Source organism: Xenia sp. Carnegie-2017, unplaced genomic scaffold (assembly GCF_021976095.1).
Source record: "Xenia sp. Carnegie-2017 unplaced genomic scaffold, XeniaSp_v1 HiC_scaffold_14, whole genome shotgun sequence".
Classification (NCBI taxonomy): Eukaryota; Metazoa; Cnidaria; class Anthozoa; order Malacalcyonacea; family Xeniidae; genus Xenia; species Xenia sp. Carnegie-2017.
The window spans coordinates 7,451,880-7,593,003 of record NW_025813447.1 but is presented as its reverse complement, the minus strand read 5'-3'; the positions used below and the strand labels follow the sequence as shown (position 1 = coordinate 7,593,003).

The 141,124-nt window shown below is 36.2% G+C and overlaps 13 protein-coding genes and 2 long non-coding RNA genes across 26 annotated transcripts in view; 5 read left to right on the top strand and 10 right to left on the bottom strand.

The window, feature by feature from the left end:
* Positions 1 to 14,290, top strand: part of LOC124435183 (filamin-A-like) — a 31,980-nt gene extending 17,690 nt beyond the window's left edge. Inside the window, 14 exon segments of the mRNA XM_046985130.1 lie at positions 377 to 976; positions 1,107 to 1,158; positions 1,160 to 1,187; positions 1,189 to 1,746; positions 2,326 to 2,479; positions 4,955 to 5,755; positions 6,612 to 7,415; positions 7,771 to 8,574; positions 8,689 to 9,492; positions 9,844 to 10,647; positions 10,908 to 11,256; positions 11,445 to 11,770; positions 12,029 to 12,555; positions 12,719 to 14,290. Of these exon segments, the coding sequence (XP_046841086.1) occupies positions 377 to 976; positions 1,107 to 1,158; positions 1,160 to 1,187; positions 1,189 to 1,746; positions 2,326 to 2,479; positions 4,955 to 5,755; positions 6,612 to 7,415; positions 7,771 to 8,574; positions 8,689 to 9,492; positions 9,844 to 10,647; positions 10,908 to 11,256; positions 11,445 to 11,770; positions 12,029 to 12,555; positions 12,719 to 13,927 (7,820 nt within the window). The 3' untranslated portion in view covers positions 13,928 to 14,290.
* A 799-nt stretch (positions 14,291 to 15,089) lies between these two features.
* Positions 15,090 to 29,671, top strand: LOC124434539 (contactin-6-like). 2 transcript variants are annotated; one of them, XM_046984428.1, is made up of 18 exons: positions 15,090 to 15,383; positions 17,836 to 17,911; positions 18,732 to 19,013; positions 19,550 to 19,864; positions 20,312 to 20,417; positions 20,565 to 20,746; positions 21,701 to 21,976; positions 22,789 to 23,073; positions 23,429 to 23,728; positions 23,800 to 24,105; positions 24,296 to 24,366; positions 24,994 to 25,234; positions 25,586 to 25,707; positions 25,919 to 26,105; positions 26,567 to 26,845; positions 26,999 to 27,102; positions 27,565 to 27,757; positions 28,421 to 29,671. In XM_046984428.1, the coding sequence occupies exons 2-18, from the start codon at positions 17,857 to 17,859 to the stop codon at positions 28,519 to 28,521; spliced, it is 3,405 nt and encodes a 1,134-aa protein (XP_046840384.1). In that variant the 5' UTR covers positions 15,090 to 15,383; positions 17,836 to 17,856; the 3' UTR covers positions 28,522 to 29,671. The 2 variants fall into 2 exon arrangements, with proteins under 2 accessions (XP_046840384.1, XP_046840385.1); XM_046984429.1 differs by having other exon boundaries at positions 15,090 to 15,387.
* A 4,882-nt stretch (positions 29,672 to 34,553) lies between these two features.
* Positions 34,554 to 45,865, bottom strand: LOC124435709 (contactin-4-like). 2 transcript variants are annotated; one of them, XM_046985678.1, is made up of 17 exons: positions 45,708 to 45,865; positions 44,893 to 44,986; positions 44,398 to 44,715; positions 43,994 to 44,064; positions 43,699 to 43,927; positions 43,277 to 43,452; positions 42,462 to 42,555; positions 41,956 to 42,273; positions 41,666 to 41,736; positions 40,705 to 40,915; positions 40,534 to 40,637; positions 38,186 to 38,681; positions 37,841 to 37,966; positions 37,303 to 37,485; positions 36,640 to 36,768; positions 35,963 to 36,041; positions 34,554 to 35,071 (listed from the first exon to the last, which is right to left on the bottom strand). In XM_046985678.1, the coding sequence occupies exons 1-17, from the start codon at positions 45,768 to 45,770 to the stop codon at positions 34,873 to 34,875; spliced, it is 2,961 nt and encodes a 986-aa protein (XP_046841634.1). In that variant the 5' UTR covers positions 45,771 to 45,865; the 3' UTR covers positions 34,554 to 34,872. The 2 variants fall into 2 exon arrangements, with proteins under 2 accessions (XP_046841634.1, XP_046841635.1); XM_046985679.1 differs by having other exon boundaries at positions 37,303 to 37,482.
* A 217-nt stretch (positions 45,866 to 46,082) lies between these two features.
* LOC124435182 (contactin-6-like) lies at positions 46,083 to 48,362 on the bottom strand. The gene is made up of 6 exons (XM_046985129.1): positions 48,132 to 48,362; positions 47,700 to 47,714; positions 47,329 to 47,422; positions 46,834 to 47,151; positions 46,431 to 46,501; positions 46,083 to 46,364 (listed from the first exon to the last, which is right to left on the bottom strand). Exons 1-6 carry the CDS (start codon positions 48,360 to 48,362, stop codon positions 46,083 to 46,085), a joined length of 1,011 nt encoding a protein of 336 aa, XP_046841085.1.
* LOC124435707 (contactin-6-like) lies at positions 46,285 to 61,809 on the bottom strand. Of its 7 annotated transcripts, none has more exons than XM_046985672.1 (30): positions 61,792 to 61,809; positions 61,146 to 61,354; positions 59,082 to 59,365; positions 57,558 to 57,830; positions 57,119 to 57,445; positions 56,933 to 57,029; positions 56,466 to 56,683; positions 56,125 to 56,263; positions 55,551 to 55,681; positions 54,912 to 55,187; positions 54,403 to 54,599; positions 54,157 to 54,238; positions 53,629 to 53,946; positions 53,273 to 53,343; positions 52,970 to 53,198; positions 52,563 to 52,738; positions 52,012 to 52,105; positions 51,522 to 51,839; positions 51,131 to 51,201; positions 50,828 to 51,056; positions 50,414 to 50,589; positions 49,806 to 49,899; positions 49,318 to 49,635; positions 48,852 to 48,922; positions 48,559 to 48,785; positions 48,132 to 48,307; positions 47,329 to 47,422; positions 46,834 to 47,151; positions 46,431 to 46,501; positions 46,285 to 46,364 (listed from the first exon to the last, which is right to left on the bottom strand). In XM_046985672.1, exons 3-25 carry the CDS (start codon positions 59,137 to 59,139, stop codon positions 48,612 to 48,614), a joined length of 4,137 nt encoding a protein of 1,378 aa, XP_046841628.1. In that variant the 5' UTR covers positions 59,140 to 59,365; positions 61,146 to 61,354; positions 61,792 to 61,809; the 3' UTR covers positions 46,285 to 46,364; positions 46,431 to 46,501; positions 46,834 to 47,151; positions 47,329 to 47,422; positions 48,132 to 48,307; positions 48,559 to 48,611. The 7 variants fall into 7 exon arrangements, with proteins under 7 accessions (XP_046841628.1, XP_046841631.1, XP_046841629.1 ...); XM_046985675.1 differs by lacking the exon at positions 61,792 to 61,809 and adding an exon at positions 59,998 to 60,152 and having other exon boundaries at positions 59,082 to 59,387; positions 61,146 to 61,405; XM_046985673.1 differs by lacking the exon at positions 61,792 to 61,809 and adding an exon at positions 59,998 to 60,152 and having other exon boundaries at positions 61,146 to 61,405.
* Positions 61,810 to 68,993: 7,184 nt separating this feature from the next.
* On the top strand, positions 68,994 to 72,497 carry LOC124435519 (CCR4-Not complex 3'-5'-exoribonuclease subunit Ccr4-like). The gene is made up of 5 exons (XM_046985488.1): positions 68,994 to 69,289; positions 70,812 to 71,124; positions 71,266 to 71,525; positions 71,768 to 71,878; positions 72,135 to 72,497. The coding sequence occupies exons 1-5, from the start codon at positions 69,080 to 69,082 to the stop codon at positions 72,405 to 72,407; spliced, it is 1,167 nt and encodes a 388-aa protein (XP_046841444.1). The 5' UTR covers positions 68,994 to 69,079; the 3' UTR covers positions 72,408 to 72,497.
* A 2,004-nt stretch (positions 72,498 to 74,501) lies between these two features.
* Positions 74,502 to 78,515, bottom strand: LOC124435518. 2 transcript variants are annotated; one of them, XM_046985486.1, is made up of 5 exons: positions 78,149 to 78,515; positions 76,518 to 76,816; positions 76,393 to 76,427; positions 75,761 to 75,930; positions 74,502 to 75,575 (listed from the first exon to the last, which is right to left on the bottom strand). In XM_046985486.1, exons 2-5 carry the CDS (start codon positions 76,676 to 76,678, stop codon positions 74,664 to 74,666), a joined length of 1,278 nt encoding a protein of 425 aa, XP_046841442.1. In that variant the 5' UTR covers positions 76,679 to 76,816; positions 78,149 to 78,515; the 3' UTR covers positions 74,502 to 74,663. The 2 variants fall into 2 exon arrangements, with proteins under 2 accessions (XP_046841442.1, XP_046841443.1); XM_046985487.1 differs by lacking the exons at positions 76,393 to 76,427; positions 78,149 to 78,515 and having other exon boundaries at positions 76,518 to 76,543.
* A 774-nt stretch (positions 78,516 to 79,289) lies between these two features.
* LOC124435181 lies at positions 79,290 to 83,157 on the bottom strand (the record flags this gene model as incomplete). The annotated part of the gene is made up of 7 exons (XM_046985128.1): positions 79,290 to 79,869; positions 79,951 to 80,075; positions 80,747 to 80,903; positions 82,083 to 82,166; positions 82,311 to 82,445; positions 82,910 to 83,067; positions 83,144 to 83,157. Coding segments are annotated over 7 exons (801 nt in total), but the record flags the coding sequence as incomplete, so codon positions are not given.
* Positions 83,158 to 83,159: 2 nt separating this feature from the next.
* Positions 83,160 to 86,863, bottom strand: LOC124435180. The gene is made up of 5 exons (XM_046985127.1): positions 86,266 to 86,863; positions 85,822 to 86,119; positions 84,962 to 85,182; positions 84,025 to 84,148; positions 83,160 to 83,371 (listed from the first exon to the last, which is right to left on the bottom strand). Exons 2-5 carry the CDS (start codon positions 86,114 to 86,116, stop codon positions 83,160 to 83,162), a joined length of 852 nt encoding a protein of 283 aa, XP_046841083.1. The 5' UTR covers positions 86,117 to 86,119; positions 86,266 to 86,863.
* Positions 86,864 to 87,561: 698 nt separating this feature from the next.
* LOC124435522 (protein DENND6A-like) lies at positions 87,562 to 101,454 on the top strand. The gene is given in 24 exon segments (XM_046985494.1): positions 87,562 to 88,440; positions 89,110 to 89,547; positions 89,810 to 89,848; positions 89,936 to 89,978; positions 90,049 to 90,158; positions 90,394 to 90,474; positions 90,585 to 90,635; positions 90,971 to 91,105; positions 91,200 to 91,277; positions 91,683 to 91,738; positions 91,859 to 91,919; positions 92,409 to 92,467; positions 92,676 to 92,696; positions 92,698 to 92,769; positions 92,862 to 92,956; positions 97,931 to 97,990; positions 98,136 to 98,200; positions 98,457 to 98,489; positions 99,182 to 99,238; positions 99,444 to 99,497; positions 99,959 to 100,068; positions 100,208 to 100,310; positions 100,700 to 100,774; positions 101,007 to 101,454. Coding segments are annotated over 23 exon segments (1,725 nt in total). The 5' UTR covers positions 87,562 to 88,440; positions 89,110 to 89,403; the 3' UTR covers positions 101,130 to 101,454.
* Positions 101,455 to 102,560: 1,106 nt separating this feature from the next.
* On the bottom strand, positions 102,561 to 106,528 carry LOC124435520. 3 transcript variants are annotated; one of them, XM_046985491.1, is made up of 3 exons: positions 106,512 to 106,528; positions 103,588 to 103,864; positions 102,561 to 103,381 (listed from the first exon to the last, which is right to left on the bottom strand). In XM_046985491.1, exons 2-3 carry the CDS (start codon positions 103,825 to 103,827, stop codon positions 102,563 to 102,565), a joined length of 1,059 nt encoding a protein of 352 aa, XP_046841447.1. In that variant the 5' UTR covers positions 103,828 to 103,864; positions 106,512 to 106,528; the 3' UTR covers positions 102,561 to 102,562. The 3 variants fall into 3 exon arrangements, with proteins under 3 accessions (XP_046841447.1, XP_046841445.1, XP_046841446.1); XM_046985489.1 differs by lacking the exon at positions 106,512 to 106,528 and adding an exon at positions 104,962 to 105,101; XM_046985490.1 differs by lacking the exon at positions 106,512 to 106,528 and adding an exon at positions 104,316 to 104,641.
* Positions 106,529 to 107,232: 704 nt separating this feature from the next.
* On the top strand, positions 107,233 to 116,525 carry LOC124435523. Its single transcript, XR_006945052.1, has 3 exons — positions 107,233 to 107,304; positions 116,367 to 116,372; positions 116,515 to 116,525. It is a non-coding gene; the product is annotated as an uncharacterized LOC124435523 (long non-coding RNA).
* Positions 109,101 to 116,407, bottom strand: LOC124435521 (ETS domain-containing protein Elk-1-like). The gene is made up of 3 exons (XM_046985492.1): positions 116,162 to 116,407; positions 109,832 to 110,082; positions 109,101 to 109,547 (listed from the first exon to the last, which is right to left on the bottom strand). The coding sequence occupies exons 1-3, from the start codon at positions 116,169 to 116,171 to the stop codon at positions 109,107 to 109,109; spliced, it is 702 nt and encodes a 233-aa protein (XP_046841448.1). The 5' UTR covers positions 116,172 to 116,407; the 3' UTR covers positions 109,101 to 109,106.
* Positions 116,526 to 117,743: 1,218 nt separating the features above from the next.
* On the bottom strand, positions 117,744 to 118,842 carry LOC124434410. Its single transcript, XR_006944766.1, has 2 exons — positions 118,678 to 118,842; positions 117,744 to 118,461 (listed from the first exon to the last, which is right to left on the bottom strand). It is a non-coding gene; the product is annotated as an uncharacterized LOC124434410 (long non-coding RNA).
* Positions 118,843 to 129,262: 10,420 nt separating this feature from the next.
* LOC124435381 (ETS-related transcription factor Elf-4-like) lies at positions 129,263 to 132,811 on the bottom strand. Its single transcript, XM_046985318.1, has 3 exons — positions 132,577 to 132,811; positions 130,886 to 131,127; positions 129,263 to 130,226 (listed from the first exon to the last, which is right to left on the bottom strand). Exons 1-3 carry the CDS (start codon positions 132,590 to 132,592, stop codon positions 129,723 to 129,725), a joined length of 762 nt encoding a protein of 253 aa, XP_046841274.1. The 5' UTR covers positions 132,593 to 132,811; the 3' UTR covers positions 129,263 to 129,722.
* Between the last annotated feature and the right edge of the window lie 8,313 nt (positions 132,812 to 141,124).

Sequence of the window (141,124 nt, the reverse complement as noted above, 5' to 3'; positions counted from 1 at the left end):
CGGTGTACGAATTTCTTCAAAAGAATTTCCCTGGGATACCGAAAACCTAATAAGCTAAGAAAACAGAGAACTTAAGTACCTTAAGAAAAAGAGGAAGTGAATATCTTTGGAAAGAGAGAACATGAATATCTTAGGAAAGAGAGAACACAAATACCTCAGGAAAGAGAGAACATGAATATCTTAGGAAAGATAAAACATGAATATCTTTGGAAAGAGAAAATATGAATATCTTAGAAAATAGAAAACACAAATATTTCAGGAAAGAGAAAACACGAACACCTTAAGCACTTCAAAATAGAAAACATAACTATTTGTTCATAACTGTGTAGCATCACAGCAGAGCTACATTCAATGATATTTTGCAATTCCTTTTCAGGCACTCTAAAAAGACCATCTTCAAATGAAGAAGAACCTTTGAATCTCGTCCTCAACTCTGACAACACTCTTTCGGTCTCCTTCATTCCTCATGAAACCGGCAAACATTTGGTTGGCGTGAAAAAGTTCAACCGTCACGTGAACGGAAGTCCGATACCAGTCATGGTGACATCACCGGAACCTGTGAACCGTGTCGAAGTACCTTGTGGTGTCGGACTGGAAGACATTCCTTGTGAGGAACTTCCGAACTTGGAGGCAGGTCTTCAACGACCTGGTTCTAATGTTGAGGAACCAGTTCGAATAAAGAAGAACTCAGACGACACCCTGTCTGCTTCATTTGTTCCACATGAGAAAGGTCCTCATAAGCTACATGTTCGGAAAGACAAGAAACCGTTGCCCGAGAGCCCGTACATTGTGGACGTGTCCGATAAAGATGATGTTGAGGAAGTTTATCCAGTAGGACGAACTTGCGATCTCGGTCTCGACATCCCCGGAGTTTCCCTCCCGGAAGATTTCAACAAACTTGAGGCGACTCTCCAAAGACCGAACAGCGATAAGCAAGAGCCTTTGAATGTTGAGCTGTACCCTGATAATACTTTAGGTTTGCGAAGGATTACACAAAAATTTATTGTATTTCATTAAGATGGATAGAAGTGTAGTTTCTTATGTAACATACAAATAGGTTAACAATGGATACCATTGATCACAATGCTCACTGTTATTTTCTTCAGGTATCTCGTTCGTACCCTTGGAGCCTGGTGAGCACCTTGTCCGTGTGAAAAAAGTCCGGGGAAGAAGTTCCCGGTAGTCCTTTTTGCCATTATGGTGGAAGCTGCTGAAGCGCCAAACGCAGTTGGTAAACCTTGTGATAGCAAATTAGATATTCCTGAGCTGAAAACCCCGGATGATCTACCAAAAGTAAAGTCAACATTAAAGAGGCCTGGATCCAATGTTGAAGAACCAATCAAATTGAAGGTCTTATCGGACAACACTATCAGTGCTTCTTTCGTTCCTAAATCTCCCGGAGAGCATCTGATCTCAGTCAAGAAAGATAACCGCCACCTGACCGGAAGTCCTTTCCCAATTATGGTTACTGCTGATGAGCCCGTGAACAGAGTTGGAAAGCCAGTTGGAGTAGGTCTCGAAGAGATACCAGCTGAAGATTTGCCCCGTCTTGAGGCCGGGTTACAAAGACCTGGCTCCGAGGTCGAGGAGCCTGTCAGAATAAAACAAAATTCGGACGATACGTTGTCGGCTCAGTTCATCCCCCACGAGGAAGGAGTTCATAAACTTCATATAAGAAAAGACAAAAAGCCGCTTCCCGAAAGTCCTTATTTGATCAACGTTCTAGGAAAGGATGCAGTTGAAGAGGTGAGTGATTGGGGTGTTTAATTATATCAGAAGCGTCACTTCCGGAAAAATGGCGTGCTTTTGATTGGCTCAGAAACATTTTTGCCGGTCCATTACTTTCCCAGCGGTCTAATACACGTAATTCTACAATTAAATGTAAACAAACTTCGTAAATTAAACAGCGAAGGAAAAAACTCGGAAAGTGAGTTTTTACTATCCAGACGACACCATTCCAAACGATTTATTTTTTACTGACAAAAACTAGAGAAATAAAAGCCAACGTATACAAAATTGCCAGAGCAAGCAAGGAAAGAAAGCTTTGTTTCAGGTGAAATAATGCCATCTAATAAACCTTTTATTAACCTCGCTTTCTCGGTCTTCAACGTGAAATATAGGACTTTTTTCTTTTTTTGCACAAATATCGCGCTACGGGCTCGGTCTATACAAAAAAAAACTTCGGTGCGATATTTCTCCGTAAAAACCTCGCGCTCTGTAAATAATTGCTTGTTCATCTTCTAATTATTGCAGACGTAACACCTGCAGCTTTTAACGTAAACTGCTATGTACGTGCATTCAATTGAGCAAACATATGTCTTCTAGGTCCATCCCGTGGGTCGTACGTGTGATGTAGGTCTAGATGTTCCAAGTATCAATCCTGCAGAAGATTTCGACAAGTTAACTGCAACATTACAAAGACCGTCGAGCACCAAGGAAGAACCCGTCACTTTAGAATTGAATCCCGACAACTCCATGGGTACGTTGCATTATTGTTTCTTACGTTTATGTCATTGGTCGTGTTTGTTTCTGTGGCAAGTACACCGTCTCCTCTTTAGCCCACTTCTCGGTTACAACTTTCAGGGTTTCCTGTTTTCAAGATGTACACCATTGATCATTTAAGTCGTTTCGTATAGTTTTTGTTTCATTCAAACAATTTCAGCACCGTTCAAATATTTATGTCATGCAAATAGCATCCTCAGCGATACGCGTACATCTGTGTTGAATTATGCATACATGAATAATTATATCTTATTTGTCTTGATTAAACTTGTGATACATCCTTCACTCATTGATCAACTCACGTCAAATCTACTTAAACTGCGTCTTTTTCCTCTTCAAACTTTCCTCGTCCATTCACTCATCTTTCTCTTGACTAATAACGGCCCTGCGCAATCGATTTGACGATGATCCCCCAACGATGATTTTACTAACAATTTGTCAACAAACCATAAGCTAGCATTTATTTTTGTGATTCTCAATCAAGTTTCGTCGGTCTTCGCGGGTTTGTATTTGATTTATGATCTACTAACATGTAATTTTGCTGTGATTGGATATTATAAGTGGCAATTGTAACAAATTGTCAATAATCTTTGCTACTAACCGCTTCTGCAACGCATTACGTTTTAGTTTAATATGTGAAATAGTTCAGCCATAACTGATTGTAAATTTACTAACATGTTGTACATTGTAGTTAGACTGATCTAACTTGTAACCAACCAATTGTAACCAATAACGTTAAGTAACATTCGTGTGGTATATGTAATTTATGCAAATCATGTGAAATCAACTAATCCATCCCGAAATGATCAACCTTTTGGATCTACTTATCCTACTCAATCAATCGATGGATTCATTCGTCATCCATCGTCATTCGTGAAAAAAGGTTTGCATCATCACCATAACCCTATTTATCCTGACTTATCAACACATCAGGTGTGACGTTTGTTCCAAAGAGCCTGGTACTCACTGGTTGCACGTGCGCAAGTCGGGCAAGGAAATTCCCGAAAGTCCATTTCCTATCAAAGTTGAGCCAGCGAAACCAAAGGATGTGGTTGGTAGTCCATGTGATGTGCCAGTTGATGTTGAGAACGTGAAACCGGAAGATCTTCCAAAACTCACTGCCACGTTGAAGAGGCCTGGATCCAAGACCGAAGAGCCTGTCGAGCCCAAAATTACTTCGGATGGTAACCTAAGTGTGTCGTTCATTCCCAAGTCCCCAGGCGAACATTTGATCACGGTAAAGAAACGAAACAAATCCATACCAGGTAGTCCATTCTCAGTCATGGTGACAGCTTCTGAACCCGCATGCGACATCGGTAAACCATCCAGCGTTCCTCTCGAAAATGTACCATCTAAAGATCTACCTAAATTAGACGCTGGCTTACTACGGCCAGGCTCAAAAATCGAGGAACCAATCACAATCAAGAAGACATCGGATGACAATCTCTACGCTCCATTTATTCCTCATGAAGAAGGACCGCACCAAATAAACGTTCGCAAGAACGGAAAACCCGTTCCTGACAGTCCCTATACTGTAGACGTTCCACCTAAAGATGAAAAAATCCCCGTGGATGAAGTATACCCGGTAGAAAGACCATGTGATGTTGCGTTGGACGTTCCAAGTGTTAACGTGCCGAAAGACTTCAAAAAGTTAACTGGAGCGTTACAAAGACCGAATAGCACAGTGAAGGAGCCTCTCAACTTGGAAATGAATCCAGACGATTCATTGGGTAAGATTTCGTTGCTAAAGACGAGTAAGTTATGCGAGTTTTTAAACTAAGCTAGATGTAAGTATGCACTGTAATTATATAACGACTTCGCTAACGTATGTTAGATAAATTATTTTCACCAGAAGGATAGATGTGACTTGTGCATGAGTTCGAGCACTCTAAATTTACATTTGCTTTGTTGTTTCCTCAAAGCGATGAGGGGTTTATTTCGTTTCAATTGCAGTTCATTTTGCACTAAATTAGCCAAGTGCATTAGTTTGCACATTGATGAGGTCATCTTAAATATAACACCGTAAATTGATATCTTGCTGTATATATTCTGAGGTCAGTCTTTTCTTGGCTGATAAACCATCCTCAGGTTCATAGAGTTTGCACTAAATAGATACACGTATAATTGAGAATTCTGCCCTGTATATTTCTAAGTGCACCATTGATATGCTTCGTTAAAAACTTTCTGTTATGCGACGTTCAAATTTTTCTGGGAGCTAACGGTATTGTTTCAAAGACATGATCTCGTCCACTGTATTTTTTCACCATTATAAATATCACAGCACCTTCCTCCGTAATGCTGCACACCTGCACCTTTTGAACTCTCAACTCACTGTAAATATCTACACACTCGCAATTGTCCATTGGTTGTACGTGTCTTCGTGTGCTGTTCACGTTTGACATCCCATTTAATCTCAACGTAATCGTTATAAACCTAGCATTTCTATTGTTAGGTGTCACATTCGTCCCGAAGGAACCGGGCGAGCATTTCATACACGTAAAGAAGTCTGGAAAAGATCTGCCAGAAAGTCCATTTTCCGTGATGGTTGAGCCTGAACAGCCTGAGTATGCGGCTGGTGCACCATGTGATGTGCCACTTGATGTAGGTGATCTCAAACCTGATGATCTACCGAAACTCACAGCCACGCTTAAAAGGCCTGGATCGAATACCGAAGAACCTGTAAAGCCTAAAATATTGTCGGATGGTAACCTTAGTGTATCATTTGTTCCCAAGTCTCCTGGTGAACATTTAATCACAGTCAAGAAACGTAACCGTCCCGTACCAGGTAGTCCGTTCTCCGTCATGGTAACAGCACCTGAACCAGTCTGTGAAATTGGTAAACCATCTAATGCTCCATTAGAAAACATCCCATCCAAAGATCTTCCAAAACTGGACGCTGGTCTATTGCGACCTGGCTCCACAAAGGAGGAACCAGTTCCGGTTAAAAAGACCTCCGATGATAATCTTTATGTTCCATTTATTCCTCACGAAGCTGGACCTCATAAAATCAATGTAAGAAAGGACGGTAAACCAGTCCCTGATAGTCCATTCATGGTGGACGTCCCTCCAGTTAAGTCTGAAGAAATTCCTGTTGAAGAGGTGTATCCCCTAAATACACCGTGTGATCTAGGCATGGACATTCCTAGCGTTAAACAGCCTGAAGACTTTAAGAAACTAACTGGAACGCTACAAAGACCTGGTAGTAAGAAAGAGGAACCAGTTGAACTAGTCCTAAATCCTGACAGCACCATAGGTAAGATTATTTCGAACATTGCTTTACGGAAATTTGATCCGAAATCTTGTTTGATATTTTGAAAGGGGGGCTTTAGAAAATTAGCAAAGCCAGCCTGAAGTTGTTAGTATTGCTATATAGAAGGAGAGTCATTGCATACCTCCGTAGCAAATGAATTTCTGCTGCTTTTCGTGTAGCATGAACACATTATTCACAATGTTAGCAAAGGTTTTGGCGGCTTCAGAATGTCTGTCAATAAATGAATTGTTTAGCAAAAAACTTTATAAGAAAGAATGTGTTTGGGGCAAATACCAACAAACTTTGATATACATAAAGTGCTTTTGAAACGAAAATTTTGCGAACTGAGTAATACTTTTATTGAAGAGGTATTTCAATATGACAATGGACTTTCTAAGCCAGTTTACGCATATCACTTTTAATTCTTGAGATAATGAGGTTCTTGCTTTGTCCGATTTATCGAACTTGTGACGTCACATTGCATAACGAGAACTAAAATTATTAGGTATATTTACTGATACTTCACAAGGACAGAGTTCCCTTCATTGTAACGTGTTAATGGTAAAAGATGTTGCCTACTGGTATCAACCTAAAGTTGTCAGGAAACTGAAGAGTATTTGAAACATTGTGCGAGCTCATTATGCAATATAACGAAACAAGTTGTATAATTTGGAAAAAACAAAACTTCAAAATCACGAGAATAAAAAGAGATGTGCATTTACTGTTTTAGAAAGTACACTGTCATTTCAAAAATTCTGGTCATTGCAAGCATAATTTAATATACAAAATTTTCGTTTCGTAGGCACTTTAATGACACTCTCGACCTTGTCTTAATTGTTTATTGCTTTCCTTATTTTAGGTGTGACATTTGTTCCTAAATCACCTGGAGAACACTTGATTCGCATTAAGAAGTCTGGTAAAGAGATTCCTGAAAGTCCTATATCTGTGATGATTGAACCTGTTGAACCTGAGAAAGCCGTTGGTGCTCCATGTGATGTACCCTTAGATGTTGATGGATTAAATCTTCCTGAAGATTTACCAAAGTTGACTGCAACTCTAAAGAGACCTGGATCCAATGTTGAGGAGCCTGTCGAACCTAAAGCAACGTCAGATGGCAACCTTAGTGTTTCATTTGTTCCCAAGTCTCCTGGTGAACATTTAATCACGGTCAAGAAACGTAATCGTCCCGTAACAGGTAGTCCATTCTCCGTCATGGTAACAGCGCCAGAGCCAGCATGCGAAATTGGAAAACCATCTAATGCTCCTCTAGAAAATATCCCATCCAAAGATCTTCCAAAACTGGACGCTGGTCTATTGCGACCTGGCTCCACGAAGGAGGAACCAGTTCCGGTTAAAAAGACCTCCGATGATAATCTTTATGTTCCATTTATTCCTCACGAAGCTGGACCTCATAAAATCAATGTAAGAAAGGATGGTAAACCAGTCCCTGATAGTCCATTCATGGTAGACGTCCCTCCAGTTAAGTCTGAAGAAATTCCTGTTGAAGAGGTGTATCCGTTGAACACACCATGTGATCTTGGCATGGACATTCCTAGCGTTAAAGAGCCTGAAGACTTTAAGAAACTAACTGGAACGTTACAAAGACCTGGTAGTAAGAAAGAGGAACCAGTTGAACTAGTCCTAAATCCTGACAACACCATAGGTATGTTTATTATAATATTGCGTTACAGAAATTTGATCGTAAATCTTGTTTGATATTTTGAAATGTAGGTTTTAGACGATTTGGAAAACCAGCCAGCAGTTTTAGTCATGCTCTTTATGAGCAGTGTCGTTGTTTTCTTCCTAAGCAAGTGAATTTCGGCTTGTTTTTCTCTTAGCATGAGCACATTAGCATAATATTACCAGAAACTTGGGCTGGCTTTACACTTTTTATTGATCACATGTTTAGCAAATAATTCTATCAAAGAGAATATCTTTTGGCAAATACAAGAGAACTTTGATGTACTGTATAATGTTTTCAAACTTGCCTTAATGGTTTATTTTTCTTCTTTTCTCAGGTGTGACATTTGTTCCTAAATCACCTGGAGAACACTTGATTCGCATTAAGAAGTCTGGTAAAGAGATTCCTGAAAGTCCTATATCTGTGATGATTGAACCTGTTGAACCTGAGAAAGCAGTTGGTGCTCCGTGTGATGTACCCTTAGATGTTGATGGATTAAATCTTCCTGAAGATTTACCGAAGTTAACTGCAACTCTAAAGAGACCTGGATCCAATGTTGAGGAGCCTGTCGAGCCTAAAGCAACGTCAGATGGCAACCTTAGTGTTTCATTTGTTCCCAAGTCTCCTGGTGAACATTTAATCACGGTCAAGAAGCGTAACCGTCCCGTACCAGGTAGTCCGTTCTCCGTCATGGTAACAGCACCTGAACCCCCTTGTGAAATTGGCAAACCATCTAATGCTCCTCTAGAAAATATCCCATCCAAAGATCTTCCAAAACTGGACGCTGGTCTATTGCGACCTGGCTCCACAAAGGAGGAACCAGTTCCGGTTAAAAAGACCTCCGATGATAATCTTTATGTTCCATTTATTCCTCACGAAGCTGGACCTCATAAAATCAATGTAAGAAAGGATGGTAAACCAGTCCCTGATAGTCCATTCATGGTAGACGTCCCTCCAGTTAAGTCTGAAGAAATTCCTGTTGAAGAGGTGTATCCGTTGAACACACCATGTGATCTTGGCATGGACATTCCTAGCGTTAAAGAGCCTGAAGACTTTAAGAAACTAACTGGAACGCTACAAAGACCTGGTAGTAAGAGAGAGGAACCAGTTGAACTAGTCCTAAATCCCGACAGCACCATAGGTATGACAAATTTTTGCACTTGAATTAATTGAAAACCAATGTTCAGCCCTTCTAAAATTCAAAATAATCATTGCTGGAGTTTCAATCGAATATTTTTTCGTCTGTCTTTCTTAGGTGTGACATTTGTTCCTAAATCACCTGGAGAACACTTGATTCGCATTAAGAAGTCTGGTAAAGAGATTCCTGAAAGTCCTATATCTGTGATGATTGAACCTGTTGAACCTGAGAAAGCCGTTGGTGCTCCATGTGATGTACCCTTAGATGTTGATGGATTAAATCTTCCTGAAGATTTACCAAAGTTGACTGCAACTCTAAAGAGACCTGGATCCAATGTTGAGGAGCCTGTCGAACCTAAAGCAACGTCAGATGGCAACCTTAGTGTTTCATTTGTTCCCAAGTCTCCTGGTGAACATTTAATCACGGTCAAGAAACGTAACCGTCCCGTAACAGGTAGTCCATTCTCCGTCATGGTAACAGCGCCAGAGCCAGCATGCGAAATTGGAAAACCATCTAATGCTCCTCTAGAAAATATCCCATCCAAAGATCTTCCAAAACTGGACGCTGGTCTATTGCGACCTGGCTCCACGAAGGAGGAACCAGTTCCGGTTAAAAAGACCTCCGATGATAATCTTTATGTTCCATTTATTCCTCACGAAGCTGGACCTCATAAAATCAATGTAAGAAAGGATGGTAAACCAGTCCCTGATAGTCCATTCATGGTGGACGTCCCTCCAGTTAAGTCTGAAGAAATTCCTGTTGAAGAGGTGTATCCGTTGAACACACCATGTGATCTTGGCATGGACATTCCTAGCGTTAAAGAGCCTGAAGACTTTAAGAAACTAACTGGAACGCTACAAAGACCTGGTAGTAAGAAAGAGGAACCAGTTGAACTAGTCCTAAATCCTGACAACACCATAGGTATGTTTATTATAATATTGCGTTACAGAAATTTGATCGTAAATCTTGTTTGGTACTTTGAAATGTGGGTTTTAGACAATTTGGAAAACCAGCCAGCAGTTTTAGTCATGCTCTTTATGAGCATTGTCGTTGTTTTCTTCCTAAGCAAGTGAATTTCGGCTTGTTTTTCTCTTATGAAACATTTGCATAATATTACCAGGAACTTGGCCTGGCTTTACACTTTTTGTTGATAAAATGTTTAGTAAGCAACTCTATCAAAGAGAATATCTTTTGGCAAATACAAGCGAACTTTGATGTACTATATAATGTTTTCAACCTTGCCTTAATGGTTTATTTTTCTTCTTTTCTTAGGTGTGACATTTGTTCCTAAATCACCTGGAGAACACTTGATTCGCATTAAGAAGTCTGGTAAAGAGATTCCTGAAAGTCCTATATCTGTGATGATTGAACCTGTTGAACCTGAGAAAGCAGTTGGTGCTCCGTGTGATGTACCCTTAGATGTTGATGGATTAAATCTTCCTGAAGATTTACCGAAGTTAACTGCAACTCTAAAGAGACCTGGATCCAATGTTGAGGAGCCTGTCGAACCTAAAGCAACGTCAGATGGCAACCTTAATGTTTCATTTGTTCCCAAGTCTCCTGGTGAACATTTAATCACAGTCAAGAAACGTAACCGTCCCGTACCAGGTAGTCCATTCTCCGTCATGGTAACAGCACCTCAACCCCCTTGTGAAATTGGCAAACCATCTAATGCTCCTCTAGAAAATATCCCATCCAAAGATCTTCCAAAACTGGACGCTGGTCTATTGCGACCTGGCTCCACAAAGGAGGAACCAGTTCCGGTTAAAAAGACCTCCGATGATAATCTTTATGTTCCATTTATTCCTCACGAAGCTGGACCTCATAAAATCAATGTAAGAAAGGGCGGAAGGCCTGTTCCAGATAGTCCATACATTGTGGATGTACCTGAAAAGGTTTCGAAAAAGCCTCCAGTCGAAGAACTTCATCCTGTCGGTAAAGCATGTGATTTTGGTCTCGATATACCTGGAGTAAATATTCCTGGTGATTTCAAGAAACTAAGTGCGACATTGCAGCGTCCAAGCAGCAAGAAAGAAGAACCATTAAATCTGGAGCTTAATCCCGATAACACCTTGGGTAACATACTAGTTCGCTCTCCTACAATTTTCCTCAAATTTCTTCAAGTGATTTTGTCAACGTTATTTAACGGAAATAATCAAATGCAAATCCCAATGATCATCGTCAATGATTAATCGTCAATGTTTGCAAATATTTATCACATAATGAACTATCGAATCATCGAATCACTAACGCTTCTTCTTTGATTTATCGTGCCAATATTAACGTGTTCAGTTTGTTTTTAGCATGCTGTTTTCATTTTTATATTTGTCCAATAGGGATATCATTCGTTCCAACGGAGCCTGGAAAGCATCTTGTTCACGTGAAAAAATCGGGAGAGGAAGTTCCCGGCAGTCCTTTCGAAGTAATGGTAGAAGCTGCTGAAGCAGTGAACGCTGTCGGTAGACCGTGTGACTGCCATTTGGATATACCTGGTTTGAATTTGCCCGCAGATCTTAGTAAACTAAAATCAACCTTGAAACGGCCTGACTCTGATACAGAAGAGCCAATCAAATTAAAGGTACTCTCCGACAACACTCTTAGTGCGTCGTTTGTGCCCAGATCCCCAGGAGAGCATTTGATAAGCGTGAAGAAGTTCAACCGACACTTAAGCGGAAGTCCATTCAGGTGAGGGAAAATATTGATATTGTTAATAAAATTATCCTATTGTATTCTGAGAGTCAAACTACAATCGTAAATTTACTTAAAAATTTCCGAAAACTTTTGTCATATCGATTAATGAAAGCGTTTTCATTGGCAGATCACTTTTCATTTAATTATATATGCCGCTGAAGCTACTTTCTATTTTGTTCTAGTGTCATGGTAAGTGCCCCGGATGCTGCTAGCCAGTCTGTCGGTCGACCGTGTGGAGTTGGTCTAGAGATACCTGGTTTAAAACTTCCTGAAGACTTCGACCTTCTGACAGGTGTTTTGAAACGCCCCGGAAGCACTGTGGAAGAGCCGTTGAAGCTCATTCTCAACTCAGATAACACGCTCAGTGTATCGTTTATACCAAAAGAAACGGGGGAGCATTTTGTAAGCGTGTTTAAGAACAAACGTCACGTGAGTGGGAGCCCGTTTTCAGTGATGGTAAGCGGTCCCGGGCCCGCCAATGCATCTAAAGTAAAGGCCTACGGTCCAGGTTTGTATGTACGCTGCTTGAAACTTTTGCCTTTCAAAGGAAGTTTTCCAGATTTGTGTTAAACGTTTTCGACTGTTATTTCTTCATATTTTCTTTTATATTTTACATGTGCCTTGTAATTTTGTTTGCTGTTCAAATAACACCTAAACGAAATTATTTTACTCAAAAAGTTTTCATTTTGAATGTTTATTATGATATTGATATGCATTTTCTCGCAATTGATCCAACATGTAGCACTAACGACGACTTCTGTCACAGGTTTGAAATCCGGAGTGGTTGACGAGAAATCGGAATTCACCGTGAATACTCGTGATGCCGGATACGGAGGATTGGGCTTGTCCATCGAAGGACCTTCAAAGGCAAATATCAATTGCGTGGATAATGGGGATGGCACGTGTGCTGTGGACTTTGTTCCTACAGAGCCTGGTGATTACACCATTCACGTACGTTTTGCCGATGAAGAAATTCCCGGAAGCCCATTTTCGTGCAAGGTAGCTCCAAAGGGCAGCAAGCGTCCTGTTGTTGACGAAGGGATTACGAGGGAGATGGTTGATGGTGTGGAGAGTGCACCTGCGCAGAGAACCTCTCAGCTTCTGGATGATCTAATTTCCTTTAGTCCTCAAGAACCGCACGACTTTGATCTGGACCTTGCGGGTTACGATCTGAAAAACTTGAAAGCAACTGTGGAAACACCAAGTGGGAAAACTGAACCGGCCGAAATTGTCGAAACTGAAAACGATACTTACACCATTCGCTTTGTAACAAAAGAAGGTGGAATATACAAGGTTTGTGAAAAGATATTCTCTAGTTGTTTGTAAATTTATTGTAGTAAATAGTTTGTTACACTTGCAAAAATACTAGATGAAAAAATGTTTGTGCTCAAGTCAAGAGGAGACTTGCCATCGAAGCACATTTCATGCTCTTATGATCACTGTTCAATTTTCCTAGATCTATGTGAAGAATCGCGGTCGAGATATACCTGGAAGTCCTTTCCGAGTAAAGGTGGAAGCACCGAAATGGGGTGGCGCAAGTAAGTGCTCAGCTGCGGGGCCTGGTCTTGAACGTGGCGTTGTGAACCAACCGGCAAACTTCACCGTCTGGACACGTGACGCTGGCCCAGGAGGCCTGGCGGTTGCAATCGAAGGTCCAGCCAAAACGGAAATTAATTGTAAAGATAATGGAGACGGCTCGTGCAGCATCACTTACGTTCCAACTGAACCTGGCGAGTATGCCGTGCATGTCCGATTTGCTGACGAAAATATCCCGGGTGCACCGTTCAATGTCTTTGTAACAGCGGAAGAAGACGAGCGTTTCCGAGATTTGAGTGTTTCCGACATGTTGGAGAGTGGAATTATAGTTGGTCAACCTGCTTCTTTCTCTGTTCAAACAAACGGCCCAGTTGGTAAAGTCACCGCTTCTGTTATTGCACCTTCCGGTACCGAGTCCCCAGCGACCGTTTCAGATCGTGGTAATGGTAGCTACGCGATAAGATTTGTCCCCAAGGAGGTCGGCATTCATTTTATCAATGTTCGATTCGATGGTGTGCATATTCCCGGTTCTCCGTTCAAGGTTAAAGTTGGTGGAGGTGAAAGTTACCCCAGTAAGGTAAAGGCATACGGTCCCGGATTGGAAGGTGGTGTTGCCGGCGAAGAAACCTACTTCACTGTTGATGCTTTACGAGCTGGCACCGGAGCATTGTCGCTGTCGGTTGATGGACCTGCAAAGGTACGAATGAATTGTACGGAAAACCCCGATGGAACGTACAAAGTAACGTATCATCCAGTTATTGCCGGCGAGTATAAAATTGTCATCAAGTTCGCCGATCAAAACATCCCGAAGAGTCCTTACAATGTTACAATATCAAGCGACGGTTCCTCTGCATTTGCCGAAAAGTGTAAGCCGGTCGGATCCGGATTGCATCGTGCCGTTATCGGTGAGCCAAATGCGTTCACAGTCAACTGTAGTGATGCAGGTCGAGGGTCTTTGATGGTCGGCGTAGAGGGACCAGCTATTCCTGCTAAAGAAATCAAGATTAAGCACACTGGTGGAAAAGTTTATGCCGTTAACTATACCTTAGAGGAACCCGGAGAATATGTTTTGAAAGTGTTGTGGGGTGAAAAGCACATCCCTGGCTCGCCATTCCATGTAACTGTATAATGACGCGGTTGAGTAATTGTGTTTGGATCATGTCTTACATGAAGTGAATATGTAGTTTTTCATATAATTTTGCCAAATGTCAAATTTTGCAATGTCGACTGAATTATTTCTAATTCTACTCAATCATAAATACCATTTCAATACTAAATGAATTTTGGAGTGACGATTGGAGTGTAGGTACTATTATAGTTTTGTATTTTCTCTCTTGGCTAAGAGTTTTGGCTTTTTGATATAGGATGATTTTTTGTAATAATTAATAGGTGCGCAGGTCTTTAATAGATTAGCTAGTCCTTTGTTTTCTATAAAATTTGTATTGAAAGTGTTTTTTGAATAGCGAAAATATTAAAAGTAAAGTTTGTTTAATTTGTCGTTCCGTTTCTAGTCTCGTTTTCGATACAGTGTTTTCAATACTGTTTTTGAATCCTCAATTTACATGCAACGCAAGACGGAATACTGGATCTAGCTCAATTCGTTTGTTTTTTTGTTATTTTCATGTCGGCATCACAAGGCTGATGAAATACTTTTCCATACTGATTGCTTTGCAAGCAAAATAGCTTTCTTGTGGTTATTTCGATGTTTTGCTTTGCACTTGGTAATCTTTTCTATGTTACTCTGCGGGCACCAAAATACTCGTAATTTTATAAAATTTTCTCACGCTGCTTGGAAAGCATATCATATTTGCCATACTGCTAATGGTTCGAAAATACCAACAGGAGTTTAAAATCTTTCGTGACCCAGGTGCCTTGTTGATGAAAATTATACTCTTACAAAGTGACTACGAACAGCGTAACTGACAGCTCGTAATGCCACGTAACCAGTACAAATATAATAACGAAATTGGTTGGTTATTGGTATCCAATAGCGTGCACTAAATGATTCGTATCATTTTAAACATTTCCCACCAGCATGTGTGTTAATTACGTACAGTAATTACACACCTAGCCTAACGGTATTGACCATGATTAGTGGCAGTCGTACACGGTGTCATAAAAATACCCGTCTAGTGTCGCGTACATTAACCTCTAGTTGAGCATTTCATGTCCTCTCTCAGATAATCTGCTGGTGGTCGTGTGTCACATTAGCAAATTGCAGACAGCAACATAAATATATTAAGGTTTTGATAGCAATTAGGTTTTCAAGTCTTTATTCTTTGTTTTTGTAATTGAGTTTGAATTACCATAAATGCACGCTGTTTGGGTTTGAAAAACTGCGGGGTGTCTCGCCTAATTTATATTTTCTCTGAGTCAAGGGCAATTAACTGCGGTTCTCTTGTTCCTTTAGATAGGTCATACCAATAATAATTTGGAATTTTTACTCGTTCAAGAGAATACGACTTTGGTATTGTCGAAATTTCGAAATTCGAACCCGTTCTTCTTCGAGGCTTTTACGAATGGTGCTCGTGTAGTTTGTCGTCAAGAAGTATTCCTAAATATTCTCGAACAAGGTGAAAATAATTGTGAGTACGTATCTGAAATACTTCTTTTCTCTTATAATGTGCAATAATTACAATTGAAGAACGCATCATTTCGTTATGTAATACAACATCAACCTAGCTATATTCAAGCGTTTAATTGTAGCTAAAGCAGTTAGTGTGTACGATCGTTCGTCGTTTTTCAATTGGCCACTTCAATCACTTTATATATAGCTTGATGAAGTGATTGTAATGATGTCAACCTATTGCTCGCTCCTGACTTCGATGAAATCTAGCAATTTTGTCAAAATCTTTTACTATTGATACTTAGACACTCTAGAAAAAAACCTTGCAAGCATTATGAACTTGTACTTCAGATCATCCAGAAAAAAAGCCGTTTATCTATTCAACTGGCGTTCGTGGTTTTGATTTAGATTAAAGATCTTTTCAAATAACTAGGAATTTAAATGAAATTTATGAAATTTAATCAAAAAGAAACGTCGAAAGGTTTATAGGAGACAAATCTTGCATCCTCATTTTGCAGTTGTGAATGTATGTTTCTGTATGACGTTGATAAAGTTCTTAGATGACTCGTGCTTACACACCATTAATTTCAAGCATTTCCTATCAAAAGTGAGACTAGCGAGAGGGATGTTTACATTTCAGACTTCCAAATTCTATAACTCCTTTTGTATGTAGAAGAGAATCAAAAGAGATTCTAACCCAATATACAGTGCTGTACTGTTGCTATAGCTTCTACTTTTCAACTATTCGTGAAATCAGACTTTACAGCACTTAGTTCATTATATCAACCACCTAGATCATCGTTAGCTTGGTAAACACCGGCAGTTTTTCTAATCCGGTTTAACTAGCTATGATACATTTACTGAAAATTTTGCATCTTGAAGATAAAGTTTGCTGTGAAGTTTCACATACATGACGTGCTTCAAGGTATTTCGAACATGCTAATATTCTTTATGAGTTTTTTTATGAAATTTTGTCTTTGTTGCTTACGTTGTCTCTTTAAAGCTTTCGTTGAACTTGGCTTGTCTTAAGTGGCTAGCTTATATGTTATTGTAGTTAACGCTTGATATAAGTGACGCAGTTGGCAACTAAACGCTATACTTTGTCTCGCTTGTTTTTGTCCGAAACTCATAATATACAGTTTGTTTTGACATGTCTGCATGCTTAATCACAAAGAAAGTTTTCATGTGTTTTGACAAGAGTTTGCATTCAATATATAAGAGTTGATAGCTTGATTACATGTTAAAAATATGTTAACCTTTATTTCGTATCATGCCAAGAATACCAAACAAAATAGTTTTATTGACTACGATTAACAAATTTTATAGATAATTATTTAAAGTGATATGGCCTCCAGCATTTTAAACGATACGGGAGTCGAAGAACTTTTAAATTTCGATTAATTTCGATGGCGAAGGTCTAATCCGTTTGATAAATTGCTACCTCAGCTAGTTGACTCACACGTCTTAACAAAAAATCACCTTTGTCAGTTTTAAAAACATTGGACTAACGTACCGAGATAGAACGGTAAACAAAAACGCTTTTAACAACAGGTATTTTTGAAAATGCGTGACATCCCATCGAGTCTTTATAGCTACATAAGTGATATTGAAATTAAGCTCTGTAGAAAAATGGAGCGGAATATCGTGAAGAGCAATGTGTAGGCTACAAATCTAAATACGTGGGAAAGCTATGGACTATAATTTCCTGTGCATTATTGAACACAAGAACTTGCTAGGGATTGCTATGCTTTTTGAAATATTGTAAAATTACGTGTGCAAAAACCGCAAAATTAACTAATGAGCTGGAATAATTATTTTGTCTGATGTATCCGGTATGCTGGGATAACCTATTGAGGAAACCTATACCCAACGTGAAAACGCTTCTAGACATATTCGAACTCATTACTGATTTGCTTTTCTTGTGTAAAGTTATGCTACAACCTTAACTTAATTTGGACTTTTTCAGTTAGTAGCTACATCGATTTTTATGCAAAAAATCAAAAAGCAACAAAAAAAGAAGTCGAAAAAAGCAATGTTTCACTTTATGCCACTTTTTTTTTTGACGTACTCATCCAGGCTTTATGATCGATGTCGAAAGACTTTTTGAAGATGCTTGCTAGATTCTATTGCCATTTCTCAAATACTCCTTCTGTAACGCGACACGTCAACTATACGTGGCAAATGTATCATATTTGTTTGTTTGTCAATTATTGTCGTTTTTTGTGCGGTTTACCTCCCTTAATATTAATATATTATTATCTATTCCTCTACGAACAAGCGGTCCTCCTTGGGGTGATTTTCACCAATTATAACCGCTGTAAATTTTGATGAAAAGTTTGCCAGCGGCAATATCTGTTTAATTTTAGTAAGAGGACGGATGTATAATTTTGTAACGTTAGAAACGTGTTTATAAATGACCTAAATAGCTCGATGAACATTAGAAAGGACCGTGATGTTATTTTTTTTTATAGATACGATAGTCAGAAGACATAATGTTCGTTATACTTGTTGGTCTTATTTTGTGCACAACGTTTGTCACTTCAAACGGTGAGACAAAGATTTTTTTAAAGCAGGGCCACTTCTGACAGTTTGAATTTTTGCATGACGTATTTGTGACGCGTAGACATCGCTAGGGAATCCAGTTCGGACTAGAAACATGAAACAAGAGAGTGCGTGCTTGTGTGGTCTGCTGTTTATGGCTGTTTCTGTTTTGGTTTTTCAGCACTTTTGACATTATGTCGAACAATGTCGAATCAATAAATTTTTAATGTAATACATAAGTAAAAACACTCATATTCTAAATTACTCATTTTCCAATCAACTCTGCTAACATGCGATCGCTCACTCTGCATGAGATAAATGTGTGCCATATCGATTCAAAACTGCTTCATCTAAACATTCTAAATATTTTGAAAACTTCAATAACTACTATAATGCAGTGTACGCAACAGGTACTTATTAAAATGAGCGTGTTTTTTACACTTTATGTCCGGGTGAAGCAAAAATGTGTCCTTTTTAAACGAAAGTATGTGTCCTTTATAAAGAACTAAAATATATTCTGTCGTGATCACATTATAGCTTTTGATTTTGGACTAAAAAATCCTCCAATATGAACTGAAAATGAAGCGATTCCTAAAATCATCCCAATTTGATTGCTCACACAGAATGCTCGAAAGCAAAAAAAGTAGGAAGCATAATTGCGAATGAGCTGCGCAAGTTAGTGGTGTGACACTGGTGAGGCAAATGTAGAACAATATAAAGAAATCAACTGAAACTCGTTGGGAAAATATTAAGATCTTAATATGTGTCATTGTGTGTAAAAAAATATTATTAAAGTAGATCTGCAATTATTTACATGTCTTTTCAGAAAATTACGAGGGTCCATCGATCCTTTCAAATCCAGTAGACACCATAGCACAGCCAGGGATTGACATATCACTGTACTGCATCACACGTGGTCAACCCACACCCTCCGTGACCTGGGAGAAGGATGATGTTCCCTTAAAAGGCAATCATTTTGATGTATTGCAAAACGGTGGTCTTCGCCTGAAGAAAGTGGACGAATATCGTGATAGTGGAAATTACCGCTGCCGTTCGAGTAATCCAGTTGGAGTGATCAAAAGTCTTCCAGCCAGGCTCGACTTTCCTTGTAAGTTAGGCTATCTTAAAAATTGGCTTTAATACCTGCTATGCATGGGATGGAAAGTCAGAGTTCCTTTTACGTGCATATATTATCTTAACTTAGTTGTGATTGATCAATTTACCTCGTGTTTGAAGCTATGATCTCATAGACTCACAGAAGATTAAGTGATTAATGTCCGCGTTTTCATTTTGTTTTTCTTTTGATCTTTTCATGTACATCTATTGTTTTATGTATATCTTGCTTTAACGTCGCATTCTCAGTCGTGACGATTAACGTTATCGTCAATCAGTCTTTTTTCACAAACCTCATCGTATAAAAACATTGTGTCAGCATCCTATATTTATTGGCAAAACGGATAATATAGGAAGATACTACATTTGTGTTCAAATCGACATGTAAGATGAAGTAATATCCTTCATTTATACCTACTCCAAACGTGCTTAAAATGACACATGAGCCATCAATATACACAAACAATTGCGGTAATTTCTCTCTCGTTGCTATGCAGCTAATTGTTTCGTACTGTTGTCTCATTCACTCAGTTCTAGATAAATTTTCCCAACCGTTTCAAAAAGTAAAGGCGAACAACGCCGATGCTGTAATTCTACGATGTCAAATTCCTAACATGAAACCGCGGAATTTGCGAACTGTTCGTTGGTCAAAGAAAGATTTTCAGTATACCGACCTACTCCCTCCTCTGGAAGATGCACCCCACTACACGGTGGGTTACAACGGCGATCTCTATTTCTCTTACGTCACAACAGCCGACTCGGGAAGTTACGTGTGCGTAGTTGGGAACACAATGCTTGGTCGCACAGAGAAAAGAACTTTAAAGCTTGCTGTTGCAGTTCCGATAGGTGATCGACTAATTAAATTTAAATGACTAGCATCCATGCTGTTGATTGCGTCGCAGAGCGTTTTCGCATGACGTTGTTACCGCCATGTTGGTTTGCCAATTGAAAAGAATTTTAATGAAGTTCTTTCGTTTGGAATACCAATGTTGCTGCTTTATCCATCGTCTTGCTGATCTCTGGAGAATGATTGAAAACGATTTGTCAGATGCAAATTACACTTAAGCATACACGTTTTGACTATTGCTTACAGTATAAAATTAACTTTTTTCTGACACATCATGACGTAGTTCACTTTATGATACACCATAGAAAACGCATTCCTTCAATTGATTCCAACACCAAAAAATGCGGCTAACTGTTAAACAAAACTATATTTCCAGTGTAAGCATATAAACTTTAAACCGAAAATGGTTGAGGTCAACTTATGTTGATTTTATTTTTTCTGTACAGAACAAAGATACGAAGTGAAAGAACCAGGTATCTTCAGTGACTTTAAAGAACCAAAATACGCCATTAAAGGGAAAACATTTGTCTTGGAATGCATTGCACATGGCAGGTTGGTTTATTTATAAAGATACATTCGGGAAATTTATCGAAAAAAGCTGTCAAAACCCGTTCATCAGTAATGCAAATCTTGAGCTCATTGTATGTAGCCAAATGAATCTTGCATTGAAAATAAAATGGATAAACTATATTTTGTTAGACCTGTTCCTCTCGTCTCTTTGACGCGTTTGGGCCAAAAGGAAGAGCTGGGGAAAACGTCGTCGAACAAGAGGCAATATGTCATTTACAATTTTGACGCAAAGAATGCTGGGACGTATGTTTGCAGAGCGAGAAATAGTTACGGTGACTGGTACGAGGCAACCACTACAGTCACAATGCTAGGTAAGAGTTGACGACTAACATGAATTTTCCTCTGAGCGATCCATGGATGCCCAAGAAAAAATAAAATTATCTTGTGCAAATGAATGCACCACCGACAATAAGCCCGGAAAGGCAACCTGGTTAAACTAGGAACCTGTTGTCAGAAATTTTACAGATCTTTCACATAAAAACTGCTCTTCGAATGACATGAGAAGGTGTAATGTTTACTTACATGAAAGACGTTCCAAAAGTGTTATCAATAGCGGATTCAGCGCTCGTCAAAATAAATTGCAGCTGCTCAATTTTAAATTCTTTCACGAAATTACTATTGGTTTTGCATTTCTAAAGAATATAATTTTATCGATGACTTGTCTCTAATGAGGCCTAAAAATGTAAATGTATTCCAAAATGTGCTGCAGTAATTTATTTTGACGCACCCTAGATCCGCTACTGGGAGGGGGGGGGTGTTAGGATGACTCCGAAAAGTTATCTTAACATAGTCGTTGAGACTATTTTTGTTAATGTTTCTTTATATGGTTGCTTTAACGTGATTGGTTACCGTCCATCAATTTTTAGAATAATATCATAGATCAATGTAAATGATTTACAAAGCAATGAAACCAGACCTTGCATCAAGCTTTCTACTGCCGCATAGAAATTCATTTCTTATCGATTTTTTAAGGAAAGATCCATTGGTAATAAATTCGTTTCATTTAAACTTGAATAGTCTACAAACAGTAGAAATTCAGTAAATTAAATTTTAGTAGATTTCCTCCTGTAATGCAGCTTGAAAATTTATTTCAAACGCAGTGCAATTAGGAAAATCGTACAAAATATTGAAAACAAAAGGCTTAGACATTGGTCAAAATTAGCCATCCGCCTTTCTTAATATTTCCAAACCGTACACAATGCAACTAAAAATACATTTGTTTCGGACAAGGATGTTCTTCTGTAATGCTGTTCTATATTCAACAGAGGAAACTCAGTGGATTAAACGACCTACAGACGCTTCAGTTGACGTAAATTCCAGCTTGACATTGCAATGCGAGGCTAAAGGTGTACCTCCCATCACTTACGCATGGTTCTACAACGGAATAAGAATGATGTCATCGGGTAACAAGATGAATTGCGTCATAAATGAGGGATCGCTGTGGTTTCCCAGCGTGCAAGTTGGCTACAGTGGGATGTACCAATGTGAGGCGTCAGACAGCGTAAAAAGGTTAATGACGTCTATGAGACTTTCTGTGAAAGGTAAACGTTATGAGGACAAAATTTATTTTTGGATGATTTCTCGTCGGCAGCAACCGAAAACAAACATCTACGGGAAACACAGTTTAGAACAATAACAAATAAAGTTACAGCTGTTGAACGCTTTCCCTGTGTCCCCATAGATCTCTATACATCCTGTGAACAGTGGCAGATTACTAATTACGAGGCCTGTAGGCTAAGACAAAGTTAAGGGTCTTTATGCTATATCTATTCCTTCTACTAAGTTCAGTTTTCCTTTGCTTTTCCATCTCCTGTTTGTAACTCCATAGGGTAGAAAATAGGAAAAGTTTCAAAACGAAATTTTGAAAATCATTGACATGGTCAGGGAAATAGTAAAAGCCAATACTTCATGAGTTCTGAGTATTGCGCATTTGAACAGTAGACAGTACTAAGGCCATTTTCCCTCTGCATTCAATAACTCGTTTAGGTTTTCATTAGCATAAATGATCTAAATTAAGCTCGTTCAGCCAGCCCAGAATAGCAATAACGTCTAAATCATAATAATGTCTAGATACAACGGGCCTCTCAAAAGCCCAGGCCTGTAGGCTTAAGCCTACTTAGCCTAGTAGATAATCTGCCCCTGCCTGTGAACACTTTGAAATTGATAGAGCTATCCAGTAAAAATAAACGTAAATCATAGTTTAGGTTTGCTCCTTGTTGTAAAAGTAGCACTGGAGCAGCGACAACGAAAGATCTCCTTATGAAGCCAGAGGAAAAATCTAAAGTTTACAATGTTATATAGCATGAAAGAATTCCTAAATCACAAATGAATTTTGTATTAAATATTTTTTCAGCTGCTGCACCAAGTTTTACGAATGGGGCCATCGCTCCTGACGAAGTAACAAACGCCGTCGTGAGTGGAACAATTAGTCTTCGTTGTAAGCCCATTGGTTCACCCAAGCCACAAATCTTTTGGTTTAAAGGCTCGACGAGACTTTCTTCAAATGGCAAATACACCGTGGATAGTGATGGATTTCTACGTATACATGATGTGAAAAAGAGTGATAGGGGAACATATATGTGCGTTGGACGCAATTCGTTTGGAGTTGCACGAAAAGAGACGTATCTTCTTGTAAAAAGTTTGTTCTTCTCATTTTTCATCGTACTGTAGCTTTTTCTTTTAAGATTTTTTGTGTTTTGCCAATCAGCAGCAAGGGTTGTCTCATATGGCATCTTTACAATAATTTCCTCACTTGATTTGCTCACCGTTCGAATTTCTCTATTGTTGAAACCCTAGTTCGGTTTGATGATTCAATGTGCATATTCCGATTGGTTTGTTGAAAGAAATTTCCTGAACGTGATGTGCAAATCATGTCTGTTTTCATTCACTGGAAAATCAACCAAACTATAAAAAACCTACTTCTTTGACCATCTACTAGTGCGTGTTTCTCACGTGCTATACTTTGAGATTAAACCTTTATCCTTTCATTGTAGATGGTCTGGTAATTGTAAACTTTCCCAGACACTTGGATGCAATTGTTGGACGAAATCTGACGATTGTTTGCGAAGTGGCACTGGAAACGAAGTCCGTAGTCACGTTTAAATGGTCGCAAAACCTGCAACCCTTAACCGAAAGGAATATCAAAATTACGAACACCGAAAGGAGAAGCGTTTTGTTCATAAACTCCCTCACCAAAAAAAATTCGGCAGTTTACATTTGCGAAGCAATTGCTGATGGCTTGGCAACAGCTGGAAGAAGCAAAGACATAGCAGACATTAGGATACAAGTTGAAGGTAAGAAGATGTCAGTGAACCTAGATGATAAACGCTGTCCTTGTCCCTGTAACTTGTTTTATCGCTCCTAGGCCCTCCGGAGCCCCCGATTTGGATCAGTGTGAGTGCAGTTCGAAAGCATCACGTCAACATAACGTGGAAAACACGTGATGTATCCGAAAATTGGAACAGAAAGCCCACAATCATTGTTGAATATAAAACATTGTACGAAAAAGACGTTTGGTATTCAATTGGAGATGCAAGGATAGCAGGGGATAATATGGTTGAGATTAAAATCTCCCCGTGGGCATTCTACATCTTTCGTATTGTACTGATGAACGAGATTGGACGAAGTCAACCCAGTCCTGAAAGTGGGTTGATACAAAGTCCTGCAGCTGGTACGTAATGTTTGTGTAACTTATCATGTCTTGTTTGACTTCTTATTGCTAAGTGAAGGGTTCCTAGTTTCAAACTGAAACCGTCTTAGCAACTATCCTGAAATGATCTTACAAAGAATTTAGCCTTTGCTTGTAAATTAATTTTTCTTGCGAAAAAAAGGTTGCACAGTTGCATTTTATCTTCGTATAGCTCCTGACAAAGCTCCTTCAAATATAACTGGTTCGAGTGACACTGCCACTGAACTCACAATATCTTGGAAGGTAATAAAGATTGCCCATTCATAAAACCCGTTGTTACTCTTTGTCGAGCAGATGAGAATGAGCTGTATATACAATCTTTTTCTTTAGAAATAATCCATAACTTCTCAATTTATAGCTGTAAGATTTTTATCTCACATAACATCTGTTACTAATTCAGATTCCAAGCTTTTCAATTTAATCATAGCCTTCTCTAAGTTTGTGTAATTGCTTCACGACATATCATGTTTGCCCTGGTAATTAATTATGGCCTAATTAGCTGTTGCGAAATTGAATAGCTGACGTAATTAACGATTTTTATGAAAATTTGCCTTCATTGATAGTTCTAATTCACTTTACCCTTTCAAACCGTGATATTTTCATTTCATTCACTTTGAAATAAAAAAAGTTTCAGAAGGGGCCCGACCACCTGTATGGTATAAAAACACGTATCCGCGTCAACTAGGACAAATGAAAGAAAGTAATTTTTAGCTACATAATTTAAAATGTAAGTAAAGTAAAGTGTGTTGGTGTAGGTTGGAAGAGTCAATTGAACGACGAAAAAACAGCCATTTCCCTAAGTGAAATGAGATAAATTAGTCATACATCACAATAATAGTCAGAACTTAAATATTTGATAAAACTTTTCAGCCTTTGAAACCTATTGAGCACAACGGACCCGGATTGAGCTACGCCGTATTCTATCGTCGCGTCTCGGATCCATCGCCTATGATTCGCGTTCCGGTGGAGGAGACGACCGCAAAAAGCAAACTGGAACACACGATTCGGGACACGGAATTCTATGAGCAATTCGAGTTTCAAGTTCAGGCAATCAATGCACTGGGCCAAGGTCCTAGAAGTGAGATCGTTTATGGGCATTCAGGAGAAAAATGTAGGCTTTCAAACTGTCATTTTCCCTCCCCCGTTGCCTGTATAGCTACGAATACAGCTCGAGACTTTACTGTCTAGAAATGTAAACTCTGAACTCAATATGATAACAAGTCAAAATTTCGAATTTATTAGAAATTCGTCATAGACTAAGTGACAAGCTAATAGTGGCTTTAACTTTACTTTAGCTCTATCTTAGCTCTTTATTTTTTAAATGTGTACTGCTTGTATTCACCGTTGTGAGAAAAGAGCATTGCATGATTTGAAATAATTTTTAAAATGTTTTACTATTTTCGCTTTTTTCAAGCATCTGCTGGATTTTGCAGCTATTGACGTAATATTTTACCTTGTTTAGCTCCTGTTGGTGAACCACGTAATTTACGCGTTCAAATTATCAACAGCCGGTCTGCCAGGGCGACGTGGAGTGGCATAAAAAACGATCGAAAAACGCGCCGAGGAAAGCTGCTTGGATACAAGGTATGCATGGCAAAATGTGGGAATTTCATTGGGTATAAGTCAAACAAGATTTGTAATTTTCAAACTCCACTCCCCAATTTGTAACAACTAACTATGAATTGTTATCAGCAAAAATGATAATCAGCTCATTTGCTATCTTTACTAGAAAGCAACTTGTACTGCGACAAGTTCAGCTTGAAATGTCCGACTAATAGTTATTTTTCCTTTCAAGGTCTACTATTGGTCAACGCAATATGGACTGCGGCCGTCTGACGCTAATTATGAGCCCACAGATGATACGGTTACTGTGGTTGGTTTGGAATCCTTTACCACATACTTCTTTCAAGTTGTCGCGTACAACAGTAAAGGTGATGGTCCTGGGAGCAATATAGTTGGACCGCTCTCAACACCTGAATCAGGTATATTAAGGAAAAAATGAAATTTTGCCCATTAAGTTGAGTAATGTGCAGATAACATTGCTCAAAATCTTGAGCTCGTGATGACAAGATGTTTCATCGAAAAGTTGCGAAACAGTTACAATAGCAACAACAATTAGCTATGTTTCCTTGGCGTAAGAAAGAAGTAATTTCGAGAGGGCACAACCTTACATCATTGATGGTAGAGGACAACAATTATCAGTACATAGTAAATGAAACAAAAAAGTTGCAACTTTTACCTTATATGTCAAACGGTATTAATCAATGTAATATTACCAGATTCACAACATAATATATAGCAAATATATACTTTCGAAATTGTGGGGATGTGCCTCCACGCTCCCCTGTTTCTATGCCACTGTGTTTTTAACATTTACCACACTCATCTGGAGTCGTTTACACTGTTCCTTTGCCATCTCGTCACGTGTTCGTTTTCCCACTAGTGCCCGGGACGCCATACAGCCTTGATGTTGTAATGAAGATACCCGAAGTGACATTAAAATGGAAGCCGCCATTAAAAACAAATGGAATCATGGTTGGTTATCAGGTGACGGTGAGGAAGCTTCCCATTGGACAAATAAACATCATTGATGTGAGCAATCAAAGACTTGAGCAGGAGTTTGAGGCACTGGATTTGAATGCCAAATACCAGTTCGCGCTTTTAGCTCGCAACAGAGTTGGATTTGGCCCGCCTCTTGTCCTAAATATCGATTTGGGAAAAGGTACATGTCTACTTATCAATGAAAAATTTTCTTAAAATTCAACTCTGACTCTAAAAACAAACAATTGTTACTCCAGTTCAACATGTACTTAAAATCCATAAAGATGAGCAGAAAGTTTTGAATTATATGTTCACTATTTTCCTAAACGTCTAGTACCTAAAAGAGCTCCCGAGGACGTTTATATCGCAGTGAACGCAAGAGAAAACACAGCAACAATCAAATGGTCAAAGGTCGAGGGAGAGATAAACGGCTATCGGGTTCGTACAACAAAAACTCGTCTTTTCTCGTTCTCGCCCTGTAGAACACTCCATGTCATTTTTATGACTACCGGTCTATTTTGTCGCTACTAATGTTGTGAAGGAAGTAGTTTATAATGAGTTATTTAACCATCAATGTTTGCTCATTGCTATACGAGTGTTGCCGTTGTATTGAATCAACACAACCGCTTATGAGCATAGGACAGCTTGCGGATATGTGACGACTGTCTTATAAAATCATGTGTTTGCATAAAATGAGAATTCAAATATTCTCTGTTATAGTGAATAACATATTGTTGCAATTATTACAAACACTGCATGTAACAGAAAAGATATCTAGAAAACCTGATGTTCATGGTATACTTGTAGGTTATGCATCCGACATAATCCGTGTAGTTTGATTGGTTAGCCATTATTCCGTAGGTCTGTTAAAATTTCTTAATAGGAATTATTCTGTTGCAGGTGACCTACTGGAATACCAAAGACGGTCCAGAAAAATCGACAATGTTTCAAGAAGTCGACGAAAAAGATGCGAGGCAGGTGGTTGTAAATTTGAAGGATAAACTTACGTATATGTTTCAAGTTCAAGCCTACGTGGAGTTTGGCGACAGTATTGTCCTTGGCCCAATATCTAGTGTTCAGTCTTCCCCAACAGGTGAGCATATAGGCGTGAAAGTTGATAATTGTGACCATCTTAAAGTAATGTAGAATATTTTAACGAGCTATTTCTCTATCAAGTCTCTGTCAATTTTGCTTCGTTTCGTCTGTGGGAAGGTTGACGATATCAAAGCGTACTTATTTTTGTCTGAATATAAGACTTTTCAGGTGGGCGAAAAGATGTGAAATCTTTAATCGCATTACAAATCTTACTCACATCACAAGAAAAATTTCACCTTTCTTCCCTACCTTTTTCCACACATCCAAGCACTTGAAAACAGTATGATAAAAAATGGCTGTTCCAGTCGATGAAGTGTTTCCAGTTTCTAGCTACACGCAGTGACGCAACCAGTCTGTAGGATTTGTTCCTCCAATGGAAATCTCAGAACATCTTTATTAACATTATAGTGAGTGAACAAAAAAGTTAACACACAGAACTAAATAAACGGGTTGGCTACGATATTGGCTAGTGGCTACATTATCCAATGAAATCTTAGATCGGATGCCGTGCGACGTTTCAAGAAAGTTTTAAAAATCTCCCTTTATCGGCGGTTTTCTTTCAATCAATGACTGTAAATTTCATGATTTGACAAGTGTAATACGATAAAACAATGAAAAACGATTCTCTGGCATCTAAGAAATTTCTCTTTCAACCCTTTAGAAGACCCTCTGTCGGATACGAATTCAGCCACCGTCTCACATGCAAGAACGTGGCTGTTCATCTTGGGTTATTGTTTGGTGGTCTGTTATGTGGCACAATAAATCCGAGCCACCAATGTCCTGAACATACAACACCTGATTACTTTAAGCTTCGAAAGCATTGAAAAGATTATCATTGACAGTGACAAAAAATTTTTCAAACTACAGAGTAGTATAGCAATTTTATATTATAAAATTTTATTGGTAAATATGTCTTTCTGCATTACAAGGAAGATACCCTGCATCATGTGAAATAGCGTATCCGGGGAAGGTCAGAATATTGAATACGCTACCAAACATATAATTTAACATATTTTAAAACAAACAAGTATTTTAGCCTATCCTGGATCGCACGTATTACGTAAACAAGGTGCCATAAGAGGTAACATTGAAGTAAAAGCCATAAAATCCCCTGGTCTTTATTTCTTATTTCTTATTTCCCCTCGAGGTTTAAAATATGGAAGAGAAGAAATGATACAAGGTAGTCCTTTTAGGGCACAAAAGGTACAACGTAGATGCTTTTAGAAAGAACTTTTGCCATGCAAAAATCCATTAAATAGGAGATTAAGGGCGATCTTTTAGTAAAAGCAGACACAAGTTACATTATGTTTGTAAAATTGATAAATGGTTATTTCTACGATGCAAACTTTTGGTTGTAGCAACATTTTGATAACGTTCTTCAGTATGTTCAATCGATTAATGTATATATTGTAAAGGAGTATTGACAATTTATTTAATTGATTCGATATCTTTGCATGTTGTATATGAAATATGCCTTAAAGTAATGAAAAATGCATTCTAGTGATTGGGAAAGGTTGCTTGCTGCCTTTTCGCTTATCAGGAAATAATCCTCAACATAAGCACAAGCACAGCTACTTGACACGAAAGACAAAAGCAAATTGTAAAGAAAATTCTTATTGTTTTGTTTCCTCCAACCTCTGGAGAATATGCTTTACTTTGTTTTGTCGCTTGTGCTTATCCTTTAATTGAAAATTAGGCTTTATGAAACTTGTGATTCTTTTCCCCTTTCATTCTTTTCTTTCTGCTCGTTTTAAAAGAGCAACAAAAAGAGTTGAATTCATTTTTCTGATGATTACAAGACATAACTAAACAATTTACCGCAAGAAGACAATGCGATAATTCAGTAGCTTAATGTATTCAAAATTATTAGATTCAAACAAAAAATTAAATGAATGCTCATTCAGCAATGAAACAATAGCGCTCAATCTTTAGATTTACTATTTCTTTGTGTATTGTACGAATGTACGTTCTTCGTAGTACTTCAAACCAATCATATACTCTGATCATGCTGGTGGATAGCAATCATATATTTTTGAACAACCCAGCCTGTTATTATCTGTTTGGTGATTGTCGAGTGAGGATGTCTAGCTGTTAAAACAAAATTTTCGCTGTTTTGTGAAAGTTTGGTAAAGTTCAAGGATAGTAACTGGTTTGAGCTATGTTATATAAATGCCATGTTTTGTGTGCCAAATGCCATGTTTTATAACACAAGATGAAGCCATGAAGTGTCAGAAGCTGTGTTTCATGATAATAGCTTAATAACTACAACTCCATGGCTTTTTATTCGGTTGAAGAGAAGAGAGGTCCTTTGTCAAGCCCAAAAGAAGATGGGCGGCGATAATTGATTGATCGTTCGGACGATCTTGGCATGAGATCGTTGATACTTTGCGTTATAGCTGCTTAAATTACGAGTTTGAAGATGTCATGGTAAGGTTTACGATGTAGTTAAATGGGAGAAGCAAAAACAGTTTTTAAAAGAAGGCATTTAAAGTGTAATTAAGAACGTAATGCTCTATGACTTCTATTCAAAAAGTGGGGTCATGACGTTAGTTAATATCATCTTGTTAAACGATCTGCGTTTTCTTGCAAACTGCCGTTAACTAAAATGATTGCCTAAAAGAACCGCCGATCGACCTTATTAAGTTTTCAGTTTAAAAACTATATGATTCTTTAATTTAACGAACGCGGATGATGATGATGCCAGCTTTACAATAGTGCATTACGCACGAGCAAGAAATCTTAAGTTTTCTTTTCTCGTGAGACTAAAAGACAAAGAAAACGGAATGTTATGCTCATTTTTTGCTTAGTTTAAGCCTAGTTTTCACTACTAACTTCATAAACATAAGTGAGAAAACAAAGCAGAGCATGTATTCTCATAGAGGAAACAAAAAAATAGTAATTTTCTTTTCAGTTTTCTTTTGTTTGAGCTTACGCTTCTGTCAAGTTGCTTTGCTTATATGCTTGTCCTTTATGCCAATGCTGCATGCTTCACTTGTCGTCTTAATTAACTTTAGATCAAGAATTGTGTTTGTGCTCATTTCAATTTGTGTCTTATTATTATGTGTGTTTACCTGACGGGTCTGACAAAGAACATCCTCCCTCTTGTTTAACTTTGTTACTGGAAACTGCTTAGCAGATATCAAAACCATCTTTCACAACAATCGGCTGAGAACTTCAGTTTAAAACCAATTAATGCATCAAAATACGAATACCATAACGAACGAGTGGGAACCTCTGAAGATAAACGGGAAAGATGGCAGTGAAGTGAGTCATGTCACAAAGTATATAACAATTAAAAGAAGAAAGATAAGCAAAACAAAACATATAACATATACTACTATATAAATACCAAGATGTACTTGCACATAGCGATCATATCCTATTTTTCCTTTATTTCTACAGACAAAAAGTTCTCGTCAACTTGTTGCAAATGGGAGAAAGAAATTATCTTCCGACACAAAACATCCTTCTTCATCGTCCATATCAGTTCGACTGACCTAGTTTTCGTCTATCCTGCTATCCGTACTTAGTTGTTTTTCTTATTGCCTATTTCTAGCAAGTGTATGAAAATTTTGGTTTAAGGAAATGTATAGTAATTATGTATTAACTTGTTGACTGACTGGCGCTTCTATACCATTTGGTGTAATGCTATAGAGGTTGGCACAAATCAGCCAGGCAACATTCTTTTAACATGTTAATATGGTGGTGCTTCTTGCATTTGAATCATGCATGTAACATTGAAATGAAATGTTATTTACAATCGATCTAGTTTAAAGTTGAAAAAGAAATTGCAATGCGCTGGCAGAGTATTGCAAAGTCTTCCAATTCAACGTCCATTTGAAGCTATCAGCTTATCACTCAAATAAGCTATCGGCGTTCGATACGTTGAGGGACGTTAAAACAGTGTCTGCCACAGCAATTTAAAAAATTAACTTCCAGTAGGTAAAGGTTTCGAAGGAAGCCTTCACTGTAAATGTTTTTAGTTCACAGCTGTCTTCTGCAAATCATCGTGAAGTACGAGTTTCAAATGAAATTTTAAAAGATCTTCTGCAAACACTGGTTTTTGCAAAATACAAGTGCTTTAACAATTTGTCGTGATTTTATTTCAACAATTATTCTTACAGTTATCGATACGTGGCAACAGTTGCCGATTTTGTCTGCGGTATGCGTTTGTTTGTTTGTTTGTTTCTTTGACTGTTTGTTTGTTTTCACACTCCTAACATGTTATGCAGTAATTTTAGGCGCAGAGGGACGAGAAGATACAGAGGAGCACCGAGTTGTAAGTGGTTTTGTCTCTCATTCATCATGTCTATCAATGTTTGCTTGTGTCTCTTTTAGAACGACGTATAGCCTAGCACGCGCAGTCAACAAACGTGCCTTACGGTAAGTTTAATCAATGAAAGCATTTTTTGAAGAAAGCAAAATCCTTGACTTCGATTATTCGGTGTTTGCAGATGATCAATGACATACTTCCATTATGAAAAGTGTAAATGTCATTAACGAACTTACATATAAACACTCTAACATAAAATCATGCACACAAAATCAGTATTTTCAGCATTCTAACTAAATTAGAGAGCTCCCTCGCTCTCTAAATTAGGGATGAAGTTCTTCGAAAAAGTTGATAAATTCCAAAATAGACTTCTGCCAACTATTTTGGAATTTCCTTTTTTGTAATTAAAATATAGGATGCTTAGTACATAGTATAAAGTGTGTTGGAATCAGGACACCAAGTATTTGAAACATTCAACAAAATGACAACAAAAAATATGATAGGCTTATTCGTGGAAGTAGTAAGTGGTTGTACAGTGTATTAAATTTAATGGAAACGGCTGTGTGATCAATACGATGCTAATTTTAGTTGGTCGTATAGTGGGTTGTTTTGTTAAGATTGACGTTGTCAGTCATGTACGGAATGCCAAGAAACATCACCTATGAAATTTACGCCAAGATAACTTTACACGTGTGTATGTTCGAAAGGTTCTCTCCGATCAATGTAATAATTTGCAATAAAATTTTAACGTACATCTTTTCTAAAATATATTGAAACTTGTCTGTAATTATTGTCAGGAGACAATATCATGAAATTTGCGATAGTCTTTAGACTTGCAACATCAAGGATCAATTTCTGACTAAGGCTGGAATTACGAAATTTTTTTACGATACTCATCAAGAAGAAGCAAAAACGCCCTGGCAAAAGAGTTATTGAAAGAGAATTTACATAATTGAATATGTGCTTCCCCACACACACACACAACAGTGGAGCCACTATTAACTGCTTCCCCACCCATATTCAACGAAGTACATTTCCTTCCCAATTATTGTATCGATGTTATCAGGGCGGTTGGGCTGTAACTAGCATGAGGTAAACGTGGCACATGCCTCGGTTAAATTTGGCAATATTTTTTTGCTAATGCTTCCATTTACAAATATTCCGTATGCAATGAGCTTTGAGAATGATTAAGGTATGAACTACACTGTTATCAAACGTTTCTTCGCCATGTCAAGTTATCGATCTTTCATAGTTAGTTACATGCTGTATTTTTATAAATTCTGACCAAGAAAACAACACGAAAAGAATTGAGATTGAAGATGGCATATACTTGCATAGTATGTTCATATCTTTTCAAAATTTGTTTCCTGAGTGTGCTATAGCTTTTTTATGTAAACAGCATCGTCAAATTGCTCTGAAAAATGAGATCTTTTTTCCGAGCAATGGCGATCAATGGCTTCGGTAACCAAAATAAGCTCACACGTTCCTGTTTATATATTATTTATATAGGTAAAAATTCATGTAAACACTTTTGTGGTTTCGGTATTTCAAGAATATTTAACTCGGAGTTTTTAGGAAATTTGTTTTACTGTACGCGTGGAGAGTGGAGAGTGGAGACGGTGAGAGCCGAGCCCTGCACCACCTGCTCATCGCCTTCTTTTTGGAGGCCATTTTAATTTTTGATTTGAGATGCTTCGGAGTGCGGTTCTTTTTGGTATGTAAAAATACATTTATTTTACGTAATATTTCAGTAGTATTACTTCCTTGTATTATTTTCGTCTCATGCTTGTTTTAAATTGATAATACAGGCTGTTTATGTGTCAATATTTTATGATTTGATTTGATAATTGAGTTAAAAAGCACCTGGTTTGAGTTGACGTGTTGTAAAAGCATACGCTTATAGCTAGTTTCTTCTGACGTAAGGTTTGCTTCTTCACGCGTAGTATTGAGAGTAATTTAATGTAAAACAATTTACTCTAAAGCAGTTAGGAAAGGATGCCTGAATAAACGCTGAGATGTTCCATGTGCTAAAAGGCTAGAGTGTTGGAAATTGAAAAGTTCCTCCATTGATGAAAATTTTAATAACGTCCAAATTGTTTGTGCACAACGATCATCCTTTAAGAGTAAATTAATAATACTTAACTACCATATGCACTTAACTCAACAATAATTTAAAAATTAAATGAGATATGATCTTCGCACTTAGCTGGACAATTTAAGCAATCGTCTCAGGACCTGAAAAAATCAGGTGACTCAACGGGATTCGAACCCATGACCTCTGCGGTGCCGGTGCAGTGCTCTGACCACTGAGCTATGAAGTCACACAGTGGTGAGCAGGTCAATATTGTTGGGCTAATGTTTTCTCGTGAAATGAATGTCATATGAATGTTTTTTTTTATGAATGTTTTTTAATTTCAAACACTGCACTGCATAAAAAACATTAATAATTTAAAAAGGTGTGATTTACATGAGAGTCTAAATGTTCCTCAAAAGATACATAGGAAGTGAAACTTGTCATTGGTACTCCTTGTAATTCTTTATTTATCATCAATACATCCGTTCACAACACTGCAGTTCTAAATTATATCCAGAATTTCCAGAAGCTTGATCTGCTCAACTTAATTGGCTCAATTTTTGTGCTTATAATCGACCATTTCATAACAAAATTTGTTTTCCTTTTCAATGTTTTGTGATATCTTTTAACTTGAAGTATATTTTTAATCCCTTTACTAGTTCATTCAATGTTTCCCAGTACGAAGTCAATTGCATTAATTCAATTCATTTTATATCCATTCCAAAATAGATTGTGATACATATTTTTCCAAATATTTTCTCCTCTGTTATACAAATGAGGATTGTGAGATATCCATACTTTTACCCTTATCCTTTCCATATTCACCAATAAAAGAGCCCGTTTCGGAGAAGTCGTCATCAGAACCACCATATTCCTCCAAACTGTCATTGTCTTTCAATAAGGGGTCTTCGTATTGTGGAACAGTAGCATTGCTTGCATTTTGTCTTTGTGGAGGTGCAAAGGTCCTTCAATGGAGAAAATTTTTTCTAAAATATTCTTGCCTTACTCCAAAGGAATAAAAGTGAGATTTACATGGGTAGGAAAGGGTGGATGTGTAGAAGAATGGCCCCAAATAAATGATTTCAAAGTATGGGTAAAGGCACTATGAGAGGGAGATTTTACATTTGTATATTGGGAGACAAGTAAATTTGAACACATAAGCATTTTGGGTAAAGGATTTTTCTCTACATTGGTGTTTGCATGTTGCTCAAAAAGTAAAAGGTTTGTAAATATGATTTGAGATGGCTAACCGACTTGCTTCAAGCAAAATTTCATAAGAAAGTGAGGACATTGAATAATCTTGTCTTTTTATTATTGAATTTACATTTAATTTAGAGATGCTTATATGATCAGTTTATGTATTAGTCAATATGTTTAGCATTAGATGCTTGTACAGTAGATTAATATACAACAAGGTCCAGAAATATAACTCTGTGACTTAGAGTGTTTTTTCTGCCTTATGCGGTAGAGATGGATTGTTTGTGTATTACAATTATAATTTGTTTATTGTTGTACATTTTCATGATAATTGATTAATTATGTTAATAAAAATCTGTCATTAGATTGCATGATTAATACATGTTGAGAAAAATCTTAACGTTATGGAATGTGGCCTTGATCAAATGGAAACACTTTTAAGCAATGTTAGCGAACAACAAACAGCCAACTTATATCTGACAGTGATAATCCAATGAAGTTATTGAAAACAATGCTTGATAATTTGCAGTTGTTGAAATTGTTAATTTCTTAATTCATAAAGACCTGAACCAAGCCATAGCCCTCTACTTTCGATTAACAATTTTGATGAAAAATTATTAGGTTAGGAAGTTTGGACTGTCTGTTACAAAAATACTTACACTTCAGGTTCCGTGAAAGTTTGTTCATCCCCCATTTCAAGTGTATCATATACTTTACGCTTTCTTTCTCGATCACTCACTAAAATATGTACACAAAACAACACCTTTAGGTGCGATTGGCATAGCATTGCTATGGTTTTGATTAGTTACTTGGATATTTCTACATTGTCACTGTTTCAATATTGAAAGAGCAACAACGGAGCGTAGCCAGCCTGCAAGTTTAGTCGTGCTTTGTAAATTTCTCCACAAAAGCGTTGTTCATTTCTCTAGAAAGTTAGTGTTTTTACAGTAAGTTGACACCAAAATATTTACATAACATGAACAAACTTGGGGGTTAGCCACGCCACTGCACTCTTACATGTGTGACACGAATTTTACACAATTTCTAAAATAAAAATTTCCCCTGAATTTTTTTGTTGTTGATCATTACGTTTTCATGCGCCTGCATTCTAAATCTACCGTGTATTTACGAAAAAATTCTCACGAGATACAAAAAATATTTGAGCTCGCGTTATATTATAGGCCGCAGTTGGGTATTAAGAGTCCTTTTGTAACAGTATTTCCACTCTGAAGGAAAAAATAAGAACAGTGAAAGGAATCGTGTTTTTTAAAAGTGGAAACAGTGCCATGTAACGATAAGTTATTGTCAATTAACATCAGTCGAAATATTTACAAACCATTGTATGTCTGTTTAGGTTTTCGTCGAAGGTACAAAAGCAGTAGGAGGAGAAGCAACAGCAGCAGTATGAGGATAAGAATGATGTAGAACCAAACTTCACGGTATATTGGTGAGCTGCCCTTTAGTTCTAAAAAATGAATGAAGAACAATGTCACAGCTTAGTATCTACAAGACTTAAGTATCTAGACCACGCTAACAACGATGATTATTCTCGTAAATGGCTAAACGCAACGAGGTTAGTGTCATATTCGCAATCGTCGGTAAGATGAAAAACATCTTATGCGTAAATACATCAAATACGGACAAAAAAACATAGTCCGAAAAAAATATATTTTCTATTCTCAAATTCAATTCGTAAACAAGGAACAACTTTGAACTTTAAGTTTCATTCGTATCCGTCGTTTATGGCTTGAATTCGTGTTAAAAGATCGTTTTTTCGAATTTTGTTTTTTCTTTGTGTAATGCTGTTCATCGAATCGAACAATGTTGGGTCCACATTGTTAATAGTCAACTGCGAACAATTCGGCAGCATAACATTGTTTAATTCCGTTTTTCAGCAAGTTTTTATCCGTGCATAAGACGCACAATAAAATTGGAATGCGCAGTTAAAAAGTTCTGTGAGGGAACCACATTTTTCTAAATCGACAAACTTGCTCTTTACCTCTTATGGAAATTGTGCGTCCTTCAGCAAAATCACTCCAGTTGCTTTTCAAGTCACCGTTGGTGACAACAGTTGCAAACAAGTAAACTTTGGTATCGTCCAAATCATCAATCTGGATGAACGATTTTTGTCCATTTTTCTTGATTTCGATGGCCTCCGTATTCTTTAAGTTTTCATCATCTTCTGTTGAAAAAAGAATTTGTATTTATATGCAAAAAACAGATTTCTAACTAACTACCCTGACAGAATAGATGCTTAAAAACTCTTTCTGAAGTTATGAATTTGACCAAATATGCATGCAATTTGTGGAACTATTGTAACTATGCTCAAAAATTCAAAAGAATTTTCGCAATACACGCGACGCAAGTCAAAACTGAGATGTTGTCAAAGGTTAAGTATTGCGTTGCATCTTCGTGATTCATTGGCAGTCATTCGCGAAAGGATTTGTGATGCGTTTATCAAGCACTCATACAATTTCGGTAATGTTCGACATAACATGTGTCACATAATGTTGCTAACGTAGGAAATAACTACGGACCTTTTTCTCTATAAACAATGTAGAATTTTTCCGGGTATCCGCCTTCCTTTGAGCTTGGAACGTAGGTGACATTGACACTATCTTCGTCGATGGCTTCAACTATTGGTGGAGGTGCCACTGCGGGAGCTACGAAAAAGAATAAATTATATGTTTGATGTCATGCTAGCAAGAAAATCCCCATTTGCGTCTTGGTAAAAATACACGTTTTGTGGTTTTGAAAACAACACGCGTGAATCCATGGGCATTTTGACGTTTTCATATTTTTGATGTTGCGTTGTTTTGTGTGAAGTTATCTTGTGTTACGTGAGGTTGCGTAAGGTTATGATTATTAAAATAATTTCTCACTTCTCATGTCTGTCGTGCGGGCAGAAGTTGAAACGGCTTCTCCTGAGCCTGCGTTTGTTTCTGCGGTTATAAACACAACGTACTCTGTCTTCGGCTGTAACTTGTCGAACAAATATTCGAGAACACGACTTCCTACTGTAAAGTTAGAGCTATTGATCCTTAGTTGGTAACCAACAATAATACCGTTAGCCTCGATCGGTGGTTTCCATTGCACGTGCAAATAACGTCCGTATGACGTCACGCTTACGTCATGTACCACTCCGGGTTTTCCTTCCTGTGTGGACACTTTAATATGATTACTTTTTGGTCCCGGGCCAATTTGGTTGTAAGCTTGCAAGTACATGGTGTAGTTCTTAAATGGTTGCAAGTCTCCCTGTCTGTATTGGGTCGTCATTACGTTTTTGATAAAGGTTACGCACGCGTTCTTTTCTCCCACACACGAACTAACCGCGCGTTTTACGCGTGTCTTACTCCCGTCTTCGTACCAATAGGTTAGCTGAAAGAAATGTGGCATGTCGAGTCAGAGATAAAAATTTAGACAAGATTGTCATGGAAAAAACATATTATTTTTTCGATGGACAGCGAGTTGTTTTTTTGTAAGTGTAAATACGTAGCACGTCATTTCGTTAATATTCCTATGTGTATTTCATGTTCATTTTAAAATGAAGCTCAACAAGCAGGAAACATTACTTACTAATAAAACCCTATCGAAACTACTAATGCATTGCACTGTTTTCAAATCATGTAACTACCAACTTTTATGGACATTTGGTAGTTGTTTTGCTAAACTAGTTCGGTATTTATCACCAGCAAAGGAGCTCCTCCTGGTTTCTAAAGACCCTTCAATGTTTTTTTGTATTCGTTTGTTTTGTTATCTAAACATTCGTAAAGATACAATTGAAGGCATTGACGTCTTTCCCAAATCAGCACATTAGTAAAATAAAAACTTTGCCGTGGTGACAAATTTAAAAATTACCCTAAAAAAGAGCAAATACCATGGTGAATGGTCAAAATAATGACGTAATAGTTCGAAAAAGAACTGTTTAAAACCAGAACACTATCCCAGCAATTCTAAAAGAACTGTTTTTGAACCTGAAAAACACAGTTCGTTAGCTTTAAAACAGTTCTTTTAGAAATATTGGGTTAGTGTTCTGGTTTTAAATAGTTCTTTTAGAATTATTGGATTAGTGTTCTGGTTTCAAATAGTTCTTTTAGAATTATTGGGTTAGTGTTCTGGTTTTAAATAGTTCTTTTAGAATTATTGAATTAGTGTTCTGGTTTTAAATAGTTCTTTTAGAATTATTGAATTAGTGTTCTGGTTTTAAATAATTCTTTTAGAATTATTGAATTAGTGTTCTGGTTTTAAATAGTTCTTTTAGAATTATTGAATTAGTGTTCTGGTTTTAAATAGTTCTTTTAGAATTATTGAATTAGTGTTCTGGTTTTAAATAGTTCTTTTAGAATTATTAGGTTAGTGTTCTGGTTTTAAATAGTTCTTTTAGAATTATTGAATTAGTGTTCTGGTTTTAAATAGTTCTTTTAGAATTATTGAATTAGTGTTCTGATTTTAAATAGTTCTTTTAGAATTATTGAATTAGTGTTCTGATTTTGAATAGTTCTTTTAGAATTATTGGGTTAGTGTTCTGGTTTTAAACAGTTCTTTTAGAATTATTGAATTAGTGTTCTGGTTTTGAATAGTTCTTTTAGAATTATTGGGTTAGTGTTCTGGTTTTAAACAGTTCTTTTAAGAACTATTACGTTATTATTTTGACCATTCGCTATGGTATTTGCTCTTTCTAAAACAATTTTTAAATCAGCACATTGGTAAATTTCTGCGAATAATCAAGATCATCACGATTCATTCTTTAGTGTGAATTTTTTTATGTTTGAAAAAGGTCGAAGTTCATCTTTGATTTCATTGAATTTTTATCGGAAGTGAAATGGTTCATTTTATTTGCCGTACGCGAATTTTAACTCCAGCGAAAGTAAAAAATATGCAATGACCCTGCTATGTATGTGATTTATAGTATGTTGAAACCACGCTTTAAAGGTCCGTTCACACTGGAGAAGCGGCGCTCAAACCGTATGCTGTAACTCGTCCAAATTTAGCCTTCTATATTTTATATTATGTCGTACACACTGAGTGCAGCGTTACGGCTTTGCTAACTACGTTAGAGGCTAAATTGGACGAGTTACAGCATACGGTTTCAGCGCCGCTTCAAGCTTCAGTGCGAACGGACCTTAAGAATGAAAGCGATGATAAAATCGCCACTGATTTTAAAATATGTCACAAATTTTTGTTCTCATCTTGTATCATAATTGTTTACTAACTCCCTTCCATAACATACCTTGTATCCCTCGATCGGGCTGTAATGAACTGGGTCCCATTCCAGCAAAACGTAGTCGGATCTAATTTCCTTATGCCTGAACGATTGTGGGGCCACCGTAGGTGCTGTCGTTATGAAGGAAAGAGAAGTTGAGCGAGTTGCCATTAAATGCGATGATTTTTAATGATTTACCTTCGCTTGCTGATCTTTTAATAGGGCACTCTGGACCATTTCCCTTCGCATTTATGCTTTGCACTTGAATTGCCCACTGCTCATCGACGCTCATGTTCATTAGTATGTACACTTTTCCATAAACTAATTTGTGTTTCCACTTCGATCCGGTTATTCGGTAGCTCACGTTGTACCCAAAGCCTGGACCATTTTCATAAATCTTTGGTACTGCCTGAAATGTATCGTTAGTTGTTCATAATTAGTTTTCTCTAGTTCCGAAAGAGCGGGCGTCGTTCATAGTGACATGAATAAAGTAGGGTGATCATGGTTTGGAAGAGGTTGAAGCACAAATTGATGTAAAGTTGTGGATTCTCAACATATATTTTAGAGCTCAACAAATAGTTTTTAGCATAGCCATATAAAATTTGGTTTTATAAAATTTATTGAAAGATTGACGTTTCGTCTTTACTCAACACATCTTCAGACTAATAAGAAAGTTAACAAGAATTATAGATCTTGATGATGGATCCCCGAAAACCTCTTCATCTCCAAACTAAAGCCTTCACTTGACACCAAAGGCAGTTCCATCCCTCTTAAGCTTTTCCAGTCTTAACACCTCACCCTCACTTTCAACACATCGCACTTACACATCCACAGTAATCTGATACCTCTAATTATATAAATAACAACGTTTCCCGCCTTGCAGCAATATTGGTAAAGTTGTGGTTCGGAGGGAGATGTGGAAGGAGAAGTCTTAAAGTTGTTGCTTTCAGGAGTTGACTTAAGGCGGAAATTTAAAGCTGTTTTTGGAATTCATGTGATACAAAAGAGACTTACAGCGAAAAAATTTCCGACGTTGAATTTTTCTTAAGTAATATTCATCACTTTATTTCAGACATGGTGATTGTAAGAATTTCAGTGTCTTTCAAATAAGAGATGCGCATGTCATGCAAGAGATGTTTTCGTCCATTCGTATACTCACCTTCCATTTAATTTTAAGGGTTTGCGCCATTTCTGAATAGGCAGTGACTCCAGTAGGACAAACTGACGGTTCTAAAGCAATTAAACGAGAAAAAAAAACATTCATGTTTTCGTTTTAGTTATTAGTCGATTTCTACAATTGAATGAGAAATGATACATTTCTCATTTGATTTTTTTTAAGCCGAACAGCAAACTCTTCTCTGCTGTTTTACATCCTTTTCCTAGGTGTGAAAAGATTTTGGGGAAGTCTACATCTTAGACGGGAACAGCTAATATGTGTTTTGTACTTACTATCAGCTGGGGTTTTGCACGGTTGTCCTTTTGTGTAATTACTTGGCTCGCTCAATCCATAAACGTTCTCAGCAATGACTCGAAAAACTATGTCTGTGTAAGGATTCAGTCCCTTCACGATACGACCATCTAGGTTTCCACTTACAGTCATGTTGTCCGTTACATTGTACCACATAGTCATATTTTCCATCACACTCCACTGGATGAAGACTCTGTCCACAGTGTGATAAGAGTTGAGATATAATGTCCAAGTAAGATTAGCAGTGAAGTTTTGACATCCTCCATTGATGTTTAAATTTTGTGGAGCATCTGGAGGACCTGTTATATGAGGTTGAGATCACAGAGTTATCAAACAACCAGGAACAGTAACGATAAGTTACAAAGCTCAAATTTAGATCTGGCAAATACATATCTCAGACAGTGACTTTTGAAAAGAAGACACAAAATTCATGCTCTTTTCAGTGGGATAAGAGAAAAATGTAGAGATCACTGGATAATAATGTTACCGTTTACAATCACAAGGGCCTTTGAAGTTTTTCCTGTATTGTAAATATTCGTCTTGACAAACGCTCGACATTTATATTCTCCGCTGTTTTGTAGCTAGAATAAGAAAATGCAACATATATATGACGTATTACAAATTTACTTTGTATCGTCCACAATATTGGAAATCGCGTTTTCAAAATAACATCTTTTTTGAAGTGATCGGTTTGAATCTGGGAGTATCGTTACATGTTTGTAGAAGATACACTCATCATCCAGTAGAGTGGAGTTTTGAGTTGGACTGTTTGGCGTTGGTGTCAATTCTCGATATTGAAGATAACTACTGCTTATATTTTTAAAATGTCATTCAACACCAGCACCAAATGTCCTTGTGATAACTCCACTAACCTGGATGATCTCCATCTACAAACATGTAACAACTTTTTTTGATTGGAAATTGCGTCATCAGATCTTGACATTTAAAAGTACATAGGTGCCCCTTAATCTATCATTGATAAAAGAGTGCCGCAATTTCAATTTCTGACTGACAGTTGCATTTTGCCTTTCGCCCTTATGTTGAAACTTGCTCAAACCTACTCAATAATATCAACTCGACATCATCAAACTATTATCTAATGAATGGCAATACTGTTTCAGCGCACATGTTTTTGTTAATCGTTCTGATGGTAACCAAAATCGGCATAATTGGTAATAGGATTAAAATTTCTAGGGTATTGGGACCTTACAACAATATTTCTTTCTCGTCGCACAGCGGGATTTTATATTATTCGGCCTTTAAGTTTTCAAGTTCGGGTTTTCACTTGGAGATTCTACTCACTTGAGATGAAGTCACATTTAATGTTTGATTGCTTTTTCTCAAGTCTTTTCCATTGTGAAACCATTTATATTTGATAGGTAGATCTGGCTTGGAGTAAGCTTCACATTCTAGGGAGAAGCTTTCTCCTTTCTTCACATCTGTTTTGTTCTGAGGTCGTGTTGTAAAGATGATTATTGCTATGAAGAAGCAGCAAAACTGGAGTAACTTACTGTTCATAAAGTCCATCTTTACCCATTTTTACCCTTTTGTTTATCTTTATAATTCTTATCCATTATTTACTACATCTTTACTCATTTTCTTAGGCCATGTTACTCCATCTCCCAAAACAAACCCATTTTTACTTATTTAATTCTTGAAGAAAATTCTATCTTAACTAATCGTATCAATGTTGTTTTGTATTGCGATATTGCTTTTACATGTACCGTCACTTTCCGAGCGCGCCTGCGCTGTAGGACATTCACCACTTCCACCTTCGCTATTGTACGTTAGTACGCGAAATTCCCACAACTCTAACGCAGAAGTGCTGTTGATGGTAAACTCCGGGGCGTTGCCAAATGGTAAAACTTTTTCCAGCCACATTTGACGTCCAGGTTTTCTGTATTGAAATATATAACCAAATCCTGGGCCGTTTTGAAGCAGTTTAGGGACGTCCTTAACAAATTAAGACATATTGCGTTAGGCACTTTGGTTTTGGATGCAATGATATCAGTGTCTTACCTTCCAAGTTACTCTGATGTTGCGAGGATTCGTTGAGCTTCCTTTAACATCAATGGGACAGAAGGAAGGCTCTGTGAATGAAGGAAACGATCATGATTTGAAGGCGTTTAAACCTTTTAATTATGATAAATTTCTCATAAATTTTGCGAAAGTATTTTTTGCAAAATATTTTTTAAGAAAAAAGCCGTTCTCGCTCTTTTGGTATCAAACAAGCGATCATGTTTATGGTTATCCTCCCCTGAAGATGGTTGGAATCGAATGAAATATATTTTCGTGTATTTGTCACAATTGTTATTTTGCTCAATGTCCGTATTTGTAATATCCTTCGTTGTATTATTGTTAATTTTTGGGGGTGTATAAATTTGCGATAGGTACAGTACAGTTCATACATCTATAGTACTTACTATCAGCTGGGGTTTTGCACGTTTGTCCTTTTGTGTAATTACTTGGCTCGCTCAATCCATAAACGTTCTCAGCAATCACTCGAAAAACTATGTCTGTGTAAGGATTCAGTCCCTTCACGATACGACCTTCTAGGTTTCCATTTACAGTCATGTTGTCCGTTACATTGTACCACATAGTCATATTTTCCATCACACTCCACTGGATGAAGACTCTGTCCACAGTGTGATAAGAGTTGAGATATAATGTCCAAGTAAGATTAGCAGTGAAGTTTCGACATCCTCCATTGATGTTTAAATTTTGTGGAGCATCTGGAGGACCTGTCATATGAGGTTGAGATCAAAGAGTTATCAAAAAACCAGGAATTTGTTGATGAAAATTACAGAGCTCATATTTTTTAACTTTCAATTACTTTAAAAAGACTAAGATGAAATAAGAAAACTGTTTCCTCATCTGAATAAGAGAAAAATGCGGAAATCACTGGATAATAATCTTACCGTTTACAATGACGAGGGCCGTTGAAGATTTTCCTGTATTGTAAATGTTCGTCTTGACAAACGCTCGACATTTATATTCTCCGCTGTCTTGTAGCTAGAATAAGAAAATGCAACATATATATGACGTATTGCAAATTTACTTTGTATCGTCCACAATATTGGAAATCGCGTTTTCAAAATAACATCTTTTTTGAAGTGATCGGTTTGAATCTGGGAGCATCGTTACATGTTTGTAGAAGATACACTCATCATCCAGTAGAGTGGAGTTTTGAGTTGGACTGTTTGGCGTTGGTGTCAATTCTCGATATTGAAGATAACTACTGCTTATATTTTTAAAATGTCATTCAACACCAGCACCAAATGTCCTTGTGATAACTCCACTAACCTGGATGATCTCCATCTACAAACATGTAACAACTTTTTTTGATTGGAAATTGCGTCATCAGATCTTGACATTTAAAAGTACATAGGTGCCCCTTAATCTATCATTGATAAAAGAGTGCCGCAATTTCAATTTCTGACTGACAGTTGCATTTTGCCTTTCGCCCTTATGTTGAAACTTGCTCAAACCTACTCAATAATATCAACTCGACATCATCAAACTATTATCTAATGAATGGCAATACTGTTTCAGCGCACATGTTTTTGTTAATCGTTCTGATGGTAACCAAAATCGGCATAATTGGTAATAGGATTAAAATTTCTAGGGTATTGGGACCTTACAACAATATTTCTTTCTCGTCGCACAGCAGCATTTTATATTATTCGGCCTTTAAGTTTTCAAGTTCGGTTTTTCACTTTGAGATTCTACTCACTTGAGATGAAGTCACATTTAATGTTTGATTGCTTTTCTCAAGTCTTTTCCATTGTGAAACCATTTATATTTGATAGGTAGATCTGGCTTGGAGTAAGCTTCACATTCTAGGGAGAAGCTTTCTCCTTTCTTCACATCTGTTTTGTTCTGAGGTCGTGTTGTAAAGATGATTATTGCTATGAAGAATAAAGCAGCAAAAAACTGGAGTAACTTACTGTTCATAAAGTCCATCTTTACCCATTTTTACCCTTTTGTTTATCTTTATAATTCTTATCCATTATTTACTACATCTTTACTCATTTTCTTAGGCCATGTTACTCCATCTCCCAAAACAAACCCATTTTTACTTATTTAATTCTTGAAGAAAATTCTATCTTTAACTAATCGTATCAATGTTGTTTTGTATTGCGATATTGCTTTTACATGTACCGTCACTTTCCGAGCGCGCCTGCGCTGTAGGACATTCACCACTTCCACCTTCGCTATTGTACGTTAGTACGCGAAATTCCCACAACTCTAACGCAGAAGTGCTGTTGATGGTAAACTCCGGGGCGTTGCCAAATGGTAAAACTTTTTCCAGCCACATTTGACGTCCAGGTTTTCTGTATTGAAATATATAACCAAATCCTGGGCCGTTTTGAAGCAGTTTAGGGACGTCCTTAACAAATTAAGACATATTGCGTTAGGCACTTTGGTTTTGGATGCAATGATATCAGTGTCTTACCTTCCAAGTTACTCTGATGTTGCGAGGATTCGTTGAGCTTCCTTTAACATCAATGGGACAGAAGGAAGGCTCTGTGAATGAAGGAACGATCATGATTTGAAGGCGTTTAAACCTTTTAATTATGATAAATTTCTCATAAATTTTGCGAAAGTATTTTTTGCAAAATATTTTTTAAGAAAAAAGCCGTTCTCGCTCTTTTGGTATCAAACAAGCGATCATGTTTATGGTTATCCTCCCCTGAAGATGGTTGGAATCGAATGAAATATATTTTCGTGTATTTGTCACAATTGTTATTTTGCTCAATGTCCGTATTTGTAATATCCTTCGTTGTATTATTGTTAATTTTTGGGGGTGTATAAATTTGCGATAGGTACAGTACAGTTCATACATCTATAGTACTTACTATCAGCTGGGGTTTTGCACGTTTGTCCTTTTGTGTAATTACTTGGCTCGCTCAATCCATAAACGTTCTCAGCAATCACTCGAAAAACTATGTCTGTGTAAGGATTCAGTCCCTTCACGATACGACCTTCTAGGTTTCCACTTACAGTCATGTTGTCCGTTACATTGTACCACATAGTCATATTTTCCATCACACTCCACTGGATGAAGACTCTGTCCACAGTGTGATAAGAGTTGAGATATAATGTCCAAGTAAGATTAGCAGTGAAGTTTCGACATCCTCCATTGATGTTTAAATTTTGTGGAGCATCTGGAGGACCTGTCATATGAGGTTGAGATCAAAGAGTTATCAAAAAACCAGGAATTTGTTGATGAAAATTACAGAGCTCATATTTTTTAACTTTCAATTACTTTTAAAAGACTAAGATGAAATAAGAAAACTGTTTCCTCATCTGAATAAGAGAAAAATGCGGAAATCACTGGATAATAATCTTACCGTTTACAATGACGAGGGCCGTTGAAGATTTTCCTGTATTGTAAATGTTCGTCTTGACAAACGCTCGACATTTATATTCTCCGCTGTCTTGTAGCTAGAATAAGAAAATGCAACATATATATGACGTATTGCAAATTTACTTTGTATCGTCCACAATATTGAAATCGCGTTTTCAAAATAACATCTTTTGAAGTGATCGGTTTGAATCTTACATGTTTGTAGAAGATACACTCATCATCCAGTAGAGTGGAGTTTTGAGTTGGACTGTTTGGCGTTGGTGTCAATTCTCGATATTGAAGATAACTACTGCTTATATTTTTAAAATGTCATTCAACACCAGCACCAAATGTCCTTGTGATAACTCCACTAACCTGGATGATCTCCATCTACAAACATGTAACAACTTTTTTTGATTGGAAATTGCGTCATCAGATCTTGACATTTAAAAGTACATAGGTGCCCCTTAATCTATCATTGATAAAAGAGTGCCGCAATTTCAATTTCTGACTGACAGTTGCATTTTGCCTTTCGCCCTTATGTTGAAACTTGCTCAAACCTACTCAATAATATCAACTCGACATCATCAAACTATTATCTAATGAATGGCAATACTGTTTCAGCGCACATGTTTTTGTTAATCGTTCTGATGGTAACCAAAATCGGCATAATTGGTAATAGGATTAAAATTTCTAGGGTATTGGGACCTTACAACAATATTTCTTTCTCGTCGCACAGCAGCATTTTATATTATTCGGCCTTTAAGTTTTCAAGTTCGGGTTTTTCACTTTGGAGATTCTACTCACTTGAGATGAAGTCACATTTAATGTTTGATTGCTTTTTCTCAAGTCTTTTCCATTGTGAAACCATTTATATTTGATGGGTAGATCTGGCTTGGAGTAAGCTTCACATTCTAGGGAGAAGCTTTCTCCTTTCTTCACATCTGTTTTGTTCTGAGGTCGTGTTGTAAAGATGATTATTGCTATGAAGAATAAAGCAGCAAAAAACTGGGGTAACTTACTGTTCATAAAGTCCATCTTTACCCATTTTTACCCTTTTGTTTATCTTTATAATTCTTATCCATTATTTACTACATCTTTACTCATTTTCTTAGGCCATGTTATTCCATCTCCCAAACAAACCCATTTTACTTATTTAATTCTTGAAGAAAATTCTATCTTTAACTAATCGTATCAATGTTGTTTTGTATTGCGATATTGCTTTTACATGTACCGTCACTTTCCGAGCGCGCCTGCGCTGTGGGACATTCACCACTTCCACCTTCGCTATTGTACGTTAGTACGCGAAATTCCCACAACTCTAACGCAGAAGTGCTGTTGATGGTAAACTCCGGGGCGTTGCAAATGGTAAACTTTTTCCAGCCACATTTGACGTCCAGGTTTTCTGTATTGAAATATATAACCAAATCCTGGGCCGTTTTGAAGCAGTTTAGGGACGTCCTTAACAAATTAAGACATATTGCGTTAGGCACTTTGGTTTTGGATGCAATGATATCAGTGTCTTACCTTCCAAGTTACTCTGATGTTGCGAGGATTCGTTGAGCTTCCTTTAACATCAATGGGACAGAACGAAGGCTCTGTGAATGAAGAAAACGAGTCTTTCAAGTTTGATGTTTAATGTGTACAATGCTGTGACGATTTACCGTCTGTAAATTTTTAACTCTCCCAAATTCAATAATGCTAATCTCATAAATTTTCCAAGAGTATTTTTTGCAAATTGTTTTTTAAGAAGAAAGCGATTCTGGCTCTTTTGGTATCAAACAAGCGATGAAATTTTATAGACATTCTCACATGACGATGGTTGGAATCGAATGAAATATATTTTCGTGTATTTTTCACAATTGTTAATTCGCTCAATGTCCACATCTGTGATATTCTTCGTTGTATTCTTGTTAAAACTCTCCGCAAACAAAGGATTTTTGGGGCTGTTTGATTTTAAAATGGGTAAAGTTGAAATATTGTTTGTACTTACTGTCAGCTGGCGTTTTGCACGTTTGTCCTTTTGTGTAATTACTTGGCTCGCTCAATCCATAAACGTTCCCAACAATCACTCGAAAAACTATGTCTGTGTAAGGATTCAGTCCCTTCACGATACGACCTTCTAGGTTTCCACTTACAGTCATGTTGTCCGTTACATTGTACCACATAGTCATATTTTCCATCACACTCCAGTGGATGAAGACTCTGTCCACAGTGTGATAAGAGTTGAGATATAATGTCCAAGTAAGATTAGCAGTGAAGTTTCGGCATCCTCCATTGTTGTTTAAATTTTGTGGAGCATTTGGAGGACCTGTCATATGAGGTTGAGATCACAGGGTTAGCAAAAAACCAGGAATTGTGATAAAAATTACAGAGCTCATATTTTTATATTTTTACATGTATAAAATTAGGATGAAATAAGAGAACTGTCTCCTTATCTGAATAAGAAAAAATGCAGAGACCACTGGATAATAATCTTACCGTTTACAATGACGAGGGCCGTTGAAGTTTTTCCTGTATTGTAAATGTTCGTCTTGACAAACGCTCGACATTTATATTCTCCGCTATCTTGTAGCTGGATTAAGAAAATACAACACACTCGTGATGTAATACCAATTTATATTGTACAGCATAAATTATTGAGAGAAGCATAATTTCTAAAATAACATCTCCAATGTTTAATCACGTTCTCGGATCCTCACACTTAAGTATATGCCCCTAATCTTCATTGAAGAGAGAGAATCACACTTTCAATTGTTCATAAACAACCTGTAGGTGTATTTTCCTCTTCTGTTATGTTGAAAGAATTGCTCAAATTGACACAACAATGTCTACTCATTGTCACCCAACAGTAATCAAATGAACGGTAATGCTCGTTCATAGCACATATTTATTTCAATTGTCTGCGACTGGTACTAACGTTAGTAAAATTAGTCATGGGATTAAACAGTTTGTGCAGTGTCTATGGTATTAGACTAACTAAGCTGGGTACTTTGAAAAAGCTCTTACTCTCTTTTCCCCACCACATCATTAAAGTATCGTGTCTCGTTATTTTTACAATGTTCTTATATTTTGGATATTCTACTTACTTGAGATGAAGTCACATTTAATGTTTGATTGCTTTTTCCCAAGTCTTTTCCATTGTGAAACCATTTATATTGGATAGGTAGATCTGGCTTGGAGTAAGCTTCACATTCTAGTGAGAAGCTTTCTCCTTTCTTCACATCTGTCTTGTTCTGAGGTCGTTTTGTGAAGATGATCATTGCTATAAAAAATGAAATAGCAAAGAACTGGAGTAAGTTACTGTAGATAAAGTCCATCTTTACCTATTTTTACCCTTTTTTTCCTATCTTTACCATTCTTATCCGTTATCTACTACATCTTTACTCATTTCCTTAGTCATGTTATTCTTTTGTAATCAAACACATTTCAGCAAATTTAATCTAAGTCTTGCTGCGAACTTATGCTACGTATTCGTTTCAATATGCAAGTAAGTCATTTACCGTCCTTTCCCGATTGCGCCTGCGTCGTAGGACATTCACCACTTGTTCCTTCGCTATTGTAAGTTAGTACGCGAAATTCCCACAACTCTGACGGAGCCGTATTGTTGATGGTAAACTCCGGGGCACTGCCAACTGGAAGAACTTCTTGCTGCCATATTTGAAGACCAGATTTTCTGTATTGAAATACATAACCGAATCCCGGGCCACTTTGATGCAGTTTTGGAACTTCCTAAAGCAATTTAGTTATCCTGCGTTAGGCGTTATGGTTTTGGACGAAATAATATCACTATGTAATTGTCTTACCTGCCAAGTTACTCTAATATCATGAGGACGTATTGAGCTTCCATTCACATTAATTGGACAGAAAGAAGGCTCTGTGAATAAAGGAAACGAGTGTTTGATACAATGAGCATGATTTGAAGACAGTTAAAATCTCTTAAATCTTCGTGTGCGAAAATTTTGCGAGGATTAAACGTTTTGGAAATTTTTTATTTCGCCCAAAATCTAAGCGATTCTAACACTCGAATTGAAAATGCAATTTTAAGTATTGTGCATTTAACAATATTGTTTTGCACAATGTTCATTTTCAAAATGTCTTTCGTTTACGTATATTTGTAGAAACTCTCAGCTAGCAAAAGATTTATGGAGTGTTAACATTTAAGATAAGTAAAGTTGAAATATTGTTTGTACTTACTGTCAGCTGGGGTTTTGCACGTTTGTCCTTTTGTGTAATTACTTGGCTCGCTCAATCCATAAACGTTCTCAGCAATCACTCGAAAAACTATGTCTGTGTAAGGATTCAGTCCCTTCACGATACGACCTTCTAGGTTTCCACTTACAGTCATGTTGTCCGTTACATTGTACCACATAGTCATATTTTCCATCACACTCCACTGGATGAAGACTCTGTCCACAGTGTCATAAGGGTGGAGATATAACGTCCAAGTAAGATTAGCAGTGAAGTTTCGGCATCCTCCATTGATGTTTAAATTTTGTGGAGCATTTGGAGGACCTGTTAAATGAGGTTAAGATGACAGAGGCTTCAAAAAATCAGGAATGGTGATAAAATTTACAGAGCTCAAATTTCTCTACTTTTACGTATATAAAATTAGGATGAAATAAGAGAACTGTTTCCTCTTCGGAATAAGAGAAAAAATACCGAGATCACAGGATATTGATCTTACCGTTTACAATGACGAGGGCCGTTGAAGTTTTTCCTGTATTGTAAATGTTCGTCTTGACAAACGCTCGACATTTATATTCTCCGCTGTCTTGTAGCTGAATTAAGAAAATACAACATACACGTGATGTATTACCAATTTATATTGTACAGCAAATATTGAGAGAAGCACAATTTCCAAAATAACATCTTCGATGTGCAGTTACGCGCCCGTAACCTTCATTGAAAAAAGAGGATTGCACTTTCAATTTTTGACAGATAACCTGTAGATGTATTTTCCTGTTCTGTTATGTTTAAAGAATTGCTCAATGTCATCCAACATTAGTCCAATGAACGGTGATGCTCTTTCATAGCTCATATTTTTGTTCATTGTCTATGACTGGTACTAATATTAGTAAAATTAGTCATGGGATTAAAAGTTTGAGCAGTGTTTATGGTATTGGACTAACAAAGCTGGGTATTTTGAACAAGCTCTCTCCTTTTTCCCACCACATCGCTAAAATATTGTGTCTTGTTATTTTTACAATGTTCTTATATTTTGGAAATTCTACTCACTTGAGATGAAGTCACATTTAAGGTTTGATTGCTTTTTCCCAAGTCTTTTCCATTGTGAAACCATTTATATTTCATAGGTAGATCAGGCTTGGAGTAAGCTTCACATTCTAGTGAGAAGCTTTCTCCTTTCTTCACATCTGTCTTGTTCTGAGGTCGTTTTGTGAAGATGATCATTGCTATAAAAATGAAATAAAGAACTGGGTAAGTTACTGTAGATAAAGTCCATCTTGACCATTTTACCCTTTTTTTCCTATCTTTACCATTCTTATCCGTTATCTACTACATCTTTACTCATTTCCTTAGTCATGTTATTCTTTTGTAATCAAACACATTTCAGCAAATTTAATCTAAGTCTTGCTGCAAACTTATGTTACGTATTCGTTTCAATATGCAAGTAAGTCATTTACCGTCCTCTCCCGATCGCGCCTGCGTGGTAGGACATTCACCACTTGTTCCTTCGCTATTGTAAGTTAGTACGCGAAATTCCCACAACTCTGACGGAGCCGTATTGTTGATGGTAAACTCCGGGGCACTGCCAACTGGAAGAACTTCTTGCTGCCATATTTGAAGACCAGATTTTCTGTATTGAAATACATAACCGAATCCCGGGCCGTTTTGATGCAGTTTTGGAACTTCCTAAAGCAATTTAGTTATCCTGCGTTAGGCATTATGGTTTTAGAGGAAATAATATCACTATGTCATTGTCTTACCTGCCATGTTACTCTAATGTCATGAGGACGTGTTGAGCTTCCATTCACAATAATGGGACAGAACGAAGGCTCTGTGAATGAAGAAAACGAATGTTGGATACAATGAGCATGATTTGAAGGCAATTAAAATCTTTACTGTTTAATGTGTGAAAATGTAGTAATGATTTGTAAGCTTTGGGTATCAAGTGAGGGGTCCCTTCTGTAGAAATTTTCATTGTAATTTTCGTGACAACTGTTTTGAGCGACGAGCATTATTGAAATCTCTTTCTCTTTGTTTTTGTTGAAACTCTCAGATGGCAAAGGATTTGGAGGATATTCACATTAATTTGTACAGTTCATATAATATTTGTACTTACTCTCAGCTGGAGTTTTGCACGTTGGTCCTTTAGTGACATTACTTGACTCGCTCAGTCCGTCTACGTTCTCGGCAAACGCTCGGAATACTATCTCTGCGTAAGGTTTCAGTCCTTTCAAGATATGGCCTTCTGCGTTGCCTTGCACGTGATCTGATGCGTTGTACCATGTAATCGTGTCATGTGATATAATACCCCACTGCAATTGGATTCCCGTCAAGGGCTTGTATGGATTACGGTATGAAATGATCCATGTGAGGTTTGCAGTGAAGTTTGTGCATGTTCCGTGAAGTCGTAGATTCTCCGGGGCTTCTGGCGGTCCTGTAGCATAAAGCGCGTTTTTTAGACTGCCAGGCGTGATACAAAGTTTCCATTGATATGATAATATGCGCTATCGAACAATGTACTTTTTTATTGTTAATTAATCAGCGATTGCTTCTCTGTGACTTATCCTTTACAAAAGGAAATTCAGGTTAACGCGTGTGGATGTATTTTTAATTGCTCGTTTACTGTTTCTATTTCTCTGCTTACCGTGGACTATCACAATTGCGCTAGATCTTTTCTCCGAGCTTGAGCTGTAGGCAATGCAGGTGTAGACGCCACTGTCATGGCTCTAAAACAACATGCAGTCAGTTGAGGAGCTTTTAAAATTACTCAACTGTGAGTTTTTCTCATTAATCAAAACACATTTCATTGACTCAATCATTAATCCTGTGAGAGCATAAGGCAATCCACATGATAATTTGGCTTGCGAGTTAGACAACAAGAAAAGCAGACCTTCGCATTTGATATGGTTAACTTTTTGTTCGTTAGATCCCATAATGCATTGCTTTTCATCATTTCGGCTCCGTTGTAAAGCCATTTGTAACGAATGTTCAACGGTGGGTCGGAATCAGCTTCGCAAAGCAATGAGAAACTTTCTCCATCCATCACATCAGTCTTGTTTTCTGGTCGCTTGATGAAAACAATTTCCGCTGTAAGAAAAAAAATATCGTGATTTTACCCGTGACGCATGTAGATGATCGACCAGATATCTCGTATATAACAATACGAACGTCGAGGTGAGTGGTCTACTGCAATGTCAATGATTTGAGGCCAGAAAGATCTAATAAGTATATCAAAATTATATCTAGTCTTGATAAAACAGTCGCTGCGTTTTGTGCAACAAAATGCTCATGCGCAGTCATTGTGCGTTCCTTTTGTCTGATTACGCACCTCTTCACACGATATTGCGTAATATTGACATGAATATCGTTGAATGAAGGTTAGTGTACCATAGTACTTACCGACTTTAATAAACCTGTCTTTACTGACACTGCCAAACATATTACTCGCAATACAAGCATAGATCCCGCTGTCGTTGTGGGATAGATTATGCACGAGCAAGTCTTGATCATCTTTGAGATCATATTTTGTCGTTTTGTTTATTTCCAACTTTTCTCCTTTGAAAAACCAATCATGTTTTGCTCGCGGAATGGCTTCCGATATACACGAGATCTGACCAGTGTCACCCACAGTAAAATCCTTTGCTTTCAAATCTGATGTGATATCTGGAGGCTTCACTGAAAATACGACAAATAAGGTTTGCTTACTGCGGTTTTTGTTTTGTATTTAACTTTGTAAATCTTCTATGACCTGTTGTTATACGGAGTGAGAAAGGAGCATGTCGTCTTTTGTCAAGGGTGAATCAATAATGGTGGTAATAAAACTCTAAGCCTGAATTAACGGTTTACTCAATATACATCATTTTGAAACAATTATAAAAGGCATTCATTATGTTTCGTTTTAATTCAAAAAAATTCTTGAAATTGGAAAGACTATCTGGAAACACAAAATGGAAAATTTATTGGAAGTGAAATCTATCGTTGCACTGCATATGTAGTTGTGACCAGTTGACAAATGGTTGTGGCATATGTGTACCCCACCTTGAACTTGAAGCGACACTGTCTGATATGCAAAACCAAAAGCATTCTTCGCAACACATTGATACATTCCGTTATCACTGGGTTCAACACTATGAATCGTTAGTGTTCCGTTTTCGATGGTGTAACGGTTGCTATAAACGATATACGTGAAGGTTATAGTCGATTGTATTGATATATAAAGATGGTTTTGCTTTCAAGAACATGACCTACTTATTCCCGTGATAAAAACACGGTTATGTTGACTTAGTTCAATGTCCGCTTTAACTGCATTGCCCTAAATCATGTAAACTACTAGTAAACTGACCATAAACATTCACGTTGCAAAAACTCGCGTGGGTTATTTTTCGCGTGCACTTGCTATTTACATGTAATTAAGTGAAAGTTGATTTCCAGTGCTTTGTAATGTTTAAATTATAAATGGAGATTCGTCTAGCCAACAACGTTTTGTCACATCACGTGTTCTCTCGGTTTGCTTTTCGTGGAAAAAGCTTGCGTGCGTATATTTCTAGGCGTAGACGTCAACTTCAAAAGCCACCTGTGTTGTTATGTTTTATCAAGTGATGTTCCTACTTACCTCACATTGCTCATAGCGGTTGTATTGGCATACCATTGGAGCGTTGGCTCCGGATCACCTTTGGTCAAACAACTCCAAGTATGCCGAGAAAAAATGTTCGGCGTACTGCTGACTATTGTTTTGACAAACGTAGGCGGTTCTGCAAAAGAATTTTAAAGTCATTTTAGCATTTAAACGTTGTCTAACTTAGGCATTTAAAGGCATAAATACATTTCAAAATTAATGAACTGTTTGATTATTGGGAAAAAACATCGTTTAGACGTGTATGCCAATGTGCCTCAAAGGCGTATCTTATGTTTCATCCTATGTGAAATTCAACCGTTAACAAGTTTCTCATGTACCTCTAACGACAACTTTTGTTTCTTCTGACGCAGTTCTCTTGATATTATTTTCGTCAATGGTCACGTGACACGTGTAATTTCCCGCGTTGCGAGACTTCACGTTTTCAATCAACAATACTCTGTTGTATTCCAAAAGATCGACGCCGTCAATTTGATGAAACACTTGGCTCTTTTTACCCTGCAAATCCGTCTTCTCCCAACGATACTTTGGAGTTGGACTGGATGATTTTAAAAGAGACGTTAAAATTAGTTGAATTTTGCTGACCGCCCATTCTACCAATTGTCAAAGGAAAGTGATTTGGCACGAAGATATGGCGTGCTTTTGGATTTGGGCTGGGAAAAACTTAGTTATAATGTTGGAGGTACTTGGTGATCAGACACGATTGAGGACTAGTTGTACCTTTCCATTAGAAATATTGTAGCTTAGTTTCGTAGCGAGTAAAGAAAGTGATGAACTGCGAACTTACTATCCAGCGGCAACACATCTTAATTTTACTGTATCTCCCCGGGCAACTTCTTGGTTTGGGATTTTTTGAACGTCAGGACCAAACGAGGTGATGTTCTCTGGGAAAACAAAAAATCGTTTGTGCATATTGTTTTAACTATATGTATTGTGACCTCCTGGGTTTTTACTTGAAAAAATATATACCTACCTCCTGTAGTTTTGAATCTAAAAACTCCAGACTTTTGAAAGTTAAAGCTTGAGCCGCCTTCGTTAGCTTCGACCAGGCATCTTATGCCATGCTTTTGTTTAATGAATGCTAGATTAGCTTTGGTGACGTGAGAAAAAAACAATCTACCATCTCCCATGACCAATGCGTTCTCGACGTCGGAAAAGAGCCATGTCCCCAAAGCAGTGAGGCCACCCCATTTGTAAATGGCGTACTTGGTGTAGCCATGAGGTGGACAATCTATTGTTAGTTGTTGTCCGACAGTAACATTAAGTGTTTGATCGTTGTCGTCGAAAAAGCTGCCAGCAACTGCAAGGAATGATATCATAGTTTGCAAAGGAATCGAAAAAAACGTAAATTTTGCTTACGGCGGACATTGAGATGCGTGTCAAATTCAAGTGTCATTCATTCTCTTACGTACCCATGAACTCCACTTTAATTTCACGTCCAAAAAACTTTCCTATTCGTGCTGTAACGAACAACTGGTATACTCCTTGCATTGCTATTGATTTTTGTAGGGGTAATAATATGGAACCTACTGGCACCATCGTAATCACGTCGATTTTGCTTCCATTGTGATACCATTGATACTTTGGATCTATTGCCCCCACTACCGTGCTTCGTAAGCCCCTGAAATTGTTCATCAAACCGCGATAATCCGTTGGTTCGTTCGTGAAACGAGGTTCACTTTCGACTAAATGAGAGATAAATAATGTTAAAACTTTGTTCGAGTATTTTTTAGGGATTGATAGAAAACGCGATGTCGATTTTATCATTAAAGATCTTCACAAAACATATCATTTTCATCTCTTAAACACCGTGACATGTTAGGATGTACATAAACTCAATGTGAATAAAACAGTAAAAATTAATATTGTTGATCACAAAACATAACATTTTCATCTCTAAAACACCGTGACGTGTTAGGATGTACATAAACTCAATGTGAATAAAACAGTAAAAAATTAATATTGTTGATCACAAAACATAACATTTTCATTTCTGAAACACCGTGACATGTTAGGATGTACATAAACACAATGTGAATAAAACAGTAAAAAATTAATATTGTTGATCACAAAACATAACATTTTCATCTCTAAAACACCGTGACATGTTAGGATGTACATAAGCTCAATGTGAATAAAACAGTAAAAAATTAATATTGTTGATCACAAAACATAACATTTTCATTTCTGAAACACCGTGACATGTTAGGATGTACATAAACACAATATGAATAAAACAGTAAAAATTAATATTGTTGATCACAAAACATAACATTTTCATCTCTAAAACACCGTGACATGTTAGGATGTACATAAACTCAATGTGAATAAAACAGTAAAAAATTAATATTGTTGATCACAAAACATACATTTTCATCTCTAAAACACCGTGATATGTTAGGATGTACATAAACTCAATGTGAATAAAACAGTAAAACTAATATTGTTGATTTCTATGCTTTTTCGCCATACTTTGACGTGGTCAACCTATGTTGTTTTTCTACTTGTTTAGTATGTAACATATACGTAACATTGACATGTGACGAGTGTAACACATGATATAAACTATTTGTTAAGTTTGTTACATATTCGTGGCATTGACATGTGACACGTATTACACGTGATACACACTATATGTGAAGTGTGTAACATATTCGTGGCATTCCTTCCATATTGTAAGGCTGAGTTTACACTATACCGGATTCGCTCATCACGACATCTTCATTTGCTTTAAAAGGTTAACTGTTCGGAGTAAAAGCTTATTAAGCTGATAGATTTATTCTAATTAATTGTGTTTCTGACGTTGAACAATTTCACAACCTTTTAATAAAAAGAATATTCAACCTGCTTCAATAGCAATCCGGTATAGTGCAAACGGGGCCTAATATTTATGATCCTTTGATTTCAGACTACATATCAGTACTACTATTCCTTACCGGTGTGTATTTTGTAACACAGCAACACAGCCGTGACAATAATAGTCAGTGATTTCATATTTGTTAATGAATTTTTCAGTTCAAGACGATAGAATAAGCAAACGTTGTTGAGAGATAAGCCACAGAGCAACTGACTATGGTATTTGAGCAGTCTTTAGCGATGGTGTATCATACATCAGAAGGATATCCCGTCAGTATTTTTCTTCTAGTGGGTGAGTTTTTTCTGCAGGACTTCCTCAGCTGTCATCAATTCTTGTTAGTTGTGGTTCTTCCGAGCGTTTTTCCTAAAGAAAGAGTGTCCCAGACCTGTCGTTATTAATATTAGGTTAGTTTCAATATACTGCGCTTGAGAAGCAAAATATCAATATTTTTCAAGGTTATTTCAGTAGAGGTAACTTTTAGGATCTTTTCTTTTTGTTTAACTCGGCTTAGAGCATACTTTTCAAGACAGACAACTTTGCTTTAATGTCCTTACAGTCGTCGAAAACATCACGACCTACTGATGATTTCAAAACGCTGTCACACTCGAATTAACCCGATTATTGTTTTGCTTGTTTTGAAATTTTCATATGCACACACTGCGCGCATTAAGTTGTCAAAGTTGCGGGCCTGTCATCGTGCTGTTACCTTGCTATCAGTATGTTCAAGGTGTCGTTCATGGCGTTAAGTCAATGATTACTCCCATAAATAATAAAAGAATAAAATTCCTCACGTATTGCGTATAGAAATGGATGATTAATCGGTGATTAAGAGATAAGAAAAAACGTGCCATTAGTGTATATTGGCAGGCAGACGTTAAATTAAAATAAAGTGTACTTTTTAAACGCAAAGTCGGGTGGGGTCATTGCTTGATGCTAGTTTTGCGTGTCAAAAGTTACGAGTTTTGCCACACACTAGAAATAAATTGTCCACTCACCATGTTGCTGCCACGAATAAAAGGTTTGTCACAGTGTGACGCTCAAACGAGAAGAGAAAGTGATTATCCAAACACCGAGATATTTCAACTCTTTGAAAACCTAGAGCTGTGATTATCCAAACACCGAGATATTTCAACTCTTTGAAAACCTAGAGCTGTGATTATCCAAAAACGGAGATTGTTTAAATTCTTTGAAAACCTACAGCTGATTTTACCAGTTAGGAAGTGAATTTTCTAGAATAAGCTACGTTTGATTGGTTTCGTCATGGTTTTTTTTAACGATCCTTCTGGACTTCCTTGGAACAAACTTTTCTCGCGGAAAGGACAAAATTGCTCATCGAATGGGGCTTAATGCTTTTTTAATCAAAATAGGAATCGGCACTGGATGACCTGGTTGTACGTCGATGTGTGAACATGTGTGTCGATGCGATTGTGTTGTGAGAACCAAACATTTGTAAAATTTGAGGTTTAGGTTAGCTCCGTAGTTTATTACGTGACAAACATACGTCACAGTACAGCGTAAAGCTAACTTCGTAGCTACGTAAGACAACTGCACCCAACCCTTGTCCAGTTTGGTCGATATCTGAGTTGTTCTAACTGTCTCTGCCTTAAATACGACCAAACACTTGAACCCATAATAACTTATGTTTGCGTGCGATAATGTCTGTTTAAGAACACTTACTAATCACACGGTTTGTAATTTTAAAATGTAAACACTGGGATGAAATTGGCTTAGTGTATTATGAATGTATGTAAATCCTAAATGACAGGCCCTCGTTAAAGAAAGAGATGCGAAAACCGCGCGTTGAACTTACAATCATCTTGAAATACGCCTTCTGTTTGAAAAATGGAAAAATGCTAATTTGCCGTATGGCGTCACAAATCAACGCTTTGTAAGATGTAGCGATCATGACAACCGAAGCAATCCTCAAACGTTGAAAATTTTCCATTTGTTTGATCTCGTTGTTGTTTTATTTGTTTTGTTGCAATTTTTTAAACACTTGTACCTGTCTTGCGTCATTTAATTTCGCATTTCTCCTTCAAAAATGTCTTCATGTCACACGAAGTCACCCGAGCGGGCAGTGTGTCACCGAATCGCTTTTTTCGGCGCATTTTTTTCTCCCTAAGTGATAACAAGTTTCGTTTACCTTCTAGTGTCCAATTGCTTTCCGAGAGTGGTCGGATCTTTTCAATGCACAGGTAAGATGCAATAAAATCCCTCTTTATAATTAAGTTGATACAAACGAACAAATAGTTGGTTGGCAGATGGCTTCTGTCTATAGCTTCCACATAGCTCTTGTTTTGTGCACCTTATTTGTGTTAGCCACGTTAAAACGGCGTATGCGTCTGACTTGAGCTTCGAACAGAAATGATTAGAACGTTGTTATAGATGTTTCAAAACAATATATCGGTCTGGTATCGATTCGCTCATTTGAATACGATGAAAAGGCGTTTTTGGTAAATTTGCATATTTTTGAAAACGTCATCTACAGGGCAGACACTTGATTTTGCAGGCTTCCATGAGAGATATTAATTTTTATGAAAAATTTTCACCTCTCAATCGCTATATATACATAACGAATTGCAGATGGAAATTGGCTGTACCATGAAAGATTTGTGATTTTGTGTTTACACGTCTTTCTATTAAATAAACCCTAAAATTAAAATATTAATAGAATGCTGAAGAAGTTTTATCAGTTTGTCAAATGTGAAAATTGGTGTTTTGCTCATATAATTGTAATAGTGTGCATAGTTTTTGTTATTAAATTATATTGAATATAGAGCAGTAAATACCTTGGGTGTGTACCAGAACGCTTGTAGGCTCCAATAGGCCGTTGCTCTCGATTAAAAAAGGATGTCACAATGCAGTTTCGCTATTTTTTCCTATAATATTTAAAATACGACAACATTTTCCTCAAATAATAGACTTACCTACAATGAACGAAACAATTGAAGTTATTTGTAATTGGATATGTTTGCGGATGAAAAGTTCAACGACGTTATTTCAACACTATTTTATTTCGTTGTAAAGTGATACGTTTGTTTATTGGGAGAAACATACTATGTTATTGTTATTGCATAGTATGATTCAGCATGTTCACGTTAGTTTCTGGGAACAATGACACATGCTCTCTAGTTATAGAAATTCTTTTATTTAACACAAATGGTAGAATTCTACGCCCTTGAAGACCTTATATAGTTTGAGGTTAATACTCTATAGCAAAAAGAATCGAATTTTGTTTATGATTTACTGTATAAACAAGCACAACTTACAATGTATAAACTGCTTTCAACATGTGTTGAAAGGATGTCCAAAGACACGGTTGAAAAGCTAATCAAGATTAGTTATAATAATAGCGCAACTAATCACATTTGTTTCTGATTGGTTATGTTGATGTACCGGCCAATCAACAAGCGATTTTTTTAAATCACTGGCGCGACCTTTCGAACCTTGACATAAACACTTAGAACACGATGACAAATGTTCGGTTGAACTGGTTGAACTGTGCTCAGATTGAAAACGAAAGTAATGTACAAAAGTTATGTAAATCTTGTACAGAAGTTGGCATTGCCAATCGGTAAAGAATGATTGTTGCATTCGATAAAATTTGAAGAAGCTCGGTTGTATCGTCTTTCGTCATTGCTGATTTTTTTGTTTTGAGTACAAATCTCAGATGAAAGGTTTTGAAATAATGATTTCTTGTGCGGATCATGCAAAGTTACGAAATATTGTGTTTAGCATGTCCTCTCAAGACTATGAAGTAGCAGTACCAATTAGGACAATAATTAAGTTGTATAATTTCTAATTTGCGACCATTAAATCAGCTGTGTTCCCATTTAGCAAACATTTAGCAAGCTTTAGTCGAACGTAAGCATAAGTAAGCAAAAAATATATTGATTTGAATTGGGAATTTTTAAAATTTCTTATCAGACACCTAATCAAAACCTTTCAGCTTTAAACCCCATTCTATTTTTCTTATTATCTTGTGTGGTTAACGTCTTCTTTCGTGCGGGATGTAAGTCTCGCTACGTTGGCGAGACTGCCTCACCCGCCATCTGTCCACAAGAACTCAAAAGAAAATGCCATTTCTGGCAAGAGCTCAAGCATGTTTCTCCGCCGCGAAAATAACTGCAATTCACAGTCCTGGTTTCCTGTATTAGACGCAGCGCACACTCCTTTCTCTTTAATACGCAAAGAGTCGCTTCATACAAAGAAACTCGAATCTAATTTCTAAACCATCATCGCTATCTTTTTATTTGCTAATTACTAACATTACGCGCTACTATAAATAAACTTCCGCGTCTATTGCGTATTTTACATATCAAGAAGCTATATATGTAAATGTTTTATGATAAATATTTGCTTGAGCGTAAGAATGCCGAAACATGTTTGCTTTCAAAAAATATGTCGTAACAATATCAGTTATTGGTCTACAATAAATATCTAATAAATAAACTATCATGCTGCTGTTAACTATGAAAGCTATTTTTTGTTATACTGACTAGAAACGAGATGGATACAAAATGAGATAAAAACCCTATTTGTACTGATACGCTTGCAAAGTTCTGTTCCATTATATGAATAGGTTTTTTGGTATGCATGGTATGCTAAAACTGCTTGAAATATTTCGTAGTTCATAGTTTATGGTAATTTATTTCTAAGAAAATATTTGTAGGAAAAGCAGCAAACTTTGATGAAGTTTTCGTAAAAATTTTCAAAATTGTGGCGTGAACTATCTATTTTACTTTCCAGTTGCCATGTCAGGGTCGATGTTAATATGATCATGAAAAACCCTCTACGATAAAATTTGCTATTAGTCAAAATGAGTTCGTTTGGTTTTTATTCATTTAACTACAACGACATGTAAGTTGCTTTGTCTTCTTGAAACATTCTTTAAAGTTTCTATGTTTCCTTGGCAGGATTGCGTTTTGATTTTTGACCAGCAATTTCTGTGGAGTAGTTGCGTTCAGTCATAGCATTTCTTTGTTCTCAGTTGATTTCAAACCAATCCAATCTTTTTCTATATATAGGTTTGTAATGGCGGATGACGGTTTTCCTTTTCAAACTGTCGCTTAAGTCCTTTGTGTTATGTGCTATGCATGCAAGATTTTAAGTTCTGGAGCCGGTTTTATGAAGCTCTTAGCAACTTTTTAATTACACTTTTTGTAGTTATATCCCGGTCACAATTCTGAAGAAAAGTCAAAAAGTAGTTGAATTCAACCTCGCAGTTAAGTCAATATGTATAAAAAAAGTAGTTAGCGCATACTGTATTTTTATACAACCAGCCCCCTGATGGTTTTTTTTCAAAGGGGAGGGGTTATGCTTCCCTAACATCTTGAAGAGTAGTTTCTGCCAAATTTCCGATATTCCATTTGGGTCTTCTGCAGAAGGTCTCATTTTCCCATTGTTGTTTTAGATCATTCTTAAATTTTTTATTTATTAATTTTCATGTTTTGAGTTTCAGTTGTGTTTTCTTGTTTTTGTTAGTAATGGTCATTTTAGCCTAACCCCGCATGTGGTTGAATACTTGAATTCCACTCAAATTCCCAAAATCTTTTCGCGGGTCATAAATTATGAAACAGCTGGCGTACATGCATGCATTAATATATTTTCGCCATGCGTAGCGTGAACAGCAGCTGGGTCGCAAATAAGGCGAAGCCAAGGAAAATATGACTAATGGGCATTCGTTTTGTCAAAGAATTAGGTCACTTAGCGTAAAACAACTGTATATAAACAAACATGAATTTTCGTCCATGCAAGACAGCAAATTTCGAAGTTTGGATTTTTTTCTGCTTAATATTTATGTCATTCGTTTATTCAATTATTCAACTGATTACTTCAGAGAGAAAATGGACTTATGCATATTTAAGTAGTATGAAGAGCTTCTTATCAATTGTCGCATTCAACAAAATTTGCCTGCCCTAATAGCTTCGAAGGGGAGGGCAAATCACTTAGGAAGTGCCGAAATAAAGCAATTTATAGCTGTTTGTTGTCATGAAAGGGAGGGGGGCAATTGCTCATGTTGCTTCTCCCTGGCCTACGCCCCTGTTTTATAAAGAAAGGTATGCGTGTGCACTCTCTACGAAAAATAAAGTCCACAATTCTTCTATTTATATTATATCCAACCATTCTTTTGAACAACGTAACTGGCAGATAAAATCGAACTGTTTATTCGTATTATTACGCACTTTTTTCGATTTACGCACGTTATGCTTAACTGTATCGTTAGTCCCAGTTTCTCACTCCAGTCTCGCGATGTTCCATACAAAATCCTTAAGAAAAAACACAGATTATAGCTATGTGGAGTCAACCGAACTGAACATACTTGGTAAACTTCATTTAAGGGTATAATGAAGTGCAGCAACTTGTTATGGCTACTTAGGCGAGTTGACACGGTCGTGTTCTATAATAATTTCATAAAACGTGGAAAAATTTCTTTTCGATTTACAAATTGAACTGCAAAATTACCGAGTTGCTCGTTGAAGCAGTTTAAAAAACAAAAACGCTCTTGTGCTGATCATTAAGTTGTAGCCATTCGACATTCTATATTTTTAGTGTGGCATCTCGCTGATTCGTTTTTTAAGAACAAAAGAGTCCTTTTCCTGTTTTAAAGTGGCTCAACATTTTATTTTTCATCTAGTTCTTCATTCTCTCATTTCCTGTCGTTGTGAAATCTGCTTATCAAAACTAATTTATAAAACAAACACAATAAAACGCATGCGTTGATTGGTCCATGGATGCGTTTGCATTAGCCTGTGCAAACCGATCTGAGCTCAACCAATCAAATTAATCAATGAATCAATGAAAAATTTTCAAATAAATCATGAATACATTTTGAAAGAAAAATTAAAACGCTTGTTTTAAGTTTGTCGGTCGTTTTGCATCATTGTTATTTTATAAAAGAATTTAAAGATGTTTTTCGTGTTTGCACCGGCACATGCAAACCTCAGAGACGTTTGTGAAAACTTTGCATATACCTGTGCAAACACAGTAAACATTTTATTTTCCCCTTTAGTGAAAGAAAATTAGAATATAATTTCTATGTTGTATGTATGCTCAAAGTGGATGGCTCCTTTCGTCGGCACTTGTAATTTTTAAAAACTTCCTCGAATTTTTCTGTAGGATCGTTAGTTCGGGCAAAGACTTGAAATAAACTTCAAATCTTTGAGAGAAGACCCTAGGATCGAGGTACAGTCATTTTTATCATTTCGAATATATTCATTTTTACGAGATAATTTTTGCGACCCTGCAATGTCATTTTAAAACGGCGATGAGTTATACTTCATACCCATCATACTATGAGGAGTCAATTTGTCTCGAACCAGAAAAACATGAATGCACCAGTGATATGCACCGTCTTACCCTCACTTGCGACATGACCATAAGCACAAGATTACCAAAAATCTCCGCTCTTTTTATGCTTGTGCTTATTGCAGTTCATTGCAAGTGAGGATGTTTGTGTGTATGATTGTGTTTATGTTAGAAGTGACGACCAGGCTGCTGCTTGAACAGGAAATCTTTCAAATGCTAATATTTATGCAGAACACTGCAATTATTTTTTCTTAGAACTAGTCTCATTATTTCTAGTAGTAACCACTGATCTGATAATAGACTGGATATAGCTTCTACTGGTAGCAAAAGTGAAGCCTAATTATATATGCAAAATGCACTTCCGGGTACCACAAGAAATACAAATTACTATAGAAATGTATGGCGGATAACGTTTACATACAAGGATTTTCGTGACCTTTTACTAATCTCAAACATCTGTCATGGATAAATCAAGTTATGTTAATCAATTTGACATCAAAATGATACCAATATCTGCAAAATATCGGCGCTCGTGTTCAATTGAAAATTGCGCGTGCAAGAATCGAATTTGCCCCATCGTTGCAAAGGCAAGATAATTCACAGCTCATTTTCCAAGTTCAGAGGCAGTTATGATCTATAATGAGTTTCGATGCTTAAAAAATTCGTTTAGTACCTTTCTTTTATCATTCTTTATTATCTAGACATTGTTTTATGTTACTTTTGCCGTGACTTCATTAGCTGGGTACTGTTGTTGTAAGAACAAGACAAATTTACTAAGCTTTCTTCCTCTCTTTATTCTTATTTTCATTTCTGTTTTTATTTTATAAAAATAATACAATCACCACACCTTGCTGTAGCATTTGTATATAGCCATGAGTAAGTATGGTTGTTATTGACAAAAGTATCCAACATTTTTATCAATTGCAGTCTATACCGTAGCATCAGGAATTGTATTCCTATGTGGTAAACTGCCATCTGAAGTTAAAAGCACCTTTCTGTTTTATTGCATACTTGAATAACAATAGCTGTTGGTTTGAATCAAAGTACTCATGTCTTTTAAAGGCAGAAAAGCAGATTCACTTTAGTAATTTTTTCAACCAACAGCTTAACAAGTAGGGCAGGTGGTTTTCTTTGGCAGCATCTGCCTACAAAATTAGCCATGTATGGTATTGCAATCACTTTAAATTCAGAAACAATGGAAAAGCTGTGTGCACTACTATAATCTTGATAATCATCACAGTATATATTTTGTCTACAAACAGAAGTAATTTGTTTCAAACCAACAGCTATTGTTATATCAACATGAAACAAGGCAGGATGGTGTTTTCAGCTTCTGATGGTAGTTTATTACATGGAAATACAATTTCTGTTGCCGAATCTTTGTATACAATGCAATTGATGCACATGTTATGTCAATAACAACTTTACTCACTCATTGATGAAGACCAGGTCCAAATGTATTAGCAAGGCATGGTGATTAAATTATATCTGCAAAATAAAAACAGAAATGAAAATAAGAATAAAGAGAGGAAGAAAGCTTAGTAAATTTGTCTTTTTCCTATAACAAGAGTACCCACCTAATGAAGTCACGGCAAAAGTAACATAAAACAATGTCTAGATAATAAAGAATGATAAAAGAAAGGTACTAAACGAATTTTTTAAGCATCGAAACTCATTATAGATCATAACTGCCTCTGAACTTGGAAAATGAGCTGTGAATTATCTTGCCTTTGCAACGATGGGTCATATTCGATTCTGCACGCGCAATTTTCAATTGAACACGAGCGCCGATATTTTGCAGATATTGGTATCATTTTGATGTTAAATTGATTAACATAACTTGTTTTATCCATGACAGATGTTTGAGATTAGTAAAAGGTCACGAAATGCCTTAAATATTCGAAAATCCTCGTATGTAAACGTTATCCGCCATACATTTCTATAGTAATTTGAATTTGTATTTCTTGTGGTACCCGGAAGTGCATTTTGCATATATAATTAGGCTGCACTTTTGCTACCTGTAGAAGCTATATCCAGTCTATCATCAGATCAGTGGTAGTAACTTGTAACTGCTTATCATTCGTAGCAATTTTCACGTGCTTTGCAATGGTGATGCACATGCACACGACCTGCCACGCGTATGTCAGTAATATTTGCGTTCAACAGTTGTTGTATTATCTTTTTGTATTCCCATATTGTTCTTCTGATTTTTGTTATTTGTGATGGATGAACTCACTAAAAATCATTTTCAACTTTTGACTGATGACTGTAGAATTTGATGCTGAAGGAAATAGACTGAGTAATCAGCAAAATAATTACAATTGAAAATCATTCGCACGGTTGAACCGTCGAAACATATAGTCGGAAGTCCTTTAATGTCATGATGAGAACATCATTGTGCCACGTGCTCAGCATGCGTTTGCGCGAAACGATCCAACGTGCTGCTAAACAGAATGTATTACAATCTGCTTTTTGAAATGAAGTAAAAAAATTTGGAATAAACTTTTTACAAACGTTCAAGGGAATTGTTAACTGGTTGATATGGCCACCAAATTTAATAATACAATAAGTTCAGACAGCCAAGGCAATAAGTTCAGGCAGCCAACACGCCGTCTTCACGAACGCACAACAATTCTTTCACGTGAACAACGGATGCAAATGGAAGATAAAATGCTTAATAGTTTTCTAATTTTTCATCATTTGTGGGACACGTTCTCCTCGTAAAGACAACGTTAACGGTTAAGAAATTTTTACAAGTTTGTTGTTGCGATGGGCAAAGGAGAGGTGATATTTCAACGAAGCCTAACACGCGTCGCTACCACATCTAAAGACAAAGAGTTTTCAGTCGTGTCCTACAATATACTTTGTGATGATGTATTTGAGAAAAATCCGAACTTGTATTCGTATCTTGCTGTGGATGTAAAATGTCGTGGTCCATTACCAAACGATAGTCCCAGACATACACAACTTATTAAAGAGGTAAGAATCTTCGGCCGGTTGCATTTATTTATGTGAATTGAAAGCGTGTCAAAAATTTTTCATGTTTATAATTATTAACCACGGATGCATCTTTGGCAAAGATTACCGAATTACAAAGTCATAAAATCAGTGATGTCTTCTCTGGGCATCAATACTTCCCCTCCACATAAAAGAAATTTAGAGTATTTACTACGACCCTTTTTAATTTATTCGTTGTGTTCATGGAAGGAGAGACCGGTAACTGTTATTCGTCACCTCCTTGATAGTAATATATGTATATAGTAATATAAAGAAAGGATTTAGCATGTGTACATGCTCTCACAATCGAGATGCGAGTCTCGGACAGTTTTGAGTTTTTGGTTTCTCGCCCGGACACAATAACCCCCAAGTCAACCTAATCCCCATGTGTATGTGTCAATGGTGTTCCACGTTATAATTTATTTTATCATTTTCATGTAAAGAATTACCCAAAGAACACCTAAATGATTAAATTGCTCTTCCGGCGCATAATCTTTTCCTGAATGCCTATTGAAGTTTGCGCATGTTTATTCTGTCATTTCTGTAATGTCAAATCAACGCGTGTAATTCAATCGACTATAACGCATATCCTGTTTCGTCTTCGTTGGCTAGTTTCAATTTTCATACAGTTTGTCAGTTTCATGTTGAATATGATAGGCCAACATGAGAGTTTTGATTGAATCATTACGACAATGAGTTGGAAAAAAAGATTTCTTTAATAATAATATTAGCTCATATCCAAGCTTAAACCGTCTATTAACGCCCAAGGTAACTACATTCTCCTTAACCTTCTTTAATATGTTGCCACTTGACTTCTTTCCAGTCATCCAAGCTTCGTACTTTCTTCCTATGTAATTTAACACCCTCTAAATATACAACTACACATATAAATCATACCAACCAGAACTTAATAATAGGCTTAAAGCCAGCAAGAAACTGTCACTATTTTTATTTCACAGCAACACAATCAACTAATCCGTCCCATTCAATTCACATTTCCGTTCTTCCGTTGAAATGACGTAATAACGCCTCAGTTAGCTTGTATTTTTCTTATTCCTATGTTGGGCTATCATTATATCCTTTGATGAAAGTCGCTTTCCGCCGGACAAATCTCTGTTCACGAGTTCCTTAGTTTCTTGTATTTCGTAATTGGAAAACTTAGAGTTCAAGTCTGGCGGCAGCATATCTTTCTTGTGATCGATCTATCCTCTTTCAGATTGCATATGTTAATTTATGTGTTAAAAATATTTAATTGCTCATCAGTTGAAAAAGGGCGCTTTGCCTGGCAGAATGCACGTGCTTTAAAACAATTGTTTTATGTATTTTATTTCAGTTTGCACATATTTCAAGCCCTAGAAGCTATTTAAGACTTTTGACTAAGGTCCCTAATACTGGAGCATGTCGAGACAAAGGGCTGCATGTGACTTCATTTAACTGAATGTTCCAATTTCTTTACCACATTGCACAATTCCGATTTTATAAATTTCCTGTTTCTCCATCTTAGCTGCATTGGTTAGACGCAGACGTTATCTGTCTTCAAGAGGTCGACCCGTTTTATTTCCCATGCCTGTTACAAGAACTAGCCCCGAAAGGCTACGACGGAAGATTTCAACAGCACACTACACAAGGCGATGGCTTGGCGATATTTTTCAAAACTCGAAAGTTCGAGTTAGTGGATTATAGAAAAGTCGGCTTCAATGAAGTCCTTGGCAAAACAATAGATCTTGATAAATTAGCCAACGGGAACAAGCACAACCAACGATTTGCGCAGTACACTACTCTCCGTGATATTAAATCACAAAAAGAAATGGTTGTAGGTACGAGAATATGTGGATGAACATATTGAGTATATTTTTGCTTTAGTTCCTATAACAAGTGCTCTTGGGTGGGGGACTTGCTCTGGCTGGCTTTGCCGCGCGTTATTTTTCGCTCATCTGTTTTTATTTTTGCTTTTTTAGTAAATGTTCACTTGACATTCAATTTCTGGCGCGAACCAGATGTTCACGCAGCGCAAGCATCCGTCTTTTTCCGACAACTTTACGAGTTATTGCCGAACAAAGCCAAACACAGTACGCCATGGGTTGTCTGCGGTGACTTTAATATGCAACCTCATTTCCCCATATACAGACTGATAAAAAATGGTTGCTTATCAGAGTTGGATGCGAGAAAATTACGATCAGGAGAATATAAATATCCGGAGATAACAGAAAATATCACGGTAAGTTCATAGAGCAAACGTGCATGCATGGACATATTATTAATAATAATAACGTCATCTTCAGAGCGAGCGAACTATGTAATGTCATATGATATAATTTTTTGAAATATTTACCTTGGTGGGAAAATGATCTAATTGCAATTACATTAAGTCATGATGAGTCTGAATTGTACTGAATTTTTCAGAAACTCTAATTGCACATTAAAGTGATAACATCTCTAAGATTTTAAATACCTTTTTAGACGACAAAACACGACAGAGCCTTAGAAAGAGACGAAGATGTACACGAAATGTTATTGAAAGAACTCAAGCATCCATTTAAATCTTCAAGCAGTGCATATAAAGCAGTGCGGGTAGGTTTTCATCTTTAAGTACTGAGGGTGATTTAAGTGTAAATTTGGAAAACAACAATGTCTATTGTGAAATAAGTCATACTTTTCTTCAAGGATATTTTAGACGTAAATTTACATCAAAAACAACGTGTTTATTGTTAAATAAGTCATTTCTTATTTTTATTTGAAATTCTGTAACTTAAAAGTCATCAATAACCTTAGTTCAATTAGTAACTAATAACTTTGGTGTAAATTTTGTCTTTTTTCTTCTTTGCAGGGTTGCGAGCCAAAATTCACTCATTACGAATGTGATGATGTTTTTCCAAGCGTTTTTCATTTCGATAAAATGATCGATACTCTAGATTACATTTGGTTCTCATCTGACCTACTTCGGGCCAACGCTGTTCTGGAAATAGTGGACGAGGAGTTGATTAAACCTTTTTGCGCATGCCCAAACATGCACTTTCCGTCTGATCATTTATCGTTGAAGGCCGTCTTTCAGTTCATTGATAACGACAACGATTCTGCCTACAGCAGTGAAGAGTCATAGTTTTTTTTTGTTATAAATTGGCTCCAAATCGACTTTGTAAATAAGTATTTTGTATTTATTTTATTTATAATAAATGGGTAATATTATAGATATGATGGGTTTATTTTTTCTTTGTTGGTCCGAAATAATGTTTCAGCGTGTAACAAAAGCCTGCTAAGTGCGCGAAAAAGCAATCGACTTTAAAGTAAATCTCTGTTCAACTTTGGCAGTAAAGAAAAGTACAGGGCATAAAACTTTTTGGAGGGGGGGGGGTTGTTCGTTACGCTGTTGACGAGAAGTGCTTCAAGAAAAGCAAGAATGTGGTAGTTGTTAGATTTGGTTGAGTGAAGTATTTTATAGTTGTTGAATATAAGGTTTTCTATAGGAGAGGGGGTTCTGGGAGGTGGAGGGAAATCATTGAGTTATGAGAACTGGTTTTGTAGGGTAGTCAGGAATTAAGCGTTTTCGCACTAAGAGAAATGCTGGCCAACTGAACTAGAAGAGAGTCTGGTTGTATGTTCTCTGACCCGTACAGACAGGCATCTTTGTGTCATGCCGATGTAGGCTTTACCACAGCCAGGGCAAGTTATTTCATATACAAGATTATTGCGAGAAAGTGAAGGAAGTTTGTTCTTGTTATAATAACCCTTTCTCATAATCATGTTTTAACTTTACCCTTCAGATATTTTCTTCCAGTCACTTGGTTGCGAAGGAGCGTTCATGTATGTGGGGACCAGGACTCTCCAAAGTGCATTACACGTATCGTAAACAACCTCACGAACTGTGCTAGCCCCCCGACGATAAGCAAATGCTATAGACTGTGGGCTATCACATGTAGCCAATCTTCTTAATGTGATTGCTAGTCTTTCAGCAGGTCCAACTGATTGCCTCATTTGAGTATCTTGCATACGAAGAGATGGACCAACCAAAGCCAGCAGCTCATCAAATATTTGAGGGCTCATACGAAAATACAGATTAAACTGCTCCTCATCGGTTCATAGTTCTTGAACCAAGTGCAGAAAATCTCCTTATGCTCTCCTTTGCCTGTTTAATTGACGAACCCACCACCTTTTCATTTTATTATTATTTTTCCGTTTTTCAACCTCTTCCAGCTCGTACAAAATGCGAACAAATGCTAGTAACTTAGCATGATGACTAGACGCCATGTTGATAGTCGCAATGTGGTCGCAATGCTCGCTTTTGCATGTGTGTTTCTGACGTTCAAGCGACTAACGCGCGCGCATCAATTCGCTTTAGTAGCGCGACCAAAGCGACTGCACAGCGTGTTTCAGCCTTACAGTTGCATGCGTTCTTTTTCATACAGACATCATGTGAGCCTTCGTTTTCGAACTCTACCTAAGACTGCCGATGTTATCCTTTTCGATGTTATCCGAAAATAATTAATACCACGTGCTTATAAACCTCCAATTACAGTGTTGAGATACGAAATTTCACCTTGCAGTTTTCTGATTGCCTTTCAAAATCCTTCTAAACTGATGTAGCGATGTCTTCAGTTGAATTGCGTTAGTTCTTTCGGAGACTTTTACTTTGCTCATAATCAAATTATGACTTTACTTGGTACGAAAACATTTTTTTAAAACATCATTTTTTTCGAATGCTTAAAATATTTATTCCATTGATATGTGTTCAAGGTTGCTAAAGTTCGATGCATACTGTTGATGAAAACTACTGTTTGTCAGAGCTAATGAAGTAACGTAATATCCTAGTGATGATGTTGGAACGATCCTCAGATGAGGAAATTTAAATATTTTTAGAAAAGCAATCAGAAACCTGCATCATGTATTCTCAATTAACTTGGCTCTCGTAATTCCTTTATTGCCTGTGATTTTTTGAAGATAACAAAATTCAAACTCAAGAGTTTTGCTCAAAACATCACTGTTGCTGTTAGCTGAACTCCCTTTCACTGAATTGCAGCTTTATTTCGCATACACACGTTGCTCTCGACAATTGTATTTGACAATTGTATTGGAGAATGCATAAGAATTTGTATGAAATAAATGTGACTTATGGCTCATCTTAACAGTCACTTTCATGCTGAAGCTGTGAGTTTTGATTGCTCGAAACAAACAAGAACAGACACCAACAACTCAGAACTCAAAATGTTGAGTCAAGTTTTACACAAAAACTGCCAATATTACAAATCGATTTAATCGTGCTAAGATTTCTTTATAGATGTTGTATGTTTGTACTGTACATGTAGGTACTAAGCCAACAGCCTGGTATTCTATCTTACTGTTTTTCTTCATTTACTCTTTTTCAACAATTCGAACCCTGCTCATTTGACTTTTCTTCCATTTGTTGCAAGTATAAAATGCTTTTCTTCGATGGCCACAACTTCACATCCTCTCCTTCCAACAATATCTCGCTGTTGTTCACAAACTCCATTCCTAAATTGATACCTGGCTCTTCTTGAGGACTGTCGTTTTCATCCACATGAAGCATGGCGTGCTTAAGCGCGTATCTATTTGGCTTCTCTAGACACTTCGTAAGCATATCTTTTGGCAAGTCATAGGCGTTTTCGTAGTATTCGGTGCAAGGCTGTCGTGCCTCTTGTATCACGCTGTCTGGCGACTCGTAAATATGTTCTACGTCTGCATTGTTGTGATTCACCTTTCTATTATCGAATACGCCGTCCTTGTTGCCACGGTTATCGCCATCATTCGCATTAACATTGTCAGTCTCATTTGCACTTTGTACGCAATTATCAGTTGTTTCTATTTCTTGATCGTTAGGGATTGCTTCGGTGATACAAAGGTATTCTATGCTTGTAATCACTGATTCTTGCGTTTCAAAAGGCCTGTCATTTTCAGTAGGGTGTTCATGTGATTTGTATTTCTGTAAAACCTTATCCGGCTCCTCGTACAAAATATTTTCTTCCAAAGTGACCTGAACGTTACTGGACACGTGATCTTCATCCGGGATTGTTAGCTCCCCGCTCGAACAACTCGTCCACGAGGACATGCTTTGGAGATCATCGTTGTGATTTTCGGGTCCTGCGTTGTTTACGACACCCACGTAGTTCTTTTTCGTATCAGATTGCGTGTTATCTAATGAATGACGCGATGATGGTAATGTTCGGGAGTCCGACGCGTGGAAAATCACGCAATCATTTGGAAGCAAAATAATCGGGCAGGAAGATTGTGACCACGAGCGTGTGTTTGAGGCCATCTGTTTAACAAATAAGTAAAATTACAATGAGCAAATGCCAGGTGAATGAAATATTTATCTGTAGATTTCATAGCATGGCAATGTCAAAAAACAAAACGACTTTTCACTGAAATACACACAGCAGTGGTTTCAAGTACCGACAGAAGAGTGAAACCTATAAACAAAATTTTTCATCGAAATCTTACCAAATTTTCCTGGAATCCATTTTCGATTACACTAAACTTGTCTCTTGAGTGTAATGTTGAGTCATGCACACGTATACTGCTATATATCGGGTCTACTCTTTCCCTCGTCACGAGATTCTCTGCATAGTGCGGCGGTGGTGTTTCTCTTCCTTCCTGCATGCCATGATTATCTAATGTGAAATAGCAAAGCTATTTGATCTGATTGGTCGCCAAACATGTCTGACTGTTCAATGGAGGAAAATTTGTCACGAGTTTTTTTTGTATTTAGGAATTATCTTTTTTTAGAATTTTAGCTCTGCTAGCTAACTGACAAATTTTCATGTTTGCAGTGAGAATTTTGAAAAACTTCCTTTTTTGGGATTTGAATTTTTCGAGCTTGAAGTTTACATGGACTATCGTGGTCTTTTTATTTTATTAAATCATTAGTTACTGCGTTACATTCGCGGTTAAAATAGGAGTTGGTGAAAATACTGTACATCATTCGCGAACAATTTTCTTTGATTTTAGCAATGTTGTGAATTGTGATTCGTATAAAGACGCGAAAACTTGTTTCGAACTCAAGTGTTGCAAAATTATCACTGTTGAAAAGTGAATGTCTGCTGGTTTTGAATCAACATAACTCGCTAACTCACCATAATTTGACGTTGCAATATTCTCCAACCGCTTTCTGCATACAAGAAATTAAAGATAAATTCACAACTCCTGTATAAACACGAGAAGCGATGGTCATGATTATTTACTGTACGCATGCGCATACCTCAACTTTTCTTTTTGTTTCTTTCGATGTTTGTAAACGAGGAAGAGTATTATACAGAAGACTTCAAATATCGCAAACGCCATGAAAGTGTAAACCAAAATCCAAAATGTTTTTCCTCGTTTGTCTTCATTTTCATTCGCTGTTGTATTATTGGAATTCATTTTATTTTGAGTAAACTGGTTATTCTTTTATATCACGCGTAATTTCTTGTCGACGAGATACGTCATTCAATATGGTCATCTCTTGGTCATTGTTTCTTTAAACACGCTCACCTTTTGAATTGTCTTTGTAAGCCTTAGCTGAGAAAAAAAAGAAATTGTTGGTGTAGTCACAAGTATCAGGCTTTCGTGGGTCGGCTGTTAGCAGCACTTAAACATTTTCTGTGGCTGCGTATGTTTTTTTACACAGTGGCATTAAGTCTTTGAAGTTATGTTTAAAAAAGAAATCTAGGATATATTTTTCAAAGAATATCAAAACGCAGCGGTTCGATGTGCACACCATTGTGCACAAGATGATTTTCATCAATTTTTCAACAGTTATTTAATCCGACATCTACAATCTATAATTTGTTAACTGCTGTTTAATATTACTTTAATAGTCTTTAATAAAACATTTTGGTCAATTTCACTTCTTGGAATTTCAATCAAGTCCGTTGAAATTTTAAGCAAGTGCGTTTGATGGAGCACTCATTGCTCAACACACAAATTTCTATTTTTCATGCTCATGTGTCTATTATCTATTGAACACGTATTAAAGTTGAAATTTGGGAGGTCGTTATTTTAGTTCGCTATCTTTTTATTGCTCAAAGACATTTGGTAGCCCTTGCAGTCGGGATTACTTGTGAAAACCTTGATGAAATTTTTTGATGATGACATTTTTTTCATTTTATTTTTCAGAGAAAACTTGATCGTGCAATATTGGAAGATCAGGAATCATTAATTTGGTATGTGTTTGACTTAAAATTTTTGCAATATGACCTACTCATCTGAGTTTGCGTGCAATCGTGATTATTCTATCGAGTTTTTTTCCAAATAAATGCACTACAGTTTATGGCAACAAAATTCCTTTTACTCAAAGTCTTTAAGCAAATCTTTTTAGAAGTAATATCACAGTCGACTCTTTTGTTTCATTGCCAGCCCACGAATGAACTATATTGATGCGATGTTTTTAAGGCTCTTGAGTCCTCCCTATGTTACTAAGACGACGGGAAGTTTGAAATGCTTACGCGTTTAAGCCCCCATATTATGTAAATGCAATACAATATGTTATTTTAAATGATCTATAATTGAGAAATTTAAATTTGATACGATGAAAATGAGACGACAGAACTTGCTTTCTTGTGACGTTCTCAACTTCGCAGTAAAAATTAAGCATACTTTTGAGACATGCATTTGGTGTTTTTGCGCATTTCTTTCGAAGATTATACACGAGGATACATATAAGGATACACGAAGCTTCACTATTAAAATATTTTTAAGAAGGAGTGTAAGCAAATAATATACTATCTGACAAAAGTAGAAAATTATAGTTTAGAAAAAACATATTTTAATTTCATCCACAATTCAATATTCATATATCATGACAACTTAAATTCTGGAAATCTCATATCAAAAAGTGAAGCGACTCTTTACCTTTAAGAGTGAATATCGTTCTACTTCTTCGATGAGAACTGCTTTTCGAACCTCTCACGTTGCATTATTCTGTGGTCGTTTGGTCTTTATCATTGTCTTATACTTCGAATGACGAAAACTTGATGAACATTCGTGGTATTGATCGCTTGTATTGATAGATAATTAGAACACAACCGCGGAAGTTGTGCTTATAAAGTCAAGATCAAGGCATTCCTATGAAAGACATTTAGGCAGGATGTTACGACACGAAAGCGGTGCTTTTCACTAGCGTACTGTCTGTTCTAATGTTACTTTGTTTTAAAACATGAAACGGAGTTTTCGATGAAGATGTTAGCGCACCGTTGATGAGTGTTCGACTGCCATTAAGTGTCGTGATAGTACACAAGTCGCAACATTTTAGGCAAAAAGTAAACATATAGCAAAAGTGAAACATAGTTACAGCGAGAATTGCGCAACAGAAATTATGAGATCAGTTTTATTGGTAATTGGTAATAACCATTAATAATATTTCGTCCATGTCGCCAGTTTCTTTCATCAAAGTTACATGATTAGAAATATGAATATTTATAAGTAGTGGACGTTTTTCCAAGGCGTGTAAAGGTTCCTGCGATCTTATGATTAAAACAGGATTGATAGGACTGTTTGATGGCTGCCTTTGTGAAATTTCTTCACGCGCATTACTTGAAGGAACTTCTTTGTCGTCATTCAGTCAAAGAGCTTTAAGGTGGTGGCTTTTATATTACCCATTCAGAGGAAAGCGATGACAAACAGTCATTAGTTGTTGGAGTTATGAATATTGCTCTGGGAACTTTTTTGAAAGTGAACCGCTTTTGTATCGAAATATTTCAGATGAAACCAGCTTATTAATGACAAGAAATATATTTCTCGAGACTAATTTTATTCACCAATTGTTTTGCGTTCAAGATATTGTTTTTCTGCTTGTCAAAGGGGATTCCCAATAAGATTTTTTGGGAAAATGATAAAATATCGATTACAACGATTTTCTCAAAGATATTTTATGTCAAACCAGTTTTGCCAGGCCAGTGAAGATCATAGGCGCCAGTCAGTGTTGGCCAGACTCAAACCTAAGTACGCAAAAATGGGTTTGAAAAGTATCATAACAAATTGAGGTGAATATGGATTATAGGGTCGTCGCTATTTCTTATTGTCTGTGGTTACCAAGTTGCTAAATATGTACACACTCTAAAATAACTGTCAAAATTAAATCAGTACTTTACAAAATCAAGTGAACAATTCAGCTAGCAGCATTTTCACTTGTACGTTTCAATTGAATGAAAGCAAATGCAAAGAACGAAATTTTCAAGATGGAAAACTATAGCACTGAAAAACTTCAAACCAATATCCATCAGTGCAAGTATTGGAATCAAAGAATTGCTTCAATATTATAAACTAATACTATGTTTCAGACATGTACTAAAATAGGCATGCCTGCGGTGTTATTCATCTACGTCGCAATGTTATGGTCAAACAATATAAGCTCTCCTCTAATTAGGGTGTTCACATGTGTGAGTTTGAAAAAACTACATTATGTTACATATGTGTATATTACAATAGAATAATGTACAATGTTGTCTAATTCTTTGATTCTTCAGTTTTTGCTTTTGTTTTGGTAAGACTTTGATAGTAGTTCAACTCGTATTGTTGTTCTTTTAACGGGTTTCTTTTTAAACTCTGGTAATTTTCTGGGTCTTCATAGTTATCTGTGAATGAATAAAATGATATAGTATAATTTGCTGTTGGATATATGCTGCTTGACATGTTTATCGCAGAATTTAACTCGCCTGATGAACTTTCTTTGTCGCCCTGGATGCTTTGTTGCCCCGAATCTGTGGTCATTATCACATATGGTGAATAGTCATCTTCTACGATGTAATCTTTTGGCTTCTCAGAGTTTGTCACGAGAACACTGCAATTATAAATGCAATAAGATAAACACTAAACAAAGTAAAGTGGCGTATAAAACAGAGAGTTTGTCGTTGTGAAAGGCACATTTGCGATGGTGAACAGCCAAAAGTTTTTAGAGTTCCGAAAACCAATAAAAGCCCAAAAGTTCTAAAACCCAAGAAATCCATGAAAAGCTCAAGAGTCCTGAAAAGAACTGTTTTATACAGTTAGAGCAGTAATTGAAAAGTTCTGAAAAGAACTATTTTAGATAATTCAGACGCTATGAATTTAGGCAGACAACTCGTCAGATGTCAACGTCTGCCAGCTGTTTAGAGCGGTATAAAAAATGATCAACGTACATTTAACTTTTTTTGGCGACTGCACCATGTCACCATGATTATTACTATATGATGTAGCTATTTATACTTTTCATAAGCTGATTATATTTATTATATTTCAGTGATAGCCACTTCCAGGCAGCATTCCTAGACTACAATAATAGATGGAAAACTTATGATTCATTAGCACTTGAATGATTTTACCAACAACGTAGGTTGGTTACTTACTGGCAACCAATTTTTTACCCATTAAATTTTTACAATGACATGCAGTATAGTGTTGCCTTTATTCCCTGTAACCTATTCACCGTTTAATCTTGGACAATATTCTACACAAATACAAAAATTCCCTCACTTTCCTATCTTTTTCCTCAAAAACAAAATAACAGTTATCAAAGCCACGATAACCATTACAGCAAACGCCAACGTAACGACGAGGGCTACGAAAGATTTGTCGTTTATAAATGATTTTGCTTTTCCTGTACTTTTCATTGTAGTTTTTCTTTGCATTGCTAAAGACAAAGTTGTATAATGTGAGTGCCACGTTCGTGTAACTGCATATGTATAATTAAGAAGTAAAAGATGTTTGCTCTGCACAGGCTTATGCAAACCGAGGAGACCTTTGGGAGAAACTCGAGAGCAGATCAGTGCAAGCCAGAGACCGAAGGTCGAGAGTTCTCACAAACGTCTCTGAGGTTTTTTTTAAGCCAGTGCAAACACGAAAAACATCTTTTATTTCTTTTATAAAATAAAAATAATGCAAAACAGACAAGTTTAAAGTTAACGTTTTAATTTTTCCTCTAAAATGTATACACGATTAATTTGAAAATTCTCTTTTAAGGATTGATTGTTATGATTGATTTGATTGGTTGAGATGTGTTTTGCACAGGCTAATGCAAACACAGCTCTAGACCAATCAGCGCACGCGTTTCTTTGTGTTTATTTTATAATTTATTATCAAAAATGCGTTGATCTGTGCAAACTGCTTCCCTCTGTTCCAAATGTTTTCAACTATTTAAAGCAAGTGCGGTTGTGTAAGCTCTCCAGTGGGGATCTCGTAGTAAAAATTACCAAGTCTGGTCACAACGCACGTTGATCTCACGCATTCTGTATTCACAACCACCAGAATAGTTTTATGCAGGGCTCCTCGACGTCGATAATTGGGGGGGGGGGCAGCAATTAGTCGTATATTCGTAGTCACAGCTCGTACAAAACAATTGATTTCAAATGAAAGTAATCAGGCAAAAAATGCATATATGAATATTTACCCCTGACCCATTATCGACGTTCCAGCTTCCTGGTTTTAAGACATAGCTATGTAGTTATTATGCTGTATATACTTGCATGATGCTTTACAATAAGTAAATATTGAGAAAAAGCCAATGCAAGACGTTCAAGATCAATTCAAATTTTGAGAAGATGGTGGGCATTCCATGTTTTCTGCACAAATGGTCTTGCTGGCTCAGATCTTAACATGGGTTAGCTCACGTTACACCAACGAACATGTTGAAATCCGTTCTTCAGTAAACAAGATGGTTTTTTTTGGATGTGTTTTATGTTAAATGTTGTATAGAAGCTATAGACTTTAAACACAAGATCGTTGTACATACTCTTTATAAAGTGGATTGTTTCACTTCATGGTGCATTACCTTTTTTATCAATTGGAATCAAATATAATTTAACAATCTAACCTTTCACATTAGTAGTTGTTGATATATTTCTTGACGCTCGATATGTGAAAGGTGTTTTGGAAATCACGGAATTCGACGTTTTCTCTGAAATTTTAGGAATTCACTTTTGGTATATTGTAAGGTTTGAACGTGGTGTATAAAGCGTGACATATCATGGAAAATCTATTATCACGGTCATATATATAAGAGTGCATTGTACATCTGTAAAAAACAAAGTATTGCAGTCACCTGACATACCTGATGCCATTTGACAGCAGCGAAATTTATCGATATTGTTCAACTCATTTTTACCATTTCCACGATAGAGACCTGTTATGTAATAACCCACTCTCTTACAAATGGACCAGCCTTTTCTATTAAAATCTGTTAAAGAATGCAGAGGTTTGAATTAATATATTTGTCCTAGTAGCTGCACTTACTAAACGTGCGCAGAAACACTAGAATTTTGTTCTTTTGTGAATATAAAACTTTCTTAAAAACGGTGCTGGATGATAGTCAAAAACAGGCCTTATATCATCCATTTAATTGGAGTGATGAGCTTTTATGAAATATGCTTGAATATTTCAGGCCTAGGTCTGTTCACATTTAAAATATTATTGGTGTACAAGAATAACGAGTTTCCTGCTTTCCTCTAATCAACAGCTTGTTAACCACCATCTTCGTCGTGCAAAAAGATGAAAATCTCTTAAAAAGTCTTTGCATGCCTGTGAAAGTTTATTGTTCCTACACGATCATACATATGAATATAGCCACAACAAAAAAGAAAAAATTGTTTTTGGCATAATTCCATTTTCACCATAATGCAGTTTGGTACAAGAAACACTTGCCTTTTGCTATATTTTCATCATAGCACAACCCATAGCGAAGAGGGTGAGATTCTGGCCTACAGCAACGACCGCGATCAATCGAACTCAACGTTGATCTATTGCTGCGATACAATCCACTTAAAAAGTGCCCACGAGGACACTCGCTCCATTTTCCATTTCTAAATTAGTTTTATGGGCGATCAATGATATGCCATCGTAATTCGTTCTTATCCAAAATGGTAGTAGGAATTGTACCTGTTAAGCGACGTACTCAATTAGCTATCCGGCACACGCCAGGCTCGTTATCGTATGTTTGTGTTGATTCACAGCACCTTGCATCCTCCAAAAGATAAATGGGATCATTTTTTCTTGCAGTGCTACGACGAAATCCGGTGATGAAATGATATTTGTTCTTGCATATGGACCAGCCTCTCGAGTCAAAACTCAACCTCCAGCTAACATTTGCACATTCTCTTGTGCTTGCTAAAAAAGACACAATTGTGTTTGTTTATTTATGTCATAAGAGACCCTCTAAACAATCTTTTATTTACTGACACTTCTCCACTCTCCGTCGTTGTTTCTCAGTGGTACCATTACGAAAAAAGCTACTGAAGGAATACTTTCCGAATACCGCCATCCTTTTCTAGAAACTTACTTCTTCAACAAGAAGTAATCTCTGCATTATATTGTTCCTTCTCGAAGTCAATATAAACCTTCTGTGATCATTCAAATAAGTAGTGCTACACTTGGCAAGTGTACAAAGTCATTCCTTTTCTAAGTCACTGATCTGCAGTTATTGTTCATCTCAGTAGCGCTACCCTTTACACAACTATTCATTCTCTAACAAGACTATCATCCTCAAGACACTTTTTCTATTTCTCTGTCTTTAGAACTCTTTACATAAACAGTCATTGTTTCAACTGAATGAGGTTATGAGATGAACTGATGGATTGTTTTGGCCAGCTTACAGCTGAGAACCGTTTTCCCAATCCCGGCAAACGGAATATTTTACCAAGAACCAATATGCTGTTTGTCAAAGGTTGCACAATTCAGTATTTCGTACAAAAAACTTAGACGAGCTTTCTTCAATAGCCAGCTCATAAACATCGTTCTTTAAGTTAACATCCTCCACGTACCTTTATGCCATGCACCTAAAACTTTTGCTTTCACACACTGGTCGGTTGTGCGATCGGAAGTTGAAGGACATATGAATTGTAATGTAACGATCGTGCCTTTCAACTGAGGTACGGGTTTTAGCCACTAAAGAAAATAAACTCTCATTATACATTATGAAACACACATTGTACACTATGAACCAAATAATCATTATATTTTGCTGCAAGAAATCGTCTGGTTATACACAGTGATGTAGCAGACTCTTTACTTGGGAGGGCACATATTCATATATTCATGTTCTGCTGCATTAAATTCCTTTGAATCCATTGTTTTTAACAGATGCATATATGAATTTGTGCCCCCATTTAACTGGTACGCCATTGCTTTTACGGGGCGAGCCCTGTCGAAAAAAACAGAAAGAAGGTCTTCTGTAAGATCTGCACAAGACTTCACACTTGTTAAAGTTTGTTATTTACATGTGAAGCTTTTGTAAACTTTCCATGGGAAATGGTTAAACAACATGTAAAAATAAAATAAACATACGATTACTGTGAAATTTATGTTCAAGCACTCTATGTAATTTGGATGAAAATGCAATTTGCGACAAACGCTAGTGTTTGTTACTGACCACCACCTATTAGGTGTACATGGTGTACATGACCGTAATCTGTGAAGTTTGATTCGACGTGTATTACTATTAGTAATTTTGGTAATAATTATATGAATTTCACGATGTTTTACATATGTCAGATTATATTCATGTTTTTCTTGAATCGTGCATAATGATTTCAGGGCAAGTGAACTTACTGCATATGTCAACACTCGTGACATCCTTTTACATGGTAAATTTCTAATGCAAATGATCGAAATAATTTTCTATGTATTCACATCGGATCACGTGATCTCACTAGTGATATTTCATGTGAAATTTACGAAAGTGATGTAATTATCACGCACTTTTAAAGTTACGTTATTTTTTTGTGCTCTTAATTCAACGTAGGACGTGTTGAGCCAAGATTGCTCGCTGTCACGGATTATGTCCGGGAACTTCACCAGTGCTCTCTCGAAGCGACAGTTCCTCATTGAATTCCTGTGGGTGTTGAGTGCCGACCGATGTTTTGGATTGTGTGTCATTATATGACCACGCACTTGCAAGCATTTCTCTTCCTTTGGGGGATCTTGAAAACAAAGAAAAATAATCTATATTTGGTAAAAAAAATGGCGGAGCAAACGCAATCTGTTGCTATGATGATTCGATGGTAACTGCATATGGACGTATATTAAACAGCTGCCCTTTGCCTTTAAAAGGAAAAGTAACTATTTATCGCATTAGTCGCAACGTTTTTACAATCAACCTGGATTTCTAGAAAGCATGCGAGTAAATGATTTCATGTAGACGTCATACGCTGAAGAGCTACGCCTCCATACTTATAAAGCAACAATCGATATAGCCGATAGTTTCGTAATAGCTTGTACCGAAGAACACCAGGACCAACGGATTTCTTTTCAAAGTACAATCGCACATTCAAAGTCAGGCAGATCAATCGAGCAGAGTTGATAATCCACCCCACACACTCCTTCCAATAAACGTTGTATATTACGATGAACTCCGTCTCCGACAACACGTTTTGAAATTGCAATGTTTACAAGCATTTAGGAAGATCTTATGTTTTTATCCTAAGCTAGAAAATCGAATGCCTTTCGTAAACTTCCCCCTCCTAATCATGAGGACCACATATAATGGCCCTGATGATTAGGTAATCATTCGTTTATCATTAAGGCATATATGCGTTGGATATCCATAATTCTTGTACAACCTGTAGCTATTGTTGTCAAGCGCTTGTCCGTGTTGGCAACACATCCATATCGAACACCGTCGTTATAGAAAGAAGGATTTTCAAATGTGCACAAACAGGAACCATCTTTTTGACATCGGGAAAATCTGCTGCACACATTTGCATCAATTTTGCAGCCATTGATTCCGACATAAAAGCTGTCGATAGCGTTCCTGTAAACAGCGGTTGTTTGGCCGGTCATGGCAGCAAGACCGAACTGTAGATACCACGAAGTCATGAGAATAGACTGTAGGTGCCAGTTGTTCACTGACATCATTGACTGGTGAAGAAAAATTCAATTGAAACATGTGGTATTGCAGTACATCAGGATGTGCGAGATACTACAGTCCATCACATTTTCATCATTCGCAGAATTCTAGTAATTAGACGTACATTATTTTTTATACAAAGTGTGGAACATCTTACCAACGATCACCAGACTGAGGTACTTTCCTACAATGCAATTCACAATGGGTCAAAATGAATTATATGATTCATTACAGAATTAAAAGAATGTTCTTCATCAACATTTTCAATTCTTCGTCAATATTGACTTGACTGTTTTGAGTATTTCCATTTCCTCTTCTCAAGTTTCATATAAAGGAAGTATTTGTTGGATCGGTTGGCTGTTGCTAGCGTTTTGTAAACTCCTGTTTTCAGTGCTTATTCTTATGACAAGTTTAGACGGTGCTCGAATGACAAATTATGTCTTTCTTTTGTGTTTCAGTTTCGGTTGTTTAAGTAAGGGGCGGTCTTCAGCATGACTCAAGTTGCAGTCTCGTGATTTCAACACTTCAACTTCAGTCTATTCTCGTTCTTTAATATTTATCTAAGCTCAATTATACTCTCTAAGCGAAGGCGTTTCCAGCGTAGATGTTGAGTGTCGACATAGTAATGTCGAAATCTGCTTTCAACGCAACTAAAAGCCGGGCTGCGTGTTAGGGAGAAGCCAAAAGCGTTTACAATAACGTAATCGTAAAGTGATGTGACACAAGATAAGATTAATGAACTCTGTCCCGTACGCCTTCACGCAAGAATCGCGTGGCATCACTGAAATGTATAATGATAATTGTTTCTAAGTACGTACAATTATCATTGGTATTGTAAATGCTACCCAGTTAGTGGTAGCAGTTTCATTTTTACAATTTTTATGACCATTCGTGTATTCTTGAATTGTGTCGGAAAAAGGAGTGCAAATTAAGGAAAAAAATAGGAGTTTTCTACAAAAATTAAATAAATGTCATAGCGCTTCCTCTCTGTCTCTCATTTTTGTAAATTTCACGATGGTGTCTTCTGGTTTACTTTGTTTGTTTGTAATTGCTTGATATTTGATTAATGCTCATGCGAAAGTTTATATATATATTGACAAGGAAAAGTTGTAAATATTCACCGTTTGGGTACCTTTGTATACTAATCCAAAGCGTGTCACCTAATTTAAAGTCTATTAATATCGTATGTAACAAATTGAGTTTTTTCTCCTGCCGTTCTTTTAGAACTTTAACCAATGCTCAAAAGTTGCTTTTAGAAGCAAGTAATGAGCGATCTCAATAATAAATATACACTAAACTTTAATGAAATAATCATTATTGGTCTGTTTAGTTGCATGATTAAAACACTAGACGAGACGTCTTTATCAAACAAACTGTCAAATATATCACTTAATCTGTCAAAAGCTTGTGCTTTCAGCTAACGTCTTAGATTTTGACCATTTTATCGTCAATTGAATTGGTCTTGGGGTAAACATTGCTTATAGTCGACGAAAAATTTCCGTTTTTATTTACGCACTACACCGACGAATTTATTGAGACCATTGTGGTTGTCTCAATTTGTCGTCGACGTCGTATCGTAACACCTTTAAGCAGAGAACATCTAAGAGTTTCTTTTTGCGGAAGACTTAACTAACAATTATGGCTAACAGCAAGAGAAACTTTTGAAATGTCTAGAGAGAGAGTGTGTCTGAAAAGATGATGAAAAAATGGAGAGGAGTTGATGATTTAAGAGAAGCACTTCAACAGAGGATCCACGATTTCATTCAGGGCGGGCTGTGTCATTTGAGCATTTGACATAAGGAATTTTCATCAACAAACTGTTATCATAAATGAGCTCAGCTATAATGAATGCGCTCATGCTCTTGGACAGTCTTTGATCGCAAACAGGAAAGTTGCGAAAAAAAATGCTGATATGGTGTGTACCGTGTGTAGTGTGTACTAACTATTGAAGACTGGTTTGAATGAGAAAATAATGCCCATGTCATCAATAACATAGACATAAAGAATTGTCACTAGGCGAAATTGAAAAAGAAGAAGAAGAAGAAGATAAAGAAGAAGATAAAGAAGAAAAAGACCTATGCTTATTATTTCTTGCCTCTTTAAAATGATTAGTAAATTGTTCCTGCGAAATCTTACCCATGTACTCATCAAACTGCAAATTTTTGCTCAAGTGCTTCCAACTGAATGGGAGGTAATCAATTCAATGTGTCCAAGTAGAGTTGTTACCAAATACGCAAGCCAGCAAAAGTTAAACTAAACAGGAAAGTAGGAACTGGGCGAATGAAGGATGCTGGAACAATGTTTAATTCGGGGGATTGGATCCTCGTGCAAAGTTAGTGAAGTATTTTTGAAAACTAAAATAATTTCTTGTCAACTGACTATAAAATGGCCGTTTAAAGCCCTCTATAGGATCTGAAAGTATGAAATCTTCTCAAGATTTTGCATCTCAATTAACCCCTCCTCCCCTTCTCTAATATTAAAAGCGTTCCTGCGTCCCTAAAACTAAATATTTTAATTTTAGCAAGCGCATTTGATAAACTAAAAAAACCAAAGACGAAAATTCGCTTGACAAAGCTTCTATTTAAAGTATTTTTGATGAGGTAGTAGTGAAATTGTTATTGACGTCTCCTCTAGGGCATGGGTGGGCAACATACGGCCCGCGGGCCGGGTCCGGCCCCTGAAGAGATTTTGACTGGCCCGCCGACTGTATCCGACCATTGAATTCTGAATATTATTCATGTGATAATCCGGCCCACCAATAACTTCATTTTCCTAAATCTGGCCCGCCGACTGGAGAAGTTGCCCACCCTGCTCTAGGGACTGCCAAACAATGCAATAAAGAACGGAAGCTAAATAAAAATGCATTCCGTGTTTTATAAAGTAAAGCAATTGCACAAAGCAGGGGGTTCGAGTTTCCACTTAGAAGTAACTTCAAGTTAATCATACAATACAAGTTGTATTGTTGTAACAACACATATATCCAATCATTTATCACATTTAGGCCAAAATATTGCCCGCCATCTTGGTGATATTTGCTGACTGGGCGATAATTTTTGTCTAAGTGACAATTTTCCAAATCGGGTGGTAAACAGACAATCATTTGGTCGTGTTATCTTACATAATGATTGAATTACGTTTCCTCGGTGATTTGTCCTTTAATCTTTTCTAACATCTTTTATAAAAGCCTTTGGAAAACTGGTGCAACATTATGAAATGTTCATATACTGCGGCGAGTGAATGATTTGTCAGAACTACAACGAACGTAGCTACAAAGACTTAGCTCGAAAGAAATGGTATGGCGTCGAACTTGGACGATCGGGCATGTCCGCGGTTTTTGGACGGATTCCACAAGAACATTCTGCCATGGGATCGTTTCAATCGATGGATTACATGCTTCTGTGTGGTCACATTTGATCTCGAGTTGGGCCAAGCGATGGAGGTAGAGGAAGAACAGAAAAATATCTTTTTAATGTAGGAACGTTGAAGTTTTCTCGTGTACTGATAAACTCCAGCTGTGCTACTTGAAGAACAACCCTCAAACTGCCTTTTTTTTTGCATCTGCTTGCTAGTGCACGACTGTTTTGGATATTTTCCACTCTCCGATGTTGAGAAGACCTTGTATTGGATGTTCAATTTCCGTTTTTATGATAGCTTTTGTCAATAGTCATTTTGACAATTCTCTCGTTTTCTGCTTTTAATAGTTGATATATCCACGATTTGTTCGCCTATCTGAGAAAGAGGTAAAGTTTTAGGGAGTTGTTTTATGTAATTAATGTCTTAGAATGGAACAGCATGGATAGTGCTTACTTTTACTCCTTTTTGTGCAGAAAATGAGCATATGTTATTCAGCATTTCCTGATTCCAATTCAGGCAAGTTTTCTTGTCAATAAAGATGATGAAGTCTGGCACCTGTATTGAAAAGCTTCTGTTTTCTTTTTAGGATGTATGGGGGATACCCAGTTTCACTTTCGAATGAGATCAGAATCTGGTTCATGCAAGAGTAAAAGCTGTTGTCGATCCAATGAGAATGGCTTGCCATTTGGTTACAAAGTATGATAAAGTAACAGTGTTTGTATACACAAAGAGCATATTCACGAGAAACCTTCAAAATAACTGCATGTTGCACACATTCACGTCAGCATCATTTTGTCCAATAAATTTACATTAAAGTCAGCCGAAGGAAGAGAAGTCAAAGTTTGCATTGTTTCCACCACATATTTTCCCCAGCTCTAAGTGTTGTTGAACAAATAGGATGCTGACACAGTGAACCATTTGTTTTCCCTAGAGTGACTTTGGGCATTATTATGGCTTTGTGTATTTTCGTCAAGTAAAGGATCCTTCCATACCACGAGGCTATTTCCAAAAGGTTAGATCAGTATGATGCGCATTTGATTGCCTTGCTCATTGTCATGGTTACAAAGATGGAGACATTGTCGTGCCTTAATATTTTCTAATTCAGTATGATTATTTTTTCAGTCCATAGTGCTTATCACCAGGTTGCCTTATGTCAACTTTTTTTCAGCTGTGGTAAGTGTGTCAAACTCAACTTCCCAATGTCTGTAGATAGGGAAATTACTATTATCATCCATTGCTTATTGTTAACATACACCCAAGTAATCCATTGCTTACTAATCTCTAACTGTTTACAATTCAATGAAACAGTTTTATTCGAAATAATCTGTTGTATGTTTTAAAATTGGTTTTGATGAAGGCATGCATACTACATTATGCTAAGCATGATAATGCTTCTACATTATTTATGCTCTACAAGTACGTTCTTGGGAGGGATTTGAATGTTTTTTAAACTTGAATTTGTTGTGATATATGGAACATATAGAATAGAAGCTTTGTTTTTAATCAAGGTAAAACTTGTTGCTCCTGGATATTTCAACATACTTGAGCTGGCACTTGAAGCATCATGTAATGACATTGATCATTGGCCCTACCCTGTTCCTGGTCAAACGCTTTCACTACCAATCATGGGCTCCTTGATACAGGTTTCTTTGTAAAACTTGTGGATTATACTGCGTACTTGTGGTAACCAACCGAAATTTGTTTAGTAATTGAAGTCTGTCTTTGTACTTCTTCTAGGTTCATTTACCGTCAGGAAAAGACAAACCTGGAACAATTCTCTCACCTAGTTCAAGTCTTGAAAACACAAATGCCATTGTAAGTTGAAACAAATTAAATGCTTAAATTTTTTGTGTCAAACATCCTCAAACTTTGTATATCATTTCGTTCTCATATTGATGTCACTTGCTGACTTTAATGACAACCAATGTGAGATTTATTTTAAAGATTGAGTTTTTTGTGTGACAAATTCATTGAAGACAACATGTGGGTTTAAATGCTTTATTTTTTCACAATTGTACTGTACTTATATTTCTACTGTAATGCATTTGCAGCACACATAGTTCAAAGTTTGAAACAGGTCTACATTAGTGAACTGTATTTTTCTTGATGAATGCCATAATGCCCTTATTTTTTTGTGACATAAATTGAATGTCACTTTGCGCATAGAAATGCTACAATGTAATAATTTCTGAACTGAATCTTAGTACCATGTCTATTTAGCCAGCTCCTCCAATCCAGATTTCAATTCCTTTACTTAAAGAAACAGATATGTATAGGTAAAATTTTATAAATTGTGATTGGTTGTTTACTCTCTTGAAATATCTCCACCATGAAATATGATGCAGGTCATGGCAATATTGTGAAGATTTTATTTGTAAGTATTTTCAAAACTATAGGTGCATCTCTCCTGTTTTGAACAGCATCCATTTGCTCTGGGAACTTGTTTTATTGAACGAGGTTTGGCGCTCTTTGCATTTATTTACTTTCCATTTAGATAATTTAAATTATTCGTTATTCCGTTGTTCACAATGAATGAATGAAAAATGATATGTTGAAGTAGAGTTGCAAAGTACATTTTCGAGACATGCATCTTGACAGTAGTCGTGTGCCTCTGAATTAGGGAAAAGTCAGTTCGGAAACTTCAAAATTATCTTTTGCGCTGTCGTAAAATAAATGACTTGATTAAATCTAGCATGCGTAATTAAGTATTAAACATCGAATAGACCTTAAATAGTAATACATTAGTAACAGAATTTAAATCAATGAATCACATGTTGACAATTTTTCTTCCGTCCAGCCTAAATTCAAAGGCCTGTAAACCGGTAATCTGTTGTTCTCTGGTACTAATCTTGCTATACTACGTATTTTCCAATTGTACTTAGATAAATTCTGTTTTTGGATTGCAATAGTGCGATTTTTAGTCGATCGTTTTTTGCGTTTTTTCAGCCGATTGTTGTCATGGCTCCTTCATCTCTCTGTTCGGACGTTGTCCAGACTTTGATAACGTATGATGAATTTAAATATTAATTCGGTTTGAATTTTTGTTAGTCTTTTCATTTCCTAGCTGTGTCGTATTTCTGGTGACCATTATGTGTAGTCTACTTTAACTTAGTTTTTGTTTGTTTGAATCTTGAGTGTCTTGAATTTTTGAGTGTCTTGAATCTTGCAACCCACAACTAATACATTCAATCACAATTATATGTTTTCTTTTAGCTTGATCCATCCACTGCATTTCAACTCGATTTCCGCCCATTTTTACAATACATGATAGTGAATTCAAAGAATACACAACAAAAACGCACTCTCCGTAAGGAAAAAAATGTGTTTCTTATTCGTGAATATACAAAATCCCATCTACGTACCTACGTAATATTCGATCATGTACTTTTTCACCTTTAGTCCACCAGTTATAATTGGAGTGACCAATCCATTTTTTGCTAAAACCTTACAACATTGGCCTCATATCTTACGAATAGGAGCAATGAATGACTTAGGTAAGACTTCAATGGTAGTTTTAATGGGAGCAATGAATAACTTAGGTAAGACTTTAATGGTAGTTTTAATGGGAGCAATGAATAACTTAGGTAAGACTTCATTGGTAGTTTGAATGGGAGCAATGAATAACTTAGGTAAGACTTTAATGGTAATTTTAATGGGAGCAATGAATAACTTAGGTAAGACTTCAATGGTAGTTTAAATGGGAGCAATGAATGACTTAGGTAAGACTTCAATGGTAGTTTAAATGGGAGCAATGAATAACTTAGGTAAGACTTCGATGGTAGTTTAAATGGGAGCAATGAATAACTTAGGTAAGACTTCAATGGTAGTTTAAATGGGAGCGATCAATAACTTAGGTAAGACTTTAATGGTAGTTTTAATGGGAGCAATGAATAACTTAGGTAAGACTTCAATGGTAGTTTAAATGGGAGCGATGAATAACTTAGGTAAGACTTCGATCGTAATTTAAATGGGAGCGATGAATAACTTAGGTAAGACTTCGATGGTAGTTTAAATGGGAGCAATGAATAACTTAGGTAAGACTTCAATGGTAGTTTTAATGGGAGCAATGAATAACTTAGGTAAGACTTCAGTGGTAGTTTTAATGGGAGCAATGAATAACTTAGGTAAGACTTCAATGGTAGTTTTAATGGGAGCGATGAATAACTTAGGTAAGACTTTCATGGTAGTTTTAGTGGGAGCAATGAATAACTTAGGTAAGACTTCAATGGTAGTTTTAATGGGAGCAATGAATAACTTAGGTAAGACTTCAATGGTAGTTTTAATGGGAGCAATGAATAACTTAGGTAAGACTTCAATGGTAGTTTTAATGGGAGCAATGAATAACTTAGGTAAGACTTCATTGGTAGTTTAAATGGGAGCAATGAATAACTTAGGTAAGACTTTAATGGTAATTTTAATGGGAGCAATGAATAACTTAGGTAAGACTTCCATGGTAGTTATAATGGAAGCAATGAATAACTTAGGTAACACTTCAATGGTAGTTTAAATGGTAGCGATGAATAACTTAGGTAAGACTTCAGTGGTAGTTTTAATGGGAGCAATGAATAACTTAGGTAAGACTTCAATGGTAGTTTTAATGGGAGCAATGAATAACTTAGGTAAGACTTCATGGTAGTTTTAATGGGAGCAATGAATAACTTAGGTAAGACTTCAATGGTAGTTTTAATGGGAGCAATGAATAACTTAGGTAAGACTTCAATGGTAGTTTTAATGGGAGCAATGAATAACTTAGGTAAGACTTCAATGGTAGTTTAAATGGGAGCAATGAATAACTTAGGTAAGACTTCGATGGTAGTTTAAATGGGAGCAATGAATAACTTAGGTAAGACTTCAATGGTAGTTTAAATGGGAGCGATCAATAACTTAGGTAAGACTTTAATGGTAGTTTTAATGGGAGCAATGAATAACTTAGGTAAGACTTCAATGGTAGTTTAAATGGGAGCGATGAATAACTTAGGTAAGACTTCGATCGTAATTTAAATGGGAGCGATGAATAACTTAGGTAAGACTTCGATGGTAGTTTAAATGGGAGCAATGAATAACTTAGGTAAGACTTCAATGGTAGTTTTAATGGGAGCAATGAATAACTTAGGTAAGACTTCAGTGGTAGTTTTAATGGGAGCAATGAATAACTTAGGTAAGACTTCAATGGTAGTTTTAATGGGAGCGATGAATAACTTAGGTAAGACTTTCATGGTAGTTTTAGTGGGAGCAATGAATAACTTAGGTAAGACTTCAATGGTAGTTTTAATGGGAGCAATGAATAACTTAGGTAAGACTTCAATGGTAGTTTTAATGGGAGCAATGAATAACTTAGGTAAGACTTCAATGGTAGTTTTAATGGGAGCAATGAATGACTTAGGTAAGACTTCAATGGTAGTTTTAATGGGAGCAATGAATAACTTAGGTAAGACTTCATTGGTAGTTTAAATGGGAGCAATGAATAACTTAGGTAAGACTTTAATGGTAATTTTAATGGGAGCAATGAATAACTTAGGTAAGACTTCAATGGTAGTTATAATGGAAGCAATGAATAACTTAGGTAACACTTCAATGGTAGTTTAAATGGGAGCGATGAATAACTTAGGTAAGACTTCGATCGTAATTTAAATGGGAGCGATGAATAACTTAGGTAAGACTTCAATGGTAGTTTAAATGGGAGCAATGAATAACTTAGGTAAGACTTCAATGGTAGTTTTAATGGGAGCAATGAATAACTTAGGTAAGACTTCAATGGTAGTTTTAATGGGAGCAATGAATAACTTAGGTAAGACTTCAATGGTAGTTTTAATGGGAGCAATGAATAACTTAGGTAAGACTTCATTGGTAGTTTAAATGGGAGCAATGAATAACTTAGGTAAGACTTTAATGGTAATTTTAATGGGAGCAATGAATAACTTAGGTAAGACTTCAATGGTAGTTTAAATGGGAGCAATGAATGACTTAGGTAAGACTTCAATGGTAGTTTAAATGGGAGCAATGAATAACTTAGGTAAGACTTCGATGGTAGTTTAAATGGGAGCAATGAATAACTTAGGTAAGACTTCAATGGTAGTTTAAATGGGAGCGATCAATAACTTAGGTAAGACTTTAATGGTAGTTTTAATGGGAGCAATGAATAACTTAGGTAAGACTTCAATGGTAGTTTAAATGGGAGCGATGAATAACTTAGGTAAGACTCGATCGTAATTTAAATGGGAGCGATGAATAACTTAGGTAAGACTTCGATGGTAGTTTAAATGGGAGCAATGAATAACTTAGGTAAGACTTCAATGGTAGTTTTAATGGGAGCAATGAATAACTTAGGTAAGACTTCAGTGGTAGTTTTAATGGGAGCAATGAATAACTTAGGTAAGACTTCAATGGTAGTTTTAATGGGAGCGATGAATAACTTAGGTAAGACTTTCATGGTAGTTTTAATGGGAGCAATGAATAACTTAGGTAAGACTTCAATGGTAGTTTTAATGGGAGCAATGAATAACTTAGGTAAGACTTCAATGGTAGTTTTAATTGGAGCAATGAATAACTTAGGTAAGACTTCAATGGTAGTTTTAATGGGAGCAATGAATAACTTAGGTAAGACTTCATTGGTAGTTTAAATGGGAGCAATGAATAACTTAGGTAAGACTTTAATGGTAATTTTAATGGGAGCAATGAATAACTTAGGTAAGACTTCCATGGTAGTTATAATGGAAGCAATGAATAACTTAGGTAACACTTCAATGGTAGTTTAAATGGGAGCGATGAATAACTTAGGTAAGACTTCGATCGTAATTTAAATGGGAGCGATGAATAACTTAGGTAAGACTTCAATGGTAGTTTAAATGGGAGCAATGAATAACTTAGGTAAGACTTCAATGGTAGTTTTAATGGGAGCAATGAATAACTTAGGTAAGACTTCAGTGGTAGTTTTAATGGGAGCAATGAATAACTTAGGTAAGACTTCAATGGTAGTTTTAATGGGAGCGATGAATAACTTAGGTAAGACTTTCATGGTAGTTTTAATGGGAGCAATGAATAACTTAGGTAAGACTTCAATGGTAGTTTTAATGGGAGCAATGAATAACTTAGGTAAGACTTCAATGGTAGTTTTAATGGGAGCAATGAATAACTTAGGTAAGACTTCAATGGTAGTTTTAATGGGAGCAATGAATAACTTAGGTAAGACTTCAATGGTAGTTTTAATGGGAGCAATGAATAACTTAGGTAAGACTTCAATGGTACTTTTAATGCTAGCAATGAATAACTTAGGTAAGACTTCAATGGTTTTTTAAATGGGAGCAATGAATAACTTAGGTAAGACTTCAATGGTAGTTTTAATGGGTGCGATGAATAACTTAGGTAAGACTTCGATGCTAGTTTAAATAGGAGCGATGAATAACTTAGGTAAGACTTCAATAGTAGTTTAAATGGGAGCGATGAATAACTTAGGTAATGCTTTAATGGTAGTTTTAATGGGAGCAATGAATAACTTAGGTAAGACTTCGATGATAGTTTAAATGGGAGCAATGAATAACTTAGGTAAGACTTCGATGGTAGTTTAAATGGGAGCAATGAATAACTTAGGTAAGACTTCAATGGTAGTTTTAATGGGAGCAATGAATGATTTAGGTAAGACTTCAATGGTAATTTTAATGGGAGCAATGAATAACTTAGGTAAGACTTCAATGGTAGTTTTAATGGGAGCAATGAATAATTTAGGTAAGACTTCAATGGTAGTTTTAATGGGAGCAATGAATAACTTAGGTAAGACTTCAATGGTAATTTTAATGGGAGCAATGAATAACTTAGGTAAGACTTCAATGGTAATTTTAATGGGAGCAATGAATAACTTAGGTAAGACTTCAATTGTAGTTTTAATGGGAGCAATGAATAACTTAGGTAAGACTTCAATGGTAGTTTTAATGGGAGCAATGAATAACTTAGGTAAGACTTCAATGGTAGTTTTAATGGGAGCAATGAATAATTTAGGTAAGACTTCAATGGTAGTTTTAATGGGAGCAATGAATAACTTAGGTAAGACTTCAATGGTAATTTTAATGGGAGCAATGAATAACTTAGGTAAGACTTCAATGGTAGTTTTACGTTTGAGTTTACTCGATGGACGGAATACTATATCAAGTTGTTAAACCCAAACTCACCTCGAGGGACCTTCCATTTTTTAACGTCCTACGCATATCCTGACGAGACATAATATTATCGTCAATTCTAGCTTCATTTGAGCTATTACATGAACCTTTTCCTCTATGGTGATTGTTTAGATTAAGGGTGCCGTATACACGTATGTTTATATTGAAGAAAAAACGAAGGTGTTTTTCCTTTTGTTTTGGCCTACTTTTCACATGCAAACAATTTGTTGAACCATTTCTCAAATCTAATTTGAAAGCAACTAAGCTGTTTCATTATTTTATGCGTACACTTTGTAATTTGTATATTTCCTTTTTTAGTTATTGGTGGCCGGCCTTCTCCTCTAGGGAACGAGAAAAGATCTTTCGAGGCAAAGCCAGGTATTTCAATATACCATAAGATGGATTGCGCTCAACTTATTTCATGAATAGTTTAAAATCACCATGCATCCGCGTTGGACCGCATCTTGTTTCCAAGATTTTGTCCAGCGTGTATCACGTGCATAACATTGGTTCAAATTTTTAGGTATTTACACCCGTTATAAACAGTATCTACAGAGAGATAAATTGTTCATCAAAGCTATAAAAAGGGTATTGCGTTTTATGGTGTTGTGTTTCTATAAAATTGATCTGAAATTAGTTTGGAGAGTTTCGTTGTGTAAGGTATAATTGATTGTCACCCTCACATCTGCTATATGGCTGCAAAATCTCCTTGATCTTGTGTTTACGTTATGCTTTCGTAGTCGTATATTTGTCACCTTACTGTGGTGAAATTCTCAAAATCATTAAATTCAATTCGCCGACGTTAGAGAGCAAGTGAAATACGAATGTTATTTTAACTGTTTAGGGAGGGCAGAAGAAACGACCTGCAGAAGCTCAGGTACGATAAATTTGTACTACGTAGATACGAGTTTTTGTTCTATAGTCATATATTGCAGTCAACAATTTGCCCGGAAACTAAAACGAAACAGTATAAATGATACTCACGTGACATTTTTACTTTACGTATTACGTCTGGTTTGTCGATACACTGGCCGAAATGTCGTGCATACAATGGTTCATGGCAAACTGCATTAACATTTGAATTTTACAGATGTTTTTATTAACAGTATTTAGACTATTCAGGTCGTGTGTCGTCTTTCTCTGCAGTTTTCTGGGGTTTTTCATTATTTCCTGTATTTCGTGGATGTTGTGTTCATAAATTAAAGCTGTGTGTGTTGATAGGTCACACGGCGTGGTCCTTGAAGGTCACGACAACTAGAAAGCACTATGTGCCTTTTTAACTTAATTATCTTTAAAATATTCGCCCCTTTGATACCATGTGGGGCGTCATCGATCATTATTAATTACGATGTTATATAAAAAAATTTTCTTAATTGTAAACACACGTAGGAGAACGGAGATCTCCTATATCTGCGTTGCGTATATATGGCATATGTATAAGGATACCATTTAGAGTTGGTTTTGTTAAAAATAATGCCTTTTTATTTCCACTTTAAGGAAGGCGACAAAGTCGAGTTTAATTCATGCACTTCGTGAAGTTGATCTGATCAAAAAATTTTTGTATTACAGAATGCTATTTTGAGAAAGCACATGAGGGAACTCACGCAAAGTTTCATTATACCATTGGTAAAAATCCTATTTTTCCAAATACATTTGAGATTATCCGCCATAGCTAGCTACATCCTTAATGGTAGTTCTTGAAAGGCAGAATGCATGCATACGTAATCCAGGATTACGTAAGAGGATTGCTGGCGATTGCGGCTGCTTCGAATTAAAGATTTACAAGCTTTTAAAATTTGAGATTCAAAATGTTTGATTTTGTTTCGTTTAGGAACGTTACGCTGCTAGTTTGATGCCTTTACAAAGAAGTATTTCTCCGTGGAAGGTACCATACATATTCATATGTGTACATACAGTTTACATGCTTGGTATCCCATACATATTCATATGTGTACATACAGTTACATGCTTGGTATCCCCATACATATTTATCAGTGTACATGCAGTATTACGTTCTTGACTTTCATTAGTGTTATTGAAGTCTCGAAATTTGGTCTCGCCCATATGCTGTGTGGCAGGTTCCCCTATGATTTTCAATTTTCAATGAGCCAAGTGTCCAAAATTTGTCTTGTACTTTTTGGTTCTTTAATCGGCCAACTCCCGTATTTTAGTCATGCCAAGTATAAAGTCACGTAACCGTGTAAAAACCGTGCATAACCCTGTGTAAAAATCTCCGCAATTTTTCACGTACCCAATGGGAAATCTTCCAGTGCACGAAACTTCACTATGTTGCGGTTTTTTGTCACTGCATGACATGCGCTAAAATTTTCTACATATCTTTGACAGCTACCCCCAAAACTTAAGTCTTTCGATGCCGAAGAGTTTTTGAAAACAGTTGAACATTCTGGTCCCCAACTTACGACTGGATTAAAAGGAGACTGGAAAGGACTTTACAGGTGAAAATATACTTACATGATTGCGTTAATATCTTTGTGTTACTTGCATTTCGTTATCATTACCCTTGTTCGTTCATTGCTTTGTTCCAATCGTATTTTTTACATTCTTTAATTTTAATGACTTTGATTTTTTTTCAAGACGCTTTTTCAGGTCAGCCAACTTCGAAGGATGGTTTCGAAACAGACAACACCAAATTCAGCAGAAGTTACTCTTACTCCATTTGGAAGCGTTGGCCGTTGCTGTATGTACATATATGTTTCACTTTGATTCCAATCATTTTTCATTCACAGAGATACACTTACGACACATAGACTTACACAAAGTAACTTAACTGAATCTTAAGTGTTATAGTTATAATTGCCATGTATAAAATTCCTTCAATTTAATGGTAACCTAGATGATCAATACGTACTATCACTTACCGTCTATAGACTTGTACAGTCTTCTCATCTTTCCCAAAGTGATCAACATGTAAAAAATTAGGAACCGGCTTTATTGATGTTTCAAAATAAAGAAATTCTTTAACATTGTGTTCAGTAATACGCCAACATGGCGGCTATGACGACTAGTGAAAACCCTCAATGCTATCATTCATATGCATTCGTGAAATACTTATTTACGCGTTTTCAGGATATGTCGTCATGGATGACCGCGAAAAATGAGGTCGAAATTGTGGATTTTATCCTCAAAACACGAGAAAAAATGGTTCGTATACCTAATAACTGTCACAATTGAATGATGAAAGTTCGTATAGCTGATAAGTTTAAACATATATCTATACATGAACGGCATCATGTAAGTTTCCCGATTTAAACATACGTATATGATGATTTGCATTTGTTGTGTTTATGCTCTCGCCTGTGTTTCGTCCCCTGTGCACGAAACATTCAGCAAGACCATCGAAAATGCCTCCAATGTCAACCATTTTACCTTGCAGAAAAGTGCTAGGCATTTCGAAACCCAAGTCACAGACGATGTTTTGAAAAAGCTATGTCTTCAGATGGAACAAGTGTTGGATACCTTACCACAAGATCTTCAACACATTCTACGAAAGGGTTGAACTTCATTTGGTGCAAGAAAGTTGTGGGCACCCAACCGGTGAAGGGAAAGAAAAGATCCGGTCTTAGGAAGGGACGGCCGCACAAAGTTGCCATTCTAAGCTCTTTCCAAAATTTTTTTGCAAGCAATTGCTTAAATTTCTTTGAGAGAGAATGCGGATTTCCATGTCAAAAGTCAGTCGGGAAATCTATGCGACAACGAAGCAAGCTTCGGGGAAAGAGAATGTACAAATTTTATTGGAATAAATTGGATATATTGTACAATGCTGTGCTATTCAATGTTCATGTGATACATAATAAAAGGCGTTGTTTTGTTCTGGTGGGTAATTTTTATTTCATTTTATTGCGAAATAATGACGACGATTTTCTTATAGTCTGAGCATTGCATTTGCAGCCGGATCCATTTTTTGTCATAAATTAAAATATGTTTCTAAACTTAAACCAATGAGTTCTTTCGTACATGTCGCAACAATCGTACCCAATCGTACTTGATTTCTCACGTGCCACTGTCATCTCTGACCAATCAAAAGTCGTGTATTTTAAGAAATGGTATCCACGTGCTGTAATACTTTACTTCTCAATCTCCCTCAACTTCGAGGAAGAAGAAAGTCAGTTTGGTAAATTTGAACAGCTATTGCAGTATATTTAAACATGAAGTTAACAAAAAACTTGTGTCAAGTGAAGTAAACACGTTCATATGAGGGACAGAGACAGAACGCACTACATGAGCGGTTAAAAACTTCAATGATGAACAATCGACACGCTTGAGGACTAAATTCGTAAACAATCAACGTTAGTACCATACACCACATGGATTATCAATTTGAAAGTAAGTGTACTTTTTATCTATCAGTACATAGTTATGCAAGCTTAAATTCATATTTGTCTAAAGCAAATATGCTTTTTCACGTTGTCAACGTGGGCAAAGTCGAAAAGAGTCGAACTCGAGAGCTGAATTCGCCTAATGGCTGAAGTCTCAAATATTCGGAACTTGTTTATAAATATACCAGGCTATACGACTGTTATATAGTCATGTTTACATTGCTTGACAGCACATTGCTTAACAATTCGGAATTGTCTTGTTTATGTCAATTTGAAATTTTTAGAAGAGCTCGTGTGGTGCGTTAAATATGATTTCCTTGTTGTATTAAATGACCATTCAAATATTGTACGAAGCTTTGAGTTTTTTTGGAATCCCAAGATAAGAGGAAATTATTAGCTTCTATGCATACGTGAACAGAGCAGTACGAATACCGCAATTCCTTCCTGGGCTAAACAGGAAAACATGTCAATTCAATCACTAGTCAATCATATCGTGCGATTCTCAAAGCAAGTTTAAGCCATACGTTTACCGAATCAATAGTTTCATAGTTTTATTTCTTTATTAAAATATTTACATTTTATGGCATAAAATCTATATGATATAATCTTTGAACTAAAAACTTCCCTTCAGCGATAGCAATCTTTCAAACTCCCTCAACGACTTTAAGGTTTCTTCGTTTTCGTCGAGAAAATGTCCAGAAGGGTTAAAATTAGTTTGAAGTGATGGTTCTTGTTTAAACTGTGAATAGCCTGTGGATAAAATAGGTGCAGTGTTTCCCGTAGATGTTAACAAAGACGCCGAGGGTACCGTTTGATAACTAGTTTGGTCCTCGGTAATTTGTTGGTCGCTCATCAAAATACTGTTTAGTAACAGCGAGGCCAATGGTCCACCGTTGTCCACACTGTATGGTGTTGTATTCGCATACGTTCCATTAGAATGCAATGTTTGGTTGTAAGTTTGCGCCATGCTGTAGCTTGTTATAGGCCCTGGCATCTCGTTCTTATAACAGTTAAGATAGTTCTGCTGTGATATACATGGCAGCTCAGAACATGGAACATAATGATCCGAAGTCGGGATAGGCATGTTGAAATTGTTCTGATTTTGATCATAGAAACTGCATGAAGCATCCGAAATATTGTCCATGCTTCCAAACGTGTTTCCTACATACTCCGATCCATCACACCCTTCCTTTCTTGTGAACGTGTTCTCTTTGCCTCCTGCAAGCATTTTCCCCAAAGGCATGTCGTCATTGTCGGGATCTACTTTTCCCGGAAGTAACAGATCGCCGTTTTTGCCTTTATCGATCATATCAATTAGCGGATTTTCGGTGAAATCAATTTCTGTAAAATCCTCCTGACGTACAACTTCGGATTGTTTTTGTTTGAGGCAATCGTATTTCACAAAACGATATACAGCTTTACGCCTCGGTACCTACAAGCAGAAGAATATGTTAAATAGATCGTTTACACAAGCCACTTGTCTGCATGAATGAAACTGGGAGTGGGTGTCAGAGTTCAAATTTTCTCCTCGTAATCAACAGGGGGCTGTACATTATTTTAAGTGCAATGTTTTTGCATGCTGAATTAGGATCGTGCTGCGATGGTGAAGTGATGAAAAGATCGCATCGTTGAACTAACCTTTGCCAGGAGTTTCTTTTTGTAATAATATCGCATAGCACGTCCCAATTTTATTTTGTCCATACGAGGCCGGCCTTTCACTATTCCCCACAACTTCGCGATCTCGCCTTGGTCCTTAAGAACAAATTCACCACGTTCTCTGTTTAACCATGAAATCGAGGAGCAATGCTCTTCACCGTCTAGTAGTTGTAAGAGAAATTCCCACAAGTAGATAGTTGTCCTTGGTCGAACTGTTGGCATTGTAGAAGTTTGTTTTGAATTACGCTTCTTCGGGTTTCTAAAAGAGAAATCTTTGTAAACGACTTGCGTGTAATGGTAACTAGTTGGCTGGTTATCTTTTAAAATTCGTAAACATAGCGCTGTGCAACATGTGTTTTTGGTTTGCATTATTCAGGAAAGATTTGTAATTTAATTGTTTGATGAACCTCTAAGATAGTAATTCACAACATTTCCAATAATAAATTCTGTGTAACAGCAGCATGAGAACGGCAAAAGTACCAGTAAGTATATAAGACATTGACAACATAACGTCTGTTGTACATATCAACATTACCAAGACCAGTACATTTTTAATAGCCAGTGATTCGGACCTTTTTTGTAAAAACGTAGTACTCAGTATCTTCCGTATATTTATATGGCAGTTCTTGCTTACAAGGTAAGGTTTTTATGGTGGCTTCGTGACGAGTAGGTGTAATTATTTGCTAGTGCACTGCCAACATTGAACTTACGCTGTTAAATTTTTCCATGTCGATTGCAGTTACCAACAGCTCAATTTCGCGCACAACTGTTTTTGTCTTAGAATGTTCCTTAGTTGTCGAAACATAACAGCAATTTGCTTCACTTAAAGCGATTAAGCGATTCCTGTCAATTGTTGAAAACCGCAGCTATATTGAAATTTGAAGCGTTTTGCTCCTGGATTCGATGATCGAATCCCCGGGAAGAATTGCACTCTTGTAATTCATACAGGCGAATATTGTCAACAATGTAGCGATCGACATACGAGCGTGAGAATATGTGCGTACATGCGATAGAATTTAATGGCTTATTTCAAGTTAAGCGAAGTGCCTGTGGACATTGAGACGAAATTTACATGCGTACTTTATCATACAACGCAATTGAATGATTCAATAATCCTTTGTTGCAAGCATCTAATATATTATAAAGCATAGAATACATTCGCGATAAATAGGTTTATATCTACGTAAATATATTCAACAGAGAAGAAAATAACGAGAGAAATTACAAGTATAATAAGTAAGATATGATATCTCTAGACATTACTGGATTCTTCCATTCAACCGATCGCTACTAATGTAAACACGTAATAGCATTTTTGAAATATTCTTTATAATTTAGAACACCAGAGCTACTTACTTCCGTTTTGAGGGAGTTGAGTGGAGAAACAGCTCGTACGTGTGTAAAACGATTCTGAAGCAGCAGCGAATGTTCGCCTAATAAGTTTTCCCATATTGCCTGCCATTTGAATTAGTCTGTTATATAAATGTTCGAGAAAAAAGGGCTTGGTCGTAATTGACCCCCGCAGTATGTATTACGTCGACGGCGGCTCACAGACGTCATTGTATTTAAACATTGCACAATACAGAAACTCAAAACGAAATATTATCAGTTCTTCTTTGTTAACTGGCTAAGTAAGGAATAAGTTTCATTTTTATGTAATTTATGTGAGTTTTCTGCTTATTTCTGTGCGGTATTAATGTCGGTTTTATCTTTAATCGCGATAGAAGACAGCAATGCTTTGCATGTTGACGTGTACAAGCCGATTGTGCAACTCGTTAAACGCCGTATGACGTTCGTAAACTTGATGATTTAAATGGATTAATTGTTCGGCTTGTACTCGGGTACTTGTAATAACACGAGCTTGAGTCGTTGGTTGACGTCAATCGACGACTAATATGGCATCTTCCGATGAAAAGAATAAGTATCAAAGAGTGATTATTCGCGATCCCATCGCTTATTTTAATAAAGAAACAGTAATTATTGTATGATTTGTACAAAGGAAAAATGTTATCTGAAGTATATTCGATGTATATTAATGTAAATTATGATACGTGTGAAGCATCTTCGATTTTTGTGGCAGCTGGCGTGCTATAAATATATTTCTTGTTTAAAAATGTATTGTTTTGTCGTACATTATACTAAGTACATCACGTGCGATTATTGTAATTCGCTAATTTTGCTCTCCATTCCGTGATACTAGATAACATTCAATAAAATCTTTTATAAATTATATAATGTGACTGATTTAAAGTACACGCGCCAGTAATTCCAAGAAAATGGGGACGAAATTTGTTGCGAAATATCCTGAAAGGGCTTGGGTTGGTCAAAATAATAAACGCATTAGCTTTTTATGAATTTCAATATTATCTTACACTCTTTTGTGTATCTTAATTTTGACTTCAAACTCATTGGTTGTGAATTTAACTGTGAATTTAGTCGTTGTGAATTTCCGAAGAAGAAAATAGCACAATTAAAATTTGTTTTAAGATCTTTTTTATCTATGTACATCCTACGGTACGCTGAAGTTTATGATTGAATTAGAAAAGTGAAAAGTAAAATGTGCTGTTAGCTTTCGAAACATCGTGAAATCAATTCATCAGCCTGTGTTGTTCGTCTAGATCGACCGTTAGTATTGATAAATTTGTATGGGCTAATTGGAAGGGTTTTCCCTGAGTTACAGTTTAATATATCGTGCACTTTCCTCGAACATCTAAAGGCGTGTGCTCTTTTTTCATTACAAATCGTCGCTATTATTTTTAAGTCGTTCCAAATCAGTTTTTGCGTCTTAACAAAATGATAAGACTTGTAATTTCTATTTTATCAATCATAATAAACCTACCTAGACCAATTTCTTGTGCTTTGGTTGTCGAGTTAATGGAAACAACGTTAAAGCATCAAAAACTTACCAGTTTGCAGGGCAAGAGACTTTCTAATTTTCTTATATTGTAGAAATTTTAGAAACTTCGTCTCGTTCTTCACGTCCAGTAATCTATTTCGTAATTTCTCACTATGGTCTTTCCTTGGTGTAAATGCTTGACACAAACTAAGATTGTCACTTTATGTCTACAACATGGTTCTTAGGAGTAGATCACCTGACTTTTGAAAGTAATCGTATCCTGTTCTGATTTCAACTTAAAAAAACAACGAATTCCTTCAATTGCATCCTCTTCCGACTCCGTAATATTTCATATGCACACATTGTAAAATTGAGTCGCTCTGCAGCGTGGGGTGTATTCGAAACAGATTTTCGGTTTATTTCCCATTATAGTTGACTAATAAGGATGTATTCTACGTCCTAATTGAATTGAATTACTTGACACTTGGCACAATTGTGCAGGTATAGCTAAAGTATATAGAATATTGCACTAGTCAAACATATTGACAACATGTTGTTTGGAGTATTTTCGCATTCGGATTGTTTGACATATATGGCTACGAATTATACTGTTGCTCATGTTTCGTTGGCATTTATATTCATTTTTCCAAACTTTACTGATAATTCTATTTATGCTTTCACTAAACGGTAGACCATCTAGGTTTCCTGTTTAGTTTGAATTTCGCGGTGTATTAATTTTCACCCCGGTCTCCATGTGAGTGTGTCACATGGAAACGTGAATTGGAAGAGCACTCGCAAATTTGTAAATAATTCTTATTCACAATGATACTGCGTGTGTTATATCACGCTGATGTGAAGTCTTCGTTTCTATTTTGGTTCTGATTTATGTCGTTGTTCAGGAGTGTTCCACATCCATCGATGATCGTGTTGTTGCATTTCGCAATATTTGTGAAACCATGGACACCCATGGATTCGCTCGTAAACCGATTTCCAAATATGGAAAGTTGCTATTTCCGGTTTTGCACAAACTGAAGATATCCGTATAATTTATTCGTATTGTAAAAAGTAAGTGGCCTCCGCCAACTGCTATTTCGCAATAACATTAGGTGGCAAAACAAAATTTTTTCAATGATAAAGTACTAAAATTAGCGACTTAAAATTTAATGAATTAATGCAATAGATGAAACAAGTCAATTTTACTTAAACAATATTACCTTTAATTTAATATTATATTTGCATCTGGTGTCCCAAAAAAAACCGTAACCCGCACAAATACTTATGTATGCATTAAATTGAAATCTGCGTAAGACAATAGTTAATAGCTCTTTTTTCCGCCCGGTTAGATGTATTCATACGCTTGTCCATGTAATGTTCGACGTTCGTTGCAACTTATGGAAAATATGATCAAGTTTGTGTGGCTATTATAACTCAGTTGATGTCGCTTTGCCTTGACAAAGCATTTGCGTAATAAATTTGCGTAATAAATTTGCGATGAAAATCAGTCTATGTCAGGAGTTTTAAGTTTTAACGTGTTTTGCTTTTACTAATACTGCACAAACCCTAACAAATCCCTGAGGCACAGAACTGTCAAGGTCATTAAACAGTTTTGAATGCTAGTAATATTAATGTGCATGATAGCTTTAGCGTATACATAATAATTCATGTGGGTTTCGTTTTTTTCCGGTGACACTCTGTAGTCTGTATGTACATGATAGAATAATATTTCAATTTAATCACCATTTAATAGTAAAAGTGCAGTCTAGCGTACGCTCTACAGTGCTTGCACTTGTGTGGTGAATAGTGATCTCTATAAGAAGTAGTTTTATATCAATTGCACTCGTGCAATACAAATGTTTTCGGGTGTGTGCGATGTGAACCAATTCAGTTGGCAAAACATCGGCTGCAAACAAATATTGCGTAATGGCCTCGTACGTCTATTGTGACTAGAGCAACGCCCACGTGCATGACCGCTTTTTATTTCACTATTGATGGGGAAGTAGATTTATAGACTCCTCGCTGAAATTGGGTTGCTGTGTTGTATTTGATTTCTCTGCAGCTGGAATCATTGAGCCCACGTAGGTCCAATGACTAGTCGTTGTTTTTGAAAGCAGCAATACTCTTTCGGTTGTTATTGTGACTGTGCTGACTCCCGTTTAGGAAGAAACGACCCGAGCTGCTTTATATTTAACGAATTTTGGTTTACTTAAATTGACGTTTTGACCAGAATATGTGTTTTCAAACGTGCTCAATCAATGTGGTCATATAAATTTAACGTTGCTCGAACAAACTTTCCTTAAACTTGGTTAAGATTGAAGATGTCCAAACGTCTATCATACACTAAAAATAAGTAGTTCCGATGTGAATTGACATTTGAGCATCTATGAATCTGTGATCAGGTATTAATTCACTGCCATATTGCAAGTCACGAGAGTTTTCTTGAAGGTTATCGTGCATGTTATTTCTCCATTGCAGTTGAATCCAATATTAGCTTCGAAAGTCCCATAGTGAAATCTTGAGCCCTTCATCAATCCTTTTATATTATAAAGAGACTCTTTGTTTTCTCTCTCTAAATGCTTCCTAATTGTTTTCTTGATCATTGAATCATTCATGTAGACTTTCCATCTGCATCTTTAGATTGACAACGATTAAACCTGGAGATTTAATATTAAAAGTCTCTGTGCATTAAACTTTCATTTTCAAAAACGCAGTCCATGTTTTCTTGTGCTGAGTCCGGAAAGTCAACATCGATAATGTCCGCTTTAATATCTTCCATATATTTCGCACTGTTTTCATTTCCTGATTCTGTACTCTCCGATGACGAGCTGCTGTTTTCCCTTGCATCATATACATTAGTGAAAACGGTCTGTTCGTCTTTTACAGCTACTATATCACGACATGCGATCGAGGCATCACCAGTATTTGAATCTTCTTCAATTGATGATAAATCGTCTGTTCCTCCACTCCCCATATTTTCCCAGGTGTTGCTCTCAACTGGTTGCTCAGATGTTTCGGATTCAAGTTCGTTTTCTACATTGAGGTCGTCGCTCTTTTTTTCCACTTCATACGGTAGTGAAAGAAATTGGTACACTCCTTTCTGTCCTTTGATCTGTTAAAACAAGGCAAATGAAATACACTTTTAACCAAGGTCAGGTTAAAACGATTAAAAGTCGTTTGACTGTTCTCCTCCCTGAGGCAGGCACTTCTTTTGTAAGTTGTTTCCTAAGTGCTAATTTTTGTTCAAAGAAGACAAAGTCGTCTTTAGCGGTGAAAATATTTTACAACTAGTACATTTTTGAGGATATTTGAGGATATTTGATATTATTGCAACTAAAGCTTACAGCCTTATCAGAAAGGAGCAGACTGAAGCATTTTTATGGAAACTATATCTACCTTTCTCAATATATTCGTCTTGTAATAGTATCTTAAAGCTCGTAGAAGTTTTTTATCGTCCATAGTTGGCCTATTTTTCGCAGTTCCCCACAGTTTCGCAATCTCTTTGACATTTTTCATTCGAAACTCCTTAATCTCCTGGTTTGTCCATGAAATAAGCGATTGGCATTCATGATCTTGTAGTAAACTGTATAGAAACTCCCATAGATATACTGTGTATTTTCCACTCTGCCAAGGCTTTCGTACCTTTGCTGGAACAGAAAAAGGAATTTTGAGCAATCTATTGAAGATCAACTTGTTTAGCAAGCGGGGTAGAATTGTATTAAATGTGCTTTCATAAAATTAATACTGGGCATTTCGCCAAGACGATTGCTAAACATTTAATATATTATGCATCATAACTAACTGGGCATAGTTGGCTGTAATTTATGAATTCTAATTTACCTTCGATTCATTATTAATTTTCACAAGTTATTTTGAGTGTTTTGTGTTTAATTTTAGCATCACTGCTAAGCTCCGAATCTCGTTTGTTGTTGTTTTTTTAAACAAGTCAATTTTTAGTCAAGCAGTCAATAACTACAATTAGGCATATTAGGAGAATTTGAATAGTTTGGAACACTTAATAAATAAAAAATCTTAAATCAAAGTTTAAAGCAATTTTTAATATTGAACACTGAAGTTAATGAGAGATAAGCAAACTGCATGCTGCTTGAAGTGAAACATGTAATGACCTGAAAACTTTAAACTGTGAAATATGTTGTAAACTGTATGCAGCATGCACTGTAACATGCTGTAAATTGAATTCTGCTTGTAGTGAAACATGTTGTGAACTTGTATGCAGCATGTAGACTGATGCAGTGAAACATGTAATGACCTGTAAGCTTTAAGCTGTGAAACATGTTGTAAACTGTATGCTGCATGCAGTGTAACATGCTGTAAACTGAATTCTGCTTGAAGTGAATCATGTTGTAAACTTGTATGTGCATGCAAACTGATGCGTGGAAACGTGTTGTACAATGCAAGTTTCTAGCAGTGAAACAAACTATAAACTGTATGCTGAAAAAATCCAGTAAACTGTATGCTACATGCAATGACAAATGCTGTAATCTGAAAGCTCTTAGTAGTGAAAGATGCTGTAAACTATATACTGCATGCAGTGAAACGTGTTGTACACAGCAAGTTTCTAGCAGTGAAACAAGCTATAAACTGTATGCTGTAAAACATACTGTAAACTTTATGCTACATGCAGTGAAACATGTTCTAGAATATAAGCTTCAATCAGTGAAATCCAACTGTAAGCTACAAAACATACTGTGAGGTAAGCTTTAAGCAAGTGAAGCATGCTGTAAACTGTATGCTACATGCAATGACGCATATTGTAGACTGTGAGCTTCAAGCAGTGAAACCCAACTGTAAACTATGCTACATGCTATAAAACATATTGTAATATAAGCTGTAAGAAGCAGAACATGCTGTAAAGTGTATAGAAACTCCCATAGGTATACTGTAAACTTTGCACTCTGCCAGGGCTTTCGTACCTTCGCTGGAACAGAAAAAGCATTTTTGAGCAATCTATTGAAAATTAAATTTTTTAGCAAGCAAGGGTGAATTTTATTAAATGTGCTTTCAAAAAATGAATACTGGTCATTTCGCCAAGACGACTGCAAAATATTTAATAATGTAATGCATCTCAACTAACTGGGCATAGCTTGCATAGTTGGCTGTAATTTGTGTGATCTAATTTTATTTTCGATTCATTATTAATTTTCACAAGTTATTTTGAATATTTTGTGTTTAATTTTGGTGTCACTGCAAAGCTCCGAGGCTCATTGTTGCTTTTTTTCCAACAGGTCAATTTTTAGTCTAGCAGTCATTAACAAGGTACATTAGGCATATTTGGAGTATTCGAATTGTTTGGAACAATCTTAAATCTTAAATCAAAGTTTAAAGCAATTTTTAATATTGAACACTGAAGTTAATGAGAGATAAGCAAACTGCATGCTGCTTGAAGTGAAACATGTAATGACCTGAAAACTTTAAGCTGTGAAACATGTTGCAAACTGTATGCAGCATGCAATGTAACATGCTGTAAATTGAATTCTGCTTGTAGTGAAACATGTTGTGAACTTGTATGCTGCATGTAGACTGATGCAGTAAAACATGCATATTAAACTATAAGCTTCAAACAGTGAAACAAACTATAAACTGGTGTAAAACATACTGTAAACTGTATGCTACATGCAATGAAATATGTTGTAAACTGTTTGCATTGTGCAGTGAAACATGTTGTAAACTGTATGCTTTGTGCAGTGAAACATGTTGTAAACTGTATGCTTTATGCAGTGAAACATGTTGTAAACTGTATGCTCTGTTCAGTTAAACATGTTGTAAACTATATGCTTTTTGCAGTGAAACATGTTGTAAACTGTATGCTCTGTGTGGTAAAACATGTTGTAAACTATATGTTCTGTTCAGTGAAACATGTTGTAAACTGTATGCTTTTGCAGTGAAACATGTTGTAAACTGTATGCTCTGTGCAGTGAAACATGTTGTAAGCTGTATGCTCTGTTCAGTGAAACATGTTGTAAATTGTATGCTCTGTGCAGTGAAACATGTTGTAAACTGTATGCTCTGTTCAGTGAAACATGTTGTAAACTGTATGCTCTGTTCAGTGAAACTTGTTGTAAACTGTATGCTCTGTGTAGTGAAACATGTAGTAAACTCTATGCTCTGTTCAGTGAAACTTGTTGTAAACTGTATGCTCTGTGTAGTGAAACATGTTGTAAACTGTATGCTCTGTTCAGTGAAACTTGTTGTAAACTGTATGTTCTGTGTAGTAAAACATGTTGTAAACTGTATTCTCTGTTCAGTGAAACATGTTGTAAACTGTATGCTCTGTTCAGTGAAACATGTTGTAAACTATATGCTCTTTGCAGTGAAACATGTTGTAAACTGTATGTTCTGTTCAGTGAAACTTGTTGTAAACTGTATGCTCTGTGTAGTGAGACATGTTGTAAACTGTGTGCTCTGTTCAGTGAAACATATTGTAAACTGTATGCTTTGTGCAGTGAAACATGTTGTAAACTGTATGTTCTGTTCAGTGAAACTTGTTGTAAACTGTATGCTCTGTGTAGTGAGACATGTTGTAAACTGTATGCTCTGTTCAGTGAAACATGTTGTAAACTGTATGCTTTGTGCAGTGAAACATGTTGTAAACTGTATGCTCTGTTCAGTGAAACTTGTTGTAAACTGTATGCTCTGTGTAGTGAAACATGTTGTAAATCGTATGCTCTGTTCAGTGAAACTTGTTGTAAACTGTATGCTCTGTGTAGTGAGACATGTTGTAAACTGTATGCTCTGTTCAGTGAAACATGTTGTAAACTGTATGCTCTGTGTAGTGAAACATGTTGTAAATCATATGCTCTGTTCAGTGAAACTTGTTGTAAACTGTATGCTCTGTTCAGTGAAACATGTTGTAAACTGTATGCTCTGTGTAGTGAAACATGTAGTAAACTGTATGCTCTGTTCAGTGAAACATGTTGTAAACTTTATGCTCTGTGTAGTGAAACATGTTGTAAACTGTATGCTCTGTGTAGTGAAACATGTTGTAAACTGTATGCTCTGCTCAGTGAAACATGTTAACTATATCCTCTTTGCAGTGAAACATGTTGTAAATTGTATGCTCTGTGCAGTGAAACATGTTGTAAACTGTATGCTCTGTTCAGTGAAACTTGTTGTAAACTGTATGCTCTGTGTAGTGAAACATGTTGTAAACTGTGTGGTACATGCATTGAGCAATGCTACTTGTAAATTGTATGCTAGCATTATACATGGAAAACACGTTCATTTGCCAAGCAATAAGTGGAAAGTGACGAAGTTTGTTGTTCGTTTTCAGGTCCATGTCTAGTTAAAAGTTGAATTAAGGCGTTTCTTTTGAGAATTTTGATATAAGAAATGAGAACAGACAAAGTTGTTCAACCAAAGTTGATTTCATCCCAACCCAGATAACGTCAAAACGAACAATGTCTTCCCAAAAAATGGTTGATGTAATTTTATACGATATCGAAGATGCCAAACTCGAAGGAAAGAAAGCTTTTCCAACAAGACTGAAACCTTTGGAATTGAATCCGGGTTTTACGAATAACATAAAATTTGAAACAAAAAATCAAGGTTGGCCAAAGATGATAAAACATTAACGCACTTGGACATTCAATAAAAAAACCCTAGACGTTTTGAAGAAGCACCAAGAAATCAAACAAAAACAAAGATGACTTGTCTGACTTTAAAACGAACGAGAAATCATTAGTGATGGAAAGGAAAAAGGGTTAGTTTCTTAGTTGTTTGTTTTCAATAGTCTTTATGTATGAAGACCTCAATAACAATACAGACATAAAGCAACATCTAAGACATACCCTTTAGCAATGCATTGTTATTTCTAAAAACGCTATCATTGTACAGTTATTGCCAAAATCAAATTCTCCCATGGCTCATGAAGGAGTATGCATCGCAAGCGATATTGCAGTTTTGACGTCGATAAATGATGGAGTTGTTGTTTAACGACGAAATTCTGTTTAAAGGAGGTGAAACTACATGCAAACGCGACTATTAATGCGGTGACATTAAATTTCTAGATGGTGGCTTATGTAAGAAAAATAGCAGTAACGTTTTTTGTGACTTTGGGAAGCAGTTGTGGAGGCAGCATTTATTCTCAAATCCAATTGTTTCGTCCAGCGACGCTAAATTATATTCAAATAAAAAAGGTAAAATTTGAAGATTAGAAGAATTTTTATTCTTTCACAAGCAAGTATAAGTGTGTGTGTAACAACAAAACAATTTGTGTTGAAAGATGTCCACATGTTTCAACTTCAATTCATATGAAATCAAAGACACAAGATTCACATGTTTCAAGTTCTATTCATATGAAATGCAAGAGAGCTTACATGAAACAAATGCACTGCTCACATAGCTGTGCACAGACGCCTATAAGTGTATCTGATCTTTGATGGAAAACACCGGAAAAAAGACTGGAAAAATGAAAAAATGATGTATCATTTGAGCTACACGAAAGGGCTCACACCAATGATACTTTAAAATCTCATTGAAATATAGGACCTGTAGCAGTCATCCATTGAAATTTGAAATCGCGAGGAGTCACACCTGGTTGGATAAGTTGAATGAAGAATTTCATTAAATTTGAAAAAAATTATGACGAATTTAGGAGTTTGGCAGACTAAATAGAGGTGGATAAAAACCAGAAAAATAGCCAGACTCTTCTTGGAGTACTATGTGAAAATCAGCAATTCTTGATGCTAGGCTAATCATCAAAAACCAGGAGAACAATCTAAAAGGAACAGCTAACTTCGTTTCGTTTTCATGGCAGGCGTTTTCTCAAAAGCATGTACAATTGCATGAGATGAAGAGAGAAAGAAAGAATTTTTGGATGGATCCAAGGATATTACATGCATGTACACCCCATTTTGTTTACGGTTATGCACTGTTACCCGTCGTGACTTGAGTTAGTGAGACTCGTATACCATAAAAAAATCGTCCTATTTTTCTTGCCTTCTTATTGACTTCGTTCTCGTCAAATACGACGTATAAAATTTACACGCAAATCTTTCGTACGAGAACGTAACAATGTGTCATGAAATGTTAATTGTTTTGAAGAAAACAAATAATATGCGTAAAGGTTGATTTAACTGCTTAGAATTCCATATGTGGGAATGGCGTTTCACCGTGCACTTGCTCCACAACTATTTTGCTGGTAATAAAATGTCACAGAAATTTGGACTTCCTTGAAAGGGATCAGCATCAACCGCTCACTTTTTCAAACTCAGCCAAATTATTGGCTAGATGATGAATGCGCATTGAATTCTGAATTTATTTCAAAATGTTTTGCATTGAGGTCAACCATTTTGACATCAACCTAGGCATTATAGCTAGCAGCTATATACGCTTAATTAAGCTGTACTGCTTCAATAAATGTTTGCGGTGAAAAAAGAAAATAAAGCGACTCGAGTTGTCTTTTGAATCGCTTCACAGCCTATTCTTCACTTAAAATTGACCTCTTGGGATTTATCAAACAATGTCGCTCGCCCACGTTGCCGTAGAGCGAAAGAATTGCTAAAATATTCCTGTTTAGCAGTCTATCAACAATGTAGGAAAGAATTAAAGCAAGTCCAGAATAGTGAATTAATGAGTTGAGAACTAAGATTCTATTTCTTGTAAGCCGAGTCACAGTTTACGCTTATAGGTTTTTTCATGTCAACGTACACATAAACAACAACAATAATAACAGTAAACAGTAATATGAATATCTAAAACACTTACTTTTCGACATGACTCGTTCAAGTGTGTTAATTTCTTTTGAAAGACGTCAGTAGTGCTCGTTACATTGCACTCGCAAGCAATGAACTGCTGCTGATATACTACATTTGCAGCTACTAAAATGTTAAATCCAATGTGACGCAGTGCAAGTCATATTTACTTCCGACATTTATACAAAGAGCTCTTGGTTTTTCGTGTTTTTTTGAAGCATTTAGTGTAATTTACATGTCGCTGTTTACCCACGTTGTTGTGGGCGATGTAGTAAGCTACACAATTTGCCATGTTGATAACCTGATAGGAACGTTAAGAATTGTGTTTTTAGGTGTCAGACTATGACTAAGCTATTTTCTGAATAGCTCTTCGTTGAATAATGAATAATAATTATTTAACCTCAAGTATATATAATTCTTAATTTAGAAGTAAACATTGGATACTGTAAGACCTTTTATATTTTGTCAATATGTAATATCGTTCGTTTAGCTGTCTCTGTCATAATGTGCGTAAAAACCATTGATACACAGGAATAGGATTGGTCATTTAATTCTCGGATTTACGTAATTGGTCATCTCTTGTAGCAAAGGAAATCTATTTTTGACGGTTTATATTAAGATACAGAGACGGTTATACGTACTTATGACTACCGAGAGACTTGTTGTGGAGTTGCATTCACAAGAATGTTAAAGTAAACTTTATGCTCCCAAGTTAAAATAAGTAATGCGAAGCTCAATATCTGCATGTTTCAGTCAACGATTTAGTATTTTAAGTTCGATGCTGAATGTTATGCTTTATGACAAGCAATTCCTTTTAGGGTTGACTTAATTGCTGAAATAATGTAATTGATTTTTAGTTAATCCATATAAAGATTCAAGCGATAACTTGGTATATGGGAAATAAATTTCACTTTGCGATAGACGAATGACACGTAATTTGCTGCATCTTGAAAAATATCGACATGTTGACACGCATAAAATGCAGATCAATGTGTGGGGGTGGCTTAGCTTTACCTGTATGGTGATGTCAACATTTATCATATATTTATCTATGTTCATGTTAGCGCATGAATATGAGGAATTTCATGCGTAATTTTGATGAAAGATGTGTGTAAAATGTTTATGGATTATGCATGTAGAACTGACATTTGTGTTTCAACTATGAAGCATGAAACAACATTTTAACTTATTTTTCACATACATTGCAGAAAACCATGCTGTTTTACTAGTAAGAAATGGATTACTATTAAAAGTATCTAACATTAAACCATCACTACATGAAGTGCAAATCAATTTAGAATATTGACAAAGTTTATACTTTGTTGTCTAGTTAAGCAGTTAAAGTAGTTGAAACAGCCTTGAAAATAGATTATATAACGTTAGATTTCATGACAATTTTATTTAGTTTTACAGAGTTAAATGTCTGTGGGAGTGTCTTGCACCACATTGTGTGGGAGATGAGTACTTTGGTTTGAGATAATTTTACAAAACTTTAATGACAGCATCCCCATTTTTTCTGTCAGAGAATGAAGTGATATTTTTTGAAAACTATCGTAACTTAATCACGGCAAACGTAGCTACATGCATGATGATTATTTCGCATAAATGGAAAGACAGTTTTATTAGCTTTACTTGTAGTGTTACAAATATGCATAGTAATGAGACAATGACAAAGCAATTATATGCTTGATAATTTCTTCTAGAACTATTTTATGTACATTAAACAATTTTCACAGCATTCGCAATCTAGTCTTGAGAAAATTTTTCATGAAATTGATGTGATGATTATATAAATGTTTAGGTTTTAGAAGTAACATAGCTTCTTCTAAAAGTACTGATTTGTTACTAATATTATAGAGACGTGTAACTATAAAAATAGTGTGTGTTATACATACGTTGCTTCGGTGCTTTTGTGTCCTCTGGTGATTTTGCCTCTGCCATTTTTATGCTTGCGAAGCTTTTTTTTTCAAATCGGGCTTTCACCGACTCTCATTTGTTGCATGTGTGGTCATTATTCATAATCCGATACCCCAAGTCAATATATTCGCGAGACACCGTCGGCTGACGTAATTTGTAGGATTTCCGTCTAACTTGAATGATTACGTTCATAGCGAACATGATACTCGATATTTTTCAAACGAAATAAGGAGAGCCGGAAAAATTACAAAAATTAAGGAAACAAAACTAATATTGGACAGTTCCTTTACGCATTGGGATACTTTTACCCAAACAGTATCTTTTCATTGGCATTGGATTAATTCTTCCACGAAGGCATTGTTCAAACATTTCTTGTTATTTTTTTTACCTGAAGAGCTAAAAAGATCACGTTGTATTATAGATATTTTCGTTCATTTTACAGTTTCGTTTCGAAGAATGAAGTGTATAGACGATTTCAATCGTTCTGAGGAGATAGTATCTTTATGTTAAGGAGAATATTACAGCTATTCATATATGTACGTTAAAAGTAGTTGAGTGCTGATTCACAGGATTTTCAAGTCAGTTGTTGACATAAAATAAACATTGACTTACAAATCGAGTGGATAGCCATTTCATTAGTTTTTGCAAATTTCGTTGCTGTAAACATGTTTTCACTTGTTGGTTGTTGTACTTCTGTAATTATTCGTTCACTCTTAATTATGACGATAGTTACTAGAACATATATATAGGTCTACAAGTTATTGTTGAGAAATGATTCCCTGCAAAGAAACGGATGTAGCGCACGTTAAACAGCTCATTCTTGAATAGTTTTACATTAATTTATCCCAATTATATTGGTCAGAGATTATTCTTTAGAAGTTGACGTTGTGAAATAATTTTAAAATTTCAAATTGAACTGCTATAGGATGTTTATTTGATTCGTCACTGGGTTTGGATAGTCTAAGCTGCTTACACGTTTTCTGGCAAAGCTTTATCTCGATGATAGCGCATTCTTTCCAATTTGTCATGTAATTGTTACGTAAATAAAATGGCGAGTATCTTAACATTCCTGACTCATGTCTAAGGCAACTGATAAACGATAGTCAGTCGTGAATTAACGAGAAGAAAAATTTAACAAAGAAAAGTCGTTTTATTCAAAAAACGTCTCGATTTCTTAGTTCATGCCGTATTTAATCTTTTGAATATTTGTTGGGGAAGTTGATTGTAATAGGTAACTTGCCTTTTTATACTATTACTTCATTATTTGTTGTTTTGAGTTATAACGTGTGAAGCAAAAATAGCCTAGCAGCGACTGCTTTGCTGTAGAAACGTATTGCAAACATTCCATATAGAGTTACAAGGTGTTTTAGTATCGCCCGGTAGCTTCCCAGATGTAGCTTCCCAGATGTGAGTACGGTATGACTATGAGAACGTTCACCTTGTCCCTGGTATTTAGAAACTGCAGCGGTGAATAATATTAAAACATTACTTTTATGGTTGATGATTATTCATATTGAATAAATTTTGTGTTACGTTTGTATCGTTGTTGATATGTCAAAAAAGTTGCAACCTTGATACTGCTGTAATACGTTACGCAATAGACCAGTTACGCACATCTAGAGATAGAACAGTGTTCGAACACGTGGTGTGGTCGTGTGTATGCTGGTGAGCGCATACATCGATAATTGGTCGTGACGTCAATTATCACCCCCGTTCATTTTTTCAAAGCCTAGTGTAATTTTATCAACATTTCCACGCAAAAGCGTAGTAGTTAATTGCTCCCGATTATTGTTTTGTTTTTGAAGTGGTACATGTATTGTGTGATTGCCGCTGATAAACGACTTAAACAGGAGCTGAATGTGAGAAGTCGGAAACGGGCGACTTCCACTTCGGATCAAATGCAGATGAAAATGATAAGACAATGCAGGAAGTTTTAAAAGGGCTTCGTTGTGTCTGATTATGCTCGGAGAGATAATTGGAATTATTGGGCGATTACAAACATGCTTTGTATCAACTAGTATAAGTAGTAATAGAAAACAACTACTTTGTATCACAAAATTCTCACAGTATCACATTAACAATGAATTACTTTTTGATTAATCGTAGCTCAGTTTTGTCATTCATTCGACCGACTCCAACTTGCAAAGGCCGAACAGCAAGGAGTATGTTTGTGGTAATAAGCGCCATGCTTATAACACCCTCGTACATTAGCGTGGTAAGAACAATGATTTAGATCCCAATCTTCTAGATCTCTTACTACCGTGTCAAGGTGAGCAAGGATGTCATCTTGAAAGATGGCAAAATCAAAATGAAAAGGCAATTAAAACAAAGTTTAAAAAACTCATCCTATCAAATATTTCAAGAATTAAACCTAGACTATCAACTTTGTGACTGTCTATCAAGTATCAACTCAGCAAAAGAAGATATTAGTCGTAATATCGTCAGTTTTACCACATTTCAAGATGGCGGCTTGCCTCACTCATTACTATCAGAGCCCTCTATAACGGAGTCAGATATCTAGTAGATTGGGTTCAAGGTCATTGGTTAACAATGATTCAAAGAATCATCGATTTCGGTCTGTGGTCTTTACAAGAACGAATCACGTGCACAGATAGTCATCGTTGTAATCTTAAATTAAAATTTATGGTCTATTCGATGACCTAGAATCCAATCTAGATAGCTGATTCCGCTGAAATTCCATAGTTACGAGTGAGGCAAGCCGCCATCTTGAAAGGTGGCAAAACTGACGATATTTAAGGCTAATATCTGCTTTTCCTGAGCTAATAGACAGTTGCAAAGTTGATAGTCTAGGTTTGATTTTCAAAATGTTTGATAGGATTGAGTTTTAAACCTTCTTTCAGCTGATTTTCATTTTTGTTTTGCTTTTGCCACCCTTTCAAGATGACATCCTTGTCTCACCTTAACACGGTAGTTAGACATCTAGAGGATTGAGAGCTAAATCATTTGTCTTTGAATTCAGCGCTGATGATGAACGCAGATTTTAGCAAGTACATGACAAAGGTTATTTAAAGTACATTCATTGTTACAGTCAAACTATTAAAAAACACTTCTCCATTCAATTCATATGCAGCAAATATATATTATACACGAAAATTGCTTGTTATACTTATATGCTGGACAATGAAGAGAATTTGTATTTGAATGTCAATTTTTCAATTGCTTTTTATATTCGCATTATGAACTTAAAGAATGTGTGTCGACCAAGATGCATTTCGCGTTAATCACAGCGTGTCGGCCATTTTGAGTGTCGAGAAAATGGCGGATTTTGTTATTGCAGCCTATGCAAGTTAGTCAAACGATAATAATTGATGTAAAATAAGGTTTTAGTCAATTTGCTAACTTTCAAATAAAGTTGGCGACGTTGGTGACGAAATTGAATTCAGTGTTCCGCAAGCTCAAAAGTAACGATGTAAACATGAACAAAAGTGCTCAACGTATCTTGGTTCACACATTCTTTAAGCTTGAACTAGTTTTTTATTAAACCACCGAGTGAATGTCCCTAAATGATCTCGTACTTTAATTTGTTAAAGTCATGTGTCAGTAATGATTTTCGTAGCTTTTTTATGCCACTTCAAGTACCAACAAATAATTCCTACTGTCGTACATATGTATGACGTGTGCGTCGACAATAAAAACCGTAGCCTTGGTATCGCAACGAGATTTACGTATTGCTGTTATAAATTCCGCAATTCGATAAAATGAATAAATCCAAATCCATAATATTTCAGTGTTGCCATAAATGAAAATGTTTTTCACCAGATCAAAGTGGAAGCTCATTCGACCGAGTCCGGTTAAAAAATATATGATACGTGATCACACAGGTGCTAACCATATTTAAAATAAAATGCGTTCTTGTGTCCTAGGACCAGTGATCAAGTTTTTTGTCTCGCAAAATCTCCTTGGGCAGTTCTCATTTTTAAGACGAATCAGTTAACGCTTGGAAATTTTCGGTGACGTATTTTCGGGAATCAGCTGAGTCTAATAAAGAGTTCACTGTAATGTCGTCGATGTCTGTTGGAGGTATGAGGTTTTGTCTGTTATGATTGGTCATGACGGATTTTGAGTAGTCAACTGAGTCCAATAAAGAATTCACTGTAATGTCGTCATCATCATTCATCAGGGATATTGAATAAGAATCATTTCTTTGATCGTCCATACTAGAGGAACTACTTTCACTAGAAAACGACGAGGAGCTTTGTACTCGAGGGCGAAAGCACTTCCATGAACGGGATTGGTCATCCGATGATTGACGTTTCTTTACGTCAACCTCCGAACTTTTCAGACAGTCAAAAAGATCGTTTCTATTCGTTGAAATCATGTCTTTATCGGTGTTCTCGTTTGGTAATTCAGCTTTTTGTCCACACCCGTCCATCTCGTATGGTATGGAAAGAAACTTATAGACGCGATGGTAGCCCTTTATCTATAAAACGAGTAAAGTATTTGTAATAGTTTCACGTTTCGTGATGAGAGGTGTTTGAAGCTTCAGTTAGCAAGAAAAACAGTTCGACGTACATGTGCGTCAATCTTACGAGAAAACATTCATAACAATCAATCAGAAAAATCTTTGAACATGCTGATCATGTTAGTCGACTGGCTGGTCAACTTTTAAAGAGTTGTCAGGACAAGAACCTCAACAAAGAATATGTTTGATGTGTGTTGAAATCTCTAATGGCAATTATTTGAAGTGTTCGTCATTTTGGTTATTTTTGGCGTGTAAAGATCATTGAGTGTTTTTTTAGTAATTTAGACATGTATTTTGCATAAACACCATTCATAAGCAAACTGATGGCTTCATACAATTTGACTTGATACTCTTTGGTGATGGCATTCTTGGAATTGATAAATTCAAGAAAGTGTCAAATGCGCAATTAGACCAGCATGTATAAAGCGTACTAAAATTATTGTTGTGCGAAAGGTAAGAATTCTTGGGAATTCACTTCAATATGACTTAACTTTGTATCAACCTTCGTCATACACACCATGGCAACAATGAAAATTTACACACTTATAAACTCACACGCTTAAATAAACACTTGAAGAAGTACACACTTGAATTTGGAGCTCGTTCATTGTTAGACATACCTTTTTGAGCAATCCTCTATCATAACAGGTTCTCATGGCTCGAAATAGCTTGAACTGGTCCATTTTTGGTCGATTCTTTACAGTTCCCCACAACTTGGCAAGTTCTTCCGTATCGTTAATTGAGAATAATCTTTCTTCCTTATTCGTCCATTCTATCACATGTTTACACTCCTCATCTTCTAACAGTCCGTACAAAAACTCCCACAAATACGGCGATTTTCTGCTGCTGTTACGTTTACTTTCTATATGCACAATAATAAAACAATTATTTACTCGTTCTCATTGAAAATCTACTCTAGATGTTTATGAAGTAATTCAACGCCCCTCCCTCCCTCATCTCTCGTGTGTTCCACCACTATCATTTTAAGTTTCTTAATCATTTGAAGAATGTTGGATTAGAGGCGACAGATACCCTTCGTGAGTCAAAACTAAAGCTAGATTAGGTTCCATTGGTTTAAGCTATACCTAATGAATTAATGAGAGATGTCCAAAATCAAGTTGACTCTGTGATTAAAAGAAAAAGTTAAGTCCTTACAAACTGGGAGTCTTAAATTTCATATGGTCGTTTTATGTAGTTTTATTTGTTTAATGTTTATGTTTGCATTTGTAAATTTATCATGACTGGTAGATATTAGGTTCTTGTAAGATGACATAAAAGAATTTAATGCAGAAGTCAACATGTAAGAATGCTTGATAACAACAATAAATTTAATCATGATAAATGATCCATAGATGAATGGTATTCTGTGGAAAATCATATTTTTCTTTTCATTTTCTCCAACTATACACGAAAGGAATCAACACTTAACTTGTCATGCTTTAAGTAATCTTTGCGTTTGGCTTTTCAATTACAAATATAATCTTCAAAAGCTATTGCTATATGATGCATTTCAATTGCCACTGTAGGGCCTCGTAAACCTATAAAGATATTTTTTTATTTTTAATGTTGTCGAGCCTTCCATGCAATGCAAAGTTAACACAAGACAACCTTAATGGGGTCCTTTGATTTCAAAACGAACGTAAGTTTCTCAGTCAAGGAGGAGTTGAACTCTCTTAAATAAGCAAAATGAAATATATTCCTGACATAAATCTTGCTTCTCATTGTACTTGTATGTACTTAATGAGAATATTTCTGAACTTCCGTTTGAACAAATTTTCTTGTGTGAAAGGAAGGTATACTCTTAGATTGACATGAAAAAAGATATACTATGTTATAAATGTATTATGGCAATAGCAGATATAATGTTCGTTATAATAAATTACCACAGCTCATTTTGAAATGTAGCTACACACATTTATACCTTGGTCATATTAATTAGTGCAATTGAATTTGTTTATATTTACGACAACTAACATTGTTGAGAAGATATTTTGCTTGACTTGAAAATAGACTTGCCGTGTTTTGTCCAACACTGTGAATGAAGTAGCTACAGTTATTGGCCATTATTGACGAAAAATGGCGCCGGTAAATTTTGTTGTTTCTGTACGTGTTGCACGTGAATGCTGGTGTAAATACATTGACGAGGTCGAACAAGGTATATATGCATTGTTTATCATAACTTTATCGCTCTTCTCCCACTGTTAGGTGAAAGAGATGCAACTGTAGGATTATGTATATAATGTATGGTATAGATACAAGAAAGTACTGTGCCTATTACCTTTTAAAAAACGTTCTGTTTCAGTTTTTACCAGCAAATTGACAAGCAAGATATAATGGATACTGGTTAGATTTATAAGTACACAGAAAATTCACTTACTTTTAGCTTGGGCCATTTTTCTTCAGACATTAACATTTCATTTGCCACGTTGTACTGGTATGATCTTATCTATCGTTTCTGTTCTTGTATCGGTGATAGCTGCTCTATACATATTCCGCAGCAGCATCTACGCCAACGCACGAGCAAATTTTCGGAAGAAAATACCAAGCATACATAGCTACATCATCGTCATTAAACGTTTGCCGATGCCCTATCTTGTTTCTTTTGCAGCTCATATATGTCGATAATTACAATAATATTCAATGCATTATTGTTTCTACCACAAAGGAAGTCGAATTTTACGGGTAAGTCACGTCCCACTCTTATCTTCATTCGTATTCCTGCCTATTTGTGCTAAAAAAAGATGAAAAGGACTTTGTTTTTTTCAGAATCCGGTCGACTTGTACAATTTGTACTGTAGGGCATTTATCTTCGAATGCTCTCAGTCTGTGCAAGTAGAAATAGCCAGCTTGATTCGAAGACATCCAAAGACATTCTATACAATACAGGAAAACTTTGCAGATGTATACGATGCACTGTTCGGATAAGACATCCGTTTCTGTTTGAATTGCCGTATTTTAATGTCATTAGATGCTAAAAATGAATGGAATATTTTCAGTGCGAAATTGCACGCACATCTAAAGTCAGCGGATGGAGACAAGTCAAACGTGTAAAGATCTAGAGTATTTGGTGTAATTAGTATCGACTTCCTGTCTTAAAACAAACTCTCTACAATCAGGGGTAGATTTTGAGAGTTTTTGGATTTCGTATGAAGAAGTTGTTCTTAAGACACATGCAGAAGCATCGCTCCAGTTGACATGATGTTCTCATTGAATGTCATCATTTGAAATTCACGTAAGGGTGGCGACAAGCTTGTTTAGAGCTTCAACGGTACTTTCAAAACACACTTTTGTGTAGAATTGTATCTTCAGGCAGTTAATACCATATAAATGTACAGCTGCAAGAGTAAATAAAAAACCTGAAATACTGATCTCTGTATCTTAAGTAGCTATGTAGCACGCTCTATGAAAAAAGATTTTAAGGAAATTTAGCACTCCATAGCTATAGACTTCCTATATCTTAAACCATCGATTTAAAACAAATCCATTGTCGGGCGTTAGCATTCGTAGCTCAAAATTCGAAATTCGTCGACCATATATTTCAGTTCTAGAACTATGTATGCGTTAGCTTTTATAAAAACGTGTATTTCAATGATTAAGAACATTAAGTAGTTGGAAGGTCCAAATGGTACTATGTATGCATGCTATGCATTCATCATAATTCGAATTTAAGTTCGTTCTCATTCTTTTGATCAGTTGTACAGAGATAGCTTAACTAGATTTATGCATACATGCATCCGAGAAAGTTTATCTCGTTTAGCATGATGTCGTGAAAGGGAAAATCCCTTTGCTTTGATTTGCAGCACAAAAAGCCTTTGCATGATATATACAGAAAACAAAATGTCTTTGTGTGTAAAATATGTTATCATCAAACACAGCGTGTATCAATAATATAATAATTTGAAGTAAAGTCGAAAGAATGCCTTGGTAAAATTTGGACCAAGAAATAATATTAATTAATTTCGGTTCTCAATCGAAACAAAAAATTAAGCCCCTTGTAGCGCTACCTTCCTGCGCTACTGACGTACGTGTCTTTGTCTTGTTCACTATGTGGGCGAGTTTTCAACATCCCAAAGATTTGCAACTTCAAGATCCAAATCTACGAATTCCTTCAATTTCATTTATAAAGTTTGGAAAACGAGCGCGTTCCTTCTCTTCCAGCGCGTGCATCTTCGAACAATCCAGCCAGCGGATGAAGATAGTTATCACACTTGTAACATTTTACAGTCGCTTTTTGTATTCAGTACCCACTTCCTGATATTTCAGATATTTTAAACTCTCCAAAGACGAAGCATATTTCAGGAATATATTGAAGTGCCTATACTAGTGTCAGGAAAATAACTTCTTTAGATGATTTTAAGAAAATTTGCAACATATTTAATAGGTCGAAAATTTCATCTTAATGGACTTTTTTGGCCTAGAAGTAGGAGACTCTGTACCGGATGTGACGTAATTAGGAGAACAAATTCGCTGCGTAAAATATCAACAGCGTATAATATTGTGAAACTGCGTATAATATTATCACCCCGTTCATTTTTTCGAAGCCAAGTGTAATTTCATCAACATTTCCACGCAAAATCGTAGTAGGTAATTGCTCCCGATTATTGTTTTGTTTTTGAAGTGGTGCATGTATTGTGTGATTGCCGCTGATAAACGACTTAAAGAGGAGCTGAATGTGAGAAGTGGGAAACGGGCGACTTCCACTTTGGATCAAATGCAGATGAAAATTACAAGACAATGGCAGACAGTTTTAAAAGGGTTTCGCTGTGTCTGATTATGCTCGGAATGATAATTGGAATTATTGGTGAATTACAAACATGCTTTGTATCAACTAGTATAAGTTGTAATAGAAAACAACTACTTTGTATCACAAAATTCTCACAGTATCACATTAACAATGAATTACGTTTTGATTAATCGTAGCTCATTTTTATCATTCATTCGACCGACTCCAACTTGCAAAGACCGAACAGCAAGGAGTATGTTTGTGTTAATGGCGCCATGGTTACAACACCCCCTCGTACATTAGCGTGGTAACAACAATGATTTAGATCCCAATCTTCTAGATGTCTTACTACCGTGTCAAGGTGAGCAAGGATGTCATCTTGAAAGATGGCAAAATCAAAATGAAAAGGCAATTAAAACAAAGTTTAAAAAACTCATCCTATCAAATATTTCAAGAATTAAACCTAGACTATCAACTTTGTGACTGTCTATCAAGTATCAACTCAGCAAAAGAAGATATTAGTCGTAATATCGTCAGTTTTACCACATTTCAAGATGGCGGCTTGCCTCACTCATTACTATCAGAGCCCTCTATAACGGAGTCAGATGGTTAGCACTATTTTCCACCCAGCAAACCGCCCTTTACTTTGAAATATAATATTTTACACAATATAATATTTTACACAATGTAATATTTTACACAATATAATATTTTATATAATATTTTACACAATCGTCGAAAAACGACATATTTTCCAGCCTGGATTATAAGTTTATAACTTAAGGTGGTTGCATGAAAATTTATACTGCAACATTTATCTGTAAATATTTTCATATGTTGATATTAAAAACTGTATTATAAAAATATAAAATTACTCGCCATCTCAAAACGACCTAGCACCAGTGCATGCATGGTTTCCTTTTAGCTTTTGGTTCTTTCCCATTAGCCGCCATCTTTAATTTATTTCCGATTGTGTAAAGTAAAGGGCGGTTTGCTGGGTGGAAAATAGTGCTAACCGAGTCAGATATCTAGTAGATTGGGTTCAAGGTCATTGGGTAACAATGATTCAAAGAATCATCGATTTCGGTCTGTAGTCTTTACAAGAACGAATCACGTACACAGATAGTCATCGTTGTAATCTTAAATTAAAATTTATGGTCTATTCGATGACCTAGAATCCAATCTAGATAGCTGATTCCGCTGAAATTCCATAGTTACGAGTGAGGCAAGCCGCCATCTTGAAAGGTGGCAAAACTGACGATATTTAAGGCTAATATCTGCTTTTCCTGAGCTAATAGACAGTTGCAAAGTTGATAGTCTAGGTTTGATTTTCAAAATGTTTGATAGGATTGAGTTTTAAACCTTCTTTCAGCTGATTTTTCATTTTGTGTTTTGCTTTTTTGCCACCCTTTCAAGATGACATCCTTGTCTCACCTTGACACGGTAGTTAGACATCTAGAGGATTGAGAGCTAAATCATTTGTCTTTGAATTCAGCGCTGATGATGAACGCAGATTTTAGCAAGTACATGACAAAGGTTATTTAAAGTACATTCATTGTTACAGTCAAACTATTAAAAAACACTTCTCCATTCAATTCATATGCAGCAAATATATATTATACACGAAAATTTCTTGTTATACTTATATGCTGGACAATGAAGAGAATTTGTATTTGAATGTCAATTTTTTCAATTGCTTTTTATATTCGCATTATGAACTTAAAGAATGTGTGTCGACCAAGATGCATTTCGCGTTAATCACAGCGTGTCGGCCATTTTGAGTGTCGAGAAAATGGCGGATTTTGTTATTGCAGCCTATGCAAGTTAGTCAAACGATAATAATTGATGTAAAATAAGGTTTTAGTCAATTTGCTAACTTTCAAATAAAGTTGGCGACGTTGGTGACGAAATTGAATTCAGTGTTCCGCAAGCTCAAAAGTAACGATGTAAACATGAACAAAAGTGCTCAACGTATCTTGGTTCACACATTCTTTAAGCTTGAACTAGTTTTTTATTAAACCACCGAGTGAATGTCCCTAAATGATCTCGTACTTTAATTTGTTAAAGTCATGTGTCAGTAATGATTTTCGTAGCTTTTTATGCCACTTCAAGTACCAACAAATAATTCCTACTGTCGTACATATGTATGACGTGTGCGTCGACAATAAAAACCGTAGCCTTGGTATCGCAACGAGATTTACGTATTGCTGTTATAAATTCCTCAATTCGATAAAATGAATAAATCCAAATCCATAATATTTCAGTGTTGCCATAAATGAAAATGTTTTTCACCAGATCAAAGTGGAAGCTCATTCGACCGAGTCCGGTTAAAAAATATATGATACGTGATCACACAGGTGCTAACCATATTTAAAATAAAATGCGTTCTTGTGTCGTAGGACCAGTGATCAAGTTTTTGTCTCGCAAAATCTCCTTGGGCAGTTCTCATTTTTAAGACGAATCAGTTAACGCTTGGAAATTTTCGGTAACGTATTTTCGGGAATCAGCTGAGTCTAATAAAGAGTTCACTGTAATGTCGTCGATGTCTGTTGGAGGTATGAGGTTTTGTCTGTTATGATTGGTCATGACGGATTTTGAGTAGTCAACTGAGTCCAATAAAGAATTCACTGTAATGTCGTCATCATCATTCATCAGGGATATTGAATAAGAATCATTTCTTTGATCGTCCATACTAGAGGAACTACTTTCACTAGAAAACGACGAGGAGCTTTGTACTCGAGGGCGAAAGCACTTCCATGAACGGGATTGGTCTTCCGATGATTGACGTTTCTTTACGTCAACCTCCGAACTTTTCAGATGGTCAAAAAGATCGTTTGTATTCGTTGAAATCATGTCTTTATCGGTGTTCTCGTTTGGTAATTCAGCTTTTTGTCCACACCCGTCCATCTCGTATGGTATAGAAAGAAACTTATAGACGCGATGGTAGCCCTTTATCTGTAAAACGAGTAAAGCATTTGTAATAGTTTCACGTTTCGTAATGATAGGTGTTTGAAGCTTCACTTGGCAAGAAAAACAGTTCGACGTACATGTGCGTCAATCTTACGAGAAAACATTCATAACAATCAATCAGAAAAATCTTTGAACATGCTGATCATGTTAGTCGACTGGCTGGTCAACTTTTAAAGAGTTGTCAGGACAAGAACCTCAACAAAGAATATGTTTGATGTGTGTTGAAATCTCTAATGGCAATTATTTGAAGTGTTCGTCATTTTGGTTATTTTGGCGTGTAAAGATCATTGAGTGTTTTTAGTAATTTAGACATGTATTTTGCATAAACACCATTCATAAGCAAACTGATGGCTTCATACAATTTGACTTGATACTCTTTGGTGATGGCATTCTTGGAATTGATAAATTCAAGAAAGTGTCAAATGCGCAATTAGACCAGCATGTATAAAGCGTACTAAAATTATTGTTGTGCGAAAGGTAAGAATTCTTGGGAATTCACTTCAATATGACTTAACTTTGTATCAACCTTCGTCATACACACCATGGCAACAATGAAAATTTACACACTTATAAACTCACACGCTTAAATAAACACTTGAAGAAGTACACACTTGAATTTGGAGCTCGTTCATTGTTAGACATACCTTTTTGAGCAATCCTCTATCATAATAGGTTCTCATGTCTCGAAATAACTTGAATTGGTCCATTTTTGGTCGATTCTTTACAGTTCCCCACAGCTTGGCAAGTTCTTCCGCATCGTTGATTGAGTATAATCTTTCTTCCTTATTCGTCCATTCTATCACATGTTTACACTCCTCATCTTCTAACAGTCCGTACAAAAACTCCCACAAATACAGCGATTTTCTGCTGCTGTTACGTTTACTTTCTATATGCACAATAATAAAACAATTATTTACTCGTTCTTATTGAAAAATCTACTCTAGATGTTTATGAAGTAATTCAATGTTGGATTAGAGGCGACAGATACCCTTCGTGAGTCAAAACTAAAGCTAGATTAGGTTCCATTGGTTTAAGCTATACCTAATGAATTAATGAGAGATGTCCAAAATCAAGTTGACTCTGTGATTAAAAGAAAAAGTTAAGTCCTTACAAACTGGGAGTCTTAAATTTCATATGGTCGTTTTATGTAGTTTTATTTGTTTAATGTTTATGTTTGCATTTGTAAATTTATCATGACTGGTAGATATTAGGTTCTTGTAAGATGACATAAAAGAATTTAATGCAGAAGTCAACATGTAAGAATGCTTGATAACAACAACAATAAATTTAATCATGATAAATGATCCATAGATGAATGGTATTCTGTGGAAAATCATATTTTTTCTTTTCATTTTTCTCCAACTATACACGAAAGGAATCAACACTTAACTTGTCATGCTTTAAGTAATCTTTGCGTTTGGCTTTTCAATTACAAATATAATCTTCAAAAGCTATTGCTATATGATGCATTTCAATTGCCACTGTAGGGCCTCGTAAACCTATAAAGATATTTTTTTATTTTTAATGTTGTCGAGCCTTCCATGCAATGCAAAGTTAACACAAGACAACCTTAATGGGGTCCTTTGATTTCAAAACGAACGTAAGTTTCTCAGTCAAGGAGGAGTTGAACTCTCTTAAATAAGCAAAATGAAATATATTCCTGACATAAATCTTGCTTCTCATTGTACTTGTATGTACTTAATGAGAATATTTCTGAACTTCCGTTTGAACAAATTTTCTTGTGTGAAAGGAAGGTATACTCTTAGATTGACATGAAAAAGATATACTATGTTATAAATGTATTATAGCAATAGCAGATATAATGTTCGTTATAATAAATTACCACAGCTCATTTTGAAATGTAGCTACACATTTATACCTTGGTCTTATTAATTAGTGCAATTGAATTTGTTTATATTTACGACAACTAACATTGTTGAGAAGATATTTTGCTTGACTTGAAAATAGACTTGCCGTGTTTTGTCCAACACTGTGAATGAAGTAGCTACAGTTATTGGCCATTATTGACGAAAAATGGCGCCGGGTAAATTTTGTTGTTTCTGTACGTGTTGCACGTGAATGCTGGTGTAAATACATTGACGAGGTCGAACAAAGTAGATATGCATTGTTTTCATAACGTTATCGCTCTTCTCCCACTGTTTGGTGAAAGAGATGCAACTGTAGGATTATGTACATATTGTATGGTATAGATACAAGAAAGCACTGTGCCTTTTACCTTTTAAAAAACTTTCTCTTTCAGTTTTTACCAGCAAATTGACAAGCAAGATGTAATGGATACTGGTTAGATTTATAAGTACACAGAAAATTCACTTACTTTTAGCTTGGGCCATTTTTCTCCAGACATTAACATTTCATTTGCCACGTTGTACTGGTATGATCTTATCTATCGTTTCTGTTCTTGTATCGGTGATAGCTGCTCTATAGATATTCCGCAGCAGCATCTACGCCAACGCACGAGCAAATTTTCGGAAGTAAATACCAAGCATACATAGCTACATCATCGTCATTAAACGTTTGCCGATGCCCTATCTTGTTTCTTTTGCAGCTCATATATGTCGATAATTACAATAATATTCAATGCATTATTGTTTCTACCACAAAGGAAGTCGAATTTTACGGGTCAGTCGCACCCCACTTTTATCTTCATTCGTATTCCTGCCTATTTGTGCTAAAAAAAGATGAAAAGGACTTTGTTTTTTTCAGAATCCGGTCGACTTGTACAATTTGTACTGTAGGGCATTTATCTTCGAATGCTCTCAGTCTGTGCAAGTAGAAATAGGCAGCTTGATTCGAAGACATCCAAAGACATTCTATACAATACAGGAAAACTTTGCAGATGTATACGATGCACTGTTCGGATAAGACATCCGTTTCTGTTTGAATTGCCGTATTTTAATGTCATTAGATGCTAAAAATGAATGGAATATTTTCAGTGCGAAATTGCACGCACATCTAAAGTCAGCGGATGGAGACAAGTCAAACGTGTAAAGATCTAGAGTATTTGGTGTAATTAGTATCGACTTCCTGTCTTAAAACAAACTCTCTACAATCAGGGGTAGATTTTGAGAGTTTTTGGATTTCGTATGAAGAAGTTGTTCTTAAGACACATGCAGAAGCATCGCTCCAGTTGACATGATGTTCTCATTGAATGTCATCATTTGAAATTCACGTAAGGGTGGCGACAAGCTTGTTTAGAGCTTCAACGGTACTTTCAAAACACACTTTTGTGTAGAATTGTATCTTCAGGCAGTTAATACCATATAAATGTACAGCTGCAAGAATAAATAAAAAACCTGAAATAAGTTACTGATCTCTGTATCTTAAGTAGCTATGTAGCACGCTCTATGAAAAAAGATTTTAAGGAAATTTAACACTCCATAGCTATAGACTTCCTATATCTTAAACCATCGATTCAAAACAAATCCATTGTCGGGCGTTAGCATTCGTAGCTCAAAATTCGAAATTCGTCGACCATATATTTCAGTTCTAGAACTATGTATGTGTTAGCTTTTACAAAAACGTGTATTTCAATGATTAAGAACATTAAGTAGTTGGAAGGTCCAAATGGTACTATGTATGCATGCTATGCATTCATCATAATTCGAATTTAAGTTCGTTCTCATTCTTTTGATCAGTTGTACAGAGATAGCTTAACTAGATTTATGCATACATGCATCCGAGAAAGTTTATCTCGTTTAGCATGATGTCGTGAAAGGGAAAATCCCTTTCCTTTGATTTGCAGCACAAAAAGCCTTTGCATGATATATACAGAAAACAAAATGTCTTTGTGTGTAAAATATGTTATCATCAAACACAGCGTGTATCAATAATATAATAATTTGAAGTAAAGTCGAAAGAATGCCTTGGTAAAATTTGGACCAAGAAATAATATTAATTCATTTCGGTTCTCAAACGAAACAAAAAATTAAGCCCCTTGTAGCGCTACCTTCCTGCGCTACTGACGTACGTGTCTTTGTCTTGTTCACTATGTGGGCGAGTTTTCAACATCCCAAAGATTTGCAACTTCAAGATCCAAATCTACGAATTCCTTCAATTTCATTTATAAAGTTTGGAAAACGAGCGCGTTCCTTCTCTTCCAGCGCGTGCATCTTCGAACAATCCAGCCAGCGGATGAAGATAGTTATCACACTTGTAACATTTTACAGTCGCTTTTTGTATTCAGTACCCACTTCCTGATATTTCAGATATTTTAAACTCTCCAAAGACGAAGCATATTTCAGGAATATATTGAAGTGCCTATACTAGTGTCAGGAAAATAACTTCTTTAGATGATTTTAAGAAAATTTGCAACATATTTAATAGGTCGAAAATTTCATCTTAATGGACTTTTTTGGCCTAGAAGTAGGAGACTCTGTACCGGATGTGACGTAATTAGGAGAACAAATTCGCTGCGTAAAATATCAACAGCGTATAATATTGTGAAACTGCGTATAATATTATCACCCCGTTCATTTTTTCGAAGCCAAGTGTAATTTCATCAACATGTAGTAGGTAATTGCTCCCGATTATTGTTTTGTTTTTGAAGTGGTGCATGTATTGTGTGATTGCCGCTGATAAACGACTTAAAGAGGAGCTGAATGTGAGAAGTCGGAAACGGGCGACTTCCACTTTGGATCAAATGCAGATGAAAATCACAAGACAATGGCAGACAGTTTTAAAAGGGTTTCGCTGTGTCTGATTATGCTCGGAATGATAATTGGAATTATTGGTGAATTACAAACATGCTTTGTATCAACTAGTATAAGTTGTAATAGAAAACAACTACTTTGTATCACAAAATTCTCACAGTATCACATTAACAATGAATTACGTTTTGATTAATCGTAGCTCATTTTTATCATTCATTCGACCGACTCCAACTTGCAAAGACCGAACAGCAAGGAGTATGTTTGTGTTAATGGCGCCATGGTTACAACACCCCCTCGTACATTAGCGTGGTAACAACAATGATTTAGATCCCAATCTTCTAGATGTCTTACTACCGTGTCAAGGTGAGCAAGGATGTCATCTTGAAAGATGGCAAAATCAAAATGAAAAGGCAATTAAAACAAAGTTTAAAAAACTCATCCTATCAAATATTTCAAGAATTAAACCTAGACTATCAACTTTGTGACTGTCTATCTATCAACTCAGCAAAAGAAGATATTAGTCGTAATATCGTCAGTTTTACCACATTTCAAGATGGCGGCTTGCCTCACTCATTACTATCAGAGCCCTCTATAACGGAGTCAGATATCTAGTAGATTGGGTTCAAGGTCATTGGGTAACAATGATTCAAAGAATCATCGATTTCGGTCTGTGGTCTTTACAAGAACGAATCACGTGCACAGATAGTCATCGTTGTAATCTTAAATTAAAATTTATGGTCTATTCGATGACCTAGAATCCAATCTAGATAGCTGATTCCGCTGAAATTCCATAGTTACGAGTGAGGCAAGCCGCCATCTTGAAAGGTAAAAACTGACGATATTTAAGGCTAATATCTGCTTTTCCTGAGCTAATAGACAGTTGCAAAGTTGATAGTCTAGGTTTGATTTTCAAAATGTTTGATAGGATTGAGTTTTAAACCTTCTTTCAGCTGATTTTTCATTTTGTGTTTTGCTTTTTGCCACCCTTTCAAGATGACATCCTTGTCTCACCTTGACACGGTAGTTAGACATCTAGAGGATTGAGAGCTAAATCATTTGTCTTTGAATTCAGCGCTGATGATGAACGCAGATTTTAGCAAGTACATGACAAAGGTTATTTAAAGTACATTCATTGTTACAGTCAAACTATTAAAAAACACTTCTCCATTCAATTCATATGCAGCAAATATATATTATACACGAAAATTTCTTGTTATACTTATATGCTGGACAATGAAGAATTTGTATTTGAATGTCAATTTTCAATTGCTTTTATATTCGCATTATGAACTTAAAGAATGTGTGTCGACCAAGATGCATTTCGCGTTAATCACAGCGTGTCGGCCATTTTGAGTGTCGAGAAAATGGCGGATTTTGTTATTGCAGTCTATGCAAGTTAGACAAACGATAATAATTGATGTAAAATAAGGTTTTAGTCAATTTGCTAACTTTCAAATAAAGTTGGCGACGTTGGTGACGAAATTGAATTCAGTGTTCCGCAAGCTCAAAAAGTAACGATGTAAACATGAACAAAAGTGCTCAACGTATCTTGGTTCACACATTCTTTAAGCTTGAACTAGTTTTTTATTAAACCACCGAGTGAATATCCCTAAATGATCTCGTACTTTAATTTGTTAAAGTCATGTGTCAGTAATGATTTTCGTAGCTTTTTATGCCACTTCAAGTACCAACAAATAATTCCTACTGTCCTACATATGTGTGACGTGTGCGTCGACAATAAAAACCGTAGCCTTGGTATCGCAACGAGATTTACGTATTGCTGTTATAAATTCCGCAATTCGAAAAAATGAATAAATCTAAATCCATGATATTTCAGTGTTTCCATAAATGAAAATGTTTTTCACCAGATCAAAGTGGAAGCTCATTTGACCGAGTCCAGTTAAAAAATATATGATACGTGATCACACAGGTGCTAACCATATTTAAAATAAAATGCGTTCTTGTGTCGTAGGACCAGTGATCAAGTTTTTGTCTCGCAAAATCTCCTTGGGCAGTTCTCATTTTTAAGACGAATCAGTTAACGCTTGGAAATTTTCGGTAACGTATTTTCGGGAATCAGCTGAGTCTAATAAAGAGTTCACTGTAATGTCGTCGATGTCTGTTGGAGGTATGAGGTTTTGTCTGTTATGATTGGTCATGACGGATTTTGAGTAGTCAACTGAGTCCAATAAAGAATTCACTGTAATGTCGTCATCATCATTCATCAGGGATATTGAATAAGAATCATTTCTTTGATCGTCCATACTAGAGGAACTACTTTCACTAGAAAACGACGAGGAGCTTTGTACTCGAGGGCGAAAGCACTTCCATGAACGGGATTGGTCTTCCGATGATTGACGTTTCTTCACGTCAACCTCCGAACTTTTCAGATGGTCAAAAAGATCGTTTGTATTCGTTAAAATCATGTCTTTATCGGTGTTCTCGTTTGGTAATTCAGCTTTTTGTCCACACCCGTCCATCTCGTATGGTATGGAAAGAAACTTATAGACACGATGGTAGCCCTTTATCTATAAAACGAGTAAAGTATTTGTAATAGTTTCACGTTTCCTAATGATAGGTGTTTGAAGCTTCAGTTAGCAAGAAAAACAGTTCGATGTACATGTGCATCAATCTTACGAGAAAACATTCATAACAATCAATCAGAAAAAACTTTGAACATGCTGATCATGTTAGTCGACTGGCTGGTCAACTTTTAAAGAGTTGTCAGGACAAGAACCTCAACAAAGAATATGTTTGATGTGTGTTGAAATCTCTAATGGCAATTATTTGAAGTGTTCGTCATTTTGGTTATTTTTGGCGTGTAAAGATCATTGAGTGTTTTTTTAGTAATTTAGACATGTATTTTGCATAAACACCATTCATAAGCAAACTGATGGCTTCATACAATTTGACTTGATACTCTTTGGTGATGGCATTCTTGGAATTGATAAATTCAAGAAAGTGTCAAATGCGCAATTAGACCAGCATGTATAAAGCGTACTAAAATTATTGTTGTGCGAAAGGTAAGAATTCTTGGGAATTCACTTCAATATGACTTAACTTTGTATCAACCTTCGTCATACACACCATGGCAACAATGAAAATTTACACACTTATAAACTCACACGCTTAAATAAACACTTGAAGAAGTACACTTGAATTTGGAGCTCGTTCATTGTTAGACATACCTTTTTGAGCAATCCTCTATCATAATAGGTTCTCATTGCTCGAAATAGCTTGAACTGGTCCATTTTTGGTCGATTCTTTACAGTTCCCCACAACTTGGCAAGTTCTTCCGTATCGTTAATTGAGAATAATCTTTCTTCCTTATTCGTCCATTCTATCACATGTTTACACTCCTCATCTTCTAACAGTCCGTACAAAAACTCCCACAAATACAGCGATTTTCTGCTGCTGTTACGTTTACTTTCTATATGCACAATAATAAAACAATTATTTACTCGTTCTTATTGAAAAATCTACTCTAGATGTTTATGAAGTAATTCAACGCCCCTTCCTCCCTCATCTCTCGTGTGTTCCACGACTATCATTTTAAGTTTCTTAATCATTTGAAGAATGTTGGATTAGAGGCGACAGATACCCTTCGTGAGTCAAAACTAAAGCTAGATTAGGTTCCATTGGTTTAAGCTATACCTAATGAATTAAGAGAGATGTCCAAAATCAAGTTGACTCTGATTAAAAGAAAAAGTTAAGTCCTTACAAACTGGGAGTCTTAAATTTCATATTGTCGTTTTATGTAGTTTTATTTGTTTAATGTTTATGTTTGCATTTGTAAATTTATCATGACTGGTAGATATTAGGTTCTTGTAAGATGACATAAAAGAATTTAATGCAGAAGTCAACATGTAAGAATGCTTGATAACAACAACAATAAATTTAATCATGATAAATGATCCATAGATGAATGGTATTCTGTGGAAAATCATATTTTTTCTTGTCATTTTTCTCCAACTATACATGAAAGGAATCAACACTTAACTTGTCATGCTTTAAGTAATCTTTACGTTTGGCTTTTCAATTACAAATATAATCTTCAAAAGCTATTGCTATATGATGCATTTCAATTGCCACTGTAGGGCCTCGTAAACCTATAAAGATATTTTCTATGTTTAATGTTGTCGAGCCTTCCATGCAATGCAAAGTTAACACAAGACAACCTTAATGGGGTCCTTTGATTTCAAAAAGAACGTAAGTTTCTCAGTCAAGGAGGAGTTGAACTCTCTTAAATAAGCAAAATGAAATATATTCCTGACATAAATCTTGCTTCTCATTGTACTTGTATGTACTTAATGAGAATATTTCTGAACTTCCGTTTGAACAAATTTTCTTGTGTGAAAGGAAGGTATACTCTTAGATTGACATGAAAAAAGATATACTATGTTATACATGTATTATAGCAATAGCAGATATAATGTTGGTTATAATAAATTACCACAGCTCATTTTGAAATGTAGCTACACACATTTATACCTTGGTCTTATTAATTAGTGCAATTGAATTTGTTTATATTTACGACAACTAACATTGTTGAGAAGATATTTTGCTTGACTTGAAAATAGACTTGCCGTGTTTTGTCCAACACTGTGAATGAAGTAGCTACATTTATTGGCCATTATTGACGAAAAATGGCGCCGGCAAGTTTTTGTTGTTTCTGTACGTGTTGCACGTGGATGCTGGTGTAAATACATTGACGAGGTCGAACAAAGTAGATATGCATTGTTTTTCATAACTTTATCGCTCTTCTCCAACTGCTTGGTGAAAGAGATGCAACTATAGGATTATGTACATATTGTATGGTATAGATACAAGAAAGTACTGTGCCTATTACCTTTTAATAAACTTTCTCTTTCAGTTTTTACCAGCAAATTGACAAGCAAGATGTAATGGATACTGGTTAGATTTATAAGTATACAGAAAATTCACTTACTTTTAGCTTGGGCCATTTTGCTCCAGACATTAACATTTCATTTGCCACGTCGTACTGGTATGATCTATCTATCGTTTCTGTTCTTGTATCGGTGATAGCTGCTCTATAGATATTCCGCAGCAGCATCTACGCCAACGCACGAGCAAATTTTCGGAAGAAAATACCAAGCATACATAGCTACATCATCGTCATTAAACGTTTGCCGATGCCCCATCTTGTTTCTTTGGCAGCTCATATATGTCGATAATTACAATAATATTCAATGCATTATTGTTTCTACCACAAAGGAAGTCGAATTTTACGGGTGAGTCGCGTCCCACTTTTATCTTCATTCGTATTCCTGCCTATTTGTGCTAAAAAAAGATGAAAAGGACTTTGTTTTTTTCACAATCCGGTCGACTTGTACAATTTGTACTGTTGGGCATTTATCTTCGAATGCTCTCAGTCTGTGCAAGTAGAAATAGCCAGCTTGATTCGAAGACATCGAAAGACATTCTATACAATACAGGAAAACTTTGCAGATCTATAAGTTGCACTGTTCGGATAAGACATCCGTTTCTGTTTGAATTGCCTTATTTTAATGTCATTATATGCTAAAAAAATGAATGGAATATTTTCAGTGCGAAATTGCACGCACATCTAAAGTCATCGGATGGAGACAAGTCAAACGTATAAAGATCTAGAGTTATTTGGTGTAATTAGTATCGACTTCCTGTCTTAAAACAAACTCTCTACAATCAGGGGTAGATTTGAGAATTTTTGGATTTCGTATAAAGAAGTTGTACTTAAGACACATGCAGAAGCATTGCTCAAGTTGACATGATGTTCTCATTGAATGTCATCATTTGAAATTCACGTAAGGGTGGCGACAAGCTTGTTTAGAGCTTCAATGGTACTTTCAAAATACACTTTTGTGTAGAATTGTATCTTCAGGCAGTTAATACCATATAAATGTACAGCTGCAGGAATAAATAAAAAACCTGAAATAAGTTACTGATCTCTGTATCTTAAGTAGCTATGTAGCACGCTCTATGAAAAAAGATTTTAAGGAAATTTAGCACTCCATAGCTATAGACTTCCTATATCTTAAACCATCGATTTAAAACAAATCCATTGTCGGGCGTTAGCATTCGTAGCTCAAAATTCGAAATTCGTCAACCATATATTTCAGTTCTAGAGCTGTGTATACGTGAGCTTTTATAAAAACGTGTATTTCAATGATTAAGAACATTAAGTAGTTGGAAAGTCCAAATGGTACTATGTAT

Coding starts and splice junctions, on each gene's coding strand:
- LOC124434539 (XM_046984428.1), top strand. CDS start 17,857: ATGTTCGTTATACTTGTTGGTCTTATTTTGTGCACAACGTTTGTCACT. Junction 21,977..22,788: donor TATGAGACTTTCTGTGAAAG/GTAAACGTTATG, acceptor ATATTTTTTCAG/CTGCTGCACCAAGTTTTACG. Junction 24,367..24,993: donor AACTCACAATATCTTGGAAG/GTAATAAAGATT, acceptor AAAACTTTTCAG/CCTTTGAAACCTATTGAGCA.
- LOC124435709 (XM_046985678.1), bottom strand. CDS start 45,770: ATGGTTTCACAATGGAAAAGACTTGAGAAAAGCAATCAAACATTAAAT. Junction 44,065..44,397: donor GTGCAAAACCCCAGCTGATA/GTAAGTACTATA, acceptor CTTCATTCACAG/AGCCTTCCTTCTGTCCCATT. Junction 35,072..35,962: donor ACTTTCACGGAACCTGAAGT/GTAAGTATTTTT, acceptor TCTCCATTGAAG/GACCTTTGCACCTCCACAAA.
- LOC124435182 (XM_046985129.1), bottom strand. CDS start 48,362: ATGGACTTTATGAACAGTAAGTTACCCCAGTTTTTTGCTGCTTTATTC. Junction 47,152..47,328: donor GGCCCTCGTCATTGTAAACG/GTAAGATTATTA, acceptor CTCATATGACAG/GTCCTCCAGATGCTCCACAA. Junction 46,502..46,833: donor GTGCAAAACCCCAGCTGATA/GTAAGTACTATA, acceptor CTTCATTCACAG/AGCCTTCCTTCTGTCCCATT.
- LOC124435707 (XM_046985672.1), bottom strand. CDS start 59,139: ATGAAATCACTGACTATTATTGTCACGGCTGTGTTGCTGTGTTACAAA. Junction 57,030..57,118: donor TAGATTCAAAACTACAGGAG/GTAGGTATATAT, acceptor TTGTTTTCCCAG/AGAACATCACCTCGTTTGGT. Junction 56,684..56,932: donor AGATGTGTTGCCGCTGGATA/GTAAGTTCGCAG, acceptor AAAATCATCCAG/TCCAACTCCAAAGTATCGTT.
- LOC124435519 (XM_046985488.1), top strand. CDS start 69,080: ATGGGCAAAGGAGAGGTGATATTTCAACGAAGCCTAACACGCGTCGCT. Junction 69,290..70,811: donor ATACACAACTTATTAAAGAG/GTAAGAATCTTC, acceptor TCTCCATCTTAG/CTGCATTGGTTAGACGCAGA. Junction 71,879..72,134: donor GTGCATATAAAGCAGTGCGG/GTAGGTTTTCAT, acceptor TCTTCTTTGCAG/GGTTGCGAGCCAAAATTCAC.
- LOC124435518 (XM_046985486.1), bottom strand. CDS start 76,678: ATGAATTCCAATAATACAACAGCGAATGAAAATGAAGACAAACGAGGA. Junction 76,428..76,517: donor AAACAAAAAGAAAAGTTGAG/GTATGCGCATGC, acceptor TCTTGTATGCAG/AAAGCGGTTGGAGAATATTG. Junction 75,931..76,392: donor TATTGCAACGTCAAATTATG/GTGAGTTAGCGA, acceptor ATTTCACATTAG/ATAATCATGGCATGCAGGAA.
- LOC124435180 (XM_046985127.1), bottom strand. CDS start 86,116: ATGATGTCAGTGAACAACTGGCACCTACAGTCTATTCTCATGACTTCG. Junction 85,183..85,821: donor CTTGACAACAATAGCTACAG/GTTGTACAAGAA, acceptor TTTGTTTTCAAG/ATCCCCCAAAGGAAGAGAAA. Junction 83,372..84,024: donor TTTAGGTGCATGGCATAAAG/GTACGTGGAGGA, acceptor TGTCTTTTTTAG/CAAGCACAAGAGAATGTGCA.
- LOC124435520 (XM_046985491.1), bottom strand. CDS start 103,827: ATGCCAACAGTTCGACCAAGGACAACTATCTACTTGTGGGAATTTCTC. Junction 103,382..103,587: donor AAAAGAAACTCCTGGCAAAG/GTTAGTTCAACG, acceptor TTCTGCTTGTAG/GTACCGAGGCGTAAAGCTGT.
- LOC124435521 (XM_046985492.1), bottom strand. Junction 109,548..109,831: donor AGACGAATATATTGAGAAAG/GTAGATATAGTT, acceptor TTGTTTTAACAG/ATCAAAGGACAGAAAGGAGT.
- LOC124435381 (XM_046985318.1), bottom strand. Junction 130,227..130,885: donor ATAGAGGATTGCTCAAAAAG/GTATGTCTAACA, acceptor CTCGTTTTACAG/ATAAAGGGCTACCATCGCGT.